General features: G+C 48.7%; 2 protein-coding genes across 5 annotated transcripts; both read right to left on the bottom strand.

Moving 5' to 3' along the window:
* Positions 1-49689: 49689 nt before the first annotated feature.
* Txnrd1 (thioredoxin reductase 1) lies at positions 49690-137050 on the bottom strand. 4 transcript variants are annotated; one of them, XM_028880275.2, is made up of 15 exons: positions 92074-92175; positions 90647-90760; positions 72890-73012; positions 71105-71177; positions 69472-69591; positions 67610-67752; positions 66643-66758; positions 64022-64247; positions 61829-61921; positions 61245-61321; positions 60705-60861; positions 60504-60611; positions 59778-59873; positions 58013-58147; positions 49690-51440 (listed from the first exon to the last, which is right to left on the bottom strand). In XM_028880275.2, exons 3-15 carry the CDS (start codon positions 72974-72976, stop codon positions 51378-51380), a joined length of 1494 nt encoding a protein of 497 aa, XP_028736108.1. In that variant the 5' UTR covers positions 72977-73012; positions 90647-90760; positions 92074-92175; the 3' UTR covers positions 49690-51377. The 4 variants fall into 4 exon arrangements, with proteins under 4 accessions (XP_028736108.1, XP_037052765.1, XP_028736109.1 ...); XM_037196870.1 differs by lacking the exons at positions 90647-90760; positions 92074-92175 and adding an exon at positions 137031-137050; XM_028880276.2 differs by lacking the exon at positions 90647-90760 and having other exon boundaries at positions 92074-92176.
* Positions 80588-81939, bottom strand: Eid3 (EP300 interacting inhibitor of differentiation 3). The gene has a single exon (XM_028880278.2). It carries the CDS (start codon positions 81802-81804, stop codon positions 80692-80694), a length of 1113 nt encoding a protein of 370 aa, XP_028736111.1. The 5' UTR covers positions 81805-81939; the 3' UTR covers positions 80588-80691.
* Positions 137051-144179: the final 7129 nt, after the last annotated feature.

Here is a 144179-nt window from a genome sequence, read left to right as displayed (position 1 = left end):
CTTGGTCAGGGTGTCTCTTCACAGCAACAGAACAGTGACTAAGACATCTTTTTTTTTTTTTAAAGATGCAGGATTCAGAGCCTCATTTCTATAACCCCAGCACTTACATTGCTAGAGGCAGAGACAGGAGAACGGGCCAGAGCCTTGCATACACAGCATGGTATCAGAAATAATAAGAGAAACCATGCTTCAACAAGCAGGAGAGAGAACCCAGTCTCACAAGCTGTCCTCTGAAGGTCCCAAGTGGTGGCGCATGTCTTTAATCCCAGCACTCGGGAGGCAGAGGCAAGAGGATCTCTGTGAGTTTGAGGCCAGCCTGGTCTACAGAGCAAGTGCCAGGACAGCTAGGATTACACAGAGAGACCCTGTCTCAAAAAACAAACAGAAACCAAGTTGCCTTCCGGCCTTCACCTAAGTGCGCACCCAGAGACACCCAGTGTATAAAATATATTTTAAAAGTTCCAGGCCTTGTGAGATAGCTCAGTAAGCAGGGGCACTTGAGACCAAATCTGAGGCCTAAGTTAGGTCCCGGAACCACATAGCAGGAGGCAAGAACCTGCCCACAAGTTAGTTAGCCTTCGACCTCCATTCACACGTGCCACACACACAAATAAAATAAATGTACTCTTTTTAAATTTAAAAATGTTGCAGACAGAGTTAAGGTCGCACTGGCTCTCCTTGAGACAGGAGGATCAGCCTGTGAGTCCAATATAATCACAAGAGTCCCCCCCCCAAGTGCAAATCAGAGTAGACGAGGCAGAAGAAAGCATGTGACCAAGGAAGCAGGGTCAGCATGACCTGATACAGAGAGAGCAACTTGACCCGTTCTGGCTGAAGACGGAGAAAGGGAGACACGAGCCAGTGCGCTGCCTTCTGGAGCTCCTCCTCACAGCCTGGGGGTGTAGCAGTCTTTCACTTTTACAATCTCATCAGGATGTGTCTGGCTGCATGATTGCAAAATACCAAAAGATGGCTGGGACAGTAAAGGCGTTTAGTTACCTGGCACACGGAGATGTCCAGTGGCCGCACAACGCGGTGGACTAGAGAGAATCCCTGTCGTCTCTTCCCTCTGTCGTCCTTAGCACGTTGCTTTTTATCTTAGGCTTGTTGCTTCATGGCTTCAAGATGGCTGCTGCAGCTCCAAGCATCTTGCCATCAGCAACTGCATTCAAAGCAAGAGAGAGATCGGGAAGGGATGGGCATAGAAATTCATGAATTTCATCGGGATGCAAAAAACTTCCCCTGATAGAACTCTGGCATGGCCACCCCTAACTGCAAGGGGTGATGGGAAAGACAGTCCTAGGCTGAGTGTGCCCTGCTTAGTTTAGCCCAATCACAGTTTTAGCCAAGGTTTGGGGAGGGGCCCCCTGTCCTTGGGGTTCTATGTTCTGCTAGTCAAGAGGTGGAGTAGGAGAGGACAAAAAGCGTGTGTGTCACACATAGTGACATACATATCACTTCTGTGACCCTGTGATATTCCGCTTGACCTTCTGAGGCTGTCGAGGTTAAATCAGTCACTTGGCTTCTGCCTGACTGATATTCTTTCTGCTTTCTTCTGAGGGATGAGCCTTGGTCTCCCTTTGGCATATGACCAATTATTCCTCAACTCCTGGGACTCATGTCTTGGATTGAAACTTCTGATGTTTCGGGGACCATGGTCAAGCATCTCCTGAGAGGGACTGCTCCATGGACAGGCACAGAGCCCAGTGGGGTCTGGTAAGCCCCAAGCATCAGGGTGGTGATGAGATGGGCAAACCGTGTCAGCCAACTGTGGCCTTGGCCATCTTGCGGGAAGAGTTGGCCTGGCTAAGAGGAGAGCAGATTGTGAAAAGAGGGGGTCAGACATTGTTCAAAGGCCTGATTCCAGGTGTGGCTCATCTACAGCTCACACTGGTGGACCTGCACTTCCTAGACCTGGTGCTCCTGGGCCACCAAGTCGGTGGGACTCTGGTCTGTCGCTCCCGAGTGAGTCCTGTATTGCTTTCCTAACCTGATGAGGCGAGGCCCCACGCTTTCACTTTGCCTCTTTTCACCCTAGACAAACCCTGTCATCAGGCCGTCTCCCGTTTGCCTGGTGCCTTGCTTTATGTACACACCTGCCTCTCCTGCTAGGCTGTGAAGGTCCTTGTGGCACAGAGCTTGTGGTAGCATGGAGCGAGAGCTCTGAATCACTGCTATCTCCTAGTGTGACTGCTCCCAAGCCCTGGCACTCCCCTCCGTGAAATAGGTTCGTAATGTGCACTGGCCTCCTGCGGCTGTGACAAGTTACCAATAATTAGGTAAAAAACAAAACAAAACAAAAACATTTTTTTTCTTTGGCCTTCACAGTTCAGTTAAAAACCTGACATGGGTCTCTGTACAGAATGGAGATGAAAGTCTGCTCCTAAGCCTCACGAGAGTCTCCCTAGACATCCTCATCACACCGTTATCCCAGACGCTCCTGCTACCAGGGTCCAGCAGCCAGCCATCACTATTCCCTCTGTGCCCACTGGTGATAAGTGCCAGCACCCTCTGACAGCCAGGTACACTGTATCACTGGCTGGGTACTGTTTCCTCTGCAGTACCCAAAGGAATGTGGTTTAATTCAGTGATTTGGAGGGCATTAAAGAAAAAAATCATATGAGAGATTATTTTTCAAGTTCTCTGAAGTTTATATTTTTTCTAAGATCGACTTATTTTATTGTGTGTAAGGTTGTTTTTCCTGCATGTATGTCTGCACTACATGCATGCCTGGTATCCACAGAGGGCAGAAGAGGTATAGACAATTGTAAGTGGTCAGGTGGGTGCTGGGACCAGAACCAAAGAGCAGCCAGTGCTCTTGACCACTGAGACATCTCTCTAGCTCTGGATTGTTTTGATACAAGTAAAACAAAAATGTTTTTGTTTTTGCTTAAGAAAACAAAGAAGAAAGACATAATGATGCATGCCTATAATCCCAGCCCTTGGAAGGCTGAGGTAGAAGGATCCCTGTGAGTTCCAAGCCAGGATGGGCTACACAGTGAGTTTCATGAGACCCTGTCTCAAAAAAAAAAAAAAAAAAGAGTTAAAAGGAACAAAGATAACAGTCAGATGGTGGTGGCGAATGTCTTTAATCCCAGCACTCGGGCGGCAGAGGCAGGCGGATCTCTGTGAATTCCAGGCCAGCCTGGTCTACAGAGTGAGATCCAGGACAGCCAGGACTACACAGGGAAACCCTGTTTTAAACAAAACAAACAAAAGAATAAAGATAACAAAGTCACGGGAGTCTGGTCTCCTACCAGGACAGTCACAGCACTGGCTCCTGCTAGAAACGTTTAGCAACTAAATGGAAGTGAATACAGTTCTATCCAAGATCAGCTACTTGTAGGTGTTCCTGAACTCAATAGAGGGCCAAGGCTGATACTTGGGTGGTTTGATGGAGAGATATAATTAACTGTGTTTATGGGCTGTAACAGTCAGTAATGGCAAGTTTTGACTGGGCACATGCCGTGTGGTACACACCGCCATTCTGGGTATCGCTCCCACTGATTTGATGTCACGCACCCCAAGGAGATCATTCAGGTTCCGAGTGCTACATTTTCAGGAATTTTCTGAGTTCCATTCATCGGTAAGGGTAACTTGGAAGTCAGTACAGTGGGAATCTCAACCCTAGAGAAACCAACAGGTGATGTCGTGACTCGCTTCCCATAAAGCACCACACCACTGGCATGGCTAGTATCCGGTGTGATAAAAATGCTGACATTTAACCACAACAGTTAGGGTTTCAATGACAGGAAACAAGACTAGGCATGTTTGGGTTGGAAAGTGAGTATGTTAACTACTGCACAAGTCATAAACTAATAAGTTAGTTCATTAATGATAACAATAATAGTGTTGGTGTGAAACAGGAGGGCTCTAAGGGCACAACTAAAACTACCTCTAAAATAGGAAAATGTCAGTTCCTCAAAGTGTAACCAACGTCACGGCTTCCAGCTCAGACCTGAGTTATGCAAATACCAGAGACCTGAGACTGACTGGTCCAGAATACATTTGCAAGAAGATGCCTATTTGAAAGGCATTTGCACGTGTGTGCCTGCACTTTGGGGTCACACAACAAAGCGTGAGAGTACATCACCTCCAAGCCCAGACGACAAGGAGAACGGGGATGCTGCCATTAACTTAGCGTCGGAGGGCTGCAGCTGCGTGTGTGACGCAGGGAAACGCACGCTCCAGCAGTAACAGGGACTAGATGCTTCTGTCGGGGTCTCAGAGGCTCCCTTCTCTGTCTGACTCCGAGTCTGTGACGGTCTTTGCTTTCTTCAGTCAACACTTGGTGTAAAACAAAAGATTTGTTGTTGTTGTTGCTGTTTTGAGACAGGGTTTCTCTGTGTAGCTTTGGTGCCTGTCCTGCATCTTGCTCTGTAGACCAGGCTGGCCTCGAACTCACAGAGATCCTCCTGCCTCTGCCTCCCGAGTGCTGGGATTAAAGGCGTATGGCACCACTGCCCAGCAAAACAGAAGCTTTTATTATGGGCTGTGGACGTCTTTGTGATAAGTCATCTCCCTCTTTGTCATTTACTCCATGATCTTGTATGAATAGGGAGAATCTGCCGATTTCCAGGGTGTGCTCAGCCTCCCCACTCCCCAAAAAGGCCTAACAGGCTTGTACCCTGAACTGCAAAAATCTCTAACCTGCCAATGAAACTACTCCCAAGGGAGTTTGCTATTTTACATGTGTTGCTTAAAATAGAGCAGCTCATTAAAACCGCAGGCATTCTAGAGAATTCTACCAGAGGAGATGTGTAGAGGCATGTCTGTACCATAAGACCATACTTGGTCAATGTTATCTATCACCTCACTGGAGACAGTGAAATGTAAGGAAATGTACTGTTGAGTCTAGAAACTGGGAATGGCTTAGACGGATTGCCCAGGAGCAAAGGGGTGTGTTGTTCTGAATGAAAGGAGTATGTTGTTCTGATTGGCCCATTGCTTTAGTTAGGCTTTCTATTGCTTCAATGAAACACCATGACCAAAAAACATGTTTGGCTTACACTTCCACTTGCTGTTCATCATCAAAAGAAGTCAGGACAAGCTAGGTAGTGGTGGCACACACCTTTAATCTGAGCACTCAGGAAGCAGAGGCAGGAGGATTCCTGTGAGTTAGAGGCCAGCCTGGTCTACAAAGTGAGTTCCAGTAGAGCCAGGACTGCTACACAGAGAAACCCTGTCTCAAAACACAAAAAAGGGGGAAAGAAAGAAAGAAAGAAAGAAAGAAAGAAAGAAAGAAAGAAAGAAAGAAAGAAAGAAAGAAAGAAAGCCAGGCGGTGGTGGCACACGCCTTTAATCCCAGCACTCGGGAGGCAGAGGCAGGCAGATCTCTGTGAGTTCGAGGCCAGCCTGGGCTACCAAGTGAGTTCCAGGAAAGGTGCAAAGCTACACAGAGAAACCCTGTCTCGAAAAACCAAAAAAAAAGAAAGAAAGAAAGAAAGAAAGAGAAAAAAAGGAAGGAAGGAAGGAAGGGAGGGAGGGAGGGAGGGAGGGAGGGAGGGAGGGAGGGAGGGAGGGAGGGAGGAAGTCAGGACAGGAACGAACCCAAACAGGGCAGAAACCTGGAGGCAGGAGCTGATGCAGAGGCCATGGAACGGTGCTGCTTACTGGCTTGCTCATCGTGGCTTGCTCATCCTGCTTTCTTATAGAACACAGGACCAGCAACCTAGGAATGACATCACCCACCATAAGCTGGGCCCTCCCTCATCAATCAGTAATTAAGAAAATAATCTCATAGAGGCATTTTCTCAATTAGGTTTCCCTTCTTTCAGATAACTCTCCTTTGTGTGTTAAGCTGACATAAGACCAGCTAGCCTACCCATGAAGGTCCCTTTTAGATGTTCACAGGTACTAGACACTCATAGGTTCAGGGTATCATCTACACAGACCTCCTGCTCCTCTGCCCAAAGCTGGTAGAGTAGATACCAATCCCAGAAACACAGCAGCCTCCTGCAGAAGATGCTGCCCTCCGTGATATCAGAGAGGAGGACAGCATTAGAAAATGCTTCCAGGACCAGGTGGTGGCACACTCGGGAAGCAGAGGCAGGCAGATCTCTAAGTTCGAAGCCAGTCTGGTCTACAGAAAGAGTTCCAGGACAGGCTCCAAAACTACACAGAGAGACCCTGTCTCAAAACAACAACAATAACAAAAACAAAACAAATAAACAACAAAAAGCACACCAAAAAAAGAAAGAAAGAAAAGAAAAGGAAAGGGAAGGGAAGGGAAGGAAAGGAAAGGGAAGGGAAGGGAAAAAGTAGGAAAAAATGGTTCCAGGAGCTGCCTGCACTCTTCTCACCCTGGGATGGAGATTCTTGCCTTTGACTCCGTCCTCCTCAAGGGAAAGGAAGCACCTGGGGAAGGTTCCCTCTCCCACACCCACTTTTCCCTCTTGGTTGCTTGATAACGCCACTTCTCGGCACCCCCTTGCTCCTGCCCCCTCCAGGAAGCCTCCCCAGGCAGCCACCCTTCCAAAGCCGGGTCAGATGCCCTCCCCTGTGCACCAGACTGGAGCTGTGTCTGACTTGAATCCACGTTGCCGCATAGATGGGCCTCCAGAAAGTGCTGAGTAAATGTTGACCCAGGAAACCAATGACTGCCTGTAAAAGGTGGCTAGGAACTAAACAGACCAATAGAGACAGGGCTTTATGGGTAGGAGAGTACCATGGGTGGATAAAAGAGTATCTGGGGACCAAGGAAAGGTTATATTCTCTGGGGTTAGGGGTGACATGGCTATATGCATTTGTGAAAATTCATGAAACTGTAAACTAGAGAGGGTGCAATTAATTGTATGTAAATTATAGACAATAAAGATTATTATTATTGTTAGGGAAGGAAAAGAAAGGGGGAGACATAAAGAAAGCAGCGGGCTCTGTTTCACAAAACCATGATCCAGGGGATGGGGGTTGAGGTTCCGGAACATTCCTTTTTAAATAAAGAATCTGTCGTGAGTCTGTCTTGGTGGCTAGCCTAAGGCCGCACACAGGAAAGCAAGACCGTAGCAGGTCTGAAGCCCCTAGAAAGGGCTGTGTCCGCCCATACCCTTCACTTTCTACACCTGCACACCTTCCCCATCAGTCAACGGGGCTTATTGAACAGTGGAGGTGCTGGATAACTGCTCTGCCCTGGGGTAGAGACGCAAGACACCATGTCAGACAGACCTGGAAGGCACCCGGAAGGATGGATCTGCTGGAGAGGCGTGAGTGGCCAACAATGTCCCAATTATTCAGTTTGAGTTTTCCTCAGGCACAGGGTGCTTGGCTTAGGGAACCCCATCATGGACCCATCAAGGCCACTTTTACTTATTTTAATATCAAGAACTTAAGCATTCAAAAAAAAACCTTGAAATTTTCAGGAAAATTTTTAGGTTAACTGAATCCTAATTTCAGAAAAGGAGATTTTTCTTTAGGAAAGCATCAAGCCTAAATAGAAAGGTTGGTCACTTTTGTTTACATTAAAATTAAGAATGTCTTATCACCTAAAGACAGTGAAAACTTTAAGCTGGGCTGTGGTGGTGCACACTTTTAGTTCCAGCACTCAGGGGACAGAGGCAGGTGGAGTTCAAGGCCAGCCTGGTCTACAGACTAGGTTCCAGGACAGCTAGGGCTACACAGAGAAACCCTGTCTTGAAAGCAAAAGAGGGGGGAAGGAGGGAGGGAGAGGAGAGGAGAGGAGAGAGAGAGAGAGAGAGAGAGAGAGAGAGAGAGAGAGAGAGAGAGAGAGAGAGAGAGATCTTAACTGTTCTGGGAGAAGAAATCTGCAGTGCACATTTCCGACAGAATAATACAAGAATGCACAATGAACCCGTACATCCCTATATACAGATTTCCTACTTGTATTTTCATTGATCTATTTGCCATCTTAAAATTTTAAAACTAGGCTCCGGCTCCAGCTCCTGATTCTAACCTAGCCAGTGGCTCTCACTGTCTCCATCAGTTTATGGCGAGGACAGGAAAAAGGTTTCCATGTCACACTCGAATCTGCTTGTTCTGCCACATGTGAGCCATCAAGCAAGCCTCCCTGTCCTCAAGATACACCAACCAGTTCTCACCATCTCCACAGCGCCTGCTCTGATCAGGTCTGTCTCCGCCTCTCCCTGAGAGCACTGCAGTCAGCCCTTCGGTCTTCTGCAATGTCTGCCTCACCCCTCAGCGATCAAATCCCAACGCAGCAGCCAAAACGATCCCTTCAGGGCACAGCAGATTCTGTTTCTCATTCATAAAAAGAAAAGCAAGCTCCTACACATTCATAACTTTCTCAAATGAAAACCCTGCTCCTGACGCTGGTCTTGGGTTCCAGACAATCGTACTCTCTACTAACTGCTCTTTGCCCTGCGCCAACCACATGGGCCTTGCTGTCCTGAACAGTCTGGTCATGATCCAAGTCAGGGCCTTTGCACTCACTGTCCCTTTTGCCGGAAGGTTCTTCCCTCAGTATCTGCACGCCCCTCTCCCTTCTACCCTTCAGGTCTTTGTCCAAAGGACCCCTGTTCAGGGACTCTTTCCTGGCCATTCAAATATCACAGTATCATCCATCTCCCTACATGACTGTTTCTCGCCCCATTTCCAACTTTATTGCTTTCTGTAGAACTTTTGGAACATTTGGAACGTATTCATCTGCATATAGAATCCTGATGCTCCATTTCAGACACGTGCTTATCTTCGGGAAGCCATCCGTGATCACCTAGTCCAGGCTACATGTCAACACATCCTCAGTTCCCACTCCTGTTTCCTTTCACCCCTGCTTGTGATTGCTACTTACGTTCCAACAAAGGAACAGACTCTGCTCCATCCCTGGTTATTCCCCGAAGCTAGTATTTCTCCTCATCCCCTGGGATGCACATCACTACAAGGAACCAGGAGGCAGCACCTTCCTCATGGAGCCCAGCCCTGAACTCTCTCCAGGACAGCCTCAGGGAAACCCTGCCCTCACTTGCTAAAGCTGGACTCGTTACCACAAAATAAGAACTGTCCTTGTCAGCCAAACAAAAAAGAAGTCAAGTCAGCAGACCCTGTGTCCGGGGTCATTTGGGGGAAGCTCTGATCTCCCATGACCCCGGTCCAGGCCAACTGTCCACATACTCATTGGACACTTGACCTCGACACTCTGCCCAACTTTCCCTGAAGCCTTTGATAGCGAGTCTTTTGCCTTCCCCTAAATCTGTTCCATTGTTTGTTTGGTTGATTTTTTTGTTTTTTGTTTTGTTTTTTTTTTCCCCTGTAGCACAGGTGGCGATAGAGATGATTTTAGATCTCAAGAAGTGTTTTAGACACTGAACTGCCATTGTAACCCACCCATCTAACTTAATACGGCACAACATCTTGGTTTTCTAGAACATTCTATGTGGGCAACAGTTAGCGACTCTTCGGCTACTCTATTGCCTGTCATTCAGAGTAACGGTTCTCCCAGACTGCACAGACTCACTTATTGACAAGCACACCATTAATAAGCAGTTCAAAACATATAATTACAAGTCCCTCAAGGCTTCGGTTCTCTGAACTTTTAGGTGATCTGCTCACACGGTACAAGGAACATTTTCTTAAATGTTACACAACGACATTCAAAGATGCCTTTGTTTTGCATAGGGTGGGTGTTGGAAAACAAGATTCTGCCTGACGCCCTGGCTGGACGCGTGACAGAGATGAACAAAGTCCCAGGTACCAGCTCTGTAGGGAAGGGGCAGGCTTTATTGAGTTCTTGGTCCCTAGTCATTGAAGCATGCAGTGTCTCAAAAGGTTCAGCCAGGGCTGGAGACATGGCTCAGCAGTTAAGAGCACTACTTGCTCTCCAGAGAAGTTTGCTTCCCTGAATCCATGTCAGGCAGCTCCAGGGGACCCAACACCCTCTTCTGGGTGCACAAATACAATACATATAATGTTTTTATTAATTTAAAAATGTCAGTCAACTCACTTTGGGTATCATTAATTTCACGAGCAAGAGCCGATTTCTAATAACTAGGTATTATCCCCATGTGTCACTAATAAACTCATTGCTGTATTCTCTGGCCTAACTGATCAAGGGCACAGCAAACAGAACTTTCAGCCAGCACCTCCTCGGGTGACCCAACCCATCTGGTTGATGGTTCATCATCCACCCCTGGATTCTTCCCCGGCTTAGCCAGCTGCAACAGCTGTAACAGCAACCGTAGTCTGTACAGCTCAAAGAACAAACACTTACCTGTTGAGGCTGGAGGCTGGGCAGTTGAAGATCCAGGAGCTGGCAGATTCGGGTTCTAGTGAATACCTCATTGATGGCTTGCACATGGGAGTCTTCTGTTCCCACATGACAAATAAATACCTCTTCTCCCATCCAAGTACTAACCAGGAGTAGCCCTACTTAGCTTCCAAGACAAGGAACATTCAGGATGATGTGCCCATAGATAAGGACTTTTTCCCAAGGGCACTAGCCTTGCCCACCAGGCCCCTGCCCACCAAAAGACCTCATTCCCAATACCCTTGTGGGGCAGGCTTCAACATTTGAATTTCAGGTAGACACTTCTCCTGGTTTATAGCATTAACACACATTTATTTCACATCACCTATAACCGAATGTCCTAAGAGCAGAATACAGACCTTGTAACACCAAGACCTTTTTTTAGCCCTCAAGTTCACAGCCCTTCTTTACCCCCCAGGAGTCCATGCATAGAATTCAGGGTTTGAAGCTGGCCATGGTGGCACACGCCTTTAATCCCAGCACTAGAGAGGCAGAGGCAAGAAGATTTCTGTGAGTTGGAGGCCAGCCTGTTCTACAGAGTGAGTTCCAGGACAGCTAGGGCTACACAGAGAAATCTTGTCTCAAAAAACAAAACAAAACAAAACAAGATTCAGGGGTCTGTGATTTGAAGTGAAGAAAAATCTTTGTTCATTGACTTTCTTATCTGCAACACCTCTGACGACTTCCTCCTCGACAGAAGCCATGTGCTCTGCGTTGTACTGCAGCTGTTGTGTGTCCTGAAGCAACAGCAGCACTCTTGGCTGCTGGAGTCTGAAACCCCCAGCCCGTCATCGTCCCTCACTAACTGCACCACTGTGCCTCTACCGTATGCCAGTGCCATCACCGTCGTCCCTCACTAACTGCACCACTGTGCCTCTGTGCCGTATGCCAGTGCCATCACTGTCTTTACAGTAGCGTGACAGCTGGGCTTCACCAGCTCGGGCTGTCTCTGCGTGTGTGTGTGTGTGTGTGTGTGTGTGTGTGTGTGTGTGTGTGTGTGTGTGTGATGATGATGATGATGATGATGATGATGATTCTGGGCATCTATAAGCACTTATTGCCAAAGGAGTCCATAGCCTACGAAAGGTTCTCCAACAGACCTGAGAATCCTCATCACCCATGGCTCAGCCTCCAGTGCTTTGCTCTCTTTCCAAGCTTCTGGGTTGAGAATTTTCAGCACAGTGTTTAAAATTCTGGCCCACCAGCAACACCTGATAGTCTCATGGCTTAAAGTCCTTCTACCAAGATTGAATTGGGTGATGCAGATTCAAAGATGGAGATCTCATGCAGGAAGTCTATAGAGAACAGGTTCTCTATAAACTTATAGAGATCCAGGGCAGGAAGTGGGATTGGAGGGGAGAATCTGAACTTGGTCTGCGGCCCTGATCTGTTGCATGGGGCAGCCCCCAGGGAAGAAGGAATCCGGGGTAAAGAGTGGTCTGCAGTATCAGACTCCAATCAACCCACTACTGGTCAAAGGCGGTGATCCTAGAGCACCCTGATGCCGGCCCCTGTCTGTCCTGTGAGTGGCTCTGTCACCCTCCTTAGCCTGGCTAAGCCTGTCACCCTCCATGCCTGGCTGTTCACTCTCCACCTAGGCTCGTCACCCAGCCACATAATGAATCTGAAGCTGGGAGCAACCAGAGACGGTAACAGCCAAACCCAGCTGGAATGTGCAGCTGAGGTCTGGGTCTCTCTCTTCCCTCCCGATCACCTGCGTGTTGACGTCAGTAACCAGGCTGACGCCTCCCTCACACCTCAGGCTGCAGGTCAAAAGCTCCATCTGTGCTCCAGACCAGATTCGCTGAAGCAAGGCCTTTCTCTATTCTCACCCCTCCCCCCCTCAGAATCTACTCCTCAGTTTCACTTCCTGTTTCTGCTTTGAGCATTTCCCTTTGTGAAGCATCACCAATACCCACCCAGTCCCTGTCACCCACCCAGTCCCTGCCACGCAGCCCCATCTCCCAGCATCCTCCTCACAGTCCTTACGTCTGTTCCCTTCAGGTCCTCTTCCCTGGCTACGTGTACTTCACACCCTGGCTACTGTGACCCATCCCCTGCCTTCTCCCTCGCCCTCTCAGTCCCCACTGGCCAGGTAGACACACTGTCACCTGGCGGATTAAATACAGGTCTCTCCCCAGCAGCTCCCTGGGTGGCAAACCAAGCTTCCACGCTGTCTCCCGCCTCCTACACGCACACTAGCCCCATGATTTCACTTAGCCATGAGTTCACTTCCTGTACTTTCAGTTTCCTGAGCTCAGCAGTGGTTTGCAAACGTTACATGGAAAATTCCAGAACTAAATAATTCTTAGACTTTCAGTCGACTGCCGCTCTGAGCCACATGGAGTCTTATGAAGTCTTGATTCACACCATGCGGGATGGAATCATCCCGCATCGGGGTACCCCTACCCTATCTGCCACTTGTCCGTCGCTCAGCTGCTGTCTCGCTCATCAGACCGACTGTCACGGGGTTCATACCCTGTTGTAGTAGCCGAACACAGTGTCACACACGGTACTGACGTCATCTAATAACGGGGGTAAAGTGGGGGGGGACGGAAGGGGAAGATAAAAAGAGACAACACATATGTTTTCATTTTATTACATTTTTATTTAATCTCATTGTGTGTGTGTGTGTGTGTGTGTGTGTGTGTGTGTGTGTGTGTGTGAATGATGGGGAAGCACATGCCACAGCACACATGTGGGGGTCAGAGGACAACTTTGTGGAGTGGGTCCCCTCCTTCCATCTCCCCAGGATCTAGTTCAGGTCATCTGGCTTGTGAAGCAAGTCCTTTACCTGCCATCCCTTTACCTGATGGTCCGTCGGACCAGCCCGTGTTTGTTTTCAAATAGTATTTATTACTGTGTGTGTAGGCAGGACGCACGCGTGGGCACACATGCCGCAGTGGGAAGGCAGAGGTCACAGGACTACTTGCCGAGAGTCGGTTCTCTCCTCCCACCCTCATGTGACACCTGGGGACTGAATGCAGGCTTGAGGGCAGCTGCCTTGGCTTGTTGCCATCTCCCGGGCTCTTGCGTTAGAGACATGTGCCCAGACTGGCCTTGAACTCACTAAGGAGCTGGGGTGGACTTTGAACTTTTGGTCCTCCGGCTTTCACCCCCTGAGAGCTGGGATTGCAGACTCACCTGGTGTGAGCAGCACTGAGGTTTGAACCCTGGGCCTCGCGCATGCCCTCCTGACTGAACTGTATCACCAACCCTAGTCACATAACTTTTTCGACTGTACTTTGCTGCTGCCCTGCTTTCTCAGTAGCGACGATTCACTTCCGCTCTGCCAGCTCTGTGAGGTCTTGGACGTGGTCCTCAGGGACCGCTGCTGCTCTCTGCTCAACTCCCTTTGTCCCCCCATTTTTGCTCCTGGTCATTCTTCACTCCCCTCTGTCTCTGCACAAAGACAGACAGACAGACAGACACACACACACACACACAACGGACTCACTTATATATATACACACTCACACCCACGTCCCAACACACACAGGTCACCCTCTCCAACTGCAGCAGGAATAGTTGCTGAGCACCCATGCCAGGGATGCGGCCGGAGGGCCGAGTCCTGCCCTCCCCCAGACCACACAAGGATACATCAGCCTGAGGCATCGTGAGGACCGTGGGGAACAGGTTGGTGCCGTTCGGCAGAGCCTCCTGCCCTGAGTGGAAACAGGTTGCAGATGTGCACACCTGGAGTCCTGGACAGCTTCTTGCCCCATCCCTCACCTCACTGGGTCAGGAGGCCAAGGGTATCCTCTGCTTCCTCCACGATGGGGTAAGGGCTTGAGGGACACGGACACCGGGGACATGCTCTGTGAAACGGTGGATGTCGGGGCTGGCTGGGCGTTTGACATTGACTGAGATGGCAGGGAGCTCCCTGACAGGAGGGTGAGCCAGACTAGCGAGGACTCTGCAGCTGTGGAGCCCACCAGTTGCGAAGACCTGAGCAGGCCGGAGCTTCAGGTATGGCGGAAACAGCGAAGGAAGCTGGGCAGAAAGGTCAGGGAGGGCTGGGATCTGAGGCAGGACTTCACCCACCCAGCCCGCCTCCTCTCACCCGAGAGCTCCCTCCAAACCTGTGGAATGAGAATGTGCAGACTAATACGGAGGCATTTATTATTTTCTTAAAATATGTGTGAAAGGATAACAACACATAATGTTTAATGTGTCAGCCTGACTGTATTAGAGTGCCCGCCCGTTTGGCCCAACATGACTCTGGATGCTTGTGTGACAGTTTTGTTGTTGTTGATGATGACATTAACATTCCAATGGACGCACTCCAAACCTCGGGTGGACTTAAAGGCCTGAGGAGAACAGAAACCCTGAGCAAGAAGGAACTCTGCCGAAGGCTGCCATTGAACTTCCGCCTGTCATTCTTCCCTGGGTCTCTGTTAGGTTTGTGCCTTTCCAGGCTGCCACAATCCTGTGAGCCAAATGTCTATCCTGCCACTCCCAGCCACACACACACACACACACACACACACACACACACACACACACACCCTACGTACACCTCATTACTTCTGTTTCTCTTACACCCTTGTGCAATATAGTTCCTGCCTCCTTTTATCTACTCCAGGGGGACATTGGCCAGCATGGAGCCTGAGGCCTGCTTAAGCCCTGGATTGCCCCTAACCCGGGAGGCTTACATCAGGCAAACTCATTCCTTCCTGAGGTTGGATCCCTTGTCTCTAACACGGGATGGGAGCATCCAGGCTTGGTCCCTGCTGGAAGCTCCCAGCAAGCTAACAGTCCCACTGAGCTGCCAGCTGCTTCCGGAGGTAAAGCGTCCCTGTGAATTTCTCTGCACGAGAAGTCTGTGTAGATGGAATAAATCACAGACAGACAGACAGACGGCAGAACCCTCCAGAGCACAGAGACGGTGCCGAAGGTGCAGAGATCAAAGGCACCCCCTGCTCCATCGGCAGACTAAAGCACCTGAGATGTGAGCGAGCTCCTAGCTCACTGTTAGTGGACAGCCAGGGGTTCGAGACTTGGCTTTGACAGTCGGGGGCCCTGCCCTCTGGGGTTGCCTCTCTACCTCTGGGGTTTTGTTGTTGTTGTTTGGTTTGGTTTGGTTTTTTGAGACATACTCTTACTATGTAGACTGAGCTAGCCTCAAACTCACCAAGATGCCCCTGCCCCTGCCTCTGCCTCTTGAGTGATTAAAAGCATGCCTCGCCAGACCTGGCTGCCTTTGTTCTTCCTTCGGGTACTGAACACCCACTACGACATGAGGTGAGATGTTCACTGCAAGCCACACGGCTCTACCATTCCAGCCAGTGCTCCCGGGCCATCCTGAGAAGGCAGCCCGACCTTTGTACGGGTCCCGGCTTGGGGAAACCTCCAGTGGTGTCCTCAGGTCTCACTAGGGTGACTCATGTGGAACAGGAAAGTCAGCTGGAGGCGGTGACACACACTCGGGAGATGGAGGCGGGGTGATTCTGAACTTGAGGCTGGCCTGAGGTCCATAGCAAGATGCTGTCTGAGAAAATAAACCAGGGCAGAGATCTGCAGTTAGGAAAGGCGTTTGTTTGCCGCCAAGCCTGACGACCTGAACTCAACACTTGGGAACCCACATGGTGAGAGGTGACGACCAACCACCTCCCTCAAATTGTCCTCTGACCTCCACACTCACCTATGGCACTCATTAGAGCACACACACACACACACACACACACACACACACACACACACACACGATAAATGTTTGAAAATGAAAACCAGCAAATACATACCAGGAAATTCTGTTGTACCCTGTCCTTCTTGAATGGAAGAACCATTCTGATATTCCCCTCCCCACCTCCAGGACTAAATCAGAGAGAGATCCAGGGCTTCTGCAGGGTGCCAAAATGAAATTCATAGATAATTTCACCTCCACGCACATACAATTTCAAACAAATCAATAAAATGTCCTCACTGTAATGTGAAGGAAGAATAAAAGTAATTTGGAATGAAAATAACGGTAATTTAGAATAAAATAATACCCATGCATTCAGTCATCCCACAAATGTTTATTATGAGCATCTCCAGCCTGGCATCGTGGGTAGGTGTCTGGTAACAAACAAAGCCAGCAGAAAGGGGGTACTCACACACTCCGAGGGCAGGGGGACAGTGCAGGCCAGGCCTGTCTGGATGTCCAATCAAATAATCAGTGTTTGTTGAGTTGATGAATCCCATAAATACTTGCCAATGTTGGCGGGCCAGGCTCAGGTCTCAGGACAGGATTCAGGAGTGAACAAAGCCCTTCTCTGTGGAACTGTCCTGGGCAAGACAGCAGGGAGCATCTGAGGAAGGAGGTTTTCAGGGACTGTCTGGGCAGCTGAAGGAGCTGGCGGTATGTGGAGACCTGAGAATAAAAATGAGGATTGTCAGCCGGGAGGTGGTGGGTGGCACACGCCTTTAATCCCAGCACTCGGGAGGCAGAGGCAGGTGGATCTCTGTGAGTTCGAGGCCAGCCTGGTCTACAGAGCGAGATCCAGGAAAGGCACCAAAACTACACAGAGCAAACCTGACTTGAAAAACAAAAAACAAAAAACAAAAAAACAAAACAAAACAAAAAAGATTGTCCTATGCCTTCAAGAAATGGAAGAAGAAAGGGCAAGCGAGGTGTTGGCCAGGGCAGGCCTGCTTCCCGAGCTGTCTCCCAAGATGCCCTAACACTCCCGGATCTCAGGACCCCCTGGAGCAGAGACTAAAAGCCATTCCCAGGCTTCTTGTCACCTCCCACTTCATCCACTTTAGGCGGGCCTCTCTCTCCCCCTCCCCCTCCCCCTCTCTCCCCCTCTCCCCTCCCCTCACGTTCTTTCCCCGGGCATTTTCGTGGACGTTCCCCTCATTTCACATTTGTGCTGATGACACTCCTCAGAAGGCAGCCCTGTCCACTGTCCCAACGCTCCTTCCCATCCTGCTTCGCCCTACCCTCCGTACCCCTTGATGGCACCTCTGCTTCTCTGAGGGCAACTGGGCAGGACTTCTGTCTGCATCTGGGGTGCCACCTGAGACATAGGAGGCCCTCAGTAAATGTGGTTTTATTGTTGTGGTGGTGCTGTAGGTTTGTTTGTTGAGAGAGAGTTTCCCATAGCTCAGGCTAGCCTCAAACCTTCTATGTAGCCCAGGCTAGACTTCGTCTCCACCTCCCAGGTGCCGGATTACACATGTTGAAGATGTCATATTTTTTTTTAATCTACAGCATCCCAGGACCAGCTCATGCAGTCAGTGGCCCACGTCTGAGCCCAGGTGCTTGTTCCACAGTGCTGTGCTGGGATCTTAAAGTCTACCACAGCAGAAGTGGGAGGCACATCATGGAAACTGACCTACTCAGTTAAGAACCCCCCCCCCCCCCCCCGGGAAATGAGCAGTCGAGCATTTCCTAGTGCCTGCTTGGACATAATGAGCAGATGGCCTTTATCGAGCAGGCCGTGTCTGGGAAAGGGAGGCCCTGCTTCTCTACTGTGGTCCTAGCGGGCGGTGGAGCAGCAAACGGTCCGGGCCCGTCAAGCACCTCCTCGTTACTCTCCTTGCGGTACATTTTGATACAAATGTGCAAATGTGTTACTAATGACACCAGAGCCACCTCAGCTAAGGGGTAACATTTTTTTTTTCAGTCCTAGTAATTAAAAAATGGCAACTGCTAGTCATTAAAAGAGGGAAGCAGATAAATAGCCGTGGTAATCATCCCATTTTTCTCTTCAGAGAAAACAGCAATACTGGGCCCAGTCGTTTTCGATAAATATAGAAAATGACTAATTATTGCCACAGCTACTCATTAGGAATCTCTATTCCCACTCTCACTTCCGCAAACACCATCCATTGTTTAAAATAATCGCTAGGAAGGGCGCGGGAAACGTCTCATTACCCACTGACGGGCGGGTGGCCCTTGCAAGGCGAGATGAAGATGCCAGTGAAGACCCCGGGGCTTCTGGGAAGCTGGGCACCTCAGCGGCGCTTGTGACAAGTCACAGAAGACGGTCTCGTCCAGTGAGGAGAAAAATGAAAAGGACAAGGTGAGTGCGTTTCAGTGTGCCAGCCACGGGCAGCTGTGGGTTCAGAGAGCTAATTAAGAACCTGGTAAAAGCAGTGGGTGGACGCACTCCATCCCCTCGGCCACAGTGCTTTTTTTCATGTCTAACCTTGGCTGAACCACGCTTCCCAGGAAGGCTGCCCCTAATGGAAAATAAATTCCTCTGGATTCCAGTAGAGCCATTTATGGCTCCCTCCTCAGCTCCTGCAGCATATCCGTGCTTTAAAGCACACATACTCACTCCTGGAAGCCAAGCCAGGCCTGGCCTGGGAGCGCTTATCTCTGCCCAGACTCCTAGAACCACACTACTGAGCTGCCCTCCTCCCTAGCCAGGACTGAGCTCCTGGGGAGAAGGACTGCATGGGGACCAGAAACAAGAAATGGGCACTTACAAGGGCCAGCAGGGAGCCCTTAACACCATCCAGGTGCTACAAGGATAGTCAGCACACATATCCTTGACCTCTCTGTCGTCCTGGTTTCTGATCTGAAAAAGACACACTGCAGACCAACGATCGATCGCCCATCTAAAATGCTTGGGACCAGAGGAGTTTCCGGCTTTGAACACTGTTCAGATCTTGAAGCATCTGCAGGTACATAATGAGACATCTTGGGGATGAGAGTCGAGAACAAACATGAAATTCATGCATATTCTATACACACTATACACATAGCCAGAAGGTGATTTTATACAATATTTTTTAATAATTTGGACCATGAAATAAAGTGTTGTGGTGCAGAACTTTTTATTTGCTTCGTGATGTTGACATTTAAGAAGCCTTGGATTTGGAGTCAGGGATGCTTAACTTGTATCCACCATTGGGGAAAAACTATCAGGTAAGTGCCTCAAGATCCATGTTCAAATCCGGGCTCTGGCTCTGGAATTCGGGCGAGTCCCCCTCACTTTCTAGAACACAGCTTTTCATTGTGTGAGATGGGTTCATAGTGGGTGAACCTGGTCTGTGGTGGTGTGTGACGGTCACAAGCACACCTTTGATGTTCACAATGGCTAGAGATGCTGGCATTTCCAGACCCTGGCAGGGGCACGATTGTCTTACAATGCCTGTGTGACTCAAACATCTCACTGCCTGTACTTGTGCCCATGTGACCCTCCAAAGTCACTGTCCTTTAAACTCTGCTCATCTTGGGCTGAGAAGTATTTCTCTCCGGTCATGAACTGGTTTGGATATGGAAGGAATCTATGCAAAAGATTAAAATAAAAATGTTGCAGGTATGGTGGCACATACCTTCAATCCCAGCACTCTGTGAGTTCAAAGTCAACCTAGTATACAAAGCAAGTTCCAGGCCAACCAGGGCTGTGCAATGAGGCCCTGTCTCAAATACTCACACACACACACACACACACACACACACACACACAAGTTCTTGACTATGCACCACATACCAGGTTGTAGGCTGGCTTTAGAGGCACAGAACAGAACCAGACAGCATGGGACTCATGGCACTGTGCATTGAAAATTGTGTTTCTAGAACATACAGACATTAATATCACACCACCTTGAAGTTCAAAACCTGCCTTCAGGGGCTGGAGAGATGGCTCAGCGGTTAAGGGTATCGGCTGCTCTTTCAGAGGACCTGGATTCAATTCCCAGCACTCACATGGTAGCTCACCACCATCTGCAACACAAGTCCCAGGGGATCTGATGCCCTCTTCTGACCTCTGTGGACACTGCACACATGAACCCCACCGGGTACTGGGCACTAACCCACCAGTCTGGACTCAGACCAGAGTATCCCATCCTCACAGAGCTCAGGGGTAGCAGGTGTTAAGACAGCACACAGGCCGGGCGGTGGTGGCGCACGCCTTTAATCCCAGCACTCGGGAGGCAGAGGCAGGCGGATCTCTGAGAGTTCGAGGCCAGCCTGGGCTACCAAGTGATTTCCAGGAAAGGCGCAAAGCTACACAGAGAAACCCTGTCTCGAAAAACCAAAAAAAAAAAAAAAAAAAAAAAAAAAAGACAGCACACAGGCGGGGAGTCCTGATCATAGACGGTCATGCAAGTTTGCCTCCAGCTGCCGCCACCACACACCGTGGGCTAGCCTGGGGATGGCGCTGCACAGAGGATGTCATGGGCCACCATTTCTACCTAAGACTACTCTACGGGAACCTTTTCTGTTGCGGCTCCCATTTGTTTTTACAGACAGATTCTCCCATAGGTAAGCCAAGGCTGGCTTCAAACTCACCATCCTCCTGCCTCTGTCGGGGTTACCGGTGTGCAGCAACATGTCTGCTACCTGACGTCTTCTTTTAGCCTATTTGCATTCATCAGGCCAGTCTTTGTCCTAAATAATCTCTAACACCATAAGAGTGGGAGGTGGTTTGTGGGTTTTAACACCACTGCTATTTCAAAACTTCATCTGTTGAAATCCTAGCTCCCACAATTGTTGAAATCCTAACTTCTACTAGGTCCCATTAAACAACAATAGGTCTATGGCTTTGGGAGGAAATTGGACCCTGAGTGTCTCAGGAATGAGACTGGTGCCTGTATTTGCTTCTTTTCTGGTTCTGGAGACTTAGTACCCAACAGACGCAGTGTACGGGAGAGAGACATACTGATTCACGGTTTCTGATTGTGCCATCCACAATGGTGGGGATGGCGGGGGCAGCTGAGTCTGTGGCACCTGGAGGCGTGGCTTGCTTACAGCTCCGTGGCTCCGGAGTTCAGAAGAGATGCTGGTTAAAACCTACCCTAGCAGACCACCAGCCATGCCTCCCACCCAAAGGCTCCATAATCTCCCAAAACAACTCCCCAGCTGGGGGCCAAAGTGTTCAGACAGGTGAGCCTGTAGAAGGGAATTTCACATCCAAACTTTTAACAAAACCCTCCTAAGAGAAGCCCAAGAACTCTCTAGCCAGGTCCCCACTATGTGAGGGCACCAGAAGAGGGCAGGGCACATCTCATGAGTGTCCTGCTGTTCTCTTCCGGGCTAACACCTGACCTCACACTTCCGGCTCCCAGACCAAGGAGAAAGAAAATGTGCTTCTACTCAATGCACTCCATCTTGATTTCAGTTCATAAGAATAGAGCAAATACATGCCAAGTCAAACTGTCTGGACCCCACCTAGGCCATCTTGTGTATCAGATGTTTGGGAAATGTAGGTATGGAGATGGAGAATGCCAGCTACCACCAAACAACAGGGTCAAAGTTTACTTTCCTGTTTGTCTTAAGTTTACATGTTTGGGGGAGCATGTCATAGAAGACGTCAGAGGACAACTTGCAAAAGTCAGCTCTCTTCCTCCACTGTGGGGTCTGGAGATGGAGTGCAGGGCCTCGGACTTGGCAGCAAGCTCCTTTACCTGCCCAGCCCTCTTGGCAGCCCCAGGTTTCTGTCTTGGCTGTGCCACACCTACTGTAGGTTTTGAGGGAGCAAGGTTCTCCATTAAAGCCACTCTAGGACCCAGACCCTTCATTCTGAGGCTTCCTGTCACCCTGGCGCCTTTGAATCTGGTGGCTCAGCTATCAGAACACCATCCAAGAATGGAGTCGTGGGAGAAGACTTTGGAATACTTGTGAGAGGAATTCCAAGAAACCAAGACAAGAGCTTGTGACCTCAGTTTCTTCAAAAACAGGGAATTGTTCTTGGAATGTGCTTCTATGCCCAGGTGTAACAGATAGGAATGAGTTTACTTCGGATTATTCATTACAGCTGGCTATTGTAATTTGTTCATATGCCTCTGCGGAAAAACATGTCTTTACCACACACAGCTTGTGTGTGGCCTGTCCACCATGCACGGCTTGTGTGTGGCTTGTCCACCATGTGCAGCTTACCCTTGTGATTGTGAACTTTACTCATGTGATCCCTCTTAGCCCTCACTGACTGATGATCTGAATAAAGTTGGCTGTAGCATGAGACTATAGTCCATGTCTTAGTCGATGTTCTTTTGCTGTGAAGAGACACCATCACTGCAGCAACTCTTATAAAGGAGAACATTTAATTGTGGCCGGCTTACACTTCCAGAAGTGTGGTCCACTATTGTCATGGAAGGAAGCCTGATGGCAAGCAGGCAGACATGGTGCTAGACAGGTGGCTGTGAGGTCTACATCCAGATCAGCAGGCAATAGGAAGAGAGAGACGCTGGGCCTGGCTTGAGCATCTGAAACCCGAAAGCCCGCCCCCAGTGACACACTTCCTCCAACAAGGCCACACCTCCTAATAGCACCACTCCGTGAGGACTAAGCGTTCAAATACAGGAGCCTATAGGGGTCATTGTTCTTTAAAGCACCAGAGTCCCCCTCATTTATCAGCTCCATTCTCTCAGGTCCCACCCACCAACTAGAGCTGTAAACAGGGGGCACCTGAACCGGGACCTGAAGTTGGCTGTGAGATAAGAGAGTTGGGACCCTCACAGGAGGAGGTGAGCGGGAATAATGGGGCAGAAACCAGGGAGGGCTTTGCCTTATGTTGAGCTGAGCATCATTTTTAAAGGAGGAACACAGGTATCAAAATTACAGTTGATAGATTGCTTGCCAGTTGTTTGTGATTATAATCCCTGGTTTTAGAAGAAGGAACTTTAGGTGAAGAAGTACGGGACAGAGTCTGAAAGACTATTGAAAAGGCATAGAGACAAGGGGAAGAGAGCCCCGTTCAATTTTGGATCGCTTAGGCATTAATTCGGACTGTTATCAAAATACTCAAGGAAGATAAGGGGGATATTAATCATGAGAAAGAGATGGCTAATTCTGTGAATGAGTATAAACTAGATAATCAAACCTTAAAATTGGTAAAAGAGGCAAAGAATTCTATTTTCCCCATTCAGACAAAATTGAAAGCAGAAAACAGTAACATTGATTACTATGCTGGTGATATTCCTGTCAGCTTCCTTACTGGGGCCTCCTTCATATCCTCCATTGCCTGAAAACGGCCCTGAAGCATGGGGTGAGGAATTTGATAAGCAAACTAATCTTAAATTCCTTCCACTTCCTGATGAGGACTTAGGAGAACTGTGAAAATGCTAAGTTTACAACCTAAGCAAGCAAGGCACTGGCAGGGAAAAGGACTCCCATTTCCCAAGTCCTCCCTGGCCTCATGAGCTGTGCTTGGCATTTCCAATGCACTGACCAATCTATCTAAAACTCTGGAAGGAAAGATAGTTCTGAAAAGTCCTCACATATTATCTCAAGAGGCAAGAAAAGAAATATTTGAATCCAGACTAAAAGAAGCATATGTGTGGCCAGGTGGTAGTGGCGCATGCCTTTAATCCCAGAACTCAGGAGGCAGAGCCAGGCAGAGCTCTGTGAGTTTAAGGCCAGCCTGGTCTATAGAGCAAGATCCAGGACAGGCATCAAAGCTACACAGAGAAACCCTGTCTCAAGAAGAAGGAAGAGGAGGAGGAAGAGGAGGAGAAGAAGGAGAAGAAGAAGAAAAGTGTAGCATGTGGATTCTTCACAGCCTTTAAACTTACTTATTTTTCTCACTAAACTGTCCCCTACGAGTATTATAGCATAAGAGAATATACCTTTGGCATGGATTTACTTACACCATAAGGGCCATAAAATACTAACTGCTCACCTTACTCTTTTTGCTTAATTAGTAAATTAAGGGAAGACCCAATGTCAACAATTACATGGATTTGATCCTTACTGTATTATATTACTCTTAATGAACAATCAGCTTTTTAAGAACATTACAGAACTCTATGGGTTTTCAAATTTCGTTTGCAGATTACTATGAAAGGATGGGAAATCGTTATCCAGCTGAGATTTTCTCATAAGAACTGAATTTGTGATAACAAAAATTGTCCAACCTTCTCCCATCCTCAGGCAGATGCTTATTTTATTGATGGTTCATCTAAGGGTAAAGGAGGGATTCACAGTCCAGATATTCATCAATCTATTAATAACTTCTTTTTCCTCAGGCCAACAGGTGGAATTGGCTGTTTTTATTCATCTCTTAGTTCATACACCCTTAAATATTGTTTCAGATTCTCCTTATGTTGTGGGATGATTTCCAACAATAGACTCCTGCCCATTCACACTCCAACCTTCCTGGTGTGACTGCAGAAGGAAACAGGCGAGCTGATGCATTGACCTGCCCTGCTTTCACTTTTCCAGCATTAAAGAGGGAAGGGGTATGCATCTGTCATTGCAGAAGGACCCACTGAAACTTGCATTCCTCCTCGGCTCCTCCAGCCCCAGACCATCAAAGACAATGCAGCCGGTGAGGAGGCAGCAGAACTCACCGAAAGATAGCAAGCCTGCAGCTAAAAGGCAAAGGAGTCAAGTCTACCCGCCTGGGGCCACGTTACCGCCCTGTGCACCAAGGTGGGAGTTCCTCTATAAAACACACAGAGATCTTGTCACCTGAGAATCTCTTTCTGGTGATGCTAGCTGCTTTGACCTGGGCATCAGAGTGCCTCTGAGCATGTGTACTGGTCTTACAGTCCTCATCCCCCTTTGACCTGGGCATCTGCAGTGAGTCCCTCTGAACACATCTATTGGTCTTCTGTTCCTCATCCTTCCCCTCTGACCTGTGGATCTGCAGTGAGTACCTCTGAACACATCTATTGGTCTTCTGTTCCTCATCCCCCTTTGACCCGGGCATCTGCAGTGAGTGCCTCTGAGCATGTGTATCGATCTTAGGTTTTTCACCCTCTTTTGCTTCAATTTGTAGTTTGGATGGATCCAGCTCCTGTTATCTTTATTAATGACTTGTTTATGACTGGACCTTGGGACCATAATAGACTCATTCATCCATCTGGAGAATTTTCATTCATCTGCATTTAATTAATCCTTGGGATTTGAATCACTTCCTTTTTGCATAGGACATCATAACATTTGTTTTCTATTATAAGGATAATATGGATTTACGTTCTACAAGGTACCAGAACTACTAATCATATGGGTCTCTTTTCAAGCTAGTCTCTAGATTTTTCTGATCAATATAATAATATAAGCATTAGTACTGGATATCATCTGGATACGTGCTCTTGGTGGTGGAGTATTACACACAATGCTTTCTCTGTTCTAAAACTATTCATTATATTTATAATTTGCTTGCTTACAGGATACTCATGCATCAAATGACAATTAGATTTTTCAATGACCTCTCAAATCAAAACCACTCTGGATATTCTGCACCCAAAAAATAAAAAGGGGGAGATGTCAGAACATGGTCCATGAATGGAGTCATGTGAGAATTCTGAGTGCTTGTGAGAAAAACTCCAAGAAACCAAGACAAGAGCTTGTGACCTCAGTTTCTTCAAAAACAGGGAATTGTTCTTGGAATGTGTTTGCATGCCCCTCCCAGGTGTAGCAGGTAAGAGTGAGTTTGCTTCAGATTATTCATTACAGCTGGCTATTGTAATTTGTTCATATGCCTCTGCGGAAAAACATGTCTTTACCACACACAGCTTGTGTGTGGCCTGTCCACCAAGTTCAGCTTGTGTGTGGCCTGTCCACCATGTGCGGCTTGTGCATGGCCTGTCCACCAAGTTCGGCTTGTGTGTGGCTTGTCCACAATGTGCGGCTTGTGTGTGTATTGTCCACCATGTACAGCTTGCCCTTGTGATTGTGAACTTTACTCAGGTGACCCCTCTTAACCCTCAGAGTATAAATTGGCTGAATAAAGTTGGCTATTGCTTAAGACTTTAGTCTGCCTCATTTATCGGCTCCCATCTCCCAGGTCCCACTGCCTTTAGAGCAATAAACGGTCTACTTTGCTTTTCTGTCGCTGTGATAACACAACAAAAGAAACTCCGGGAGGAAAGAGTTTGTTTCATCTTACGGCTTACAGCCCATCGCCAAGAGAGGCTACAGCAGAGCTGTACACAGGAAGCACACAGGAATGCTTGAAGCGTGGTTCCCCAGGATCACATTCATCCTTTTTTGATATGGTCCAGGCCAGCTGGTACCATCCACAATGGCTGGGCCACTTTCACTAATTAGCAGTCAAGAAAATGTCCCACAGACCAATCTGGTGGAGGCAATTCCTCATCCGAGGTTCTCTCTTCCACGTTTATTGACAAGCAAGATTAGTCATCACACTGCCCCCCCCCCCACTCTGCATCAGCTGACAGGTGAGAGACAAAACAGCTCACACATCTCATTGTTCAGAATCCAGTCACCTGACGCTATCTGGGGGGAGGGGCAGTTGCTGGGACGTGAGGTTTGTCACTGGTCTGGAGAAGGAAAGCAAGAAGCTGCGTGCTCCGTCACACCACAGGAGGTACTACCAGGTGTCAGTGTCCTGCCCCAGGAGACACAGAAGTTACTAGGCAGAGCTGAGATCCAAACTCTCAGACCAGTATGGCAGCCGCACACTCACCCGGTCTGCAAGGGTTCCCACACACCTTTAGAAGTTCACCAGGGCTTCCCTCAGACATGCTAACTGAACACATGCTAACTGAGCATGCCTCAAGTCCAGTTCATCATTTCCCACATCCCCACGTCACCTCCTCCTGCACGTCCTGTGGTATACAATGAGTCCATTGATCACGCCAGGAAACTGGACCGTCTCATGGGTTCTGGCTGCAAGTAACAGAAAATCCAACTCAACATATGACTGGAACCACTGGAAAGTGACTCTTCGCCTAGAAAAATAAGTCTGTAACATCAGTTCTAAAACCAGAAATGGTGCTTGTTCAACTTCGCGTCAGGAACCTAAGTCTCTCTGCCGCTCTCTGTCTGGATTCCACCTGTATTAGCTGCTTTTCTCCTCGCCGTGACAACGTCCCAGGCAGAAGCATCTTAAGGAAGGAAGGGCATTTGGGGCTCAAAGGTCAGGGGTGTATATAGTCTTTTATGGCAGGGACGATATAACAGCAGGCCTCTGAGGCACCTGGTCGTGTTGTATCTGAAGTCAGGAAGCAGACAGAATGTGGGGGCTCAGCTCGTCTCCTCCCTTGTGTTCAGTCCAGGACTTCAGCCCACGGAACGGGGCTACCCACATTCTGGGCGGGTCTTCCCATCTCAATTCTGACCCATCATCACAGACATTCCCAGGAGTTTGTCTCCTACGTGAGTCTAGATCCTAACAAGTTGACAGTATTAACCATCGCCACACACTCATGGTCCCGAGATGGCTGCCCTAGCTCCGGGTATCAGATGCAGACAGCCATGTCCAAAAGCAGAAAATGAAAGTGTCTGTCCAACGGTCTTTCTGAAGAAGAAAGCTTTCCTGGAGGTGCCCCGGTGACGATCCCTTTCATGTCTCCTGGCTGCAACCTCATCGAATGTTGTTGCTAAACCAGTCATGGGCAAGGACTTCCCGTGGGCTCCTCAGAGCTGCCAGGTGAAGTCTGTTTCCTCTGGGGGTGGGTGGAGACCTCCTGCCTGTGCTCTTGGAATTGGCAACCCGATTCCAGAACCCAACGCAAAATGGTGCCATCTCGGGATGGAAGCTGGGGTGGGCGATGGGCACAGCGTGTCAGCAGCCTCCCGCTGGCCCCGCCTTCTTCCTTCTTGGCCATGGCTTGCAGATCTTCCCTCTATTTCCACACCTGACTTCTGAGCTCCATGTAGGCCATCTGGCTACTTCAAAACCTCAGCAAGTTAGAGGGAACTTCCTAACAAATTGGTCCTTCCCCGATGCTGAAATATAACATTCTTCCTCTCCAATGGTTACACTGTCAAGTTGATCCCCACGTCTTCCCCTCCTAGATACGCAACAACCAGTGTCACCCCAGGTTTGGTGCAAACTACTTTTTTTTTCATGAGATGTTGGAATTTTGTCTTGTTGGTGCTGTATCTGATGCTCTTGGTTTCTAGAAATAATTATACTCAAATTACTACGGAATCTGATTTTTGAAGCTGCCTTAATTAACTTTGGTTTAGAGTGCTTCGTGGGAGATAGAGATCAGGGATGTCAGGAGCTAATTGCCACTTGAAAAATGCAAGAAAGACGTAGCCACAAGACAGAAGTACATGCGTCTTGCACACACAGTAAACCAATTGGCAGTGCCCTCCTCTCCCACCCGCACGCCATCACCTGCCCTCATCCACTGTGGTAAGTGGTAATTTCATTCTTCCGGTTGCCCAGACCAAAAACCCTTGTGTATTAATTATGAACCGCTGCATAACAAATCACCCATAATTGGACATCTTGAAAATGTATGTGCCAACTCCTGAATCCTTGAAGGAAGAATCTGAACCTGGCCTAGCTGATCCCTCTTCTTTAGGACCCTCTCAGGCTGCAATCCCATACTTAGCAGGTGCCAAAAACTCATCTCAAGGCTCACCAGGGGCAGAGCTACGGCCATCTCGCCAGTGTTGACAATGATTCTGTTCTTCCTATCATTGAACTGACAGCCTCGGTCCTCCCTGGCTGTTGGCCAGGGGCTGCCCACCCCAGTTCCCTGCCCACCTCAGTCCCCTGCCACACAGACCACCCGAAGGCAGCTTGCTCCATGGGAAAGTGCAAGTGTGGCTAGAGAGAGAGCTCAGAGGTGAGGAACACTTGCTGCTCTTCCAGGGAATGCAAGTTCAGTTCCCAGCACCCACGCCGGGTGGCTCACAGTTACCTGTAATTCCAGCTCCAGGGGATCTGATACCCTCTTCCGCCTCTTCAGGCACTTGAACACAAGTGGCCACACTCACGCACATATAGATGAGTAAAAATAAATCTGAGGCGGGGGGAGGGGCTAGCCAGGAAAGTAAGTGAACCGCCAGGAAGGTAGGCACCGTGTTTGTCGTGGAAGTGAGAACCCACCCACTTACGTCATCCACAAGTCACTGAGTCCATCACCAGCTCCGCAGGCAGAGAAGCACACAGGAGTGTGGCAGCTGGGCAGCAGGGGCCATCCAGAGCCACAGCACCCACGGGCTGCCATGCTTGGGTGGCCTTACCGTCTCTCCTCTGGCAGACTAGACACACCTGTGGGACCTTCAAACGCAGCCCAGCTGTTTGCTTCCCTGTTCCCGTCATTACCATTGGACCGCCCTACTCAAGGTCACACCCACCCTACTCAGGGTCACATCCGTGCCCTACTGGAGGTCACATTCACCCTACTCAAGGTCACATCCGTGCCCTACTCAAGGTCACATACGCCCCCCCCCACCAAGTCTATGCCTCATCTCCTAGCACTTCCCACCATCCATCCCAGACTACACAGTTTGTCTTTTAAGTGCCCTGACTTCTTATCTTAGTGTGTAAGGGTTTTTTTTTTGTTTTGCTTTTATTTTATTTTATTTTTATTTTTTGGTTTTTTGAGATAGTTTCTCTGTGTAGCCCTGGTTGTCCCGGAACTCACTCTGTAGACCAGACTAGCTAGCATTGAACTCAGAGACCTGCCTGTCTCTGCCTCGGGAGTGCTGGGATTAAAGGTGTGCGTCACTGCTGTCCATCTGGCTTTGTGTAAATTCTTTTTTTTTTTTTGTTTTTTTCGAGACAGGGTTTCTCTGTGTAGCTTTGTGCCTTTCCTGGAGCTCACTTGGTAGCCCAGGCTGGCCTCGAACTCACAAAGATCCGCCTGCCTCTGCCTCCCAAGTGCTGGGATTAAAGGCGTGCGCCACCACGCCCGGCTCTTGTGTAAATTCTTAAGGACACAGATTTTACTGCAGTACCCCACACTTGAGAGAAGGCTGCTCAGTGGGAGGTCAGTACAATACATGGAATGTAGTCTCTCTAATACAATGAAAACCCTATTCGAGATTTGTGAAGACTCCATAAGCATGGACTCTGCTGGCCCCACAGGGCTCCACGATGAGTCCATCTAAGCACTCATCCCAACTCCAAAGCCAGAAATTCACCCTCCGGATTGAGGGTGGTCTCTGACCTAACCGTGGAAACCGCACTACCTGGGCCTCCTTGGCTAACACGGTGGGGAACACAGTCTGCCAAGGTGCGTGCGGCTCTGAAGACACAGTCCAATAGACGGACGCTGGTAAGGACGGACAGCCACGGACAGCAGCCCAGGGCAGAAGGAATTGGGTGTGGTTTTCTGCTTGCTGACCAATGGCCGAGAGAATCAAGGGCCTCTTTGTGAAAGGAGCTAGTCAAATTTTTCCATAGCCGCAGCCCCAGAGCAGACGAGAATGACCGCTCAACTCTGAGGGCTTCACTTGCTGTGGCTGAGGCTGGCCAGGAAGCCAAAAATGTGCCCTCGAGCCTACATTTTATTTTAAAACTCCTTGGTAACATAGTTGCATTTGGTTTAATACAAAAAACAGTGTTTTGTTTGTTTGTTTTGAAATAGCCTACTATGTGGCCCCGGTTATCTTTAATTTTTTTTTTTTACATTTATTTATGTGTGTGTGTGTGTGTGTGTGTGTGTGTGTGTGTGTGTGTGTGTGTGTGTGTAAGAGTGGGTGCATTCATGCCATCAGAAGACCACTGTTGTGAATCAGTTCTTTCCTATCTGGGGCTCCAACTCAGGTCTCCAGGCTGGGTAGCAAGCACCTTTACCAAGGCCCCCAGGTGGGCTTTAAACATTTGATCCTCCTGCCTCTACCTCCTTGGGACTGGGATTACAGGCATGCGCCACCATGCCCAGGCCCCAAACGTTTGAAATTCTTTACACAAACTTCCTGAAGGTTTCTGTCTCCCCCTCCTCCTCACCTTCATCCCCCTTCTCCTCTTTCTCTTCTTCATCCCCGCTCATCATCATCATCTTCATCCCCCTTTCTCTCCCTCCTCCTCTCCCTCTCCTTCCCTTCCTCCTCCCCCTCCTCCTCATTTTCATCCCCCTCTTCATCTTCATCCCCCTCCTCCTCCCCCTCCTCCTCTCCTTCTCCTCCTCATTTTCATCCCCCTCTTCCTCTTCATCTTCATCCACCCTCCTCCTTCTCATCTTCATCTCCCTCCTCCTCCCCCTCCTCCTCCCCCTCTCCCTCCTCTTCTTCAGTCAATAATTATAAGGCTGAGGTACCAAGAACTTCCAGGGAATTCGGGTGAGGTTGGTGAGAGTGTGTTCTGTGTACTGGAGTCAGGACCCAGGTCTCCTTTATCCCTTCAAGCATTCACTTCCTGAAAGTCCTCCTGTAGACTTGCCTAGGTATATCACGTGTTGTTTGGGGGTACAGCTAACAAGAGAAGTAAGGTGGAAATAAACTGTCCATGTGATCTCCAACTCCTCTCAGTGATTTTCAGCTCAGTGCGGTTGGTGTTGTATTTTTCCATGCAGTCACACTCCCTTGCCATCCATGGCATCGAGGAGGAGGCTTTCCACCCACATGTGCTCTCTGGCGTTGCTGGGGCTCACTTTAAAATGTTGTAACTGAGCCCCATGTGGTGGTGCATGCCATTAATCCCAGCACTCGGGAGGCAGAGGCAGGCGGATCTCTGTGAGTTCAAGGCCAGCCAGATCTACATAGACAGACCTTGTCTCAAAAAACTAAGGAAAACTGTACCTGAGGTGAGTTTTCTGGAGCTTACCAGAAAGTATTGAGCAGTGACAACCATGTTTTGACCTTGTATCGTTGACTGTAAGTCCAAGATTGTGAGACACTTTGAAAACACAGCTGCTGAAAACGTGGCATGTGTGTATGTGTGTTGTGTATACCTTAGAATGATAAGATTCTATAAATATAAATAAATATAGCAACCCAAGATTACCAAATTCCCAGGGCCCAGGACTGCATCTAACTGCAAGACCCTTTAGAACTGGGAAAAATTGCCCAGCAGTCACGAGCACCGGCTGATCTTCCAGAGGACCTGGGTTCGAATCCCAGCACCTACGTGGCATTCACAACTGTCTGTAACTCTGGTTTCAGGGGACCTGCTACTGTCTTCCAGCCACTGCACACACATGGTACACAGATGCACACGCAGGGAAAACACTCTACACATAAAATAAAAATGAAGAAATCTTTTAAAAACAACAGCAAACTCAACCAGTTGTCCAAATTCAACTTGCCATTCACTGGGGCACAGCGCAGGCTGGTTGGTTTACTTTTGGCTGAAATTAGGTTCATGGATGCTTCCATCAAGGCTGGGATGTATGGGCCACCATTCAAGAAATTCTGGAGAGAAGTCCAGTTGTTTTTCCCAAGTTTGTTTGATGGAGCATTTGAAGGAGGAGGAAGCAAGTGTTAGTTGGCTCTCTTGGGTCAGCTTCTGTCTGATCCTCAGGCTGTTCCTGCTGGTGATTCCAGGCCCTCACCCCATGGGTTGTTGCACCCCATGGCCCCCTGGCTGGTTGTGATATCCTCACCAGGTGAATTAGTGAAAAGGCTGAACCAAAGATCCTGGGAGACTGGAGTAAACCCTGGTTTGGCTCTGGAAACGAGACCTGGGGATGTGTGGGGCTTATCTGATTGGGAACAGGGTCTCACTGTGAAGTCCTGGAACTCCATAGATAGATCGGGCTGGCCTTGAACTCACGTAGATCCATCTGCCTTTGCCTCCTGAACTCTGAGATTAAAGGCACATGCTACCATGTCCAGCTAGGAATGTGTTTGTAAGAACTGGCCCTTTCCGGTGGTGCCGACAACCAGAGTTTGAAGGGGGTGTCCATGGATGAAACGTGGACTGTGGATGGGGTGTGTGCAGAAAGAGGGCTGTTTCTGAGGAGCATATTCTTAAACAATGGCCCCTTCAAAGGAGCTGTTGGTTTTGTAAAGCTATTAAGATGCCATGAGAAGGGCTGAGATGTAGCTCAGTTAGTGGGGTGCTGGCCTAGCCAGCGCAACGTCCTGGGTGCTGTCCCCAGCACTGTATAAAACAGATGTGGTGGTGTATGCCTGTACTTCCAACACTTGGGAGGTGGAGGCCAGAGGATCAGATCAAGGTTGTCCTTGGCTATAGAGGAAGTTCAAGGCCAGCCTGGGCTACATGAAACCCTGGCTTTACACACACACACACACACACACACACACACACACACACAGGTTCTAAGAGATATGAAAGAGGATGCTGTGTGTAGAGCTTGGGACACAGTGTTTGATCCAAAGTCATTGGAAGATAGAAGAAGCAACTTGGAAGGGTGATGTCTCACCGGAGAGAAACCCAGGGAGCCATCCAGTAGTCTGCTGAAATATGAGGCGCCTTTGGCTCCTTCCACCTGTCCCACATGCAGCATCACCTTCATCTGAAGGCTGTGGCCCTCAAGGGTGACGGCAGCTGTTGGGGACATCAGAACAGCATCTGTGGTGGTCAGAATGAAACGCCCTCCATAGGCCGATAAGGAGTGGCGGCACTCTTAGGAGGTGAGGCCTTGTTGGGTAGGTGTAGGGCTTTGTTGGTGGAAGTGTGTCATTGAGGGGTGGCCTTTGAGGTCTCAGAAGCTCAAACCAGGCCTGTGGATCATCGTTTCTTCTGTTGCCTGTGGATCCGGATGTAGAACTCTCAGCTCCTTCTCCAGCGCCATACCTGGCTGTGTGTTGCCATGATGCTCCCTGCCATGACAATAATGGAGTAAACCTCTGAAACTGAAAGCAGCCCCAGCTAAATGTCTTCCTTTATAAGAGCTGCCATGGTCGTGGTGTCTCTTCCCAGCAACCCTGACTAAGACAGTATCCTTCCAGGCAGACCTTGAGAAATGGCAGCCCCCTGGGTCAGTGTTCAGAAAGTACAGTGTTCTTCAGAAGACATGGAACAGAGGTCACTGTGGAATAACCTCAAGGATGTTTTAACTGCTCAGAATCCAGGTGGCCTTACAAAGTGACCTTTTCACTTACTAGTTATGATCTTCTAAATGTAATTTTTAAAAACCTGCGTAATGTTCACACAGCCATCATCACAGAGTGCAGTCTTATGAGTGCTTCCCCCCCTTAGTGCTGTTCTGTAAACCGTTCTCCACATTTCACAATTGCTGTCATGGTAAACGACGGTGGGACTTTGCGTTTTATGGGCACACCACAGCCTCTGTAACAAAACTCTACAGTTTCCTCCAGTCCTTCACTGTCCTGGCTTGAGGACAGTCTTTCTCTGGCATTTTTAGACACTGACTGCTAAAACTCATCTTCCTTTGCTTTCTGGTGCTGTGGAAGAGAGACTTTTTCTTTGAGTCACCTCTGAGTTGCTTTTAGAGACGGAGTCATCTGTTTATTATTGAACCTACAGGAGATCAGGATAAGAAGTGCCCTGACACCAATCAGCCCCACCCCAGAGCTGCCCAGAACAGTGTCTGTCCATCAGCGGCGACTCCATCCAGGGGCGAAGAAATGAATGACTGGCAGCGCACCCAGCACCCGTGAGCGAGCATGTCAGAGCGTCCTGGAATCCTGGTGTCTGAGTCTGTGGCACACCCATGGTTGCACTGACTACTTAAAGTATGGTGGAGAAGCTGGCCTCTTTGGGAAGCTGCTGAACTATTTCAGCTATGTAGAAATGTATTTTTAACATCACATTATGGGCTCTCTCTCCGACTTCCCAGCTTCTTTTACTCACCCCAGAAAGAATTCCAGTTAGTCATGGTCCATTACGGATGCAGAGGTGAAAGAGGATGGAAGCCCTGATCGTCTCTGGGGAAGGAAAACCACCAATGTGTAAAAGACCTTCTGGATTCCTTACTGGCTTCATTAATTAACAACACATCACCGCGATTGTTAGCGTTTGCCTTTATCAGATGGGATCACATTGGTTTGATCACTGCTTGCACACTGGACCTTATGATCCTCCCACCTCCTCCTCCTGATGATGGCAGTGGTGGCAGGGATGACGATGAGGAGGATGGTGACATGGTAGTCATGACGGAGGTGGTGTTGATGATGATGCTCGGGGTGGCAGTAGTGACAGGGTAGTGTTGTGAGGATGAGGGTGGTGAGGAGGGTGATGATGAGGATGATGAGGAGGGTGGTGAGGAGGGTAGCATATACATATGGAAACACACTGTCATTCTATGCCCCAAGTCCTTCAAATTGACCCACAGTCTGGTCAAGCAGGCACTGCTGCTGTGAATTTCCAGAGAGGAATCTGAGGTTGGAGTGGTTACACAGTTTGGGGCATTGGGAGAGACCTTGAAACAGAATTATTGGCTCACCTTACACACAGGGACTACGGGCTAGGACTCACTGGCTCATCCCTTAAGCCACTTGTCTTGGTTAGGGTAGGATGGGACACCCACAGTAACAAGCTTCGCCCAATGTCCCCACATTCCTTTCCTGTTTCTATGACCAGATGCCTTCAGTTGGCAATCGGGGCAGCTGCCCTCCCTCATGCGATGACTCTCAATCCAGGCTGCTTAAGCCCGTGAGAAGCTTTCCACATTGTCCCTGCCCACTGTCACTGTCCAGAACCAGTCACCACTCGTGTGTCTCACCAAAAGAGGAGGGAAGAAATGGGAACTTCGGAGCCCCAGACACGTCTACCCTACTAAACCCGCGCGCTTATTCCTCCAATCAGCACATTCTAGGCTCAGAGTCAGCGTGCTTTTGACCCCTCAGCTCACTTGGGCTGTTGCCTTGCATAACATGGGCTAAGTGGCTGACACACAGCAGAAATAGGTTCCTCCACATCAGCAAACTGGAAGCCCTAAATCAAAATGCAGGCAGATTGGGGGTCTGGCACTTTTCTGGTTCCTAGGCGGTGTCTCTGGCAGTGTCGTGAGAGTGGAGGAGGGGAGGACCTCTTTGAGCCACTTCTTGAGGGCACGAGTCGCACTGTCTCCTTGCTGTGACAAAATGCCCCAGCAACTTAAGAGAGGAAGGATGTCTCCGGGGCCACAGTTTAAGAAGGTGCCCATCACTCTGGGGAAGGCAGGGCGGAGCTCAGGGCAGCAGGAGCGTGCATCTGGGACTGTTCACATCTCAGTGGATTGGGAGGCGGTGGGGAGTGGAGGGAATGCTGGTCCACCGCTGGCTGTCTCCTTTTCTCTTTTCATCCAGTCTGGGATTCCAGCCCATCGGATGGCACCACCCACACCGAGCAGGGGGAGGGGCTGAGTCTTCCCTCCTCCGTAATATCTGTCCGGAAACACCTTCCGGTGCACAACCAAATGCCTGCCCCACTCAGGAGCTGATAATCGGAATTAAGTGTCACACCATTGGTGGTAGTTCTCTGTGACCTTGGTTAAGCTTGGTTATCTCCCCCAAAGCCACACTGCCTACCATAATCTTGGGGATCAAGATGTCAACATCTGAATTAGAGGAAAAGGAGGGCACAGACATTCAGCTAACAGAGACCTAAAGACAACGGTGCACTGTGCCCTTTTCCAACCCTCCTCCTTTTAGAACACATATCTGGCCAGGCGCAGTGCTGCAGGCCCGGAATCCCAATACTCAGGCATTGGAAACCAGAGGATGATGAGTCTCAGGCCGGCCTGGGCTGCACAGTGAGACTTCATCTCAAAACAAGCAAATCCAAAATAAACCAACCAAACCCAAAGCAGTCTGAGCTGCCTTCTAACTTATCAAAGTGGACTCTGGCCCCCAGTCTCTCCCAGCATCCCAAGTACCTGTTACAGAGTCCTGACTCTCAGCACTTCTCAGCCCCGCCCCTACCCTCCACCTCTCCAGCCCCTGAGCTTCCCTTCCCTTCCCCGGCTCCTCTTCCCCACATGACTCAGTCTTTTTGGCTGCGCGCTCTCTTGGCTCTGCTCCTGGACCTCCCTTTGCCCCTTTGCCCTCTCTCCTCCTCTCTCTTCTCTCCCTTTCTCACCCTCCCCTCCCCCTCTCCTCTCATGGTCCGATCTATTCTGCCGGCCATGGCCGTCTGGACCCTTCCAGATGCTTCTGGCTGTTTTCTCTCTTGCATCTACAGTAAAAACCTTCTCCGCCACCATCCCCTAGGAGTGGCCATGTCCTCATTGACATTCAAAGGCCAGCTAAGGCCCCCAGAGATGGGCACTTTGCAGCCTGAAGCTCGAATGTGTTACCTTACGCGGTAAAAGGTAATGTGCGGTCATTGCCCACCCAAGGATACGGAGATGCACAATCACCCTGGATTTCCCAGATGCGCCCAAGTTAATAATGGGGCTCCTTAAAGGGAGGAAGAGGACCCGGGTGGCGGTGAGATAGGACAACAGAACAAGAGGTTGGAGTGATGCACAAGAGGAGTCGCCTGGTGAGAGAAGCAAGGGCCTCTGGAAGCCTGGTGAGGGAGGGAGGTGGATCCCGAAGGAACGCAGCCCTGCCCACATGAGGTGTAAGAGAGCAAACCCGGATGCTTTAAGCTGATGTGTTGGTAGTGATGTGTCATGGCAGCCATAGAATGCACACTTCTACTGCCCAGGACACATGCCAGCTGCTTAGAGGCTGCCAGAGGGGTGGGGCTGGAGAGATGGCTCAGAGGTTAAGAGCACTGGTTGCTCTTCCCAAGGACCTGGGTTCAATTCCCAGCACCCACATGATGGCTCATACTGTCTATACTGTCCATAGCTCTTGTTACAGGGGATCCAGCACCCTCACACAGACATACATGCAAGCAAAGCACCAATGTACATAAAATACAAATAAATATTTTTTTTTTCAAGACAGGGTTTCTCTGTGTAGCTTTTGAAGCCTCTCCTGGAACTCACTTTGTAGATCAGGCTGGCCTCGAACTCACAGAGATTCACCTGCCTCTGCCTCCCAAGTGCTGGGATTAAAGGCGTGCATCACCACTGTCTGGCACAAATAAATAATTAAAAGAAGAAGAGGAGGAGGAGGCGGAAGAAGAAGAAAAAGAAAAAGAAGAGGAGGAGGAGGAGGAGGAGGAGGAGGAGGAAGCTGCTGAGGAACACTGGTTCCTCACTTGGACCAATGCGAAGTGGGATGACAGCCTGACACTGTGACTGTATTCTGTGTGGGTCTCATGTACTTTAACAGCATAAGACATATGCATACGGCTACTGCAAAAACACTTGGGCGTGACTCTCCTGAGAAGCCCGCACTCATGCCTGAATGTCTTACGCTGTCTCCTTGAGTGCCTCTTTCTAGTAACCCTGTGCGCAAGTCTCTCCCTGATAAAGTCAAAGTCCACGTTGGTTCCCTGGGGATCTGCAGCCCCTGGACTCTGCTCTGTCTACCCCTCTGGCCTCCGGCTGCTGACTAGGTTTCTCTGCCTTCACCACCACGCCTTTCTTTAACTGGTGGATCAGGACAAGTGACTGAGCCCGGCCTGCTGGGGAGGCTGGAGCCTGGGCTTTTGTGTGAAAACGTGGTGGGCTGCACTGTGGACAATGAACAGGAGCGGCGATAACGGCAAACGTCCACCGAGTGCCTCGCTGCGCTCCTGCTTGCCTGGACAGGAACCCCACAACCCCACGGAGGAGCTAGTCTTACCTTCATCTTAGAGGTGGATAGTGCCCCCTGCTGGCAGGGCAGTAGATAGCCCAAGTGGGTGTTTAACCCAAGCCAGAATCGGGCAAAGATTCCGTGTGCACGCAGCAGAAACTGACTGGGGAAATTGAGGCAGTCAGCTGGAGCCCCAATTGAGTTTTCTCTCCACGGCCGAGCTTCTCTCTCTCCCACGTCAGGCACTTTCGTATCGAGGGATTAAATGCTAGTAATGTCTCTTGGAAATGGTTTACCTTTTAGCTGTTTTTTAAAAAAGATTATTTATTATTTTTATTTTATATGTACAAGTGTTTTGCCTGCACGAATGTACATGAATGCATGCTTGATGCCCGCAGAGGCCAGGAAGACGGTAATCCTCGGAAACTGGAGTTGTGAGCTGCCACGCGGGTGCTGGGAACTGAACACGGGTCCTCTGCGAGAGCAGCCAGGGCTCTCTGTCTCCATCTTCCGGCTGTTTTTAAGGGCAAGGACACGATGTTTTTACTCTTGACCTGTTTTGCTATTCTCTTCCCTCCCTGTTACAGAGTTGGGGGTGGGCAGCCAATCTTTAGGTAGACAGGGGCCCTGGAGGACACTTTGAGACAAACATGCTTGAGTCTGAAGAGGCGGCAGAGGCGCAATTCCACTGGCAAACCTGGCTACCCAGGGAGCTCACACAGCACAGGACAGTTTCCCAGCGCAAGACATGTCATAGGCTGCGGACCTGAGAGGCTCAGTGTGGGGACTCTGGGCTGGACAGTGTTCTTTCATGCTGCTGATTTCTTTCAGGGCCTCCAGCCAGCACCGTCTCTCCAGGGTCCCTCCTTCTATCTGCAGAAATCAAGTGCAACCTCAGAGCTCGGGGGGTTCTTACAAATTCCACTTTTAAAGTGCATCTCACCCAAGGAACAAATGCCCCACAGACCCTTTCAGCTGAACAGAACGGCTCTGAACTGCCGGTGGCAAGTGTATGTCCTGAGCGCCACCTAGTGGTCAGGTCAGTACCAGAGTCCCGGGTTTTTGATGGAAACCCAGTCTGGACAAAGTCACTAATCGCACCTGGCCCCAGGACGTGTCCAAGACCTCCAATGCTTGTTACGTCTGTGAAATGGCCCAAGTTTCTGCCTGGATGCCCAGGGAGGTGTCCTGGTTGAAGGATCGGACTTAGCCCATCTGTGGAGCATCCCCTGAGAGGGTGGCCAGGTTCTGGGGAGTCAGCATTCTCTTTGATGGGAGGAATAAAGGAGTAACGTTTAGAACACTCTCTGAGAACATATGCTTGATGGATAACTTAGAATACACTAAAATCCTGAAAAATACAATTCATCCTATATTGAACTGTGAATATAGCCACAACTGTTAAGGAAACTGAATTTATAATTTAAAGACTCACAGAAACGAAGTCTCCAATTCCAGATGGTTCCACTGGAGAATTTACCAAATGTTGAAAGAGGAGTTGGCCAAATCTCTACACACTCTCTTTCTGAAAGCAGAAGAAGAGGGGAAGCCTCCCATTCATTTTATAAACCCAGCACGGCTCTGATAGTAAAGCCAGAGAGAGCACAAGGACCCACAGCTAGAGATCCCTGAGCCTGGCCTCCCCTGACTTGGAAAGCTAATAGGATGGGGCCAGGTTAGTGCTTGGGTGGAGAGAACCATAGGTCAGTATCCCTGTTGAATATGGACACAAGCATCCTTAATAAAATATGACTAAGTAAAATTTAGTAATAGGAAGAAAAGTTACATATCATCGCCAGGAGGGTTTGCTCCATGGAGGCCGGGTGTGGTAGTTTTAATAGGAATGCCCCCATGGGCTCACATAGGTGTGGCCTTGTTGAAGCAGGTTATGGCCTTGTTGGAGGAAGTGTGTCATTGAGGGGGTGGGTTTGGAGGTTTCAGAAGTCCACGCCAGGCCCAGCTTCTCTCTCTGCCTGTTGACCAGGATGAAACTCTCAGCTACTGCTCCAGCGCCATGCCCCGCCACGATGACAAGGGGCTGACCCTCTGGAACTGCAAGCAAGCTCCCAGGCACATGCTTTCTTTTATAAGGGTCTCCTTGGTCATGATGTCTCCTCACAGCAGCAGAACACAGACTGATACACCTGGATGGTAGAAAACTTTAAAATCAGTCAGAGCAACTTACCATGTTCACAGGTTGAAAAGGAGAAATCACACGATCTACCAAATGAGCGTAGTCATGAAGCAATGGCGTTGGGGGAAAATGCAATGCCCATTCAGGATTTTTAAAAGAACTCTCACTGGGAGGCAGAGGCAGGTGGATCTCTGTGAGTTTGAGGTCAGCCTGGTCTACATAGTAAGTTCCAAGCCAGCCAAGACTATGTATTCAAACCCTCTCTCAATAAGTAAAATAAAATAAAATAACTTCCCAAAAAATTAGGAGAGAGGAGCATTTTCCCAATTTAATAAAGAAATATATAGAAGAAAATGCTTCAGTAACATACTTAATGGAGAAAGGCTAGGGGCTTCCCCCATGGATGGTGACCGAGGGAAAGGACGCACTCTCCCCCTCCTACACGGTCCAGTATTTGGGTGGAATAACATATGAGAAGTACAATGGAAGGAACAGTGTGCTTGCAGGCGGCAGATCGTCAGCGCATTCTCCAAGACCACCAAAGCAAAAAACACCTTTAAACCGACGAGTTTAAGGACACAGTAGCCAGGTGTGGTGGCGCACACCTTTAACCCCAGCACTCGGGAGGCAGAGGCAGGCGGATCTCTATGAGTTCGAGGCCAGCTTGGTCTACAGAGAGAGTTCCAGGACAGCCAGGGCTACACAGAGAAACCATCTCAAAAAGAAAGAAAGAAAGAAAGAAAGAAAGAAAGAAAGAAAGAAAGAAAGAAAGAAAGAAAGAAAGAAGGAAGGAAGGAAGGAAGGAAGGAAGGAAGGAAGGAAGGAAGGAAGGAAAGAAAGAAAGAAAGAAAGAAAGAAAGAAAGAAAGAAAGAAAGAAAGAAGGAAAGCAAAAGATACAGTATGTAAGAATGCACAACAAGCAATTTTGTATCCAAGCAATGAGCACACATGAATGCCAAATTATAAATTACAATATTCTTGTAATTATGCACCAAAATTAAATACTAGTTATCAACCTGTCAATATACAGTTTGTGGGTTTTTTATGCTCAGGATGGCCTCAGATCTTTCATGTAACTGAATCCTCCAGCCTCCATCTCATGAGCTCTGAGACCACAGGGTGTAGGGGATCAAACCCAGGGGTCTGTGTAAGCCAGGCAAGCAGCCGAGTTCCAACCCTAGCCCATATACACAGATCTTCTGCTGACAACTATAAAATATTTATGAAAGGAATTCAAGAAGCTATAAATACATAAAAAGACACCCCGTACTCATGATTGGCAGGTTCATCATAGTAAAGAATTTAGTTCTGTGTTAAGCTGCCAGCAAGACTGTTTAGCTATGAATAAGATTATTCTAAACTTTATAGGGACAGGAAAAAGAACCAGAATAACTCAGACAACTTTGAAAAGAAGAAGAAAGCTTGGGAGAAATCTGTCTCGCCATTTCAAGAGTCATTACAAAGTCAAAGTGATCCAAAGTGTGTGGGCAAAGGAAGAGACTTGGAGATCAATGGGATGGGACAGCAAACCCAGCAGTGCCTGAGAACATGCTCAACAGGCATTTGTTCCTGTTTCCTTGTTTGTTTATTTGTTTGTTTGTTTGTTTGTTTGAGACAGGGTCTTACTATGTAGTCCTGGTTAGCCAGGAACCCACCATGTAGACTAAGCTGGCCCCCAACTCACAGAGATCCGCCTGCCCGTCTCCCACACTCTGAGACTAAAGGTGTGTGCTACCTTGCTCTCACCTAATTTTTGAGAGGCAGAAAAGTAATCCAAGAGAGGAAAGACTATCTTTATAATAGATTGCTCTGGCACAGCCGGGCATCCACAGGTACCAAATACACAACAACAAAACCAAGTGCCCCAGCCTCTCAACCCCAAACCACACCTCATCCAAAATTAACACAGCTGTGGACAGGACTCCAAAGTGTAAAACTTCCAGCAACAAAAGGAGAATCCTTGAGATCTAGGGTTGCAGAGTTCTTAGACATCACCCTCAAAGTACAATCTATGAAGAGAAAAGCTGATAAACTGGACAGATCAAAACGAAGCGCTAGTTTTGCGAAAGATCCTGTTAAGAGACTGAAAATATCTGTAAGCCACATGCCCAACCAAAGCCAGCGCCTACATTCCATAAAGAAAAGGTTGTTCATCGTCCCTGGTGACTGGGAAGAAAACAAGAGACGGGAGGATGATGAAATGCCACTGGATGGCTATCACATGAGTGGTAGGTCTCAAACTCAGTCAGGTACCGGCTCTGGCCTCCAGCTTCTCCCAGCATGGCGACTACCCACCTGGAGTCCCACTTCTCAACCACATCCCCTACCCTAGGCCCCGCCAGCCCCTAAACTGGGCTTCCCTTCCCCCCAGCTTCTGAGTCCTCTATAACAGCCATTTTGGCTTCCAGCTCTCTTGGTTCCCTTCTCTTTGCTCTCTTGGTCTTTTTTTTTTTTTCCTTCTCCCTCTCTCTTCTCTTCCTCTTCTCTCTCTCCTCTCAGGGCCTGGTCTATTCCGCTGGCCATGTTCAGTTCGCACCCTTCCAGATGCCTCTGGCTGTGTTCTCTCTCGGATCTGCAGGAAACCTTTTCCTCAGCCTTACCTGGGGGATATACCCACACAGGCGAGGCAAGGCTTCCCACCCATCCTTTTACCCTTGCCTGTCAGACACTGGGTTAACAAGCCGTTGTATTTTGCCAGGGCATGGGGGGGGGGTGCAGGGGGAGCAGGCATCTTGGAATCTGGGACTTGCTCTGCTAAATGCAGGAAAGTCCCTGGCAAATCAGACATAGTTCACTCTCCCAGCTCTGCGTCATCACGGCTTCCTCTCCCGTTTCCCTGTGAGACAGCAGCAGCCTGAAGGGCACAACTGTGTTTTGCTCTACAGTCTTGAGCGTTGGATGCTCAGTAAGTCCGTGGAGATAGAAGGGACGAAGGGAGACAGAAGGAAGAAAGTCTAGTGGCCGTGACCCGCCTTCAGGATTTCCTAACTCCCGTTTCATCCTGTGTTTCAGGAGGACCCGGCAGGGGCGGCTTGCACTGGCTGCCTGAAGATAATGCGCACATCCTGTGATGGCTTCTGAATGGACTGTGCCCTCGCTTTGATTTGTAGGGTCTCTCCCAGCACACCGTGAGCTGGCGCTGGGCATGACTGTCCTATACATCATACATAATCAAAGGCGTCGGAACCCAGATGTGAATAGGATGGGTTCTGAGTGCAGTCGGCCTGGGTTCAAATTCCGACTCTCTGGGTTCCTGGCTGTGTGACCTTGGACAAGCTGTTTTGATTTTTCTACCTCAGTTTTTTCACCTAACATGGATTTAGGAATAATATGGGGTCTAACCCCCGTCAGAGGAACTGAAAGGCGCCCGCAGTGGCCTGAATCTGCAGCAGGACTGCACATTCTGGAGGAAAAGCGGACAGCAGCTTCCGGCATCTCTGAAGCTCAGGAGGGGTATTCTGGGGACACAGAAGGTGCAGGACACCACTGTCTGTCCCTTACAAATGTCCCCTCTCACCAGTCCCCACCCATTGCCACAGAAACCAGACAGGCCAGGCCCCTGAGGTCCTCTGGGCCCCTGCCTACAACTACGATTCTGCATGCCTTGTTATTGGGGGGGCCAGGGGCCCTTGTGGGGATCCTGTTCAATGCTGAGTCCTTGAGGAAGCACACTAATAATGATTTAAACACCTATTGTGATGAGTCCAAGTGTCCCTTGGTCCCTGTTGTCTATCGGTGCCCAGACCTGCCTCATGTCCTCATCTCCAGATCTCACAGCTACCTTCTTCCTGTGGTTGGGGTCATAAACCAGGAAGCAGAATGTCCCTATACAAAATGGCTCCACTTCAAGCTCCTCCCCTGTACACTAACCTGAGAGACGGCAGGGGAAACAGAGCATGCTGGATTCAAATCCAGTGCCGAACTCATCCTCATCACCACCCTTTGCTTTTTTTTTTTTTTTTTTTTTTTTTTTTTTTGGTTTTTTTTTTTTTTTTTTTTTTTTTTTTTTCGAGACAGGGTTTCTCTGTGTAGCTTTGCGCCTTTTCCTGGAACTCACTTGGTAGCCCAGGCTGGCCTTGAACTCACAGAGATCCGCCTGGCTCTGCCTCCCAAGTGCTGGGATTAAAGGCGTGCGCCACCACCGCCCAGCACACCCTTTGCTTTTTTAAATGGTTTATTTTTATTTTATATGCATGAATTATTGTTTTGCCTGCATGTATGTCTTTGTACGGGTGTCAGATCACTTGGAGCCGTTGTGAGCTGTCCTGTGGGTGCTGGGAATTGGACCCAAAACTTCTGGAAGAGCAGTCAGTGCTCGTAACTGCTGAGCCATCTCCCCAGCCCCGTCACCATCCTTTCTAGAGAGCTAACAAAACAGCCGCTTTGTCTGCAGACGCAGTGAGGTACACAGATTCATCTCCTCTGCTTCAGCTACTCAACAGCCTGGAACACACACAAACATGAGGGTATGCACCACACACACCCGGCACTCACACACACACATACAACACACACACACACACACATACAACACACACACACACACACACAGAACTCACACATACATACAACACACACAGAGAACTCACACACACACAGAACTCACACACACAACACACACACACAGAACTCACCCACACAACACACACACACACAGATATGAAATCAGAAAAAATAAAAGACACCAGGCTGGTTCCCAAATGCTTGCAGTTTGGGTTTCTGGAGGAGTGGACCCTAGAGAGTCACTCAGCTCCTGCAAGGGACGTGGACTCAGGGGACCAGGGGAGGTGGGTACAGGGGAAGGGCAAAGTCACCCGCTCCGGAGGAAAACGATCTGTGTCCGAGTCTAGACTTGACCTGTGATAGGCTGGGTGACCCCTGGCAGTGCCTTGTCCTTGGTGGGCCTCAGTGTTTCTCCTGGGTAAGGAGCACACGTGAGCAGAGCTGAGAGATGACAAAGGGTGAGGTCTGCGGAGGCCGAGACTGTCTCTGCCTGGTGCTGGAGACTAGACCGTCACAGCTTTTCCTGCCAGGCCAGGATGGACCAAGGGAACGTGGAGAGCCAATGCCCAGAATCCACCGGGCCACCGAAGCCACCACAGGAGACGCAGGGATTCGGCTGGAAGGTTAGCCAGCCAACAAGAGCTACAATGGTGTTTTTCTCAGTGGCCCGAAATGGCTTGTCCGCCATGGTGGCCTGGGCACTCTGCATCTTCATTACCTAGGTAGGTGGGGCAATCACCCCACTTGGACCTCCCAGGAGATCTATTTTTGAGTGGCAAACAAGGCCTAGACAAATCCAGAGACAACCTACCGAGCCCCAGGCAGGACACCCCCGCTCCCACAGAAAGCCAATGTCTCATCCAGGGCAGAGGCCTCCTGGAAGGGGGGGTATGGGAACAGGCAAAGGCTGTCTGTGTGCTGGGGTGGGGGTGGCGCAGCAGGTCTGGGGGACAGCGTGTTAGAGAGGCTACCACACAGACCTGTGCCCCACAGTCCCCACAGACCGGGGAAGCACACAACACCCTGGCTGTTAGTCAAGGGTTGGCAGGGAGGAAGTGGGAAGGAACAGAGCAGGAAACAGAACTCCCCGGAGCTGCCTGGGGTCCGCAGTTTACAGCTTCACCCACAGACTCCAGCCCCCGGCTGCCAGGGCACTCGGCACTGAGGGCCCTTTCTGAGGGCAGCTCGTGTTTGCCAAAAATAACTGCCAGGTCAGAAATGCTTTCCACTCAGAGGCGGGGAGATGGAAAGTTCCAGAAGCCCCCCTATGTAATGGGGCCTTTCACGGCTTACCCCACAGACCCTAGAAAACAGTAAACAACCGGCCAGCTGTTCGGAAAGTACTACAGGGTCCCCTCCAAGAGAGCTAAAGCTGGACTCCAAAGTGACATGCATCTACGTGTCTGTGTGGCTCAGAGAGAGCCATCTCTGAGTCGTCACACTTTGGGGGTTCCCCACTGAAACTCCGTCAGGGGAAATGACTCAGAAGTAAAGGCGTGTGTGTAAGTGTGAAGACGAGTCCCCAGAACCCACTTAAAGGCTAGGCACACAAGACAGTGCATACCCGTCATCCCGGAACGCCCATGGCAACGTGAGGCTGAGGCAGGGGAGTATCAGGAAGCTCAAGGGACGGCCAGCTAGCCTGGTGGTCACCGTGGCAGGTCACAGGAAACGCCGTAGTCAAACAAGGTGGAAGGAGAGGACCAACAGCCATGCTTGTCCTATGACCTTCACATCATGTGCTATGGCACACGTGCACCATGCTTGTGTGGCCCAAATTCACACACATACAACCACACACACTATATATACATCTACATACATATGTGTGTAGATAGATAGATAGATATAGATATAGATATATACAGATATGTAATGCTAAAAGGGGGAAATAACAAAGTGGAATATGTGGGACCTTTACATTTTTATGAATTAATTTATGTGTGTGCAGGGGGAGGAGGTCAGAGGACACCTTGAGGGAGTTGGTTCCTTCATGCGGCAGGCTTGGTGGCACATGTATTTACCAGCTGAGCCATCCCACTGGTCTTTGGTGGGACCTTTCAGAGGTGGCTGGGGCGGAGCTGGGACTTCAGTCCTCACAAGCAAGTCACAAGCAAGTGAGTGGCTCACCCAAGTGTCTGTCTTACAAAGCACGCAGGTCGTCAGGCAGGCGCTGACCTGTTGCTCCCTGGGCAGACGCCAGGGGGCAGGCCACCTCTTGGCCTCAGGAGTCACCTGTACCACATAAGCTCGCAGTGAGCGTTTCCAGGCTACCATGCATAAGGCTTCTCTCCGCGGCCTCTGGGCAGGCTTACATGAAGGTCTTCCCTCTCCTGTGCACCTGTTTCTGAATCGCCCTCTTCCGGCACCCCAAACGCAGCCCCACAGTAACAGCGCTCACCTACAAGTGGGATCCGAATCCATTTGACTCAGCAGGCCGAGATCCTACTACATAGACATTTAGAGATCAGGCCATTGGAATGCCTTCCAGGTTTGCGCCGTTGCCTTCTGAGCATTTTTACAAGTTAAGGCTTTGGCAAATGCTGGGCTTTTTGTTCATGGCACCCAGCGGTTGAGACGACCCAGCTGTCACTACCTCAGCAACACTAACGATGCTCGTGGGTGACGCTCATTTTGCTGGGTAGTGACTGAGTCCCACCTTCTCACTGACCCTGAGGGCTAAGGGAGTGGGCACCCGGCCGCACATATCGGGTTGTTACGCAATTTGATCAGAATAAGGAATGGGAAGGGATGTCGGAAGGAAAACATCCAGGCAACATAAATCAGCAAGAGATGCCGGGAAATCAGAAGAGGGGCAGTTGCCATGGAAACAGGAGAAAGGAGCAACACAGTCTATGGTATGTCACAGTGTGCTTTTTCAGTCCAAAGAAAGTGTGGAATTCCGCCTACACGAGCTTGGCATCGCTGTGAGCGCTGGGTGGCCGGAGGCACGGGCAAGTTCAGGCGTCTGTGAACGACCCTGATGGGAGAGACGGCGAGACCCAGATGTTGGTACAATGCTTTGGTCTTTCAGCTTCCAGCTCATCACTGAACAAAAGGTGATCCCTCTGCTAGTCTGCCAGGTACGAGCTCACATTTCACAGATGAGGGACCTGAGGCAGAATCAAGTCAGACAGAGGCGGCAGAGCTGGGATTCGAACCTGGATTGCTTGAGTCAGGACTGCAGGGGGAATTCAAGGTACCCAAAGCAGGCTTCGATAAAATGGGGACTAAAACCAACTTGGGGAGGAAAGGGTTTATTTCAGCTTACACTTCCGGGTAACAGCCCCCCACTGAGGGAAGTCAGGGCAGGGACCCCCAAGAAATGCTGCTTACTGACTTGCTGAGTCTGTCTGGTTCAGCTGCTTCAAGGGCCATCTGCCCAGGCGCACCACCCACAGTGGGCGGGGCCGTCCCACATCAATCATTTGCCAAGGCAGTGAGTGCCCCATTGACACACCCCGGGGCCAGTCTAAGCGCAGCTCAATTGTTCTCTGGTTTGTGTCCAGCAGACAATCAAAACCGAGCAGCGGCTACCCAGGGCAGGGACTGGGGTGAGGCAGAAGTGTGGCTCTCCCCACAGGCAGTGAGTACCTCCGTGTTCCAGGGCCTCAGGGGCGGCGGCTCCTGCCCTCCTTTCCTCCACCTTGCGCCTCAACCGTGAGCTGTGTTCCCACGTGTCTGCCTGGGACATTCTCTCCTTGCCGTGAGTTTGCTCACCAGGAACCTCCACCCTTCATCACCAAAAGTGTCCCCAGGCATCATCTTGGGGTGCTGTTCTCTCAGGGCCCCTCCTGGATGAAGCTCTGACCTTTATTCGGCCCGCTTCCTTTCTGGAACTCCTGGCTCTTGTCTGCTGGGCACCTCTGCCTGGCAGCCGTGTATCTGGGGCCAGAGAGCGGATGGCAAGCCCCACTGGTGGAGTTGGGCCCAGTTACACACCCGAGACCGCCAGGGCTCCGGCCAAGGGTGGTTTAGGAGCAGGATCTGCTGTGTGTGGTATGGGAGCGAGAGGACAGGAACAGAGGGAAGGGGATGGCAGCGGTAGAGCCCGTTAGGAAGTCAGGGCACCTCAGAGTGCAGGCAGCACCAGATGAGGCTGTGGCATGGGATGTCCAAAGCTGATGTGCAGTCCAGGAGGCCTGCCTGTCAGAAGCCGCGTAGCAAGGGGACCGAGGCTGGGTTTTGGTGCCACGGGCCTGGCCTTTGTAACTTGGTGTACCACAAACCAACTAAAATCCTAAAAAGGTGACTCACACCTCCCATCAGGGTGCTGAGGATCAAGCCAGCCAGGGTGTGTCGACTGGTGTCTGGCACGTGCCTCAGGGCACTCGGGGCAAGGCACTGATGGCAGCCTGCAGCTGTTCCCGGTGAAAAGCAAATACGTTTTGGGAAGACACTTGCTGAGAACTAACCCAAACAGGGGCATGTGGAAGAGGACAGAGGCACAGAGGACCTGTGCCGTGTCCAGAGAGACTGCATTCACAGGGGCTGGGGAGCAGACAGGAAGACTCCATGGGCACAGTGCCGGGACACCAGAATGTGATTTAACGATGTGGAAGGCTTTGCTTCCCGAAGACCAGGGTGGACAGCCAGCCGGAACTGGAAAAGGTAACTAAGGGGCCACTGCCCTGTAAGGGAACCCTCAGCTGGATCTGCCCAGGCAGCGTGGCACCATGGAGGCTACCACACAAAGCCTACCCAGCCCTCCGCAGCGACAAAGAACCCCGAACCGCCACTCAATAAGAAGGCACACGCAAATTAACACCTTTTACTGTTTCACATTTTTTTCCCCAGAAAATTTGTAACAAAAATACATGGAATTGGAATTTGAGTTACAGTACATTGTGCGATTACAGAATATAAACAATGAAGACTATTCCTTCTCATGGGGGCAGAACATTCTATTCCACTAAGAGAATCATAACATGATTAGGCACAGTTAATCTACACTGTCGTTCTAATCGCAGAGACTGGCAGACTTGGGAGAAAAATTAAAAAATAAATAAATAAAACTAAAAGGTCGATTTCCGGGGTCCCCCTGACCTTTCTCCTCTTCCTACTGTCTTCATGTAAGCTGACGGTGAGGGAGCCCTGTGGGGCAGCGGAGGTGCTGCTGGCTAGACACTAGGCAAACACGTTCCCTGAGGTGGCCCAGAGTGTTCTGTGGCACCACTCAGTACTGCAGGGACAGACGGGTAGAGGAGAGGGTAAAACGAGGAGCCACAGGACCAGGGCAGGCGGCCTGATGGCTGCCACAGTGGGAAGATGGTGTGAACACAGCCCTCAGCCTGCGCGTTCACAGTCTCGTAACCCAGGAGCTAAAATCACGTGTAAAAACACCAGCAGCAAGCTGCCAGAGTGCCTCTGGGTTCATTCAACAGAAAAAGGAAAAACCATTTGGTTTTTCAGTGAAAATCCTTCACATCCACCTGTGTTCAATAATAATAATAACTTATGTTACGAACAGCTTCCTTACAAAAGTAATTACCTCAGAAGATTTATGTGCTATGTCTGGAAAGAGCTACTGGCCTCTGAATGTATTCTCAGGGGACAGCAGCTTAGAACTAAACCCACCTCACAAAAACAAGAAGTTTAGAGCAAATTAAGCATTTTCCATTGTGAAGAATCGCAGCTCACTCAGACCAACGGACAATAAACTGTATCAAGAAAGACATTTGCTGTTGGTCAGCCTCTGGGCTGGCAACAGTCTACAGTCCTGCAGTGGCCACGCAATGGATTCAGGCGGGCAAGCCAAGCCGCACCTCCCTTCCGAAGCAGCTTCAGCGATGTGCACAGCGGGACACTTGCAAACAGTGGACCATGGTTTTTCTGGTTCTGGACATAAGACTCATGAAAAGAGACAGTGAGTGCTACACAGGTCAGTAAACGATCAGTGTATTTAGTCACAGGGTGACCACTCTACCTCGGGACAAACGTGTGTGGCTTTCCTAAGCCAATTCATCCCCCTTCTACACGACTATGTAGTCCAGCCACGACACGCTTTTAGACGAAAACTGATTGCTAACATTCCCTATCTCTAGTATCATTAACCCCATGGAGAAAAAAGAAAATAGAATTGACATCAGACAGCTGGAAAACAAGATTATTCAACCTAAAGGGGAGGTCGAGCTGAACAGATCCACCCGACAGCTGTTCCGTCACCGCCTACCACTCTGGGCTTGCGGCTGGTGACTTCATGGACGCATCTCCCTGATGCACTGCCGAATGTCTGTCTGAGTCCGTTAAGGTGACCCCAGTGTGACGCTGCAGCCTTCCACCTGCCACCTCCTACCCACGAGATCCCAGGGACCTGGTGGCCTCAGGCCAGCATCTTGGATAGGTGCCGAGAGCCCAAGAGCCTTCCTGAGCTTCCCCTGGATGTGGGCCAGGAAGCAAGGCAGATCTGTAGTCTTGGCAACAGCATCCACACCGGGGCTTAACCTCAGCAGCCAGACTGGAGGATGTCTCCACCAGAACGCTTCGTCACCGACAACGTGGTGAATATCTGCAGGGAAGAGAAGAATTGTCAAACCTGTGAGCAAATGAGTCCCCGGACAGCAGCACATGCAGGGAAATGACCAGGCGTCAGGGAGAACGACCAGGACAAAAGGAGTGTGACAAGGACGTGTCTGGTTCTCCAGAGGATGACAGGAGGGACTGCATTAAAATGAGCGCTTTCGTGCGTGTGCAAACATTCAGTGGTTGGGAAGTACTCACTACTCTTGCTTTGCACACCGGAGAGCTAAGTCCAGCTCATACAGATCAAAGCCCTGGAGAGGACGCGGGCTGCCTAAGGATGAGCTGGAGGGGCCTCAACAAGCTCCTTCTGCAGCAACCTCATTCGGCACCACCCACCCTTCCCTCTTCTTGTTTTCCACAACAGTGCTCCACGTCCCTGTCTGTCCTGTAGCTTGTGGTCACAGCCCAGAGTTGCAGCGAGACCCTGCAGACCCCAGTCCCCTTACAGGCGGCCCACCTTGATGCACGAACATACAACAGCCAGGAAGCTCTGCTGAGTTCCACCTGAGCTTCCCGGTGTCGGGTACCCTGTTCTGTGGGCGGCTCCTGGTGGGCACACGGATACGTGCCATCTCCTCAACTAGACCCTCCTCCTCCAATGACACTTTACTAGAAACTCTGCGTACCCACTGCTCAATTCCTCCCAGCTCCTCTCAGGCAAAAGTTGGTCTTTTGTGAAGTTCTCAGGGTTCACCAGGCCGTCCCTAATGACTCCAGTCACAAAGGTTATACACCTAACAACATGGCAGACTGTTGCTAACTTCTCAGTATTCCCAATGTCAGCACAGCCTAGGGACTTTTAAACCCCAGCCAATAGGCTCGACCTGCCCCGCCGAGCAGAGCCTCCTTAACTGAAGGCCACAGGGTATTTGGAAGTGTACCTGAGGACAAACACGCACTGCATGATACCAAATAATACCTTCCCTGGTTCTCAAAAACTTGGTTCTTAGAACACTAACTTAAGTATTTATCCATTATTTGAGACAGGACCTCACAGTCGTCCAGACTGAGTTCCAGCTCATTCCGAGTACCACTATTCGCCTACGAACCACCATTACTAATCCATGAAGAAAAGGGCACGACATCAAGGCCATCTTGACACACGAACCAAAGCACCTGGGATCAACCAAGCAGCCTTCGGAGAAAGGGTTTCTAATCCCGAGGAGGCCTTTGCTCTGGCTTAACCTTTGCGGCTAAGCCTTTTCCTATCAACCAGAAGCAATGTAAAAATTCAGACTTGAGGGGCTGGAGAGATGGCTCAGAGGTTAAGAGCACCAACTGCTCTTCCAGAGGTCCTGAGTTCAATTCCCAGCACCCACATGGTGGCTCACAACCATCTGTAATGAGATCTGGCGCCCTCTTCTGTATACATAATAAATAAATAAATAAATCTTAAAAAAAAAATTCAGACTTGAGTACTTCCAGGCCAATTCCTAAAATATGAAAATTCACATTCAAAAGCAGGCAATTATAATAGGGGATTCATCTTTGTTAGCAGGGATGTACAGTCCCCGAAGTAGTCACATCCCTTTTGTAATTCCAGAAAAAAGTACGTTCACACTGAATTTCGAGAGGCTCATTAGCACCCTTACATTCCATGCTGACACACTGTGAGCCAGCCCAACTGCTTCTGAAAAGGAACGCAATTCCTTTGTTTAAAAAACGTGCGTTACGGATGGGGACAATGTGTGATAATGAAAATAGCTGTTAGGATAACAGTACTGTGCACAATTTAAGACTCCATCAGACGAGCTCTTCCCAGTCTTTACCATGGGAGACAAGGAATGAGCAGAGAATATATTTAAACAAACTCTTGGCTCCTGACACCTGCAAGTTTACATTTCGTTTCTTGGGGTGTAGAAGGATTCCGAAAGAGGTTTGGGAAAGAACTAACCCATCGAGGAGTGGGAGCATTTAACAAAAAGAGCTGTTACTTCTTTTCCTGTACTGGCGGAATGCTACAGAAGAGGAAGCCAGCCGCCACTGACGACAGACCCACGGCAAGACGGGAGGGTCCATTTTCCAGAGATGTCAACTCTTGTACCACTGCTTTAGAACTTTTGCCAAGATTCCTGTCTGTGAAAAACGACCGTGGAGGGCAGCGCAGACACCAGAGGAAGTGCTCGGACACTCCCACAGGGACACGGGGGTCTCGCCCAGACACTCCCACCGGGACACGGGGGTCTCGCCCGGGTTCAGCTGGGCCCCCCAGTTCCACCCTCTCTTTAGAACAGGAGTGTGGTGAACATTAAAAACAAACAAAGATCTTGATGCATTTTAAGATGGCCTTGGTTGTTTTGTTTTCTGGAAACAAGGTCTCACTGTGTGTGGCTTAAGCTGGGCTCGGCATCCCCGTTTCCTTCTCTCACCCTGACGAAGCCTGTGCTGCCGCAGCCAGCCTCATTTAAGACATTAGACACTTTAAAGGGAACTTTCTGGAAGCTTTCTGTGTTAGCTTTCCCCCCACAAGTGAAGTCGCTTAGCTGGAATCACTCGGGCATGGCTGACCCTCCAGGCCCTGGGCTTCTCCAAGACCTCCAGTCAGAACAAGAACGGTTTCCTACAGAAATTCCAGAAGGAAATTGTATCGCCTAAAGATGAAGTGTCAACTGGAGAATCTTTCGTATCTGCAGTAACTACTCCTGAGGTAAACAGTGAACAATGCTGTCTTCTCCTGGGTTCCCTCACGTGGCAGCAGGCAGAGTTCACTTAGTGTTAACTGCAAGGTTACCAACGGCTCGGGTGCCATGGCCATTTCAGAACACTTCACGCTAACTCAGGACTGGTTTCTATTACCATGATTTCTATGTCCATGGGCTGACATTTGTAAAATTCAACTAAACGCATTAGGAAAATGAAATTTTAAAAGGCATGTCAACTAGGGTGTGTAAACGGTCAAACGGCTCAAGTTTCTGACCCTTCTCTTCATTTCTAGCCCTTTCTGTCGCAGGCCAGCAGCAACCATCCCGGGGACCACACCGGGCAGCACTCCAGACAGCAAGTGTCTGGACCCTGCCTCCCAGCTCCCCGAGTCAGCCCAGCCTTCAGCAGAGAAGCACCCCCGGGAGCCACACTCCACTTCTAGATCAAGCCCCTTCCCCGGAAAAGATTTCTGCAGGCAGGAAAGCCTTGGATTTGCCAAAATTCTAATTTCTCATCAAGCAGAGTTCACAGGCAAGGTTGACAAGACAACAAAAACCTCCGGTCAAGCTGCTCTTCTGGGTGGGAAGGACCCGGGGGAAGAGCCGCCTGGTCAGCCGGTGCAGTGTCAAATGTTCCGTCCACGCTTTGCCACGGCCTGGCTGTGGGGACCACACTGGACACGTTCCTACTTTAGCACACTTGGCTGCAAGCCAAGCTGAGGAGCAGAGATGTGCCAGACTTCCCTGAGAAGCTGTTGCTGACTGAGATCACAGCTCAGACAACCGTGGGCCAAGTCCTGTGACCTGTCCTCAGTGTCACTGCCTGTCACCAGGAGATGCTGCCCTCAACTTCCTGAGGAAAGGGAGAGAAAAGCTAACCCAGGAGAGCATGGTACCCAGCACAGAGTAGGCCCTCGTGCAGGCAGTGGGGGGTCACGGTCAGTGTCTCCACGCTTCCACGGTCACCTCCCCTCCCCTCTCCCTTAACACCCATGTTCTCCTCAGTTCACCTCCCACAGTGTAACAGAAGCGGGCTGGCGAAGGTGGAGATGGAGGAGACACGGCCAGAATGGTGGGGGATAGATTTCTGTTGTTTTCTTTTTTAAAAAATATTTTCATGATTTATTTATTTTTATCACCTAAAAATTGTTTATGTGTATGTGTGAGCAAATGCCAAGTGTGTGCAGGTGTCCTAAGGTCCCCAGAGTGGAGTCACTGGTGGTTGTGAAGCCCCTGACGTGGGTGCTGGGGATGAACTCAGGCTCTCTGCAAAAGGGTCTAAACTCTTAACTGCCAGGTCATCTCGGCAGCCTGATTTCTGTGTTCCCACATAAGCCTGTTCATGGTACTGTTAACTTGCTCTTAAAAACCAAAATTCACCAACATCTTCCCCATGCAGGCAGTCTGCCATTGCCCTGAATAAAAGATACGGCCAAAGAGTATTAACCAAAACCGGGTGGTAGTGGTGCACGCCTCCAATCCTACTCAGGAGGCGGATATCTGAGTTTGAGGCCAGCCTGGTCTACAGAGTGAGTTCCAGGACAGCCAGGACTACACAGAGAAACCCTGTCCCGAAAAACCAAATAAACAAATAAACAAATAGTTTTAATCTGGATTCTGAAGTCTTTATGATTTGCAGAATAGGTTTTTGTTTTTTTTAAATAACAAACAGCAGCTTCAATGACTCATGCTCCACCTCTCTGCTGTGCCTGTTCAGAGAAACAGGTTAGCAGTTTAGTTTTCAGTCATCTGGAGGAGGAACCCATTTCTAATGACAGAGAGGCAGAGCAAACAGAAGCTCAGTGTTTTTGTTTGTTTTAAAGATGGGTCTTTAGCCTATTGTTGTAGAATATTATTTTAAGATGTGTTACATTTGTTTATGCTGTGGAACATTTGTTTAATGATGCAGAGATGTGTTGTATTCTTTCATGTTGCATCTGTGAAGCCGTGTTGCTATGCCTGTCTGAAACACCTGATGGTCTAATAAAGAGCTGAACGGCCAATAGCAGGGCAGGAGAAAGGATAGGCGGGGCTGGCAGGCAGAGAGGATATATAGAAGGAGAAACCTGGGAAGAGAGATCTAGAAGCAAGACAGATCAAGGAGCAAGAAAGGAAAAGAGGACACCAGGGGCCAGGGGCCAGCTACCAGCCAGCCACCCAGCCACCTACAGAGTAAGAGTGAATGTAAGATACAGAGAAGTAAGAAAAGGAAAAAGCCCAGAGGCAAAAGACAGATGGGATAATTTAAGAAAAGATGACAAGAAACAAGCTAAGCTAAGGCCAGGCATTTATACGAGAGAATAAGCCTCTGTGTGTATTTATTGGGGAGCTGGGTGGCGGCCCCCTAAAAGAACAAAGCACCAAAAGTAAAAAAACAAAACAAAACCCAAACCAGCCTATTCTGTGCACAAATTCACTTTGTAGCTGAGAATGACTTTGAACTTTTGAGTCTCCTGCTTCCAGTTAAGTACTAGGATCACAGGGGTATGCTGCCACGTCCAGTTAAGTGCTGGGATTGAACCAAGGGCCTTATGTATACTGAGGCAAGCGCTCTACCAAGTCACACCCAAGCCATCTGTGTGTATTGTGTGTGTGTGTGTGTGTGTGTGTGCATGCACACTCAACTTCAGGTGTCTTCTGTTGCTTTCCACCTTATATTTTTAGATGGTCTCTCACTGAACCTGCTTCCAGGATCCACCTGTCTCCATTCCCTGAGCCTTTGACAACCACACCCCACCTCCGTCCTGGTCACGGAGGCATGCCACCACACCAGAGTGCACTTTACCCACTGAGCCATTTCCTCAGCCTCTCCCTTCTGTCTTCTCAAAGCTGACATTTCATATGTTCAACAAAGCGTTCAGTTGTACGAGCACAACTGTTAACAGTGACCAGCCGTCATGAGCTGCAGAATACGATCCAGGAAGAGCGCGCACACACACACACACACACACACACACACACACCTCCTGGGAACACACACCAGCACACACACACACACCCCTCCTGCGAGCACACACCAGCACACACACACACACACACACACACCTCCTGCGAGCACACACCAGCACACACATACATACATACACACACACACACACACACACACACACCCCTCCTGCGAGCACACACCAGCACAACACACGGCTATAAAGCTGCCGTTATCAGCCCCCACCCACACCACTGAGTTCTTCCACTCCACGCTCGGCTTATGATCCCTACACAGCAACAGTACGCTAGCCTGGAGAGCCAGACAGTGAGCCAACACTGACACCCAGAGGCCCACACCAGGCAGTTCCAGTTTCACTGACATCTGCTCAGTGTCGTCAAAGCACCACATCCCAGCATCACCCCCGGATACCCACAAGCTCAGAAGCAGACACCATCTTTAGCTTTGAGACTTTCCCAGACAACTAACACAGAAGGTAAATCATCACCATGGATATACTTCAGGACATACAGGAATAAAAGTTGTGAAAAGTTTTTTTTGTTTTTTCTTCTTTTGAGACAGGGTCTCACTATATAGCCCTGGCTAGCCTGGAGCTTGCTATGTAGACCAAGCTAGCCTTCAACCCACACAGATCTGACTGCCTTGGAGTCCCAAATACTGTAATTAAAGGTGTGTGCCACCATGATCGTGGATAAATTAAAGATTTAAGGCCAGTTTCTCTAAACATTCTCAACAATTTTCTATCCATCTGCGAGGTAGAAGTCTCTAGTCTACACGGCAGTGGGAAATATGAAGAAGGAGAGCCCCAGTCTAGAAGGCAAGCCTCTGTGGAGGCTTTATCAATCCCTGCCACAGGTCTGGTACAGAGCAGCTGAAATGCTGGAAGAACGCCAGCGAGCCCGAGGCCTGCCGCTCTGAGTGGCAGATGCGGGCATTTTTTAACGGAGCCGGGAAGTGCGCGTGCCTCACCTCCGCGCAGACAGGGTGGATGCCAATAGTGCTGTCCAGCTGCTGCTTGGTCATCCCACACTTGAGCGCAGCCGCGAAGCCCTGCGTCACTTCTCCAGCGTTCGGGCCCAGCACATGAAAGCCCACGACCCGCTCCTAAGATGCAAAATAAAGTGAGACAGGTAAGTCGGTTTCTCCCTTCCCTCCTCACCGCCTGGGGTACCTCCCCACAGAGTTGTAAGAGGCCCCTCACAGAAATGGCTGCCCTGCACCGTTAAAGCCCAACTGTGTGCCGTGGAGGGGGATGACTTCGACCGAACAGTAGAAGGACCAGGCTCAGTTTCCTGAGGAGGACTCTTAATTAAATCACAAAGCATTGTGTAATGTGTAGATATGTGTAGATCCACAGCAAACAAACAAAAACTGTGACAGTCTCAAGAGACTCCCACCCACTTCAGAAGACGTGTGAAGGAATAAACCAAAAGCACGCCAGCGGGAAGTGACGGTCACTGGCATGGCTGCTACACAGGCTGGAATCTAAGAGCTCTGCCGTTAGCTAGGGAAATGACTGGACTGTTTCCTCACGCACAGAAAGGGCAGGAGGAGCAGGTAAGGCTTATCAGTGTTCACGGATGTGCTGACCAATCGGCACACATGAACACAGATCCTGGGGTGCACGAGCATCCGGGAAGTGGAGCTGCTGCGGACTGCATGAACCGTGCCGAGCTCCGACAGCCCAACGCTGGGGCTCACTGGCCCGTGCAGTGAGCACTCTGTGTGTGAGTTTTCAACGTTTCATATGTAAAACCAAGGACATTCAGTCACCGTGAAGTCAGGGGACATTAAGACACATTATGTCTTAACAACTTATGACCAAAGAGATAAAGAAAATGACATGTAATTGTTCCTTAAGCCAACGGCATAGTTCATTAGAGGTAAGTTACTCTGCTGTATTCATTTACTAAACACTGCCTCGATGACGTTTGAGTCCAACGCAATGTCCCTAAAACTCTGGACTCAGAAACAAAAAATCTGTAACTCTCTCACTTAAAACAGTAGTTTAAAACAAAATATGCGTCTTCATTACAGGCATATCCTAAGATTATTTTTTTAATAATCTAAACAAGCTCCTTGAGTATTCAGCATAAGGTTTTAGCTTTCTTCATATTTTTCCTGAAGGGATTTTTTAAGGTCATGTGCTGGCTACATTGAAAAAATTCAGTTTCTGATGCACTATTTAAAGAGAGCATGTGTTCTGAGATATAACACACAATTCTTACTGTGTGGTAATGGTCCAAAAGCTTGAAAAACACGAATGTACCTCACATTGTGGGTCTGGAGTTGGCCTGAGGCTAGGTCACCACTGTAGTCGTGTGTCTGAATCTCCATCGGGAGCCCAGCTGAGCGAGGCCCTCCCACGATCATAGCTCTCTACAGTGCCCCCACTGAGGACCAAAGTGGCCGCCCGCCCGCCTGGGGTTTGGAGTTTTCTTGGAGGGGGGGGGGCCTGGCTATTTGTTCTTTTAGGGAGCAGAGACTTCACTGTTCTTCATTTATCACAGAAAAGACCTAAGTGTCCCCCGACTTCCTTCACTGGGGTGTGCTCTGACCGCCTGCAGAGGGGCCTGTACCAGGAAACAGAGTGGACAGCAAGGACAAGAGCCGAGACCCTGCCACAAACGGTGCCCCGGGGACTCCACCCGGGGGAGTGCCAATGGCACACACATCTCAGGGTGAAAACTGGATCAAGAGCTAAACATCGCCGCAGGAGCATCACCGCACTTACGTTGTCTTTAAGATTACAGATTACTTTTGCATAACATTTGTTGTTGTCTCGGGATGGGACCGTCCACTCCAACGGCCAAAAGAAGCTGTGGTAAACCTGGGAAGACACAAGCGCAGTGTGGACCGTTACCTTCAGCAGGCCGTCGCCAAGCCGTGGGGGGGCGGCTGCTTCAATATCAGCGGTTATTTGAGGAACAATACAGTTTGTAAGTAAATGTGACCTGGTCAAAAGGCAACTTGACCCTGGAGCACACCAGTTTGGGAGGCTAGCGGCCAGCAAAGAACCAGCGTTCATGTACGGTCTACCCACCCGCCCCCGATGTTGGGCTTCTGTGAGTAGTGGGGATTTGAACACACGCACTGATTATTTAGTTCCTGAATTCTTTTTGATAGACAGTCTAGCCTCCAATAATAATTACAGAAATGGACAATGCTCAGTAGTATGAGCGGCACTGGTGGTCTTCCAGAGGACCAGGGCTCAATTCCCCGCCATCTACCTGGCAGTTCACAACCATGTCTAACTCTCATTCCAAAGACCTCCAAGGTATACATGTGGTACAGAGATACATGCAGGCAAAACACGCATACACACGGAACAAAAATAAATAGACCCTTAAAAAATAAATTTAAAAAATAATAAAATGCTCACTAATCTATTTTTAATTGTAGTTTTCTATACATTTGAAACCACCTTGAATTTTTAAAAAAAAGGAAAAGGAGAACTCACTTCAATATTTTCTTCCCCAAATTTCTCAATAGCTTTTTCTTCAGACAGGCCACAACAGCCATACTCCAAAGGAGTAAACACAGTCGTGGGAACTTTTTCATAGTCACACTGTTTCAAATGGAGAAAAAAATAAAAGAGAATTAGGAGAGAGAAAATGACGACAGAAAACACGGTCTCAGTGGGCGGCAGCACGAAGCTCACCTTGACAGTGGAGCCTCCGTACAGCCTCTGAGCCAGCAGTCTCCCCGCCTGGATGGCCACAGGCGTCAGCTCCAGCTTCCCCTCCAGGATGTCACCGATGGCGTAGATGTAAGGCACGTTGGTCTGCTCTTCATCCGTGACGGGTATCTTTCCAGTCCTGCAACCATCAACTGCCACCATTAGTGAAGCTGTTAAGACTACGTCCTCTTCCTCCCCAGAAGAACCCGCTCTAATAGCTAAAAACAAAACCGTGCACAGGAATCAGAGCGCTCAGGGGAAACCCTGGCCACTGCTTTAAAAATCAACTAGGAAAAGTATTCTTAAAAACAAACCAAAAAAATCCCTTTAACACAGTGGTTAAGAATGGAGTCCTAACTAAGACCAGCCCCACGCCCGCCCGCCCACCGATTTGGCTGAAAGAAAAGCTTTCAGTGCTGAAGTACTCAGTACTGAGTACACAGTGCTCAGTACTCAGGGCATTAGCGTTAAAAAGCCCAGGCAGAGCGAAGCAGAGGTAACTGCGCCATGTTGCCTCCTTACTTTTCATTTATCTTCACGCCCACGGTCTCTAAGCCTATGGTTCTTGTACAGGAATCTCTTCCTACCGCCAGCAACACCTGAAAAAATAACAAACTGTTAACGAAGATGCTGCATAAGCCACTTAACCCCAGACCCGGAAAACACATTCTTAACAAATTCAAGAGTGTAAGTAAATTAAAATCTTTCACTTTTTAAAGTCTTTTGAACAGACACAGCAAACATCCCTTGGCATTCCTTAAAAGAAAAGGAGCTGCTGTCTTATTGAAGCTGACAAACTCAAAACGAGGAGCTCAGTCCGTGGTCAATTACTTCCTAAGTGACAGTCTGGGGAGACGAATGGGAAGACCACGGACAGAGAAAGTCACTCATGAACAGCTCCAGTCTGTTTGTGGCCACGCGGCACACAGCCTACTGAGTGACAGAGGAGATGGCTGAAGCCATCCTTGTGTCCCAGTGATTCCAATATCAGTGACTGCGATGTCTCAGCATGGGCAAAGATGGGGCATTTTAGAAAGAGGGGGGTCATTTGAAATATACAACAGACACCCAGCAAGGACGCCGCCTGACCTGGGCCCATGCCTTACTGTGTTAAATTCGTCTTCAATGGTCTCTTCACTGGTGGTGGACTGAGCAGTCACCCTGAGTCGGCCTGGTGTCCCTGCTTCAATTTGTTCAACCTATAAAAGTCATCAAGGCTTGCTCTTAGATAGAGACATGGACAAAGGGAACAAGGTTCATCCTCATGACACATAACTCAGCCCTGCTAGGGTTCTTACATCCATCTCCCTCACGTGGCAACATCAGGATGATCAACTTACACTGTCTACTTACAGGCCCTTTCTCAAATATTCTTTTTTTTAAAAGATTTATTTATTTATTATGTATACAGAAGAGGGTGCCAGATCTTATTACAGATGGTTGTGAGCCACCATGTGGGTGCTGGGAATTGAACTTAGGACCTCTGGAAGAGCAGTCGGTGCTCTTCACCTCTGAGCCATCTCTCCAGCCCAAATATTCTTAAACAGAGAAATGCAGAGAAAATTGGGAGAGAAGAAGAAAGTAGAGAAGGCACAGGACAGTCCCTAAGATGGACCATCATCTACTGCCGTCTCCAGGTTAATAATCAATCTGAGAGCCACCACCATAATTCGAGAGCACCCTCTTGGCTGCCAATGTTCAGCTTTCATTGACAAAGAATAGTGACGTATGGGAGGATTAAAACAGTGAGAAAGCGCTAAAAATCACAGTGGAAAAGACGTGTTTAAGAAGTTCAGCAGCAGCTGTGGATACAAGGCAGGAGTGAGAAGCCTCCTGCATCAGCAGGTGAATGAGCATCCCCAGATGTTCACAGATGTGCACAGATGTGTCTGACAACCCAGAGAGGCTAAGGGCACCAGACACCACTGGACAGTCCACCAGCTCTCCAAAGGGTTCTCGACCTCTTGAACATGGACACTTTCAGGAAGGTGCTACATTTCAGAAAAGCAAACACTTCCCACAGTTGTCTCCTAATCACAGCTCTAATGCAAATAAGGGCTACACCTGTTCCCTGAAGCCAGCTAGATCAGGGGTTCTCAACCTTCTTAATGCTGAGACCTTTTAGTACAGTTCCTCATGTTGTGGTGACCCCCAACCATAACATATTTGTTGCTACTGTTAAGAACTGTAGCCGGGCGGTGGTGGCGCACGCCTTTAATTCCAGCACTCGGGAGGCAGAGCCAGGCGGATCTCTGTGAGTTCGAGGCCAGCCTGGGCTACCAAGTGAGTTCCAGGAAAGGCGCAAAGCTACACAGAGAAACCCTGTCTTGAAAAACCAAAAAAAAAAAAAAAAAAAAGAACTGTAACGCAAATATCTGTTTTCTAGTGGTCTTAGGTGACCCCTGTCAAAAGGTCATTTGACACCCTCCCAGGGGTCATGACCCACAGGTTGAAAAATGCAGAGAAGCAGCATGCTGTACTGGTAACTCCCAGGAAACCCAAAGCTCAGCTCTCGCAGCGGGTTGGACAGGAACTCTGGACTTCCTCTATGTCACACTGTGCTCTACCTCCTTAGACACATTAGCTAGTACCACCCTCTCAGGCAATATGGAGACGCTGCCATTCTTCTCAGTGGACAGAAGAAACTAAGCTTGGGGAGGTTAAGTAATTCCCCCTAAGTCGTAGGATAACAACCTGACAGATTTTTGACAAGTGAGTCTGGTTTCAAAATGTGCATCATGTCAACACTGAGATTCAGTCATACAAAGTTAATTCACTGAGAGAAAAACAACCCACCCAGCATTTTAACCTTTACCAAAGCCAAGCCCCTTTGCCCTGCCCTAGAAGAAACTGCCAGTTTGAGATGCTAAGTGATGGATTTGACCTTGTGGCATGTGTGCATGTGTATTAATATAGACTGAACCCAGAGCCTACTGCTTACTAGGCACACGCTCAACCACTGAGCTACGCCCCAACCCAGTTCTATCTCTCTTCTATGGTAATGGTAACAAGTCAGAGACATAACGTGGTGTATTCCAGAACCTTTGAGCAGAGATGAAATGGAATGGGAGGACTCAGCCCAGGGACCACCTTGGTCTAGTGTGTAGGTGTGTGCACACAGAGCTCTAGTGATTACTGGTGTGTAAGGAGCGTGGTATCGAGGCAGCAGTCACGCACACGCTCAGCATCCACACAGTACTCCTAATGGTTTATAATGTTCACAGGACTGCTTCTGCCCCCAGTCCCGCCTTTATCCTTCACGTGACTACAAAACCCACAACCACAGAAAACCCACTCACTTTAATTGGAACAAACTGCCTTATAAACTTGATGCCATGTTCTTCCATGTGTTCACCGATTTTGTTGGCCATGTCCTGGTCAAATCCTCTAAGGAGAATGGACCGCACCATCACAGTGACATCCAAGCCGATACCAGCGAGAAATCCTGCACACTCCAAAGCAACATAGGACGCTCCAACCACTAGGGTCTTACCCGGGCAGTAAGGCAAGGAGAAAAGATCATCACTGGAAAAGAGGAGAAAAAGGAGAGGGAAATGTTCACATATGGGTAATGATGCAGTATTTTCCACTTTCCTAAGAATATGGAACTTAATATTATAAACATCTTGTAAGACGCTACACATATAATGTGAGAAAAGTCTAAAAGGTCTTTATACTACTCTTTGTTGGAAATACCCAGCCAGTTTTCAAATATGCTAGTGGCTAAATATAGCCAATAGTGTAACTTCTGCTATGAGATCCCACAGCCATTTTGTGCCCTCCAGAAAACATTATTCATGTGCAAAATCAAACCACTGATCTACCACTCAGTTTCATTCCTGGGTGGGTTTTACTTCTTACCTGGAACACCCAGTATCAAGAATGGGAAGAAAACTTTGAAAATCTTTTGGTAATATAAAAAGTAATAAAATTTTAACTCAACAAAAATCTTATAGTTGAGTTAGAAATACAACAGATAAGAGATCATAAAATCAGCCAGGCAGTGGTGGCGAACGCCTTTAATTCCAGCACTCAAGAGGCAGAAGCAGGTGGATCTCTGTAAGGCCAGCCTGGTCTACAATAGTGAGTTCCAGAACAGCCAGAGCTACACAAAGAAACCCGTCTGGGGGGGGGGGCAAACAAATAAAAGAGGGAAGGAGGGAGAGAGAGAGAGAGAGATCATAAAATCATGGTAAGAAAATGAGGTTAAAAAAAATCTTATAATAAATCAGGGACGTGATAGTACATGCCTTTAATCCCAGCCCTTAGGAGGCAGAGGCAAGAGGATCTTTGAATTTGAGACCAGCCTGATCTATATAGAAAGACACTGTCTCAAAAAACAAACTAAGAAAAAAAAAAGAAAGAAAGAAAGAAAGAGAGAGAGGAAAAGAAAACCAAAATCCCATGAGGCTAGCTGGGTAAGGGGGTGCATGATTGTAACCCCAGCACTGGGTCGGGAGGATCATGGATTCAGGGTTGTCCTCAGCTACATACTGAGTTGGAGGCTTGTCTGGGCTACACAATGCCCTACCTTAACCAATTTCCAGCCCATCACTACCAAAATGCTGAGTTGTCGGCCACAGTGGCACATGCCTGTAGTCTCAGCTTCTCAGGATGCTGAGGCAGGAAGACCATTGGAGCCCAGGAATTCAAGATCAGCCCAGAAAACAGTGAAACCCTAATTCTAGTAAAATAAAAATAGGAAGGGAGCCTGAACGTCTGTTCGCACATCAAAACTCCTGCTAAATTCTTCCCAAATGTGCCTGTATCAACGGCTTTTCAATAGATGGTTAGGTCATACAGGTCCGGCTCTCATGAACGGATAGGAGCCTATAAAGAACCCCACAGAGAGGCTATCATTCTTTCCACCACACAAGGACACCGTAGGAGGGTGCCATCTATGAACTGGGAAATCGGTCGGGAGTCTCCACAACTGTGAGGTTTGTCCTTAGAGGCCCCCGTTAGTCACTGTGTCACAAGGGCCCAGACAGACTCAGCACAGCAGACCACACCTTCCAGGGAGTAGGTACAGAAACATCAGAGCTGCCCCGGCTCGGGGCACAAGGGACTCCTACTTCTAGAAGAAGGAAACCGCACGTAAGGCAGTTAAATACAACCAGGAAAAAGCATCCAAGAAGGGCGAGATTGGCAATGTGTCCTAACGACTTTGTAACTTAAAACTCGAGTTAACAGTGATGGAAGTGTTATCCCTGGACGGGCAAAATCCTTTTTCTTGACATGTTTTCGAAGGTCCTTCTACAGTATACTGAAGCCACCAGAGGAGCCGGGTAGCGGGAGCCAAGGCCTCATAAACCTCTGTGGATGGCCATTAGAGCTAACCCTTTCAGCTTGTACTTCTCTACTGTTAACAAGGACATGATCCTTGCTTAGCAAAAAATAAACCTACACACAACCACACTTACTGTACAAAACGTTCCTGAATACCCACCTGGTTTTTAAATACATAGAAATAATTTCAAGTGCAAACAGCAAAGTCCATCTATCTACGTTATGTTGCCAGTGTGTGACGTGTCAACTGCAAGGCAGGAGACCAAGGCTTGCAGCTTTCAATTTTAAAACAAATGTCAGCCCCTTCTTCCTTCCAGTCCCCAAGGACAAAACATGGCAAATAATTCCCTCCTAAGTCCTGGCAATGAACTAGGTGGGTTTAAAGGACAAGCAGAAGGGGGCTGGAGAGATGGCTCAGCAGATAAGAGCACCAGCTGCTCTTCCAGAGGTCCTGAGTTCAATTCCCAGGACCCACATGATGGCTCACAACCATCTGTAATGAGATCTGGCGCCCTCTTCCGGTCTGCAATCATGCATGTAGGCAGAACACTGTATACATAATAAATAAATAAAATCTTAAAAAAAGAAAAAGAGAAGAAAAGCAGCAGGAGGCCCTGTGCCTGCTCCCCACCTGCTGATGCAATACTCTTTGTCTCCAGGGATGCCCAGGTAGCGTGGCCTTTCACCCGTGGCGATGAGAAACCGCTCTGCTGAATAGATTTTCTCTTTTCCTTTGTTGTTTGTTGCCTGCAAAGGAAATAATGTCAGTTCCAGTACAGGACTATCCCCCAGAACCTCAGAGTTGGTAAAGGACTATCCCCCAGAACCTCAGAGTTGGTAAAGGACTATCCCCCAGAACCTCAAAGCTGGTAAAGGACTATCCCCCAGAACCTCAAAGCTGGTAAAGGACTATCCCCCAGAACCTCAGAGTTGGTACAGGACTATCCCCCAGAACCTCAGAGTTGGTAAAGGACTATCCCCCAGAACCTCAGAGTTGGTAAAGGACTATCCCCCAGAACCTCAGAGTTGGTACAGGACTATCCCCCAGAACCTCAGAGTTGGTAAAGGACTATCCCCCAGAACCTCAGAGTTGGTAAAGGACTATCCCCCAGAACCTCAGAGTTGGTAAAGGACTATCCCCCAGAACCTCAAAGCTGGTAAAGGGCTATCCCCCAGAACCTCAGAGTTGGTAAAGGACTATCCCCCAGAACCTCAGAGTTGGTAAAGGACTATCCCCCAGAACCTCAAAGCTGGTAAAGGGCACTCAGATGATGTCTCCCTCAGTCCTCATAACTACAGAAGAGGCATTAAAGGCTGAGCAGATAAAGGCCCGCCTTAAGGAATAATGCCAGCAAGTGACAGAGGCATGCCTCAAATTCAGGAAATCTGGCCTAGGGAGGACCTTGACATGCCACCACCCCACAGAAGGCCCCATGAGCTGTGACAGTAACCAAACAGGACAACCCAGGTCACAGCAGCCTTAACTTTGACACTTTGACTTCTTTAAACACATATTAGACATGATTTTCTCTGCCCACACCAATGAAAACTGTTTTGAAAAAGCAGGGGAGGAGAATAGAATGTAGCTTTACACTTACCTTAATCTTGTGGGGACCAATGAATGTCCCGTAAGCGTTCTCATAGACGACCTTTTTCTCCCGAAGAGCTACTCGGTAGCCCCAGTTCAGCGAGCCGATGTAATTCTGCACGGATTCCGTCATTTTCTCCCAGTCATGCTTAACTGCACAAGAGAGGAAACACTCAGTCCTCCAAACTGTCCCGAGGCCTCCTCTGCAGATTCTCACCTGGAGCTGGGCAGTTTCAACCCAGAACAAGCTTTCTCATGTTCAGGACCCAAAACCACAAACTCTCTTCTCCTTCACTGAGATGTGAACTGATAGATGACTTTGGATTGTAAACACTGATGTGTGGGGAAGAGGGTGTCATTAAGGCTCAGGACCACATCCGCAACAAACTGAAAGATTCTGTTACAGGCAGGTGCGGAGCTACTACATTGGTAACAGCACACATCTCAAGCTATTTTCACGATATGAAAACAGCAGAGCGGTTGCCACAGAAACTATGTAAGGCCCCCCAACATCTCAAACAGTTGCTTTATCTGCAAGTTTACTGGTTCCTTTCAAGTTTCCAGACAACCTGAAATCCCACTGTCCTCCAATCCTCACCTGGAAAAAGGAAAATTTTCTATTCTGTAAATAAATTAATCCTTTGACTCAAGACACTAAATACTCGATTTCAAATTGCCAACTGATAAAAACAATCTCTTCTGACAGGCACATGCCTGTACCAGCGCTTAAGAGGGCAGTTGAGCCACCCAGTGTGTCCCAGGCCAGCCTGGGCTACAGAGTAAAGCTTCTGTCTTAAAAAAAAAAAAAAAAAAAAAAAAAAGGCTCTAATCCCAGCACTCAGGAAACAGACAGAAGCAGGCAGATCTGTGTGTTTGAGGCTAGCCTGGTCTACAAAGTAAGTCCCAGGACAGCCAGGGCTATACAGAGAAACCCTGTCTCAAAAAAATCAACCTCCAGCTGTTGGTTAATGATTGTTACTAATGACTTGAACAAGATAACGGTACAGATAAAATACACTCGGGGCACAGGGAGGAGACAAGCCCCAGGGAGGCTGTGGTTTAAGTAGAAACAACCTGAAAAGTGGCTTCTCTCAAGAAAGAGTCTACCACACACCAGCCAGGCAGCCCGGCCACCGAGCACACGGTGAAGCCAGGTCTTAACGCCTGCTTCTTGGAGACCACACAAATCTTGATAAACCACAGACACGCCGCCATTCACACCGCATACAATGTTAGAACAAGAGCCAGCGTTACAAGATCAGGTCATGTCAGGGGCTTGGGCACCAAGATACTAGATACTTGGGGGCGGGGATGCTGTAGGAAGCCTGGAAAGCCTGCCTGGCTGGCCTCTGTCCACCAGAAATGGAACAGGACAGTACCTATCTTGCCCCATGTGCCAATCATCCAACTATAATAACTACCTATGTTTTACCAACCTCTGTTGCTAGGTGGGTTGAGTTTGGTTTGATTTATTTTTTAAGCACTGCATTTTAAGGAAATCTAGTAGATAACAGACTTGTCACAATGCGAGCAGGTGACAGAGGCAAGCCTCAAACCCAGGGAAGTCATCACTAGTCACATGATGTAGGGATGCAGCTGTCACTCAATGCCCCAAAGCCAGTGGTTCGAACTCTCACTCAATGCATTCATTACAACTAAGTTCTGTCCACGGCCCTGAGCGTCAGTCACAGCACCCCAGAAGTTCCGAGTTCAAGAAATGCTTCTGAAATTTTTCAAAGGATAGCTCTGGGCTAACCCAGGCTAATAGCAGAACTCATCTCAGAACACAGAACTCATCTCAGAACAAAGTTCCAGGTATTTAGATGGTGGGTCGCAAGGCCACAGCTCACAGCCGCTTCTTTTCTCCCATACCTGTGTCCTCGACTTTCCATCCATAGTTGCGGGAGTCTTTTAGGGCTTGTCCTAGCAAAGCCGCCTGGTGCATCAGCTTTTTAGGTATGCACCCCACGTTCACACATGTTCCTCCAAGACCTGCAACACCAGAGAAGTCAGTTCATACCCACTTCAGGGCCTTCAAAGAAGCCAAAGATTAAGATGTAATGAGACACTATTACTATTACTATTATTATTATTATTATTGCTTAGTGTGGCCAACACTGTTAAAGTCTGTTCCCAAGTCTCCTGGCATTTCTAAGGTCATAGAGCCTATGTACAGAGGACAGTTGTCATCTCAAAACAAAACAGACAGATTTCCAGTTTCTCTAACTTCCAGGTTCAATTCCAGATTGACAGCGGCACAAAAACTGAAATTTTATTATGTGTGTAACGCCATACTTGCTACTAAATCCGCACACAGAAATAAAGAAGAGGTTGTTATACTAAGCATGGTTATGTGCAGATCTGAAAATATGCATAAAATTTGGTGTCTATGTGAGTTTTTGAGGAAGCAGCCTATAGTTTTCACTGATTCTCCAAAGAACTCTATGTTAAAACTCCTCTCTCGAAAAACAGTCACCTCTAAGCTGAGAGAACAGTGTGATCACTTTATTCTATCAGAACAAAATGCAGGCGGGGGGGAGGTGGCTATGGAGCTCACAGTTCAAAGGCACGTCCTCTGAGGAGAATACCACCACAGAATCACCATGGGTCCTAACTCCACGGGTCAGGGAATGAATCCAGCACCAAGATCCGCACCCCTGGAGTGTGGAACACCAATCACGTGCTGGCTGGATGAGTTAATAGGCTGCGATGCCACTGTGTCTGGCTACACTACCACCTGCTACTGCTAATGCAAGGAGCCGCGTCATCTTTATAAAGCGTACTCGTCATTTCTCTCAATGAGCCCATTATCTGCCTTTGTTGGTCCAAGTCCTCAACCTGGCCAAGGAAGTGCTGTGGTTTGACCTGCCTTCCTTTCCACTTTTACTTCTTATTATGTCCAGCTCCCACTACCCAACTATACCCCCAAAGGACTCTTACCTGCCTCAGCACCTATGAATCCACTCTGTGAGAATGCTAGCAAACACTGCCTGATTTCTGCTTCCGCTTTGAGCACATCCACCCCATTTCTCCCACAGTGCACTTCTTCAGAAACCCTGCCTTACAAATCCACAGCTAAGCGCTCCTCTACCCGGAAGTCCCCTCCTTGAGTGCCTCTCTCCCCCAACAGCAAAGGGCTCGCTTGTCTTTTGGTTCCACTAAAGCAGAAGTCCCACAGGGACAGGAACTTCTTCCACAGCGAGGGCACCACTACAGCCCATGCTCCTGCTTCTCAAGGACCTGACACACAGTCAGTGAATGAGCAGCCAGTGTCATTCACCAAGACGCAGAATGGCCACAGCCGACCTATTCAGGCATAATTTAGGGAGAATGCTCCACTGCAGACCAGATCATGAAATGTCCGTCACCTTGGCCAGCTTGTGGTCAGGGTTTCTGCTGAACCTAAATCTATAGCATTTAGCTCGGTTCTCGTGAAGAGCTGGGCTTTAGGAGTCATCAACGTCACTGCCAGGGGAAAGGACAAACCACGTGCTCAGAAGCTCACCCCATCTGGTGCCAAGAGGAGTTGGTGTGACGAAATCCAAAACCAGCACCTTCTTGTCAAATCTGGCTGCCTCCTGGGGAAGGAAGTTATTAAGATGAATTACCAACAGAATGGAACTAGGGACTGGCCCTCACACTCTAAAGCACAACCAACCACAGATGGGTGTGTGGGAATCCTGCGCTGTAGATTAGCTCAGCGGTAGGACAGGCTAAGACAAAGATTACACAGATTACAACTGAAAAATCGTTAGAGCTGGCAGCCCCTGGATCACCTCTGCACAGTTCCTCTCAAACATTGACAGACACAGCACAAATCTAAAGCGGGAAACACTCGGTAAGGCCCAAGGCGTCTGCCTCACCCTGTTCCCCGGAAGGCGACATCTGAAAACTAAGTATTATCCACTTCTTTTTTTTTTTTTTGCCCCCGAGACAGGGTTTCTGTGTAGCTTTGCGCCTTTCCTGGAGCTCACTCTGTAGACCAGGCTGGCCTCGAACTCACAGAGATCTGCCTGCCTCTGCTTCCCGAGTGCTGGGATTAAAGGCAGGCGCCACCACCGCCTGGCTGTATTACCCACTTCTAAGGCAGAGTACTGGAGGGGGCTTCGGTTTTGTTTTTCTGGAACTGCCTTGTAGAAACTATTGTTCTCACAGAGTAAGCACGGTCTACTGGAGAGCAAGGACTGAGGCCGTGTGTCCTTCAAACATGCCCCATCAGAGAAGGAAACGCAGGTGCTACTGCTGAGTCACCTTTAGCAAAGCCCCGCTTCATGCCAGATACCCGCCTGCTCCTCATGTGGGAGGTGCATGAGATCACCTTCACGGCTGACCACAGGCGGCACCTGTTCAGAGATCCTGCTGGAAGGACGGCAGGCCTGAGGGCCGTCACACAGGCATCTCCTGTACCTCAAGCCAGGGCCAGAGCCTCACACTTCAGCAGCTTTCCTATTTGCAGAGCCCTTTTCCAGTCAGGCCCTGGACTAGCTATTCTCAAATCGCCCCCCACACACCAGAGGCAAATCAGTTTTGATTAAGTTTAAGAACTAACTGTTCATTGAAGATTAATTACAGAGAAGTCAAAGTGAAAAAAAAAAAAAATCAAATGGTTTTTAAAAAACAAAAAACAGCCAGGCAGCGGTGGCACCTTTAATCCCAGCACTCGGGAGGCAGAGCCAGGCGGATCTCTGTGAGTTCAAGACCAGCCTGGTCTATAGAGCGAGATCCAGGACAGGCATCAAAACTACACAGAGACACCCTGTCTCAAGAAACCAAAAAACAATACAAAACTAAACTAAACAAACAACAAAAAAGTATGTAACTTCAAACCATTTCCATTCACCTTTACTGTCCTTGAAAACAAAACAAAAAAATCAAGCAAATTTAGAATGAAACAAAGTGTGCCTTAAATCCCTGGGCTCTGTCTGAACTTTACCTGAAGTCTGGAAAGTGACTTACAAAGTGGTCCCTTTATATGTCTAAGGTATGCCTAAGTCACTGGGAAAACACAAGCCTGACTGTCTGGGGCAAACCCGAGAGTGTGAACAGCCAGGGGTGGGAGCACCGCATCACTACATCATCACTGCATCACTGCATCGTCACTGCATCACTGCATCATCACTGCATCATCACTGCAGCGTCACTGCATCGTCACTGCATCACTGCATCGTCACTGCATCATCACTGCATCATCACTGCAGCGTCACTGCAGCGTCACTGCATCACTGCAGCATCACTGCAGCGTCACTTCGTCCTAACCATCGCCCCGACGCCACAGCACAGAGGGCCTTGCCTTAGCTGCTGCCAGTCCTCCGGAGCCTCCTCCAATGATGATGAGGTCGAAGTCGTAGGACCCGGGGGAGTCTTTGGAGCCATTCATTGTCGGCAGCGTCTGAAGTTGGCCTTTTTGATGTGGCTGCAGGAAAACAACATAAATGATAAGAATGTAACTGAAAAGCAGCAATGTCCAAAAAGCTTTCTTTCAGGAAAAGCAAAGGTCATTCTCAGGAAAATGTCGTCTCTCACTGCAGCTCCATGTAGGAACATCCAGCCTTCCTGAAGGGGACCAGTGCTGCTTTATGTCGAGGCCGGGACTGCCGATCCTGCACCCCAGTGCCCTTCCCCACGCCTGCTACCTACTCCTGAAGTGTCCACACAACTCCACATACTGACAGCCTATCCAAACCGACTAACATCCAAACCAAGTTGGATTAACACTTCTCTCTCCAGAATTGAGTGTTTTACAAGCACGTATTAATTATACATAATGGGTCTCACCGATATTTTCATACTGACTGCCCCAGGATGTTTTGGGTTTTTTCTTACCTGGTTATATTTATTTATTTATTTGTAGGGGAGGGAACCTGCCACAGCATGGTTGTGGAAATCAGAGGAAAGTCTGCTGGAGTAAGTTTATCACCTTGGTGACTTACCCGCTCAGCCATCTCACCAGCCCTTCCTAGAGTTTTTAAACTGGGTTTTAAACTAGGTTTCTCTCAACTATGGGGAAAACAAAACACAGAAACAGAAAACTTCTACTGAAATTCTCCCAGGTGCACAGTGTGAAACTATTAGATATAACTGCCCAGCATGTTTTTAATAGTGCCAGCAATGGAATTTAGCAATCACCTTTACTTTCCAGTAAAAACAGAATCAGTGGGTAAGGTCTTAGGCTAAGAAGGGAGTCTGGGAAACAGTGAACACAATGATGTTAACACAGCAATTGCCAAGTTGGTCAAGATTTAGGACTTTATTACATTGTGTGGTTGAGATGCAAAAACCTAAGATCTCAGGAAAATCACTAACCAGTATTGATCTACATGTAAGTTAAACGTCTCTGCCTCTACAAGGTATTATACAGGTTGGGGGATTTTGTTTTATGAGACGGTGTCTCGATATGTAGCTCTGGGTCTCCTGGAACTCACTATACAGACCTGCCACTGCCTCCCAAGTGCTGGGATTAAAGGTGTGCGCAACCACGCTCAGCCTCAAAGTCACGGTCTTATGCATGCACTCTACCAGCCAGCCCTCGTGGGACATTTAACCAGGCAGGGGAAGGTAGGAAGGACTCCAAGAAATGCATCGCTTTAGCATAAACATCTAAAGTTCTGTTTCCTTTCGGTTTCAGTATTTCCATGTATCAGACTTTAGAAACAGGTACTAAGGGAAAATTTTAAATATCTTGCCATTCTAGTGTATACACATTAGCTTTATATGTAACTAGCTACATTCACACTGTTTTAACAATACATTCACTATTACCTTATAGTAAAACCCTGGGCTAATGACGGCAATGACTGAAGAGTCAGTAAGTACAGTAAAAACACGTTTAAATCCAGTTAACTAGACATTCCCAAACTTACCAGCCCAGACTGCGTGTCTTTCTCCTGCCTACAATCAGGTGTGGAGGGTGGAGGGCAGAGACGGGGGTCAGTACAACAGGGCGTCTGGGATTTGGAGGGGGGTGCCGTGGAGTAGTGAGAAGGAGGAAGCACAGCCCCAGGGGTGCCTCTCAGCTGCAGCCGGGGCGCACACAGTGGCCAGGGGGCTGGAGGGAGGAAACCTGGACACCAGCAACAGCTGGGGTGGGTCTGCGCCAGCCAGACCGTCTGCACAAAAGGTCTACCTCGAGAAGCGGGGAAGCACAGCCAGCATTCGTGAGCCGGCATGACGACCAAAGCCTCTCCTTCAATGCAGAGCACTGTGGGGAAAAACAAGCCGGTAATAACAGCCCCTCAGATCAAAGAACGCCAGACAGCCAGCATGACTCCCTCCGAGGGGTCACCAAAAGCGTGAGGCTCATCTGTTGGTTTTAAAGGGTGAACAAAAAAACATAAACAGATGTTCTTAAAAAATAACCATTGTTGCCAGGCGGTGTCGCACCCCTTTCATCCCAGCACTGCCTCCAGAGGCAGGAGGATCTCTGTGAGTTCGAGGCCAGCCTGGTCTACAGAGCAAGTTCCAGGACAGCCAGGACTGTTACACAGAGAAACCCTGCCTACAAAAACAAACAAACAAACAAACAAACAAAAAACCATTGTGCAGCTGAGGCAATGAATGGACCAGCAGTTCAGTGTCCCGTTCTTGTAGAGTCTGGTTCTCAGACACCAGCTTACACACACACACACACTTTAAAATCTTTTTTAAAAAAATGGAGAGGGGAGTTATAGTTCTGTGGTTAAAAACACCAGCTGCAAAAAAAAAAAAAAAAAAAAAAAAAAAAGTGCTGGGCAGTGGTGGCGCATGCCTTTAATCCCAGCACTCAGGAGGCAGAGGCAGGTGGATCTTTGTGAGTTTGAGGCCAGCCTGGTCTCCAAAGCGAGTTCCAGGGAAGGCGCAAAGCTACACAGAGAAACCCTGTCTCGAAAAACAAAAAAAACCAAACAAACAAAAACCACCAGTTGCTCTTCCAAAGGACCTACATTCAATTCCCAGGACCCACCGGGCAGCTCACAATTGTCTGTACTCCACAGGCACCAGGCACACAGACTATGCACAAACATACATGCAGACAAACATCATACACATAAAAATAAAGTAATAAAAACCGACAGCACTTGGGTGTGGCTTTTGTTCAACTGGTGAACAAAAGGCAGGCACAAAAGTCAATCCTCTTCTGGAACCACTGTTCAGTATGACACTAAGAACAGTATGACACTGTTCAGTATGGACATAGAGGACAGCACAAGGGGGTGATGGTGCCGATACTGGGCTCATCATTTTAAAGCACAGTGAGAAATCAAAGATGTACAGATCAGCATTCCAATTTTCACTCGATGGATGAAGATCCCCCTTACATGGAACATGAGGTCCAATCTGAAGATACCTGTCTTTGTGAATGGACGCATGTTTCCACGTAACAGTGGCATATCCCACATACATACCCACAGTATTCTGAATGGGATAGGAATGAATGTGATCTGAACTCATTCTTAAGAGACCAGATGTCATCAAGTGGAGGAAGATCTATCCTAAAGTAAACTGAAGAAACTGGAAGCCAAAGATCCCCAACGGAGCATTCTGAAGCTGTCATGAACATGTCTGTCTCTGATTCACTCGGATAAAAGAATCATAGCGAGGGGCTGATGACAGCTAGGTTGAGCATTTGGTCTTTGAGAAACGGCTATCTTAGAAATCTTGACCTTCCATGACCTCAATGGACAGCAAAGGAATCACACTTGAAACCCCATAAATAAAAATTTTACTTAAAACATAACTATTAGAATCTCAAATTCATTTTAACTGCATGGTCTTAGGACAAACAGGTACACAACAGAAAAATAAAAACCTCTTGCCCTTGAAACCAACCTTTTGCAATACACCTAAGCAGAACAAGCGAGAACAAATATATTCTCAAAGGCCACACCTTCCCTCTTCCAAAGGTTTATGTGGTGGTTTGAAAAAAAATGGCCCCCATGGACTCAGGGAGTGGCGATATGAGGAGGTGTGGCCTTGCTGGAGGAAGTGTGTCAGGCTCAGGGTGGCACTCTCTTCCTGCTACTTGCCAACTGGGGTGTAGAACTCTCAGCTCTTTCTCCCGCACCATGTCCGTCTGCTGAGCCACACTTCCTGCCATGGCGATAATGGACTACACCTCTGAACTGTAAGCCAGCCCCAATTAAATGTTCTCCTTTATAAGAGTTGCCATGGTCATGGTGTCTCTTCACAGCAATAGAAACTCTAACTAAAATAGTTTATGAAGTATTCTTTACCAAAATTCTGTATCTAATGGATTTTTACAGTTCAAGCTTTAAATCAAATTATATCAACCAGCTTTTAACAAAAACAAAAAAGTATGCCACCGGAGCTTGAATTTTTAAGATTTAACTGGCCAATGTGAACAGCTGAAGCACTCAGCTGACCCTAGAACTGAACACTACGCTTTCATTTTAACCCTACTTAAAACTGAACTAGCGATCATTCAGCGCCAACTAAATAGTGTCCCACTCAAAATGTAATCCAATGAGAACAGCTCCCCAAGACAGGAACCGGAGCTGTCCGAGTCCCGATTCTGGTCTAGCCAAACCCATTTTGGTTGGACATCCAGCCTCCAAGACTGCTACAGTAGATAGTGTTGTCCAAAGCTACTGGGTGTTTGGCGATTTGTTACGCGGCAGGAAATCAGCACAGCCAGGACACGGTAAATCACATTCCGGATGGAGCGTGCTCTACTATTCTCCTCCGGCAACCCCAGCAGCGGCACCTGGTACAGCTGAGTCAGTTAGCCGTGTGCACGTTACAATCGGGTGTCAACCGATTCCCCCAGAACAAAGGGAAGGGAGTTACTTACAAAGCGTGAGACTCCATTACTGAGTCTCCAACATAGAAGTAGGTGGCACCATGCAATAGGCTGAGTGTCCACAATGAGACAGACACTGTGCTAGACATGTTTGTGCACATTAAATCCCATCAAATCCAGGCCAGATGTCATCTGTTTCAGCTATGACAGGCTACGGCACTAAACTTGTCCAAGCTGGTGAGCTCAATCAACAGATAAAGTCACCTGCCACCAAACTCAAGTTTAATCCCTGGGACCACAGAGTGGAAAAAGAACCAACTCCCAAAAGCTGTCCTCTGACCTCCAAATGACCAGGCAAATCAAATTAACTAACTAATTAATTTAAATGGCTTTAAAAAAAAATGGGAGAAACTTCCACGGTGGCGCAATCAGTAAAAGCGCTATTTGCACAAACCTTGACGCCCTGAGTTCAATCCCCAGATCAATGGCACAGTAAAAGACACAACTTTCAAAAGCTCCCCTTTGTGGTGGCACATGCCTTTAATGCCAGTGCTTGGGAGCCAGGCAGGTGGAGCTCCGTGAATCTGGGGTCAGCTTGGTCTACAGAGTAAGACCTTGTCTAAAGGAAAAAAAAGGTTACTCTTTCACTTCCACACATACGAGCGTTACAAACATGTGCGTGTGCGCATGTGCACAAGCACGCCCCCCCCCACACACACACAACACTCAAACACATCTTTAATCTTTTGCTTTTCCCAATACATCACACCTAGGAATTATATTTAATCGCATACGCTTTTTCTAGTTTAATCCTGTAGTCTTGCTTTAGATTGGAGTGTCTTGCTTGTGCATATGTGTGCCACATGCGCCTGGTACCATCAGAATTTTAACTTCAAAACAAAACCCGTAAACCTGCTCCTTAGAGTGAGCTGCTGTTACTGAACCTTGACAATTCCGTTCATTTCTATAACTGAATTCATCTCCTATTGCTCAATTCTTTTTCCAAGGTCCCTACTTTGAATCCAAAATAATGCAACAAACCGTGCAACATTACAACCAGTAAAAGCAAAAGCAAGAGCCCAGAGTGATCATATAAATAAATAAATATAAAAGCCGGGCGGTTGTGATGCACACCTTTAATCCCAGCACTCGGGAGGCAGAGGCAGGCGGATCTCTGTGAGTTGGAGGCCAGCCTGGTCTACAGAGTGAGTTCCAGGACAGGCACAAAGCTACACAGAGAAACCCTGTCTCAAATAAAAATAAAAAAAAAAATAAAAATAAAAAAAAAATAAAAAAATCACCCCTCCCACCTGATCAGAAAATAAGCCTCTTTATTTTCTATTGTGTTTTCAAGCCGTCTACATGTCAGAACACAACCAGGCAGAGGCATCAACAATTCGGCCTGCTGAGGAAGGAACTGAGTTGGATCTTATAACCCAGCAGCATGTTCTCTTCCCAACGCTGACCTCCCAAGGGGCCCAGGGCTCTCATGCCAGGATGAGGCTCAGCAGACCAAACGATGCTGCCCTTCATCTTGATAGCCGGCGCTGGAAGGCTGAGCATGTCTTCATGTTCGGAGGGGAAAACAGCGACTATACAAAGTGTCTGTCTCATCAGGGTTTTTCTCCGGAATTCTCTATACATTACCGGTGTAATGAAAACTTTCTCCACCAAAGACCCCTCCTCTCAATCTGGGAGTCATCTAGACGTTGGATTTCCTCTCCCTGCCCCCTCCCTTCCTTAGATTTAGTAGGAAATTTTACTGTTACTATTAAGCACAGCAAAAACACCACTAACCACACCAGTGGCAGACTTTTCCACCACCAAAGGCTTACAGCCATAAAAATAGCTCAGGGCATGTCTGCTGCCTCTTCTGGAATTATTAATAACCCAAATTTTCTACATCAACCACCAAATAATTTGCACGCTTGCATGCACGCAGCACGCACGCACACACCCCACTGATGTTGAGGGCAGAAGCTAAGGCAGCCCTCAAGCTAGGAAAGCACTCAACCACTGAACTACATCCCCTGTTGTCCTGTAGTTTACATCATTAAAACTGCAAAGCACCAAAGAAAGGAAAAAAAAAACCTTATAAATTACACAAACACCTTAAGGAGGTCCCCAATTTGCAACACCAGAGCAGTGAGCAGTGCCTGTCTCCATCCAACCCAGGCCCACAAGAAATGGGGGGAGGGGGGGAATTCACAAATCCTGCTGTACAGACCCAGATACAGAGCAAACCCCTTGAGTTTGTGCTTTTAATGTTTACATATGTGAGCACACTACTTGTATTGTAGTGCCTGCATGAAAGAAGAGACCATCCGAGAGAAAGGGCATTAGATCCCATAGAGATGATTGTGAGCCACCGTGTGGGTGCTGGGAATATGGGAATAGAACTCATGACCTCTGGCAGAGCAGCCAGTGCTCTTAGCCATTGAGCCATCTCTCCAGTTCCCCCCCCCCACACTTTTTATTCAGGGTTAATTGGGACAAATATCCCCAGTTGTTACATGATGAACCAGCACTGATTCTGAAGGACACTGTGTAGAAATATCAGTGGTGAGATCAGTCAAGATAAAACATCATCTACCTCTGAGAAGACTGGGAAGGCTGCCACGGTTCCTGCCCAGCTTAACATTCGAGTAGAAAAGTTTCTACAAATCTGCACGTTCTCATGTCTCACTTGTCACAACTCCACACACTTGACCTTGTTTTCTTACCTAGAATGCCTTCTCAAAGGGCGTGGAGGTGCACACCTTTAGTCCCAGCAAGTGGGAGGCAGAGGCAGGTCCAGGTGGATCTCTGAGTTCTAGGACAGTCAGAGCTCCAAAGGGAGACCCTGTCTCAAAACAACAGAACAAACAAACAAACAAAAACCCAAGATGCCTTGGTTGATTGAGTCTAACACACACACTTGTTAAGTTCATTTATCAAGGAAATTAGAATATGGAGACCCACTTTTTGAAAGGAAGCATGCCACCTATGTTTTTTAGTCTTAATGCTGCCCAACTACTGACTAACGGATCTTTTTTCTCACTCTTTCCCCACCTGGTGAGAAGCAGTTCACTATCAGAGAGTGAGTCCTGGTTTTTGTTTTTACCAAGTCTGCTAATACCTCCTAAGAAACCCAAGAACTTACTAAAAGTACCGTGTAGATTTCAAAAAAACTTCCCCTAAGCATGATAGTCAATTTTTAAGTAAGATTATAACCTTCTAAGTTATCAAGAAAAATACACTGCAAGGAGACAATTTCATTTGTTCTGGAAAATAGTTTACTAGAACATGTGCTTCTGTTTAGAATCTATTTTGAGATGATAGTACAAGATGGAGTCATACACTACAAACAAAAACCTTTAGTATGAGTTTTTGATCATAGCCTCTGAAATTTCAAAAGTGGAGACAATATTTTTCCAGTCCTGCAAACTCAAAGATATAACTCCTTGCTTCCTGCCGTAGGAACAGGAATCACTTTCTTCATCCGCCTGGTTAACATTGGTCGGCTCTAATATCGGCAGTCTGTCTTGGTCAAGCCGTATTCTCGCAAAGCCATCCCTTATAATGAAAGAAACATAGAAGATATTCTCCACAGTGCGAGAGAATGAGTTTGGATCAATCACAAACTCAAAATACGACACTGGAGTATCGGGGTACTTTTGAAAGTAGGTCTGCAGCAATCCCAAGATTCGCTCTACTTCCTTTTCCGTCGTCTCCTGATTAGCATGCGCGTCCAGCTTCCTCAACTTCGTAGGCATATCTCCATTTCCTTCCATTTTGCAAGCTCTTTTGTGATGTTCAAGCCGGGGCTTTCGCGCACGCCGCTCTGCCTTGAACGAACCAAAAATGAAGTGGAACGTCTCCGCTCGCAGCATCCAGGTCGTGGCTTCCTTCTGCACCATCCCCCAGAAGGAGAGCGCCATGCTGTCATCGCAGTCGCTGAGCTCTTCGCACTGGTCTTCCACCCAACTCAGGCCCACAAACACCAGCAGCAAGTCACAGAACGCGACGTGGTTAAAAAAGCTCATATCAGAATTCAACTGCTTTGCTTTTTCTTTACCCAGATCCGAGGCCAAAACCAGGAACTGGGCGTCGAGGGCTGCCTCTCGGGTTCGGCTCACGCCATCGAAGAGCACGTTGGCTTCCTCCAGGGCCTCGGTCAGCGAGTCGCTGGCCGTGTTCACGATGTCCTCCCGGTTCTGCTGCACGTTGTAGATGAGCTGCCGGTACTGCCTGCGGATGCTGCGGCACTTCTCTCGGTCCACCGCCAGCTCCAGGAGGTCCGGGTGCATGCCCGGGGCCTCGGGGCTCAGGTCGTCCGAGCAGCAGTCCTCCTCCTCCTCCTCCTCCTCCTTCTTCAGCGCCTCTGCCTCCTCCTCCCCCTGCTTCACCAGGTACCGCCAGCCCAGGCTTCCGACCAGCTCCTCGCCTTTCTCTTTGCCTCCGGCCAGGGACGCGTCTCCTCTGGACATGGTGGTGGCACGCAGGCAACAGCTCCCCAAAAACGAGCGCTAACGGCGGCGGCGGCGGCGGCGGTTGTGGCGACCGGGGGCAGTTGGAGCCCAGGCCTCCTGCCCATGCGCAAGCGGCCCCGCCCCCAGCCCGGCCCGTGGCCACGCCCCCAGGGGGGCCCAGCTGCGGGTCGGCCAGGGGTCAGCCCCAGCCCGCCATCCCCCAGCCTCCCTTTATGCCACGCTGATTTACGTTCCAGTGGGCGCGGGAGGCTCACGTTACACAAAAGCCATCTCTCAGAGGCGTCTCCACTCAAGGGTGGAAGAACAGTGGGCAGGACTCCGCAAAGGCGCTGTGCATCTGGAAGCCCGCCAAAGGCTAAAGAAAGGCTTTTCTCCTCTACTGGGGTGGTTAACCCGAATCCTAGAAGATGAGCGATCTCCCAAGATTTCAAACATCATCTGTGATCGCGTGTACCCGGTGAATGATCTGTTCACTGGAGACTCACCGGGCAGTCAGAGGTTCAGGTGTCGGCACACAGCGAGCGATGTAACAACATAAGGAGTATTTTGTCCTAAGCACAGCAGCAGGCGCTTGCCTGACACCACCACAGAAAGCTGGACTAGCCAGGGCAGTTCAGGGGAGAAGCCGCTGCTAGGCCCTGCTCCTCTGGTTCGCCTGAACCCTGGGGAGGGGGCGGGGAGGCGGCCAGGACAAGGTCCTTCGCAATGAATGACAGCAAAGTGGTACAGCTACACTAAATTACCCCAAAGGCCTTACTCGAGTGCAATAGTTTCCTTTTTCCAGGAGCAACTCAGAAACACTCGGGTTGGGCATGGTGGCACAAACCTTTAATCCTAGCACTTGGGAGGCAAAGGCAGGCAGATCTCTGAGTTCAAGACCACCCTGGTCTACAGAGTAAGTTCCAGAATAGCTAGGGTTACACAGGGAAACCCTGTCTTGAAAAACCAAAAAGACTGAAACACTTTTTCTTAAATTATAATAAAGTGCTATTTTGTATGTATGAGCATTTTGCCTACATGTATGTATGTTCACCATGGGCATGCCTGGTGCCTGAGGGGGTCGGACGCGGGCATCAGATCCTGTGCGTCCCAAGGAGTGAGTGCGCTTTAACTTCTAGCCCCAGGAGTTCAAGCCATCCTGTCTAGAGTGAGACCTTGTCTCCAAAACAGACAGGGAGAGGAGGGAGGGAGGGAAAAACCACTGAAGTATCAGAAATACATAAAATACACTTCCTTGGCGCTTGAGAGACATCTCTCGGTGTTTGGGGGCCTGCCCTGCTCTTTCGGAGGACATTGGTTTGGTTTCCAGCACCCACATGGGGTCGTTCCCAACCACTGCCTGAACTCCAGCTCCTCCACTCTCTTCCGGCCTCCACCGGTATCCATGTGTGGTGCGGACGGACAGACGGACGGATGGATGGACTGACAGCACAGCAAAACTGCTGCTGGACAAAGTCCCAGCATTTCGACACTGCGGATGGATCACGACTCTCCAGCACTGCTTGCTCTCATCTTTAATGATTCTCCCTGTGTTATGGGAGCTTCCTTTGGGAATTTTGTGTGAGCGTTGGTGAAGGATGAGAACAGTCTCTCTAAACAAAACAATTCTTCGGGAGAAAATCCCCACCACTGTGGAACCATGTAGCAGGATAACTCCGCCTATTCCCCCACAGAGTCCCCCTGTGCCCCTGCCGTTACCCCAGGATAGAGAAGTTAAAGATTTACTAACTGGGCACACCTGGTCCCAGGGATGAAAAACACAGAGCAGAAACAATGGGCCCAGGCCCAGAGCCTGAGGCCACTTAGGCAAAGAGTTCAGACAGGATTGGTGGCTTGCGGCATGAATGGCAAGAGCTGGTCTGCCCTCCCCCACCCTCACCCCCCACCACCGCCCGCCGAGCAGATCTGCTAACAAGTTAGACTGGCTTTCCCCCCCTCTGCGGTATACAGAAGCAGGCGCTGAAGGAATCAGAATGGTGTGGTACTTTGGCGAGCTAATGAAGGAACAGGCCTGCAATCAGGAAATGGCTCGAGCTGCTGCACTACCCGGTACAAACACGATGCCGTGCCTTTTGAAGAGAGAAATTGCTCTTAGAGTTTTGTTTCTCAGGTTTCAGTCTCCTTCCCTCAGACTCCATACCTTCTCTTTGGGACCTGAGCCCACTGGAGCTGGACTCCAGCACGTACACACACAGACCATAGTACTCACACCCACACATACATGTCCTCTGAACTCCACACATGACCATGGTACTCACGCCCACACATACATGTCCTCTGAACTCCACACATGACCATGGTACTCACGCCCACACATACATGTCCTCTGAACTCCACACATGACCATGGTACTCATGCCCACACATACATGTCCTCTGAACTTCATGATCACGGTACTCATGCCCACACATACATGTCCTCTGAACTCCACACACGACCATGATACTCATGCCCACACATACATGTCCTCTGAACTCCACACATGACCATGGTACTCATGCCCACACATACATCAGACACATTCTTAATGGACTGGAAGGGCTGGAGACAGTTCAGAGGTTAGGAGCACTGGCTGCTCTTCCAGAGGACTGAGGCTCATGACGCCCCGTAACTCCACCTCAGGGGATCCAGCCTCCTCTGGCCTTTGCGGGCTCCTGCACACACGGGATGCATTCACAGAAACACAGATACAGACATACACATAATTTAAAATTTAAAAATGGACAGGAAGAAAAGCCTGTTTCCCAATCTGTATCTACCCTCCTTGGTATTAGCCTAAACAGGTGGCTAAACCTTCAGCCTACCACTGTCCCTCATTTGTAAGACAGAAATTACAAAATCACTCTTAAGTATAGAATTAAGATTACAGAATTAGGCTGGAGAGATGGCTCAGTGGTTAAGAGCACTGACTGGTCTTCCAGAGGTCCTGAGTTCAATTCCCAGCAACCACATGGTAGCTCACAACCATCTATAATGAGATCTGGTGCCCTCTTCTGGCCTGCAGGGACACATGCAGGCAGAACACTGTAATAAATAAAAAAAAAAAGATTACAGAATTGATTGGTGTGTTTAACGATTAAGCAGGTACTTACTACAATTCCAAAGTATCTCAAAGATACTTTTACATACAAAGTAGTGATTTACTTCCCACTGTTTTAGGGAAAGAACTGTGTTTTTAGGTTGAGGATGCAGCACAGTGGTATTTGTCCAATATGCACAAGGCCCTGGGTTTGAGCCTCAGCACTGGGCATTGGCAGTGCACACCTGCAGACCTAACATCTGGGAGGTGGAGGCAGGAGGGTCAGATTCAAAGTCACCTTCAGCTCCATAGCCAGTTTGAGGCGAGCTAGGGATACTTGAGACCCTGACTTAAAAAAAGAAAGGAAGGAAAAATACTTTTCAAAGGTTCAACTGTCAGGGAGGAATGAGCAGTAAGCATATTCTACTGTAAAAATATCAGCAGGAAGAAAACAACTGCTATAAGAAATTGAAAAAAAAAGTTTCAACTAATGAAAACTGTTAGAACTCTGAAGAGGGGGGCTGGAGACATGGCTCAGAGGTTAAGAGCTCTGGCTCCTCTTCCAGAGGAAACCACATGGTGGCTCACAACCATCTGTAATGAGATCTGGCGCCCTCTTCTGGCCTGCAGGTGTACATGGAGGCAGAACACTGTATACATAATAAAATCTTAAGGAAAAAAAGAGCCCTGGAGAGTAAAGCGCTCTAACAGCTCTTCCAAGGCAGGTTCACGAAGAGGCTGGGTTTGCACATGAAGGTACTGTTCTCATGAATGACTCCTTGGATTGCACTAGAAGTCTTTAAAAATACAGTAGTACCCCAAAGGGACTTTGAGTAAGTGTTCTTTCAAATAAAATGGATTATATTATTTTACAGTACTGGAGAGCGGACCCCGGACCTCACACCTACTAATCACACATGCTACCAATGAGCTGTATACACCCAGGCACAGGGCAGCAGCATATTCATGAAGCAAAAGATAAAATGCAAGTCAAGTCGCACTAAATACCTTGCACCTAGACAGTGAAGTATTGTAGAACACACAGAACCTCCAGCTTCCTCTGTGGTAACAACACATGCTTCACTGCACCTAAAAACTGATGACAACCCACATACTTCAGAACTCAGACACGCCTAGAAAAGCATCCTTCTGAGCAACCCAAGAGGTGAAACACTGGGTCCATGACTATCTGAGGTAAAAGTGAAGCAAGCCTGGGTTCAATTCAAACATGCCTGCTTTGGAGGACTGGAGGGATGGCTCAGTGGTTAGGAGGACCCCTGCTCTTCCAGAGGACCCGGGTTCCTGGAGCCCAAGTCAGATCCTCACAACCTCTGTAACTGCAGCTCCCCAGGGCCTGTACTCACAGCACACACCCACATACAAACACACACATCTTAGAAACAAAAGCTTAATTTCCATTTACTGCTCTCTAGGAGTTTGAGTTTCCACATTTGCGCAATCAGTCTCCTGGGTATCCTAATCTATCCTAAAATGCTGTTGCCGACCTTTTTTCTTGTTTAATTATAGAGAAACATTTGTTGGCATACATTTTTGGTAGTGTAGATTGGACCCAGGGCCTTGTGTGTGCCAGGCAATCCCTCTACCACTGAGCTGCACCCTAAGCCCTAACCAGCTTTTTTTGGTGGGTTGGTTGGTTTTTCAAGACAGGGTTTCTCTGTGTAGCCCTGGTTGTCCTGGAACTCACTCTGTAGCCCAGGCTGGCCTCAAACTCAGAGATCCCCCTGCCTCTGCCTCCCGAGTGCTGGGATTAAAGGCCTGCACCACCACCGCCCGGCTATCAGAAGTATCTGCAAGTGTCTATACTAGCCTAGAGAACTGAGTTAAAGACAACACGGTAACTCCTAGCCTGATGCTGGCAGCACGGGCGCCTAGCAAACCAGCCACTGTGGCCATACTTTCTTCCTGACTGACAAAGGCTCACCCGAACGTCATGCTAAAGGCACTGACTGTCAGATATAAAAAAAACTCCCCATTGTTTCCCAGTGCTCTACTCAGCACCAGTTCTGAACAGCTCAGAGTTTCACGTCTGACAACCCGTCTTCAATGAAATACGAACCTTCAATGTTAACTCCCTTAAGTGAGCCTCTGTGTCCCTGCCACTTAATGAATATTTACGGAATGAGTATATGAATGGAGTGTTAATTATGGAACGCATGTGAAGAGCTGAAGGACACAGGGAAGACATCATCGTGGAAAGGCATATCATCCTTCTGATGTCGTGGGCACGGTGGAATGAAGGCTCATCCAGCAAGCCTCTCATGAATGGAAGTCTGGTGTATGCCGGAACTATGCTAGGAATACTGGGATTTGCATGGGCTCCATCTCACAAAGCAAGACTCAGATCAGGAGCAGGCATGTGTCTCAGGAGTGGAAACACAAAACCAGAGGCATGAGCAGAGCAGAGTGAACTCTGCAGACGGGGGATCTCCGGCATGCGGCCCTGCCTCTGCCTGGTAGCCAGCTGTGGGACCTGGGCATGCTCCTGTAACTCTGGAGGCCTTTATTTTACCTGCAATACTGGGTAACACCAGATCCTGCATCAGGCAGCTGTGAGAACTAGAGTCCGGCACACAAACGGCCGTGACTGTTCCTAAGGCATCTTCTTCAGTTAGAGAGGAGGACTAACAACACACCCTTGCAAACACAGGCACACAAAGTGAGCCTTCCTCTCCCCCCTCATAAGAAAGCCGGAAAAATGTCTCTGGCAGGGTTCCTCCTTTTCCAGAGAGGAGGATTTGCCGAGTGCTGTGGAAACAGCGGTAACGTGGCCAAGTGGGTCTGCACAGAAAGTGAGGGATTTAAACAACAGCAAAGTGGGGACCTAGGGAACGACAGGTACGGCTGTTCCCAGGAGCTTACCGTAGCACGGGAGAGGCGGTGAAAGCAACCAGGAGGGCCCCGGCCAAGAAGGTACCCACCACCACCCTGAAAAGTGAGCCCTGTACCCTGGAAGCACATCTGGCAACAAGAAGCAACCATCAGGAAGACGCCCTGGGCCCTGGGCCCTGGGCCCTGGGCCCTGGGCCCCCGGCCAGGTTAGGGAGGGAGCGTTTGAAGTGTGGGGCCCGACTGAATGAGGTGCTTGAGGTGATGCAGGCAAGAAGAAACCTGTACCCTTTTCTGATGGCTATCAGGAAGAGTCCAGGCTGCCGCTAACTTGGGTAGGCTTGAGACTACAGCATGAACACAACTGGGCTCCATCTTCTAGGAGGTGAATGTCACAAGGCTTTATTGTCTGCCTGTCACCTCCTCTGTTCTTGCCATTAAGAAATTGAGTCTCATGTGGCCTTTTTTTTTTTTTTTTGAGACAGGGTTTCTCTGTGTCATTTTGGTGTCTGTCCTAGATCTCTGTAGCCCAGGCTGGCCTCAAACTCACAGAGATCTGCCTGGCTCTGCCTGCTGAGTGCTGGGATTAAAGGTGTGCACCACCGCTGCCCAGCTTCATGTGGCCAATTTTAATCTTGCCACCCATGACTCTTCTCCCATACTACGGAAGGCTTAACTATGCCTGGCAGTGTGCCAACGGGCATCTCTCCATTCACCTTGCTCTTTCTGCTCAGTGCCACCAAGAGAGGCATTTATTTACACAGGTATTTTCAACTCTGGAATCGGGGCCGTGGGTGTGGAAAGGCACTAGCTGCTAAGCCCGACAATGTGAGTTCAGTCTCTGAGGCCCACGTGGTGGAGGGAGAGAAGGGAATCACACGAGTTGTCCTTTGACCTCCACATGCACACCACGGTAGGTGTGCGCGCGCACATACACACACACACAAATGTAATAAAAATTTAAAAACCTCTGGAATCCTGTAATTTCGGATTCTTGTAATCTTACCCTAAAGAGAAACTAAAATGCTGCCAGGCTCGGTGGCACACATCTGTAATCCTAGCACTCAAGAAGGCAGAGGCAGGAGAAAAACCCACAGCCAGCCTGATCTACATAGGAAGACCACCTCAAAAAAAGAAAGACAACAAGAGGGGTTAGGAGTGTGGTGTTGCTAAGTGGTAGAACATTCGCCCACCAGCAGGGCCCTGGGTTCTAGCCCAGCATCACAGACACACAACACTGAAATGTTGCCCTGGGGTTATAGCTCTGTGGTAGAGCACTTACCCAGAATGTTTACAGCCCTGTTCAATCCTGGCACATGCACAAAAGAGAGGGGGGGGAGGGAGGGAGGGAAAACATTTGCACAAACTCCTTTTAAGCAGTCACTAGTGCTAACCGAGTCCTTCCAAAGTGTGTATAACTGGTCTAGGCCCTCTGCATAAGCGAGACAGTTGTGTAGCTTGGTCTGCTTAAGGGGCCCCTGGCAGTGGGATCAGGATCCATCCCTGGTGCATGAGCTGGCTTTTTGGAGCCCACTACCTGGAGCCCAATGGTGGGACACCTTGCACAGCCCTGATGCAGGAGGCGCTTGGGTCTGTCTCAACTGACTGTACCAGGCTCTGCTGACTCCCCATGGGAGGCCTTATCTTTTCGGAGGAGAAAGGCTGGGGGCTGGGGGCAGGAGGAGGGAAGAGAGGGGGATTTCTGGTTGGTTTGTTAAACAAAACAAAATAACAACAAAAAGTGTATAATTACTCACTGTGGCAAGCAAGTTGTTCAAATTCTCAACTCTGAGTCTTACTTGCTCTGTCTCCTCCCACTTTTAGCAATACTCATTAAAACCAAAAGAAAATACACAATAGAACAGTTCTATGTGTGTAGTAAATGTTACATATGTACATATTTCATTCATGGCTCTGCACCTCACCAGAAGCCTAAAACTAACTGGCATATGAAATTGAAAAAGTCAGAGGATCATGTCAACAGTCAGTTCCAAAGCTTACACAAGCAGTTTTTACTCCCATTGATTCAAGAGTGCGAATAAGATTATGTAGAAATCAAATGATTATAACTTCTCAATATACATTTACAACAGAGGGGGTTTCCCCAGGAAGATGCATTACTAGGTCTTTGTGTTGCTTTACTTGCAAACTAAAGGTCTGAGTAACACAACTACTTTAACTAAAGGTAAAAAGCCTTTTATCTCCCTTAATTAGTTTCCATCCATTTGCTATTTGTCTTTGAAGTCTAATTCCATTCTCTATATTCATTCTTTAAAATGTATGTTTCTTTTAGAAGCAAGCAAAGACGAAAAATGTGAATCAATTGTTAATGTCCTTCTTAACAGCACATCCATCTAAACGTTCTCACACTTAGCAAGTCTGGGTTTACTAAGAGGACCTCAGCATTGTTACTCTGAAAATCACCTAAGGGCTGGTGAGATGGCTCCGTGGAAAAGACACTTACTGACCCCTAAGACCCACGTGGGGAAAAAAAAGAACAGACTCCACAGTGTCCTCTGACTTCAACACATCGTGCATTTTTGTAATTCTGCAGGCTGTCACCCCTCCACCCAAGCGGATGAACCAAAAAAGGGCACCCGGCGTACTTGCTATTGGAGGGTAGCTCTCCATTCCTTTATGTTTACTCAACTGTTAACTCTGGCCTAGAAAAAGAAATGCCTGACGGGAAACAAACTCAACCCAGGGGCTTCCCGGCTGCCCCATGCCCCAGCGAATTAAAGAGGAAGGTGACGGCGGCCTGAGGAGGGAGGGCAAGCATTTCCTGATGCCCTTTTCTCCAGGCACTCACCCGCCGGCCGCCGCAGGCTGTAAGAGGGGGAACCCGAGCAAAGGGCACCGTGAACGCGCGGCTCGGCTTTGCCTTCCCGGTTCGGGATCTGAGCACGTGGGTCGGCAGCCGGTCGCGGCCCGGGGCTGGGGACCCGGGGTCGGGGCTGGGGAGCGCGGCCCTACCTTCAGGGCTGGACCATAGCGGCCCTCCGCCGGTCTCGCCTTCCGCCGGCTCCCGCGGCCTCTCTCCGCTCGGCTCGCAGCCGCCGCCGCCGCCGCCGCAGGCCCCGCCGCCCTCTGTAGCACAAAGCAGAGCGGCAGTGAGCCTCCTCCGGGCGGGGCTTCCGGGACGCCACGCGCCCGCCGGCCACTCCCGCCGCCGGTGGACTCCGACCCGCCGGCCGCCGGAACTCAGCCCCGAAGGGCGGGCGGCTGAAAACACCGACCTCGGGGCCCCGCGACACTAACACGTCCCCGTGTGGTCTGGGGCCCCGCGACACTAACTCGTCCCCGTGTGGTCTGGGGCCCCGCGACACTAACACGTCCCCGTGTGGTCTGGGGCCCCGCGACACTAACTCGTCCCCGTGTGGTCTGGGGCCCCGCGACACTAACTCGTCCCCGTGTGGTCTGCCTGTTGGCGCTGCACCCGGAGGATGCAGCAGCCAGGGCTTCCTAGAATCTGAAACCCAGGTCCGTCCACGCTCTGGATGAGATCAGAGGAGGATGGTCCCATTTCACTAAGGGGTGAACTCGGCAAGTCTGGGACAGTTCAAAACGGAGCCCACTGATACCAGCACTTAAAAGAATAGCTATTCAGTACCAATACCAACAGTTGACGTGGCCATAATGCGATATATTATATATAATGTACATATCATATATAATGCCATCTATACATAATTATATACATACTATATATTAATTTAGTCTTCACAACTGTACTTTAGATGTAGGTATTACCACGTCCATTTCACAGGTAAAGAAACTGAGCTATTTATACCCAAGCAACTTGCACAAGTTCGAGCAACCAGTCAACACTGCAGACAGGACTCAAATCCAGACAGGACAGTCTGCTCTCCAACACTAGCCTGCACCGCCTCCTTCAGTTAGGGAAGGGCTGTGTAGCAATCTCAGCTGCCCTGTTTAACAGCCTGGGTCAAGAAGAGCAAGCCACTTGGAAAACATCACATGCGGTGACAATTTCAAGAGTTTCTTAGGACTTAGCATGTGAAAACATTTGTAAGGACACGCAATTTCTTAATATTATCACGGATCCGCACTCATATTCGTCACACTGTCATATATGTCTGAATCAAAGACCCTTGCTCTACAAATGATACCCATTTTCTCCGGTAGCTTGCAAACCACCAGGAGCCAAGGACCAGACTCAAGTCCCCATAGACTGAAGCTCTGTGACCCGGGCCGTCCTCTGCACCCTGCCAAGAGCTTAGCTCGTTGCACGGGAGACCCAGCCCTCTGGGACACACATTAAATGTCCCCCTCCCAGGCATTTCCAAATCACCACCCCGGAGCGATGCTCCCAGGCCCGCCAGCGACCGTCCCGGGCCTCCCCGGCTCCCGGCGGTCGGCTCCCCGGTGACAGAGCTTACGTGAACAAGTCAGATGAAAACACCAGCTCTCCCGGCCCCGCGGCGTCCCGCACCTCCCGCGCGGCTGCCAGGCCTGACGGAAGCCAACTGAGGGTAAAGAGCGGCGGGTTCCCAGTGGCTCCGGGAAGCCACGCCCCGCTCTCAGTAGGCGGGTGAACTGCCGGTGTCAGAATGACAAAGCAAAAATCCAGTCCGCGTGCAGCCCTGGCAACCTGACCCGTCGGCTCGGCCCAGGGAGAGCTCCCAATTGGACGGAACCGCAGCCCGCCGCTCGGACCTGCCCCCACCCAAGGCTGAGGGTGGTGCAATTCAAAGAACGGTGGGGGCCGGACCCCAGGAAGAGGGAGTGTGAAGGAGTGAGCTGGCCTCTGCCCTGGGCGCTGCTCTCGACGTAATCCTGCCGAGTCACACGAGGAACTTTAGGAATACTGACGCCTGGCACCCACACTGATGTCCTTGGTGCTGGCTGTGACCCTGGCAACTGCAAAAGTGATTGTCATTGACAACGAGGTTAGGGACCCACTGCCCTAGGGCAATGGATTCGTCAGGTTTGGTGGTTCCCTGAAGGAAGTTACCTGGCTATGTAAAGCACTGTCTACTTGGTCCTGACTAACCCTGGAAAGAAGTGACTAACGCTCCTTACAGCGCTTCTTCCTCGTCCCGGTCAGGCTTGGGGTTGTAAGTTCGCTTTAAGGAAAACAGGGTGTATTGAGCACTTGGCACGGCACCAGCAGCATCTGTCAGAGAAGGCCATGTCCTCTCATGCCTTCCTGCTCCTAGGTTAGTGAGAATGCTTGGATGGATGGATGGATGGACGGATGGACGGAGTGTCTGACCCACTACTTTAGTTAATGCCAGGGTGAAAGAAAACTAAGTGAAAGGGTTGTTGGCTCCTAACAGCTTGAAGCCACGCCTCCTGCACTCCTGCATTCCTTCTAGGCTCTTCCAAGGTGAAAGGAAGAAACTTGCATAATGCACACATACCTAATGCACACACCCCTAATGCACAGCGCACAGGCTGACCCGACACTTCTCCCACACTCTCCACCACACACTTGTCCCAGTGCCGCCCCTGATGCTGCAGATGGTGGGGCTGTAACAAAGTGCTCAGCTCAGGCCAATGTGGGCAAGGACCACAGAATGGAAAATCAGCAGAAAAGGAAGTCGGGACTCGGGGATGATGGGTCTTACCTTTACCCAGGCCCTCCCGAACCAAGCTCCGCATGAAGCATTTTGTCTGCCTTATCTCAGGCAGTCCATATAGTGACTGACAGTCCACATAGCGGCAGTCCATATAAAGTGAGGCCGTGAGCATCTCATTCTTAAATAGACAGCGCAACTTATTTCAAGAGCATGGCTTGGGGTAGAGAGCGGCTTTGAAATCACGGAAGTTGGAGCAATACACTGAATGCTGGGATGATAGCATTCCAGTCGTTTGACACTGAAGAGCCTTACTGGTCACAGGGATCACAGCTGAGTTCTCTAACAGCTTGTTAGAAAAGACTGCGTAAGCCATTTCAACTTCCCATTGCTCTTCAGAGAAGCAAATTTTGGCACAGGTGCCCAGAAGCTTCCCCTGCGTGGGGAGACACAGGGAACCTATTCTGCTTAGTTACAGGTTAGTTAGTTACAGGTTAGTTAGTTACAGGTTAGTTAGTTACAGGTGAAGGAAGAGGCCATCCTTGACTTCCACCACTTCTCACGTTCTGAGCAAACACCTCGAACCGCTTTGACTGAGCTCTTGTCCTCTTTCTCCCCTAAAAGCCTCTGCAGTTTACAGTCCGCCGCCTCCTCTGGGGGAGGGTCCCTGATTCTCAACTATTACTAATTCTTCCTTCCCTCTTTGTGGCCCCAAGTACCTACATAATTACACTAAATCTAAATCTATCAGAACTCTGGACAAGCAAGCCCTTGTTGGATTTCTTGCCTCTCCAGAATGTGATATAGAGCAGGTACTCAGAAAATGATAAAAAAAATGCTTGTCTTTCTCTAAACTGTCATCTCAGCTAAGACATCATACAGGTTGTAGTGTGTTAAGAAGTGTTCCACTGTAGAACGTCCACCTACAGAGCGCACACTGAGCTGGAACACCCACTGTTCAGACTGTCCTTTCTCTAGGGCCCTCGAGGTCATGTTCAGGCTTCTCAATGGCGCAGACAAGGCAAGACCCACCTTTGGTTTTTGGGGGGGTTTTCGAGACAGGGTTTCTCTGTGTAGCCCTGGCTATCCTGAAACTCACTCTGTAGACCAGGCTGGCCTTGAACTCACAGAGATCTGCCTGCCTCTGTCTCCCGAGTGCTGGGATTAAAGACGGGATACTGCTAAGATGCACTCTTGTTAATGCCAGCTGTCCACACAGTCTGTACTCTACTTAGGCAGCAAACATGTTGGAGAAACACTTGGAGAGTAAAAGTGATCTCCACTTAGGAAGGGCCACACCCCTCAGATCTGTCCTCAGGCCTGCCCAGCAATCCTTTCGCCCGGTCCTGTTTCCCAGCTGCCATGGTGACTCTTCATTTCCCCTCTTCTAACGGCACTGATGCGTTTTGCCTTCCCTCTGCTCATAACCTAGTTTCTCTTTAGGAAATCAGCAGGGACCAGACAGAATTCCCCAGTGTTTCCCCATGGCCACCAAACTACTAAATTCTTTGCCATGGCTCCAGGTAGAATAAAAGCAGGGTCCTTCTGCTCCTGTGTGGGCTCTCGCCAATCTTGCCTTGTCTGGGAAGATGGCCCTCGGTCATCATCAATTTCCTGTTCTGTACCGGATCGTTTCTATCATCACACAAACATACTGTGCTTTTCTCTCTTCATAGAAGCCACTGCTCCCTTTCACCAGGCACCGGGGGTGAGGTGGGTGCTGAGAGAGCTCTCTGCACTCTGAAGAACAGAGGAAGTGGGAAGGTGAGAGACCAAGACTGTGCCAGGGGCGAGACTGAAGGGAATGGCGGCATGCTCTGGGAATAACCGCAAACCTTCCCGAGCAGAGGAGAACAAAGGAGCATGCGGAAGCGGGCTGCACCTACCCAGCCAGGCAGGGAACCAGGAAGAAATGGTCCAAGGGAGGCCCAGAAGCCAGGAGGAAGCTGCTGTGGAGGTTGACGCTAGAAGCCGTAAAGGCTTGGTGAGGCAGAAGCTGAAAGTCAACACAGGCTTGCAGACAGTGAATGAGAAATGTCAAAGGAAGATAAGAATCGATGATCCAGATGTTGGGGCTTGGCAACTGGGGGGGGGGTGTCACTGGGGGGGGGGAGTTAGTTTGTTACAAATCCATAGTCTGACTTGAGAGGTCTATGTTGGTTTTATGTTTTTTGTTTTTCTTTTCTCTTTTTCTTTTTTTTTCTTCTTCTTTTTTTGTTTGGTTGCTTGGTTGGTTTGGTTTGGTTTGGTTTGGTTTGGTTTTTTTGAAACAGGGCTTCTCTGTGTAGCTTTGCGCCTTTCCTGGAACTCACTCTGTAGTCCAGGCTGGCCTCGAACTCACAGAGCTCCACTTGCCTCTGCCTCCCAAGTGCTGGGATTAAAGGTGTGTGCCACCACCGCCTGGCATGTTTTTTTCTTCCCCCTAAATGGAGATTTCCAATAGGCAACTAGATATATAGATCAGGAGGTCGGAGCTAAAAGTGAAAATTAGAAATTAGGAGACTCCAATATAAATGACATACTCTATGTACTAGCTGGGCGTGGTGGCACATGCCTTCAATCCCAGCACTCGGGAGGTGGAAACAGATAGCTATGAATTTGAGGCCAGCCTGATCTACAAAGTGAATTCCAAGCCAGCCAAGACTACCCAGTCTCAATAAATAAGTAAATAAATAAAATAAAAATACTACATATATTATGGTTTTCTAGGGAAAAGAAAGCCATGGGATATGTGAGTATAAAGAGAAGTGAGGTTAAAAAAAGAACCCGCCGACAGAGCACTTGCCTGTGATCCTAATGCTTGGGAAGTGAAGGCCAAAGGATCTGAAGTTCAAGGTTACCCTTTGTTGGGAGCTTGAGGCCAGCCAAGACGACAGGAGACCCTGTCTCCAAGAACTGGCTCTGATTTAGAAGGCCAACAAATGTACAGTCCACAGGCTGCAGGTGTAAGTAGACCTCTGCAGGCAAGCTGCTTCCCCTTCAGTGGGTCTCTGGCTTCTCTCCCAGGGCCTTCAAGTAGCTGGATAAAGCCTATGTGCGTTATGGAAGGGAATCCACCTTACTTTGAATCTACTGATTTCGATGTTAATTACACTTTTCAAATACCTTCACCGCAACATCTACTGCCAAACTAAAGAGTGGGTGGCCATAGCTGGGCCCAACTGACACACAAAATTAATTCTCACACTATGGTACTAGATGAGATCACCTAGAGAGTTAGTGTATTTAGGGAAATGAAGGTGGCCCAGAGACAGAGCCCTGAGCACCAAGTTACAGCGAGAAAAAGGACCCAGCCAAGGAAGAGAACCCAGGAGGATGTAGGCAGAAAAAAAAACAAAATCAACCAAGTCTCTCAGAAGCCGCTGGAAAGTGCTCCTGTTTAAGGAGGGAGATCTACAGACCCAGTGCTGCCAGATCCTGTGAGATGAAGTCCAGTGAAAATGCGAGGGGAACAGATCCTCGCCACAGGTCAACAGGAGCAGAAAAGTATCTGGAGGTGGGGCGTAGAGACAGCGCAGGGAACGGGGCCTGAAGAGGATGCAGGACGGGCCAACAGTGCCAGGGTCCTTGTATTTCTGTTCCTCTAAGAAAGAGATGATTACAGCACGTTGTCATATTGACATATGGAGGGGAGTGTGGCTGGTCCCACGGGGGAAGGGACAAGGTGCCCGCAGAACCTATGTGAACACACATTTACGGTGCAGTAGGACTTTGAAGTAACCCGGGTTCTCCCTAACTAGAGGCTTCCCGGCTCCCTTATCTCCTTCCCACCAGGCCCTTGAGGTCCTCCCCGACTCTTCATCTCACCCAGACCTCCTCTACCCCCAGGTCATTAGCCTGCCCTCCTTCCCTTTAATTACTGTGCTTCTTCTCACCACCGGGCTTCGCTGATTCCCAAGTACTCCACAAATCCAGTTCAAACCTGTCTTCCCCACGGATGCCATCAAAGAAGCCAAGTCCTCTGAAACGTGCCCCAATACCAGGCAGTCTTTCCGCCTGGTACTCACAGTTGCAATTATACTTTGTTTAGGATTAGCTGGTCCATGTCAGCCTCCTCCAGAATAGCACAGTCCAGTAGAACTTTCGCTGTGACAGAGATGTTCATCCGTGTCCTCCCGCCTCAGTGCCACGTGACTACTGAACTCTTAAAGACAGCTGGCGTGAGTTTAGATCTGTTTTATTTTATTTAAGTTTAATTGATCTCAATGTAAATAGCACAAGTGATGAGAGGCCACAATTACTATTTTCACCACTGTATGCCCAGCATTTAATACAGTGTGCACATATAGTAACCCCTCAGTAAATATTTGTTCAAAGATTAAATCTGTGAATTGAGGATGCTACTAGTTGATTCATATAGAGTGGATCTTTTCCATAGAGGGAAAATGTTTTTAACATGACAAATGTTGGGGTCTCTCCTACAGTTTTAGAAAGGTGAGTTTCACTTGTAAGAACGTGATCTTTCCTGAGAGAAGCTGGGACAACAATGAAAACATACTGATCATCGGCATAAAATCCCAGCTGTAATCTGCGTGGGAAGTGCCTGGACTGTGGTGAAGGCTCCCATGAGCTGGTCCATAGCTCCACTGAATACACAGAAGAGAAGCAGCTACTGGTGTGGGATCACTGGGGAAGGCTCATAAATCTAGTGGCCTTCACCCACAGCCTGAAAAATAATGGAGGTGGGGACAGTGAGGTGGACCGTCAGTACTCAGCATGAGCCACGTGCAAACCCAGGACGCATGACTAAGTGAGTCCTTTCAACAATCTGATAAGGGGGAATAGTCTTATTTTCCCCGTTTTACAGACGGGAAGACCTGGGGTATAAGGAGGCTACGTTTGTGGGCCCGCAGCTAGTGAGAACAGGGCTGAGACTACCCCAGTTCCCAGTGCTGAGCTACTTCATGAGCACAGTGTTTCAGGCAGACCAAGCAATAGACAAAACGGTCATAGGAAGGAAACGGAACTTCTTTGTATATGGGGAGGTGAAACAAGGACACACTGGACTCCATTTGTAATTCAAAGGCTTATTTCCAAATATATTTAATGAATTCCCAAAGGCATCAAGGTATCACACCATAAGACATTAGAAACTAGGATTGTAGAAAGCTAAAAGACTCTTTTTTATCAAAGCAGGTCAATGTTAGAGTTGGGGTAAAAGTCCAGGTGGCCCGTGCCTTTAACCCCAGCACCTGGCAAGCAGAGAACAAGTTCTCTACGAGTTCAAGGGCAGCCTGAGCTACATAGTAAGTTCCAGGCCAGATGGGGCTACACAGTGAGATCTTGTGTCGGAAACAACATGGCTGGAGAGGTGACTCAGCAGTTTGTTTTTTTTTTTTTTTTTTTTAAGATTTATTTATTTATTATGTATACAGAAGAGGGCGCCAGACCTCATTATAGATGGTTGTGAGCCACCATGTGGGTGCTGGGAATTGAACTCAGGACCTCTGGAAGAGCACTTAACCTCTAAGCCATCTCTCCAGCCCCAAAGATGTGGTGCATTTTTTTTTTCCGAGACAGGGTTTCTCTGTGTAGTTTTGCGCCTTTCCTGGGACTCACTTGGTAGCCCAGGCTGGCCTCGAACTCACAGAGATCCGCCTGCCTCTGCCTCCCGAGTGCTGGGATTAAAGGCGTGCGCCACCACCGCCCGGTGACTCAGCAGTTAAGAGCACTGGCTGCTCATCCAGAGGACCAGGTTTGATTCCCAGCACCCACAAGAAAGCTCACAACTGTCTACATCTCCAGTTCCAGGGACTTTGACTCCCTCTTCTGGCCTCCATGGGCACCAGGCACAGATACGGTGCACAGATATACATGTAAGCACTCAGCCATACACACAAGTTTGCAAAAAATTTTCTCTAAAACAAAACAAACAAAAAGCCTTAGGTATAGATCCATTGTTTCACAGTTTAGTAACATACAGGAAGGAACAGTCCAAAAAGTACAAAAAGCAACATGCTAAAGATAAAAAAAAGTGGAAACTTTCCAACAAGGGCCAAAGAAGACTTCATCCATACAGCATCCATCCTGAGAACTGTGAAATCCTACTTGGTGACCATGACCACATGAAGACATCTCCCCTCAAACACAGACCCTGTCACTCTGCCTCTGTTTCTTCCATCAGGTGGCACTAAGGACATCTCTTCATTTCTCACTTCCTGAGGGCCTCTCATCGGTCCTCTCCCACAGCCCTTTAGAGTCTTAGCATCGGCTCCACTGAGTAACTCAAGAGTAACTCAAGCCTGAGAGTTCACAGCTAGCCCACGATCCACCAGCCTGCTCCTCTCTCTCCGCCACACGTTATTCGCTTGAGGAACTAACGTGTTTCCCGGTGTCTGGCACAGGGCATGCCCCATAGCAGATCCTCTCTCCAGGTTTGACTTCATCTGGTGCTAGGATTCTGCGTGGTTTGGGTGTCCGGGAAGTAGAGAGAAGCTTGCAGAGGTCTGTCTGCAGGTGAAGGAGCCCTGACCTGAACTGTTTGTCAGTGTCCGGCAGGAACACTTCAGCCTCGGCTTGTTTCACGCTACCGGTCTAGGCACAAAATCCCTGACTGTCTAATGGTGGCTCCCCTCGCTGGAGGCGTTCCCCTGTGTCTCCTCTAACAGCAGCATCCTCAGAGACAAGGACACAGACTGCTCGGCTGAGCCCCGCCCCCTTACCAGCGCTCCACGCAATCCAACTCCAGATGTGCTCCGGAACCCCATACCCTGCCTTTAAAGGTCCGTCTCCCACGGATCTGGGCTAACCCCACACTGTCACGTCTCCTTCGATTTTCTACCGACCAGCAGTGTATTTTAGTAGTCGGGGAGCCTGCCCTGAAGCTACAGTCTGCCCTTCCTGCTAGCAAGCTGTGCCCCCATGGGGAAATTGTTATGTCTCCATGCCTCAGTTTACTCCCCTGTAAAGTGCTGATATAATCATACAGTCTCTATACCTCATGTGGCAGTTGTTGAATGAGATTAGTAAACAGAGAAGGACCAAGAACATGATAGGTAATCAATGTTAGCGTCATCGGGTTCTGACATGGTCTAAAGCTGGACGGCTTTCATTTTCCGCTTGTATGAGGTTAGTCATTACAGTAAACTATCAACAATGTATTACACTAGACCCTGTCCACAATCTAATTAAAGGGCAACATTCACCGTCTCATTCCCAGTCTGTAGGAAGCATGTCATTATATTTAATTTTTTTCAGATACAATCTCACCTAGGCCACACTGGCCTTGAACTTGCTATGGAGCTGAGGATGGCCGTGATTCTCCTGACTTCACCTCTGAAGTGTTACCAGGCCATCTCTGTGGTACCGGAGAGCAAACCCAGGGTTTCCTGCATGCTAGGCAAGAACTCTGCCAACGGACCTGCACCCCAGCCCCCGAGCACGCCCTTTTCTACAGTGCATGTCTTTCCCGGGGAGGAGAAAAGCATGCTTTGCGTAGCCCACGGGTTCGGAGTGGAAACAGTACACACGTGGTTTGTGTTACACAAACATACAAAGCTACCATGTTCACACTGCTAGGACAGGCAGAAAGACACTCCTGTGTGCTATCACTTCAGATTTTTCACTATCCTATTCTAGTTTTAGAAGAAGGGGAATGTTTTTTTGTCATTTGCTTGTTTTTGAGACGGGGCTTCTCCTCTAGCCCCTGCTGCCGTGAATTCACAATCCTCCTGCTCCAGTCTATCAAGTGCTGAGATCCCAGGTGTGTGCCAGCACACCCAGTGGGGAGATGAAAGGCTTTAATGTAGAAAACCACCAGCCTGAAGAGCCCTGGGAAGCGTGGGCTCCATTCCAGTAAACTCTCAGATGTCCTGTCTTATAAATCTGGAGCTCAGCCACCCTCACCCCCAGTCAGGCAGCCATGGACTAATTACTAATGGTAGTCAGCTTTTAGAAGTATCATATTGCTTCTTACTACCCACTACATGCTATGAGGCACTTGATATCGAGAGAAGCATCTTCCTCCAATTTCTTGAAAAGCCCAGACTACCAACACCTGACTACAGGGAGTTGATGGAAGGCCACAGTCACCTCCTGAGCCGAGCCAGAAGGAGCCCTGGATCTTCCTGATGGGTATCGAACACTCGGCTAGTCCAACCTTTTAACACTGACTGCAACGTGATGTGATCATCTACAAGTTCATGCTCAAGAACTAGGCAATGAAGTTACTTAAATAATCGGAGTAGGGCAGTGCCCATATAGTTTCAAGGAAGTCTATGATTTATTACTGGGCCACATGCAACAAGAAGGCTGGGCCTCCGCCAGGCCCTGGTTTCAGCTGACACTGACCTATGTAGCATAGGATGCCACAGTTTTCCTTTCCAGGTTTTATGCAGCTTAGTGGGAAAGCTCCTGTGGGCATGCATATGATTCCACAGCACCAGGACAAAACAAAAGACCCGCCTTCCCACTCGCACAGAGGAGAACCTGTAGGTCCCACCTAGCACCTCATAATTCTCTTATCTACAGATTGAAACTGTTTATTAAATCATTAAAATTCTCAGGAACTCTAAATCAGTGTGGTGGACGAGGACACTGGACTACCTGCTACTGTTCTGGACAGAGTTCAAAGTTAGTCATTAGTGGATTTTGTCTTTCTCAGAGGAAAAACCTGTGCTAGGCCTCCAGTTCAATGTGCAATCACTGGCCTTTCCAAAAAAGACGAGGTGCTGTCGCATGCAGGCCACACTGTAAAGCATCCACATCTATGGTGGTGTTTTCATTTGTTTGCTCCCTGCTTTCCGTTTCTGAGATAAGAGGCTGACTGCGTTGCCTGAGTTCGTCTCAAACTGAAGCTCAAGGTCTTTGTCCCCGATCCTCTGCACCTGGCTTATACTTGCATTTAAATGGGAGACAAGAATGACCTGTATGGAGACTGTTGTCTATCTTTTCAGATGAGCCAGTGTGAGCCACTCCAAAAATAAACATAAGATGCTATCAACCTCACCGGGGCACACAACATCCTAAGATAAAGATTTCATTTCTCAGTCTCCCTTTGGCATGTATAAGTGACTACATTTTGGCCAATAAGTCTAGGCAAATTGTTATGTGTAACTTCCAGGAAATATCCTTTTGTGGAAGGGGCATGTTCTCTTTCAACACTTCCTGGTGGTGTTGGTGGTGGAGGTGGTGGAGGTGGTGGATGTGGTGGTGGTGGTGGTGGTGGTGGTGGTGGTGGTGGTGGTGGTGGTGGAGGTGGTGGTGGTGGTGGTGGTGGTAGAGGTGGTGGAGGTGGTGGTGGTGGTGGTGGTGGTGGTGGTGGTGGTGGTGGTGGTAGTAGAGGTGGTGGTGGTGGTGGTGGAGGAGGTGGAGGAGGAGGTGGTAGTGGTGGTGGTGGAGGTGGAGGTGGTGGTGGTGGAGGTGGTGGTGGAGGTGGTGGTGGAGGTGGTGGTGGTGGTGGTGGAGGTGGTGGTGGAGGTGGTGGAGGTGGTGGAGGTGGTGGTGGAGGTGGTGGAGTCGGTCTCTGAGAGGGTGAGTGGCGCACAGCCCACACTTCATGGCGAAAATCTGAGCAACACCCTGGATTTCTTCTATTTCTTCCACCCCAGATTGTGAGTCTGTATTCTACTAAAATTTCCTCCTGGGGATGAGGAGATGGCGAGGTGCTCTGGAAGAAGGACTGAATCTGCCCGCCAGTACCACTTTACGGGGTTCACAACTGTCTAAGGTCCAGGGAGAGCCGATGCCTCCGGCCTCCACAAGCCATAGGCACCCACATGCACACTCCCACACAGATACATGTGATCCACACAGCTGTAAAAAATTAAAATAAATAGTTTAAGACCTTTCTCCTAAAGAGAAATCAGATCTTATTCACCTATATTTCCACAGTGCCTAACACTGACAGACAAGTGTACAAACACAGTATTTTCAAGCCTTTTCCTGTGCTTTTAAATTTTTTTTAGATTTCTTTATTTTATGTATATGCATGTTTTGCCTGCATATATTTATATGCACCACATGTGTCCCTGGTGCCCATGGGAGTCAGAAGAGGGTACCTGATCCTCTGGAACTGGAATTATAGCCACTGTGTGTAGCTTGGCAACAGGACATCAGTCCTCTGCAGAAACAAGGGCTTTTAACTGCTGAGCCATCTCTCTGGCCCTCCTTTGTTTTTTTTTGTTTTTTTTTTTTTTTTTTTTTTTTGGACAGGGTTTCTCTGTGTAGTTTTGGTGCCTGTCCTGGATCTCACTCTGTAGACCAGGCTGGCCTTGAACTCAGAGATGTGCCTGGCTCTGCCTCCCAAGTGCTGGGATTAAAGGCATGCGCCGCTGCCGCCCAGCTCGCCTCCTTTGCTTTCTAAAGCAAGATGTGATATGTCACAAAAATCTACTTTAAATTTTTTGCTTTTCTCGTGAAACATTATGATGTAGAATTTTTCCCATGCTGTTAAACTTCTATGAATCATTTTTATGGACGGCTAATTCACGAGTTAGCAGCTACTGCTGTAACTACGTGTCAGGAACTGTGGGAGGCGTTTTATATGCACCCTCATCCCATCTCCATGTTACAGATGAGGAAACAGAAGCTCAAGAGCCCTGGACTTGTGGTGACTCTGACTAATGACCACAAACAGAGCAGGACTCATTACCACTTAAGCACAAGAGAAGCCCTTCATTATTTGCTAGCAAGACCGACTGACTAGATATCAACTAAATAAAATACCTATGATGAAAATCTTCATCTAAATCTGCCCAATTCACAACTAGACAGCTGGGTGAGGGGCATTAATTAGTTTCCACAATAGATACACTACTACCTTACTTTGAGTCTAACAACTGAGCCCCAGTGGCCGGCTGGCTGAGGAGGTCACTCAGGGGTGAAGTGCTTGCCTGCCCTGTACAGACAAGTTCCGGGGTTGACCCCCAGCACCCCAACAAAACAAAACAAGCACAGGAACCTAGATGGGTCACACTATCCCCTTTGGGCATGAACTGGGCCCCAGATCTATATGATAAAAAGATGGATTTTCTATTTTTTACTTTAGAGCAATTCCTGTGAGAAACATGGGGTTATTTTTAGCTCCACTCCTAGACTTTTTGGAAAACAGAAATGTGCCCAAAAGAGGAAGATGTGTATAAACTCTCACATGAGTACTTGCAATCACTAATATCCACCCCTCGTCATCCATTTATGTCAGAGCAGAACACACCCTGGAGAAGCCTCTTCCAGAGGACGAGGGTTTGATTCCCAGCATTCCGTGTTAGCTCACAACTGTCTGTTACTCCAGTTGTGGGGAACCCAACACCTTCTTCTGACCTCTGTGAGCACGCGCATGGTGCACAGACATACATACAGGCAAAATACCCATGTACATACAAGTAATAGTAAAAAAAAATACAAGGGGACTGGAAGATGGCTCAGTGGGTAAAGGCACTGCTGTACAGGCCTGATGACCTGAGTTCTACCCTAAGAACCCTTGCGAAGGCTAAAGGAGAATCTGACTCCACAGAACTGTTCTGACTCTAGTGTGTGTGTGCCTGCGCATGCGCAGAGACCAGAGGATGGCCTCTACCCTGTACCCTCCCACTGAACCTGCCTCACACGTCACAAATTCCCTTTCCTTCCAAGCTGTTGCTCAAGTCCATCTCTATTTTAATATTTTTACAAATAAACCCTCAATATTTAATGACTATCTTAAATTTCACTAGGAAAAAAACCACACAGAGGGCTGAAGAGAGCTCGGCGGGTAAAAGCACCTGCTTCATAAGCCTGACCTGAACTTGTTTCCCAAAGCCCACAAAAAAGCCAGATGTGGGGCCACACACCTGCTATTCCTGCCCTCCTGAAGAGGGCTGGGGACAGAGACAGAAGAAGCTGCCGAAAGCCCTCAGGCCAGCTAGCCTGGAGCAGCGTCACAAAAGCAGAAACAACAAGAGAGAGCACCTCAGCGAGGGAGGCAAGGAGTGCCGAAAAGTTGTCTTCGGACCACACACGCTCTGTGGTGTGCACCGGTCTGTACTCACACACACAGATAAAAAATATAAACAGACACAACTTGCAGGAACCCCTACTTCCTATAGGACAAAGCCCCCCTTCTTCCTCCTCCGCCCCCCTCTTTGATTAACCCACGGGAGAAGCCATGCGATTTTGTAACTTGTTTCTGCTCACTGTCATCCACTGCTAGCCCGACCTTTTCCTGAGAAAACGCCTCTCCGGCATCTCCTCACGCTCCTCTGTGAGCCCACGACCCGTACACTGAAGCACAGGGGAGGCAGATACCGAGGAGGAGGATGGCAAGAATGAGGTGTGCCCGTCACCCAGTCTCTCCTGCCAGCAGGGCCAGGCACCTGAGCAGATGCCCCAAACACAGCTGCTGGAGGAACAAATGAATGACTGCCTGGAAACCAGTGCTGGCTGGGGGTCTGTGCTGGTGAGGAGCTTTGTTTGCGTAAGAAAAGCAATCCGTGCAGAGGCAACAGGGGCAGCAGACAGGTCTGGGCTTGACAGCCACAGTGAACAGATTCCTCAGCCAACTGCATCTGCTTCCCCTCTGTAACACAGAACTCAGCCCAACAGCCACATAAGGCTATTGGGGGGCGGTTAAGTAAGAACGCGAGACCCTGAGATGAAAAGGAACTCAAACATGGGGTCCTCTCCCCTTGCTGGAAACATCAAAGCAGGAGCTAAGGATGTGCACTGGAGCCCCCGCGGGGCACATGCAGTGTCTGGACGGATACTCCGGGCAAACTGCCACACAAGTACTCTCAAAATTTCAATCTGTTTTCCATGCAGATAGCTGTAAGATGGCAGCCAGTGCACAATGTGAAGTCCACATTCGTCGATGTTAACTGATGCTCTGCTTACCCTTCAGGCCAAAGACACTAGCACGCTCTCCCGGGCAGACCAAGGCCTCCCGCATCAGCAAGCCACTTGAGAGGCAGCTCACCCACAGGTATGGCTAAGATGTGGCTGGCGTGGTGACCTATTGCACAACCTCCAGTTGCAAAAGCCACCCTGACTTCCAGGAACATCTGTCCTGGCACCAATACCCGAAGTGTCATGCCTAAGGCAGGTGGGGTGCGCATCAGAGCATCAGAGGAAGCTACGGAAGCGACCGGAAACTACCAGCGTGCTCACCGGAGAGCTAGCCACGCAATGCTTTTCTGTTTCGTGTGCTCATCGCGAGAAGGTGAACTCACCCCTACGTCACTGATGACATTGCAGAGACTTAGAGGAAAGCATGCGTAAGTCTCTGGCGCAGGAAGGATCACGTTAATGACATGAGCCATCAAGTGGGTGCCTGGAATGGAACCCGAGTCCTCTGAGGAGCGGCCAGTGCTCTTGACCACTGAGCCATCGTGAGGACATCTTCCTCCCCGACTGGTGGAGAGCACGTGACCGCCGCACCGGCGCAGGGGATCCCTTCCCTTGCTGAGCACTGGGAGGTTTCCCACTGCTGCTTTTACACCAACAGGGCCAAAGCAGTAGACATGGCCGGGTTTGCGTCTGGGGTCACGAAAGGTCATGGACACCTCCAGGGGATGAGGGGAAGTTGTTACCTGACTCTCTGTCCCGTCTGTGGGAACTGCGACACATCTACTTCCTCCTGCCCTGGAAATGAGCGTCACCCCCAGCCGCTCCTCTGTCCTGCCTGTCACTATCTCTTCTCAAGCTGCGTCCCTTCTCTGTTGTTTTAGTCCCCCGAAGACTCGGGAGACTGTGCATGCCCACGTCCACTCCCCCAGCTACTGGGCGCGAAGGCTGGCATTTTCTGGGTGTTGGTGCCCTGAGTCACTGGAATACCCTGACCCACCAAGGCCATGAGCACCACAGCTCTAGAAGCAACTTTCCATTTTCCTCCACCAACCGCGCTCGCCCCGAGTCTAGACTCATGCAACGGTTTCTCACGGCTCCTTCCGTGGGACTTCGGCTCCGCTGCTTTTCATATGACCTCTAAATCCATCTCAGTTCCTGTCCGAGTCACATATTTTTCAGAATTACTTGCTAGAAGGGAGACAGATTTGTAAACAACATCACCAGGAAGCCAGCAAACACTGTACCAGTAACTAGGTTCAGGATTATCGGGCGGTGACTCCAACAAGAGGAAACCCCAAGGTACACCACAGCCATAAACTAGGTAGAGGCTAAGGGTGAAGGCGGTCTCCTATGGAGGCCTTCTTAACAGTCACAGAGAGGACTCCACAGCCAGTCAGACCTCACTCAACAGGAAAACCAAATGAAACAGACAGACCACAAGCCAGCAGAACACATAACATAAAACACACAGTCACCATCAACTCATAAAACAAACAGGCTCTTACCTGCTTGGTCAAGTTGAAGCAAAAGACAAGGGACACACAGAGACATAAACAACTTCTTTACCTGGGGGAGTTGAAGAACAAGGGAGAATGTTAGGTGAGGTGACGACCAACGGAAAACCTCGGGGGCAGCCGTCTAAGAACTAGCCAGTGCAGTAGAGAAGGCTCAGTACATGTATTATTCGTGTGTGTGCGTGTGTGTGTGTGCTCGTGTGTGTGTGTGTGTGTGTGTGTGTGTGTGTGTGCTCGTGTGTGTGTGTGTGTGTGTGTGTGTGCTCGTGTGTGTGTGTGTGTGTGTGTGTGTGTGTGTGTGTGTGTGTGCTCGTGCACGTGTGTCACGATGCATGTGTGGAGCGGCTCCTCTCCTTCCAGCAGCCGGGTCCCGGGGGCTGAACTCAGAGGGTCAGGCTGGGTGGCAAAGGCTTTCAGTTGTGGGGTCAGCCTCCCTCCCCGTCTCCAGCTCATTTTTTTTTTTTTTTGTTTTTGTTTTTGTTTTTCGAGACAGGGTTTCTCTGTGTAGCTTTGCGCCTTTCCTGGAGCTCACTTGGTAGCCTAGGCTGGCCTCAAACTCACAAAAATCCGCCTGCCTCTGCCTCCCAAGTGCTGGGATTAAAGGCGTGCGCCACCAACGCCCAGCCCTCCAGCTCATTTTTATGTAACTTAGGAGACTCCCCCCATTGGGACCAATGATCTTTAATACAGCATTTGAAGTGTGTTGATTTTATTCTACTGTATTGATTTACCTACATGGCTACATAGAGGACATTTTACGTTTGGTGACTCAGTGTACTGAACCATGAAATGGGTTTAATAATAACCATGTTTTTAAAAGCACCAGGATACTTAATGTTTCCAAAATACAACATGCTATTGCGGGGGGTGGGGGGGCACATCCTCATAATTAGTCAAAATATTTTTTCATCTAAAAAAACTTCAATCAACACATCTATTAAAAATCATGCTCATTGCCGGGCAGTGGTGGCGCACGCCTTTAATCCCAGCACTCGGGAGGCAGAGCCAGGCGGATCTCTGTGAGTTCGAGGCCAGCCTGGGCTACCAAGTGAGCTCCAGGAAAGGCGCAAAGCTACACAGAGAAACCCTGTCTCGAAAAAAAAAAAAAAATCATGCTCATTGCCGGGCAGTGGTGGCGCACGCCTTTAATCCCAGCACTCGGGAGGCAGAGACAGGCGGATCTCTGTGAGTTCGAGGCCAACCTGGGCTACCAAGTAAGTTCCAGGAAAGGCGCAAAGCTACACAAGAGAAACCCTGTCTCGAAAAAAAAAAAAAAAAAAAAAAAAATCATGCTCATCTAAGTCTGGTGCTGCATGCCTGTCAACCTAGACTAGGGAGGGTGAAGAAAGAAGTTTATAGTAAATTCAGGGCCAGTTTGAACTTCAGAGTGAGTTCCAGGCCAATGTGGGCGCTACAGAAAGAACCTGTCTCAAAACACAAAACACGGTCTTGTGAGATGGCTCAATCAGTAAAGTGATTGCTGTGGAAGCATTCGAACCCGAGTTCTGAGGCCCTGACCCACACAGTGGTGCATGTCAGGGAACAGACAGACTTCCTGGCGCTCACCGCCAGCCTGTACAGCTGAATTGGTACATTCCAGGCTCAGTGAGACCTTGTCTCAAGAAATAAGGAGGAAAGCAACTGAGAAAAACATCAGCCTGTGTCCTCCACACAAAAGCTCGTGTGCATAGACACATATGCCCATATGCACACGTGCATACACACAAACGTGTACACACATATACCACATGCCAACACATATACACACCACTAAACAAAACAAGCCAAACAAATACATATGCTCAAGATTCTGAAAATTATACTAGTAAAAACCAAAATTGTAGCTGGGCGGTGGTGGCGCACATCTTTAATCCCAGCACTCGGGAGGCAGAGGCAGGCAGATCTCTGTGAGTTCGAGGCCAGCCTGGTCTACAGAGCGAGATCCAGGATAGGAAGCAAAACTACACAGAGAAACTCTGTCTCAAAAACCCAAACCAAACCAAAACAAAACAAAAATTGTACTAAATAAATGAAAGTTACTTTTGCCAAATTTACACAACTATATAGCATTTGAATTTGTAATAAAGGAGGCTGTTACATAGATGCATTTAATAAACCCACAAATATTCTATCAGTAATACTTTAGGAAACTTTAGAATCATATCTCTTTATCACACAATAAAAAAATGTTTAAAGACCAGAGTGGCTAGAGTTTATGGAAATCATCAACTAAGAGACTGGATTCTTGGAGCTGGAGAGATGGCTCAGCAGCTAAGAACCCTGGCTGTTCTTCCAGAGGACAGGAGTTCAGTGCTCAACACCCATTTCAGGCAGCTCACAATCGCCTGTAATTCCAGCTCCAGGGGACCTAAAACTTGCTCTGACCTCAACGGGCATGCACATACATGGGACACACACACACACACACACACACACACACAATAACAATAATAAGGATATTATACATGGTGGTGTAGGTCTTTAATCCTAACACTTGAGAGTTAGAGGCAGACAGATCTCTATGAGTTCCAAGCTAGCCTGGTCTAATAGCCAGGTCCAGACTAGCCTCCTAGCCAGACCAAATGCTGTCACAAAAAAATTAAGGGAGGGAGGAGGCTGGAAATCTGCTCTTCCAGAGGATCTGAGGCTGGATCCTAGGATCCTAGTCTGGTGGTTCACAATCGCCTATAATTCCAACTCTAGGGAATACTTTCTTCTGGCCTCCATGGGCATGTACACATATGGCAGACACTTGCATGCACACACGCGCGCACGCGCGCACACACACACACACAATATTTTTAAATTGCAAAAATAAAGTTGAGAGAGAGAGAAACAGACAGACAGATAGAATGCATCCTTGCCTTGTTCTAAATCCAACCACTCATAGGACAGACTTCTGTACAGAAGCACACCAGAAGAGCGCTGCCCAACCAGGTAGACATTTTTATGGAGGCAAGGGCTCGGCCACACAAGCGTGGAGGTGGCCCCCCTGTTGGGCTCCTGGATGCCACCTTAGTCCCCTCCTAGGTCAGCTCCTCAGCAGCACGTTCAAAGAGAAACTCCTTCTGAAGAACACAGCAGGGAACTGGGCAGGCGGAGGGAACACAGAAAGCTGAAACAGGAAGTCCCTGGGACAAAAGTGCCCACCTTCTAAGACTAAAAGAGCTCAAGCCACATGCGGTACATGTCTGGAATCCCGGAGCTTCGGATACGGAGGCAGGAGGACCAAGAGTTCAAAGCCAAATCCAGCTACATAAAAAGTTCAAGGCCAGGCTAGGCTACAGGAGAGACCCCATCTCAAACAAACAAGGAAATACATGTGTTCCTACCACGTAAAAGCACAGGCCCGGGGCTGGAGAGATGGCTCAGGGGATAAGAGCATGTGAACTTGGTTCCCAGCACACATATCCAGCAGCTGACAGTCTGCAACTCCAGATCTAGGGGAACCCAACGGCCTCTGTGGGTACCTGCACTCCTGTATATACCTATATACAGATTCACACACATGATTAAACATAAATCTTAAGAAAACCACAGACTCTTGTGATGTCCTTAGTCTTTCAGAAACGAAAAGTACACAGGCTGTTACTGAAAACCAGGTTTTTAGGTTCAGAGATAAAACCCTAAAAAGAACTTCAGAAAGTCAAGATTAAAACTTGGCTAGGCAGAGAAAATATACTCTTTACACTCCAGACTATATACTGTCCCATCTCAAGAAACTGTTACCTGTGGGTTAATGAACTTTAGCAAGTTCCACAGTACAAGATTAAAAATCTGTATCGAATCACGCAAGTGACATGTTCTAGAATGTGCTAGCCAACACCACTGGCTGTGGGTCTAGGCATCGGCGGCATCGACCGGCTGTGGTGAGTCACCATCAGCTCCCGCTGATGCACATGCTCACTGAGTTTTCTCTTTAAGAGGCAAATCACATTTTCTGAGGAGATAGAGCTGACCTTTGCACTTTAAACCCACCCTTCTGAGAAGGACACATTCAAAACTTGTAACATGTTACGCAACACGTAGGCCTCCACCTTCCCGTGGAAGTTGATTTCCTTGTGGGCACTTCCCGCAATGATATTCCTCACCTCAGAGATAAGGATACGGTAATCAGACCAAGCATAAACATGAAAAGGAACTTCCTCCTCTCTTAGGTACACAGATCACAATTACTAAATGAAACAGCAAAATCAAAGAAGGAAACAACCTGGGGAAATTCTACCTCAAGGTAATTTTTTTTAATATTAAAGCTGGGTGTGGTAGCACACACCTGTGGTCCTAGAGATAACTCAGAAGACAGAAGCAAGATGACTTTGAGTTCAAAGTCAGGCTGGACTACACAGTGATACCATGTCTCAAAAAACAACAAAAGCAGTAAAAAAAAAAATTATAAGAATAACTAAGTATACAAATTATGCCCTGCAAGAAAAATTCACTATTTTTGCCAAGAGAAGTATTTAGACATCTTCATGGTCAAAGACCTTGAAAATAGATTTTCATATTAATTGACATAAATCTGAAAACTGCTTATAAAGAGCTAAGCTTAAGGGTGTCCAACTGGGAAGCTGAGGCAGGAGAATTGCCCTCGACTGAAAGTCACCTAAGGCTATGTAGTGAGACTCTGTCTTATGTAGAGGAGGAGGAGCAGGAGGAAGAAGAAAATAGCTTGTACATTTAGAACAACAAGATGGGCAGGCAGCTTCGAGCTCTTGCCATTCAATCCTGACGACCGGAGTTTGATCCTTACAGCCTGCATCAAAGCAGAAGAGAACTGACCCCAAAGTTATCCTCCACTTCTGCATGCACATGCCCACACACATCACACACAGCAATAATAAATACATTCTGGTATTGGCAAAGACAAAACCAGTCTATTTGTCCGACCCTGGCATGGCTACGATTGATTATTCAGATAGTGGGATATTAAATAAGGCTTCTAGAAAACCTTCTCAGTATGTGACAGAAATCCCTCATCATGATAGATTTGCTGAAGTAAGACGGGGTGGACAGAAGGGCAGGCACTGAGTAAGTGGGAGCAGGAAATGGTGGCATCCATAGAATCAAGAGATACGAGATGCTAAGGGTGAGAGTTATTACAGGTCAAAGATCTGGGACCTGGAACAACTCCCTAAGACTCCACCTCCCCGACACTAGGGAGACTACTCATCGTACAGATCATCACTATACAGTCATCCCGAGCAGTAGCACAGCCTACACACAGAACCGGATCAGGGCCAGAAGTGGCCCTCGCCAGCTCCTCCACAGTGCTTAACTGGAAGCCGCGCCAAACAAGAAACAGTTTGTGGCAAGCGCTCTGGGTGGCTTGGGATTATTAGCTGCATTTGGAATTAATGCTGGTTGATTTTACTTAGAATTAAGCTCAATATTGGAGGGACTGGGGAGGTGGCTCAGTCAGTACACTGCTTGCTACAAGTGTGAGAACCTAAGGTCTGGTCCCCAGCACCCACTGAAATTCAGGCCTGGCTGAGAACTCCAGCACCATAGACAGGGAGATCCCCAGAGCCCATCGGCCAGCCGGTCTAGCCCAGCTGATTAGCAGCAGGTTCAGTGAGAGACCCCGTCTCAAAAACAAGGTGAAAGTGATGGAGGAAAATACTGATTTCTGCCTCAGGCCTCCACACACACTCACATGCACATACACCCACACACATGCACAGGCACAAACACATACATACGCCTCACACAATAGTCAGATATTGGAATTAAGTCTAAGATTTTCAGTCCTGATAGGAAAACAGGAAAAGTAAGTAGTTGGGCTTTTGTTGTTATTGTTGCTTTTAACAAACATTTCTGTGGCATTTTCTGTGTGCTAGGTATATTTATGGCTTCTATAAATATTAACTAATTTAAATTTCACATTAAAGTCATGACATAACTATTATTATTATACACATTTACTGATGAGAAACTGAGGCATAACCAAGTTAACCATGGTCACATGGCTATTAGCAAGCCAGAGGCCAGAGCCAAACTATAACTTTGAAGTCCAGGCACTTACCTATTATTTAGTAACAAGAAAGATCAGAAATCTTAATAATTACAGAGCTAAAAGAAACCAGTAACACATTAGTCTAGGGCAATCATCTTTAAGGTGTTTTTAAGGTGAGGGGTTGGGGGTCTTCAGGCAAAGTAGGCAGAGTCACCAGAGCTAGATAATTGGGCCAAAAATTCACAGCAGATTTCTACTTCCTATCCCTTGCCTAACTTTGATAACTCGTACTGCCTGGATCCCTAATTCAGTATTCAGTTCAGCATAGGTTATCCTATCTACCCAGTGTGTGTGTGTGTGTGTGTGTGTGTGTGTGTGTGTGTGTGTGTGTGTATTTAGGTGTATGCTAAGTGGGTATAGAGGACAGAGGTCAAAGTTAAGTGTCTTCCTCAGTCACTCTTTGCTTTCTGCATCATTGACACCACCACCATCATCATCACCATCATCATCACCACCATCATCATCATCCCCATCACCACCATCACCATCATCACCATCATCATCACCACTACCACCATCATCACCATCATCATCACCATCACCACCACCACCACCACCACCACCACCACCATCATCATCATCAACATCAACATCATCATCATCATCATCATCATCATCACCACCATCACCATCATCATCTTCAGTTGTTGTTGTTTTGAGACAGGTCTCACTATGTAGCTCTGACTGGTATGGAACTCACTAGGTAGACCATGCTGGCCTTGAACTCAGAAATCCTGCCTCTGCTCCCAGTGTTGGAGTTAAAGGTGTGCACCACAACCACTGGTTACACCTTATTTTTTGAGACTGAATCTCAAAAAATCTGAACCTAGACCTCACCAGTTAGGCCAGGATGACAGGCCAGCCAGCCCAGGATCAGTCCAGTCTTCCTCTGCTTTCTCAGCACTTAGATTACACTTGTCATCAGACTTTTCACATGGGTGCTAGCGTTTGAACACAGGTCCTCAAGTTTCTACGACAAGCACTACCACCGAGCCATCTCCCCAGTCCCATTTCCTTATAAACCTACACTCACCTCCTCGGATTGACTATAGCCCTCAGGACAGGGCTTATGTGCTCTACCTCTATAACCCGATTCTCATCACACCGCCCCCTCCCACCAAAGCATGGCTGTCATATGGAGGGATGAAGCCTGAGGTGGCAATGGTGCTGGCTGTGCACACAAGTGACAGGTCAAAGCTCCTCTGGGCACAGGTATTCTCATGGCCTATGTACCTTCCCTTTTCCTTACACACACACACACACACACACACACACACACACACACTCACACACGGGGGGGGGGGGGGGGGGCGCGGGTGAGAACATGCAAGCCCACACCAGTTCCTAAGGCTGAGCCTACAAAGATGGTTAGGCTCGAGAAACCACTGCCTTGCCAAGGCGTAGTGGCACACGTCTTTAATTCCCGCACTTAGGAGAGCCCAAGGCAGCGGCTGAGTTTGAGGTCAGCCTCGTCTATATAGAGCTCCAGGACAGCCAGAGCTACATAAAGAGACCCTGTCTCAAACAAAACAAAACAGAAACCATTGGCTTGGAAGGGGTAGGCCAGGATCAGGAATTCAAGGTCATCCTTGGCTACAGAAAAAGTTCAAGGTCTGTCTCAAAATGACATTGACAAACAATCCCTCTGGGTCTCAGAAGGGAGAGGACACCGACTGTATGAAAGTGAAGACTCCAGAACTTCAGTGCCCTAGGCCTCTGACACGGCAGGCCAGTTTGTCTGAAGCCTCATCCTCACCCTTCCTTCTGTGGCTATTCCCAGCCGGATTAAACCAGCTGGCCAAGATGTCATCACTGATAAAAATCTAAAAGTATGAACCAAGTAAAGACACATTTTTTGTTTTTTGTCGGTGTTTTTTTTTTTTTTTTTTTGAAAGTCCCTCCCCTTCCGCCCCACAATAAGCCAGAACAAGAGTTAGCTAGAAAAAGCTGAAAACACTCCAAAGCCTTAGGAAATATTCCCCAGGGTCCAGCTCAGAGGATACAAAGCAACCCACTCTGCCTCCCTGGCCTCTGCGACCTTTACCACACGGGACTTTGAAAAGGCTCAGAAAATAAGTAAGTGGTCAAGCTGAAGTTTGTTCTCAGATCAACACTCACAGTTCCTCTGGAGTCACACATGCGCACGCTCTCTCACGCTCTCTCGAAGGTGCAGCCCAGATGTTTATACGCGTCTGTCAAATCCCCAGCTGAGCCAATCCTCATCCCCCGGGCGACAGCCTTACCTTACAGTACAGCGGTTGCTGGTGGCCAGCCACTGGGCTCTGGGGTCTGCGGGAGCACAGAGGGAGCCTACTGGGTTTCTGGCGTGGTCTGGATGGGGTGATGGCCCTTAGCTACAAGCAACGTGAGCAAAGACGGCAATTATCAGAGAGGAAAGCGGGACAACACACTGGCTAATATCAGGGTCACCCTGGGAGCCTCACAATTTTAGCCCAAGGCCAAAATACAGGCTCTGAGAAAGGACTCCCGTGTGTAAGGTCCATGGAGCGACTTCATCCCTGGAGACCTCCAGCAGCTTACTATCCCTGGATCAGCTTGCCACACTGTGTGTCTGCTCTCAGGAGAGCCTCTTCCCTGGGAGCGCAAGGGAAAGTCCGAACATCGGGCCTACACTGTGCCCATCTATCCTGTAGGTAGAGTGCAGAGAGGGCTCCATTTCTATTTCCTCCCCAGGATTCCGATCGGGCATCAAAGTGAGCAAGAGGGGCTGGGGGGGGACAGCCTAAGTTGGTGAGGTACCTGCCCCCCAAGCATCAGGCCCTGAGTTCAGGCCCCTAGCGCCCACACAGAAGGTGCCACACCCAGCACATGTCTGTACGCTCTGCACCAGGGTGGGTGCAGAGACAGGAGGACCCCTGAAGCTCACTGGCCAGCCAGCCTAGCCACCCTGGTGAGCTCCAGGTTCAGTGAGAGACTGTCTCAAAAACTGTGGTGGAGAACCGTGGAGGAAGGCAACTCTGGCTTCTACACACGTGTGCAAGTGCATTCACGTGCACACACGGACACACCCACCCTCACACGCACATACATGAAAGGCGAGCATGGAAAAAGATGGTTCGATCCGTGGAATCCAGTGGTAGGAGAAGTGATCCTACAAATTGTCCTCTGACTCCACATGCACATTGTAAAGCATGCATGCCCACACCACACACACACTAAACAAACACACACTCTCTTTTTACAATGAGCACAAATCCAGCTTGGTGCACGTCCCTGCTACACACCAGCACTGGCCCAGCACCATCAACACCAAGGCACCGTCACTTCTGGCTGGTAAAACCCTCTCTGCTTCAGAGCCTGCACCAAACAGGCTCTGCCTACCTTTAGTTCTTGTCGGGGTGATTTTAAATAGCTAAATCTGGAGAGCATTCTCCTCCTCCTCCTCTTTTTTTTTTTTTTTTGGTTTTCCGAGCCAGGGTTCTCTGTGTAGCCCTGACCATCCTGAACTCGTTCAGTAGACCAGGCCGGCCTAAACTCTGAGATCCGCCTGCCTCTGCCTCCTGAGTGCTGAGATTAAAAGCATGCGCCATCACCATCCTGCTGGAAGCATTCTTTGTCCGTCTTCTCAATATTTTCATAGTTGATCCTTGTATGTGCTCAGAACCACAGCAGTAATACACATCATTTCTTTGCAGGCCCAATAAGATTCCCTTGTGTGGACACACCACATCCCATCAGTTTATTCATTAGTTAGTGGACAATGAACAAAGCTGCTATAAACATCACGTTCATGAGCTTGTTGGACACTGTTTTCAATTCTTTTGTGAAAACACCTACAAGTGGAATTATTGGGTCACATGATAACTGTAGTAAACTTCTCTAAGAACTGCCAAACTGTTTTCCGAAGCCACTCCCCACTTACTTCCACGAGAAGTCCGTGAAACAGTTTACCTACATCCCGGCCAGCACTTATGTGTATTCTTTTTTTTTTTTTTTTTTTGGTTTTTCGAGACAGGGTTTCTCTGTGTAGCTTTGCGCCTTTTCTAGAACTCACTTGGTAGCCCAGGCTGGCCTTGAACTCACAGAGATCCACCTGGCTCTGCCTCCCGAGTGCTGGGATTAAAGGCGTGCGCCACCACCGCCCGGCTGTGTATTCTTTACTATATCCATCCTATTGGCTCAAAGCGGTGGGATTCTGTTGTTTGAGACAGGGTCTAATGTACAGGTCTAGCCTCAAGCTTGCTATGTAGCTGAGGATGGCCTTGAGCTCCTGATCCTCCTGCCTTTTCCTAGGTGCTGGGATTATAGACATGAGCCAGGAAGTGGGCCATCACCAGCCATGGGATCTGCTGGGACACTGACATTGGAATCCCTAGACTTCAGAATGTGGCGAATAAATGTCGCTGTTTATAAACCACCCACTTTACAGTAATTTGCTATAGACTGGGTCTGAAAAGATAAAACACTAAGGAATGGGTTCTCAAAGGAAAAGCAAAATCCAAACCATTTAATTACAGGACCCCGAGATCAGCGGGGTTTGTATTGGCTGTGGAACACACCAGATCAGACTCTAGCTTGTCTTCCACAGCTGGTGTGCAGGCAGGCCTTTACCAAAGCACAAGCGTGGCTCCCTGGGTCTCATCCATGACCACTGAACCCAACTGTAAGGTATGGAGCCCAAGCACATGTGCGCTTGTCCACATCTGCACATCATGTACCTATGCCCCTCATCTTCAGTGTTCACTGATGTTCTAACCTGCACTCTGAATCAATAACTGTTGGGACACGCGCCTGTTCCACCAATGTCACCTCAAGAATTGTAATTTATCTCTGGGGTTTGTCTTCTCTTGTCCACTTTGATTATTCTAAGGGCATCACAGAAGCAAGGATTCCCAGTAGGAACAGCTATGGGGAGACCTGGGGTGGCATCCCAGGAGGGCCTTTGGAGTCAGTAGGTCAACCACTCCTCCTGAGGAAGAATCTAAGGTCAGGCAGGTAATTAACTGGTGTCAGAATTGGCTCCTAATCCCATTGTGCTTGGCTGACTCCTCTGCCTGATGACTGACTCGAAAACGAGGCTGTAATTCCTCACATAGCATCCATGCCAAGGGCACCACCCAACTAACTAGTAAGCTCGGAGCCTCGCCAATATTCAGAACCCAGCACAAAGGGACATCACAAGATCTTCTATGACTAAGGAAAGCTGCAGTCTCACCAAGGAGAGACTGTCTACCAAAGCAAACAAACAATGGGTACATTTATTTATATGTCTATCATCTCTCTATAAATCATAAATTACTCAACTAATTAAAATCACTAGAATTTTCCTTAAAATTTGCCTATAAAACACATTTTTGAGTGTGTTATTTGCTTATCTTTCTTTCTGTCTAGATTCTTCTTCATCAATCATAAAAATTTCTATTTATTCTTTGACAATTTCACACATGTGTATAATACATATTGATCATTTTCTTTCTTAATTTGAAATATAATTCAAAGCAGCATTCAAAAAATATATTAAGTGTTGCAAGAACATCACAGAAACGGGTGGTCAGAAAAAGTTGTAATTACGATTTCTTCTTTTTTTTTCCTCTAACTTTTCACCCATGATCAATTTCTAATACTTCACCCATTTCTTTATCCTATTTTTCCACGGACAAGATCTAAACCCAAAGGTAATAATAAAATATGTTCCATGCTTTTATTTATAAAAATCAGCATAGAGGTCAACAGATGAAATTAGCTAGCTCAGAAATAGACAGCTATAGAATAATTTATATAAAAAGCCATTGTGAAGAGAAAAATGTGTAAAGTTGTTTTTTGGTTTTGGGGTGCTTTTGTTTTTGTTTTTTGTTTTTGTATTTGTTTTTGTTTTTTTGAGACAGGTCTTGCTATGTACCCCAGGCCAGCTTCACACTTGTGACTAGTAGTCAGAGGCTTCAGCCTCCTAAATTCAGGGGTTCCAGGTGTGTACAACCACATCTAATGAGAAACTGCATTCTTAAATAGTATGGTAATGACTTGATAATTTGGTGAAGGGCTTTTTCTGTTTTTTGTTTTTGTTTTTAGTTTTTTTTGACACAGGATTTCTCTGTGTAGTCCTGGCTGTCCTGGAACTCACTGTTCCCAACCAAGACCTGGGATTAAAAGCATGTGCCACCACCACCCAGATCTACCTACTTATCTTTCTATTTTTAACTTAGCACTTACTGTATAACTAGGAAACTTTCTCTAGGTTTCCAGCAACAAGGCATATGACTGGAAGCTTTTTCTAGTAAAATTCTAGAAGCAATAAGTTCCTAAGTTTAGAAGTAAATATAAAAGGAAAGAGCAGCTGTGTTAGTGTGGAAACCCCGGCTTCAGCTGAGGTCTCTGGAGACCTTGTAGGACCTCCAGAGCCTGCAGAGCTGAGCTGCAGTTTCCCTGGGGACCACTATGTGGAGAACCTGAACTACTGCCCAAGAACAGCTTCAGGACAGGGTCCTCCCACCTCAAACTGGCCTGAGACCCAAGCTTCTCTCCAAGACAGGAGACGCGCTGAGCAAAAAGGACTTAAAGGAACAGGACAAGGTGGCACACACCTTTAATCCCAGCACTTGGGAGGCAGAGACAGGCAGATCTCTGAGTTCGAGGCCAGCCTGGTCTACAGAGTGAAACCCTGTCTGAAAAAACAAACAACAACAAGGACCTAAAGGCAAAATGACCTCAGGGCTGACACTTGACGCTGTGGTGTGCTCAGAGCTGCTGGTTGGCCATCTTCTCTCAAGCACTGTTAAAATAACAGCGCGCAGCTTGCACAAGCCTGGATTCCATTTTAGGAATCGTTCTTCAGTGTTTCAGTATTCAACCATTAGTATAGCAAGAGATGTCACCTTTTGTTTTTTAATTACATTGACTGGTTGTAGGGAAGGGTGGCATGCCACCGTGTGTGTGTGTGTGTGTGTGTGTGTGTGTGTGTGTGTGTGTGTGTGTGTGTAGGTCAGAGGACAAGGTGCAGAAATGAACCCTCCCCTTCTACCATGTGAACTTCTGAGACAGAACTCAGGTCTCAAGCCTTTAACCAAAGCATCTGGGAGACAGAGGCAGACACAGCTCTGTGAGTTCAAAGCTAGCCTGGTCTACATCATAGTGCGTCCCAGAACAGGCAAGGCTACAGTGAGACCTTGTGTCAAAGAAAACCAAACCCAAACAACAACAAAACCCTCCTCAGGTCTTCCACCCCCTGAGCTATCTCCCCAGTCAGCTACTTAATCTTTTAAACTTTTTGAACAATGTAACTTCAGAAGACACTAGACCATTCATACACACACACACACACACACACACACACACACACACCACATACACAAAAACCCTGCTTCTAATATGCTCCAACTTTGCTTCATAAAAAATGTGCAACAGATTGTACTGCAAAATCCTAATAACATTTGTAAAGTCAAAGAAAAGAACAGGGAGAATATTTAGGACAAAAATAACTCAAGAAAAAATAAACTAGCCACAAACTGTAAAAGGACTAACAAATAAGGACAGCTATTTGATCAGAAAGGAAACAGCAAGTCTAGAATAAGAGAATCTACTTATGCTATTTACAGTCAAATTAACACTGGACAGTGAAATGCATATGGCAGTGCTGGCACATGTGTGCCGAAATGACTCCAAGGATGTGACAGTGTGCAGCGTAAGCTGTCCTTTATCTCCCCCTCGCATGTCCACTGTCTTTCTGGGCAGAGGAACAGTTCTGCTCCCTCGTTGCCTCGCTGCCTCGATCCCTCCCAAAGCTGTCCAGCTTCCCAGCTCACATCACCCCACCCCCTGTCCAGCCCTCAAGCTCCTCCTTTTACTTCATTATGTTGACAATTTGGTTACAACATCATCACTCGTCATTAAAAAAATCCAGAAGCAGCGCATGCCTGGCTTTAGGGAGAGTGCTAACTATAGGAATCTCTCAAGCCGCAGTAATTCTCAGTGCTGCGTACAGTTCAAGATTCGGAAAGCGTGGGGATGGTGTAACACACGGTTAAACAAGACAGGAGATCCCGCGTGACACAGACTTGCAATTGTGCAAGCCAGACTCGACAAGAAGGTCCCGAAACAGAGGACCAATTAGTCCTGTGGACACCCAGACATACGGGCTTCTGCGGGCTTCTGTATACTCAGCAAGCTGTACAACACCCTCTCGGGTGTGCTCCTAAATGTCAAACAATTCTCTCTGATTTAAGTATGCAGAGAACTCATTCACATCTTTGTGCTGTAAGAGAGAAAGCGAGGCATCTCAGCCACAGACCTAGGAGGGAAACCAACCCCAGGTCACTCCTCCTCAAGGAGGCGGCTTCCGTCTCTATTTTTGTTGTTGTTAACACCATCCCCCATGTCTCCCCCAGGCAGGCAATCTGAGGACCAACCTCAGGCACTGCACTTGTGAGGCAAATACTCTACCGCTGATCTAAATGTTCAGCCTGAGGTTCACATCTTAACACTGCTTTCCCATACTGAGTGTTCGGCCTCATGGCTGCCACTCGTGAAAGCTTACACAGAGCCAAGCTGTGGACTAGTACTGTGTGAGTGACTCTTGACTGAGCACACTACACACAGGGTGGTGTAACATCTCTCTTGAGAGACCTGGGTCACCCCACCCTAGCTACACAGAGCAGCTCTAGATAGGCAACCCAGGGCACTACAGTCCAAACTCATGGCGGAAGCAGAAACCAGAAAGGCGCAGAAGGGCCAACCTGACTGCAAACCATCCTAAAGTGATGCTCCACGGATGGGAGAGAACCATGCCAACAGATGCATTCTGAACTTACGGGAAATTTGAGCGTGTCAGCAAAGCTGAGTTCCCAAGGGTGAAGGGGACTGATACCAGAGAGGGATCTAAATGTAGGAAGGGGTGTCCTTTCAACTGGTCACCTTCTTCAAGGGACTCTTACTACATAATCTGCAAAATATAATAACCTGGCTACAAACTGCAACTTGTAAAGCTTAGTTAGATCAGGCATCAAAAAACATGGAGGGAAGAGGAGGACAACTGAGTGACTTTTAATACAGGTTATATTAGATGATGTGATTAAAGCAACAGTAAATTCTTTGCATAGAACAGACTGTGTGGAACATCACTATTCTTGGGAGACCTGCAAGGATATTAAGGGAAGAAAGCTCTGATGTCTGAAATGTATCTCAAATGGTTCATGAAGAAGTGTGTGTGGGTGTGTGTGGGTGATGTTTGTGTATATGTGGTATGATATATATGTGTGTTGTGATATGTGGAAGGGGGTGTGTATGTGGTGTGATGTGTGTGCTGTGATGTATGTGTGGTGTGATGTGTGTGCGTATGTGGTGTGTATGTATATGTGGTGTGATACGTGTGTGGTATGATGTGTGTGTGTATATAGTGATATGTGTGTGTGGTGCGTATGTGGTATGATGTGTCTGATGTATGTGTGGTATGATGTGTGTGGTGTGATCTGTATGTGGTGTGATGTGTATGTGGTATGATATGTGTGTGTATATGGTGTGTGTGTGGTATGATGTGCGTGATGTGTGTGTAAGTAGAGGAGAGAGAAGGAGAAAGATAGGGTACAAGTAATGAAAATAAAGCAAACACAGTAAGATGCAAAAGGATGTGAGTCTGGGTGAGGAGAAGACGGTGTCGATTATATTTGCAGCTGAATAAACTGTTCGAATTGCTGGTTGGGCAGCAGATGTCAAAGCTTTCCGATCAAGCCCATAACGGCACTTTCCTGTTCACATCTGGGGGGACCTTCATTCCACGGCCTCCAGTCACAGCCCTCTGCTCTGGCTTGAGTCTAGAGCTCTGAGGCTGAGAGCCTGCAGGCATGTGTCACTGCAGCTGAGGAACCTCTAGGTGGTTCTGGATTTCCACGAGCAGGTGGAGCCCAGGGACTTCTCTGACCACACAAACACCTTTGCAGGTCCTGCAGGTATCCTAAGATGTTAGCTGCCTTTTCACGGTTGGGCCTCATTTAGAACTGCCAACCTGACACCCAGGAGGCAGGCCTCCAAGCACTCCTGTGAAGGGTTGGCCTCTGAGTGTGTCTGAGATGGATGATCTGGTTATTTAATGATGTGGGTGGGACCATCACCTAAGCAGGGAATCACACCAGCAAGCATTTGCTCCTGTTCCCTGCGTCTTGGCCACAGATGCAGTGTGACTTCCTCACAACAGCAAGCTGTAAACTAGAGCCTGAGCTAAGGGAACCTTCTCCCCCAGGCTGCTCTGTCAGGGTGTTTATCTCAGCAACAGGAAGAGAGACCAGGACAGTGTTGAGGTCAAAGGCCTGAAAACCACCCCACCCCACCCGCCCCCAATTCTGTTTCTCTCGGATTTAAAAAATGAAAAAACCAGCTGAGTTCAGGGTCACACACCTTCAGTCTCAGCACTGGAAGGCAGAGGCAGGTGGATCTCTCTGAGTTCCAGACCAGCTTGATCTACAGAGCGAGTTCCAGGTCAGCCAGGGCTATACAGCAGGGCCTTGACTCTAAATGAATAAATTGCATAGCTTTAGAAACTCTTCTCCTGATTTAAATGAATGCCAGTTCACTTTCCTGCCAAAGTTCCAAAAACCAATTAGAACAATGCAGTTCTCTAGTGTAGACGCCCAGTGAAAACACCCCCTACCGCTGAGAGTTCCAACAAGATTGATCATTCAGGACAACGTAGGAAGGAAAAACGATACAGCTTGACTAAGGAAGAGATTCTGCAGCACCCCTCCCCTCTTGAGCCTCATCCATCTCTGAGGGACTCAAAGCACAGGGACTTGGAGCTGCACTGAAGGACCGAAGGATCTGCTTTGTGATTCTAGAGACTCACAACAAAACGAAACCAGCAGACATCACTAGATCTAGTTACCAAGCCTTTTCAGAGGACGAAGTAAAGGCCTGTGCCTTTGGAAGGGTGAGAAAGGAGAGCACCAGGCTTCAAAGCTGGGAGATGGAGGAAGACATAGAGCCCAGGAGACATAGAGCCCAGGAGACATAGAGCCCAGGAGACATAGAGCCCAAGGCATAGAGCCCAAGGCATAGAACCCAGAAGACATAGAGCCCAGAAGGCATAGAGCCCAGAAGGAACAGAGCCCAAGGCATAGAACAAAGAAGGAACAGAGCCCAGAAGACAGAGCCCAGAAGGCATATAGTCCAAGGCATAGAACCCAGAAGGAACAGAGCCCAGAAGGCATAGAGCCCAGAAGACATAGAGCCCAGAAGGCATATAGCCCAAGGCATAGGACCCAGAAGGAACAGAGCCCAGAAGGCATAGAGCCCAGAAGGAACAGAGCCCAGAAGGCATAGAGCCCAGAAGGAACAGAGCCCAGAAGGCATAGAGTCCAAGGCATAGAGCCCAGAAGACAGAGAGAACAGAAGGCATAGAGCCCAGAAGACACAGAGCCCAGAAAGCATAGAGCCCAGCAAACACCTGGCAGCAAGGCTGCCCCTTGTCAGAACCTGAGTAGTGTGAGTACTTCAAGTCTGATACAGTTTTTTACAGTGCTCTGCTGTCATGGCTTTCTGGCTTGTAGGTTTGTTACCCACGTGTTTTGACTCTGTTGCCCACAGTGAAAAACATCCAGACAGCAAGAAATCAGAAGAAATGAGGCATTTCTGGAGACCCATTACCCCTTAACAAAACTTCCTCCCACACCTCACTGTTCTCAGAGAACTTCTTTTAATAAAGTGATAATGATGGATAGTGCTTCATTCAGCCCACAAGACACACTGCCTATCATTACCCTGGAGTCTAATGAGGCCCCATTAACTGAGAAGTTATTCCATAAAAGGCCGAAGAGTGGGGAAGCCTCCGTGGAGGAGCGTGACCCAATGTATAAAGTGAAGACATGGATAATTACATGTGCCTTTTAGAGTCTGCAAGGGGTGAGGCATGCTAGAAAAAGAAAACAGAAATGTATATGGCAGCACAAGGAAAAGACCAAAGACTCTGTCATAGGCACGAGGACGAACTTCTAACGCTGAAAACAATAAACACACACACTAATCTTTAGTATCAGTTGTCTGTTAAATTGGAAAAATGCTTTGGGACAAGGCTTCAGACCTCAAACAGTTTCATCCTTGCAGAGAACCCCTCAGGTGACGCACTGGCTGCGTCAGAAGCAAGCTCTGGAACGAGGCCTGCAGTGGCCTGGTTGGAGCGCCTGTGTCTGAGGGGTCTCACTGAAGGTAAACCTGGGCTGTGCTGGGGGACAGGCCGGGCAGGAACTTGTCACTTGCCTCACTTGATAAGCCTATTCTGACATGACTACAGACCACGTCCAGGACTCCACGGTTGTAGGAGACCAAGAACGCCAGAGATTATCCTATTACGGTTAGAGCCTAGCACAGGCAATTTGGAAGCATCATTGAAGGACCACAGAGAAGGGAAAGACCAACTTCCATTTACCTGCCTAATTTGAGGTATGAAGCAGGACCTCTTTATGTAGCCCTGACTGTCCTGGAACTGACTACATAGACGAGGCTGGCCTCAAATTCCCAGAGATCCACTTGCCTCTGCCTCCTGAGTGCTGGGATTAAAGGTGTGCGCTGCCATGCCCGATTTACCTGGCTATAAAATTCGATATTAATGCTGTTAAGAAGACACAACCACCTGCCTGAACTGAGTCTACCAGGTTGATCGCAGTCCTCGGGGAGGATTTGCCCTGGAGGAGGTGGGAATGGGGGTGGGCTGGGGGGAAGGGGAGGGGGTGGGAGGGGAGAGAATAGGGGAACCCGTGGCTGATATGTAGAACTGAATGGAATTGTAAAATAAAATAAAATAAAAAAAGAAGACACAACCATTTTAAAGACAACACTAAAGAACTCTGTAAAAATAAAAAATATGAAATATAAATAATTTTTAAATTTCATAAGTATATCTATCACCATTTAAAAATGGTTTAAGAAGCCGGGCGGTGGTGGCGCACGCCTTTAATCCCAGCACTCGGGAGGCAGAGCCAGGTGGATCTCTGTGAGTTCGAGGCCAGCCTGGACTACCAAGTGAGTCCCAGGAAAGGCGCAAAGCTACACAGAGAAACCCTGTCTCGAAAAACCAAAAATAAATAAATAAATAAATAAATAAATAAATAAATAAAAATGGTTTAAGAGGCTGGAGAGATGGCTCAGCAGTTAAGAGCATTGGCTGCTCTTGCAGGGGACCCAGGTTCAGTTCCTAGCACCCGCATAGCAGCTGACAGCAGTCTGTAAGTCCAGCTTAGGGCATCTGACCCTTCCTTCTGGCTCTGCACACACACTGCGCACAGACAAGCAAACAAGACACTCAAACACATGCAAAACAAATACAATCTTTAGAACTGTTGTTAATGACCTCAGAGCGTCAGAGAGACGGCTCAGTGATTACGGATGCTTGCTGCTCTTCCAGATGAGCCGAGTTTGGGTCCCAGCACCCACGGTAGGTGGTCAAATCAACCCTTTTCTCCTAAGATGCTTCTTGTCACCACAGCGACAGAAGGAGACGAGCTGAAAATAAAGAACTAATTCACAAATAAGGGACTGAAGTTTGGGGTCATTCCCTTCAGAAAATGCCCAGATAGAGAATCTGAATTTATGCAAATCACTCCACCCAGATCCTTTTCGAATATAACTGAGAGCATCTGGACCTCCGTGTGTTTATTGCTGTAAAACATGTCCGTCCTTGTTATCTTGAGCTAATGATTTGCCCGTATAAAATGAAGTAGGTGAGTTGAGACCTTAGTCATGGTTCAGACATGCATTTTGGCAGCCAAGACTAGGAAAAAGCATGTCTTAAATAATCCAAGTGCAATTACCTTGAATATCGTGTAATTTATAAAATGCTTGGTATTTTTATTCGGAGCTAGCTATCATATTCATTATATGTAAATGTAGGGGCATGGTGTCTGATTTTCTTCTTGTCAGATCGAGAGAGGCTAAAAGGACTTAATGTTTCCCCCACTCACTTTACCTGGCTGATGAGGAGGCCATGCCCCTGAGGCGCTCCGGGACTTGTTTAAGGCCGCATAGCTCCATGGATGCTGCATTACAGCTGGAACACCGTTCCAGTAACCCTAATTTTCTTCCCACACCATCAGGTGACTTGTAGAGCCCTAATAAGGAGCCCCCGCGTAAAACCCAAGCTTTCTGGAAAGGCAGGCTGATGTCAGACCAATCTTAAGAGCAATGTGGTCTTCTGCCAGGCTCTCCTGGCTCAAGGTTATGTTCCAAGGCTACAGTGGAGGTGGTGGACATGAAGGGAGAGAGTGAACTCTCTCTGCTTCCCAGGCAAGGCCCAGCAAGCCTACACCATTCAGCAGTGGTACCCAAAACCAGCAGTTCTCAACCTGTGGGTTTCGCCCCCCTTGGGGGTCACAGGTCAGACATCAGTGTCGTGATTAAGAACACGTGCTCCTGACAGGAACCTGGTCCTGCTGCCTGCTAGCTAGCAGCCCTTCTCCTCCATGGTCTCGTTTTCCTTTTCTGCTGCTGCAGTGAGGAGATTAACTGGCGTGGGCTGCGGAGACGGTGGTCCAGAGCACCCTGTTCTTGCAGAGGATCCAGGTTTGATTCCCAGCACCCACATGGCCGTTCACAACCATCTACAAAACTCCAGTTCCAGGGCTCCAATGCCATCTTCTGACCTCCATGGGTACCAAGCACACTCATGGTACACAGACATAAATGCAGGCAAAATACTCACACATAAAATGTAAAAAAGAATAGATTAAATTTGAAAATGAGTAAGTAAGGATTTAGATGAGTTCATATATGCAAAGTGCTCAGCATAGGAACTGCATCATGGTATACACTCAGCAAGTCTGACTGCTTTTTCCTGAGTCCCTGAAGTTACAGATTACTCTAGAAAATGACTCTATGAGGAATACTTAATGCATAGACACCCAGCATCTTCAACCATACCTACCATGTAGAAGATTCCTAAGTGCTGAATACAATAAAGTCCACAGGGCTACCTTAGGACTTACTCACTCTCAAACAAACAAACAAACCAACAAACAAACAAAACAACCAAACTTATTTCTGGGAAGTATGCTGTCACATATGGGATGTTAGAAATACTCAAACGCCTCCATTCTTGGCTGTTTGGGATGGCACTTGGGAGGTAGAGATGGGCAGATCTCTCTGAGTTCAAAGCTAGCCTAGTCTACGTGTAAGTTCCAGGTCAGTCAGAGCTACACCCAAGAACGCACTGAAAGCCAAGTGTTGGGGGCATGTGTCTACAGTCCCAGTGCACACACAAGAAATAGGAGGCAGAGGCAGGGGAATACCTGGGAGCTCTTAGGCCACCTAGTGTCTCACACACAGAAGCAAACTAAGAAATTCTGTCTCAAAGAAGGTAGAAGATAAGGTCCCACAACCTCTGACCCCCATATGGGTAGCGCGTATACACATGCATGCGCGCGCGCGCACAGACACACACAAACACACACACACACACATACACACACACACGCGTGCGCACACACACTAAAATAAAACCAAAAGTCCCACTCTTTTACCTTCATAACAGGTCTATCTGACCTGTGCAAGCTGCCCCTCTGTAGGAATTCAGAAGATTAGAAGCAAGAAGAGGTCAAAGTTCCTAAGAGGGGAAACAGAGGTTCCTGGGATGATCACAGGGCAAGAAAACCAGACAGAAGTCAGAACCTGACTGTTCAAACATTTCCTCAACATCTGCTGTGCAGCATGCAAGGCCCAAAGAGGAAATACAACTCTTACAAAACAGCCTCACTGTGTGACGTGCTTCCAGAACACCGTGTCCTACAGTGCCACCCACAAAGGGCACGACTCCTACTCTCAGAGGAACCACAAAATTGAACCAGCCTTTATGATGGGGAGAGGTTGCCCAGCAAAGGGGGCAAAAAGGAGCAGAAGAACCTAACATTCAAACAGACGGGAGACATCCAGCAATGTCAGGACGGGGAAAATGCAAGGGAGACTTAGTTCTATGTGCAGGCCTGTCCAGCCTTCAGACACCCCGACAGGATGTCATCCACAAAGGTTGACCCCAAGGATCGTGCAGCTGAGTTACAAAATAAATACATTACACACACACACACACACACACACACACACACACACACACACACATACACACACACACAAATCTCAGGTGTTTTGTTGCTGTTAATTTTTATTTTATGTGTATGGATGCTGTGCCTTCATGTATGTCTCTATGCCATGTGGCTGTACAGCACCCGAAGAGGCCAGAAGAGGCCCCTGGATCACTTGGAGCTGGAGTTCCAGATGGTTGTGAGCTGACGTGTGGGGGCTGGGAGCTGAGCCTGGGTCCTGTGGAAGAGCAGCAATGTTCTTCAGTGCTGAGCTGTCTTCTTCAACCCCACACCCCCAAGCCTTGTAATGTCTTAAGTCCCAAAGTTCACTGGAGGGAGTCACAGCTTGTATCTAGTCGACTAAGAAGGGCTGTTAACCAGCGCTGCTGCAGAAAGAAGTGATCCCATGCAATTCCCTCCAAATTGACCTCGGCCTCCTCCCTCACTACTCTACCCACACCTGGGGCCGGAGAAGCCATGTGCCTTCCCTCTGGATGCTTCCATAGACGCTGTCAGGCTGGGGTGGTGTTGCACACTTGAAACCCCAGCACCTGGGGCAGGGGGTCTGTAAGAGTGAGGCTTGCCGGGTCTCCATAGAGTCCCAGGCCTGTGAGACTACAGCGTGAGACCATAGTGTGGTGATATATTGTGCCCCCCAATATGTTGTGCACCCTAGTAAAGCTTATCTGAGGATCAGAGGAAGCCAGCCAGCCACTATAGTAAACATGGAAGTCAGGCAATAATAGCATTCGCCTTTAATCCTAGCATTCGGGAGGCAAAGATCTATGCAGATCTCTGAGAGTTCAAGGCCACATTGGGAACAGAGCCAGGCGTGGTGGTACACGACTTTAATCCCAGCACTAACCATAGAGGTCTGGAGTCTGTATAGACAAACAGGAAGTGATGTCACTGGGCAGAGAGAGGAAGTGAGGTGCAGAACAGAAAGGCATATAGGCATGAGTAGACAGGAAGTAGGTTTCTTTGGAAGCTGAGGAGTTGGTGAGGTGAGGTTGGCTGTGGCTTATCAGCCACAGCATCTGGCTCCAGGTTTTTATTAATAAGACCGTTTAGCAATTCATCTTACACCATAGTTAAAAAACATAAAACAGGAAAGTCCCAGCAACAAACCCACAAATCAGCTTGATCATGTCCTGAGGGCTGTCTGGGAGCCAAGCTTTCCCGACCAAGACGTCCAGTATTACATTTCTGATAAATGATACTTGTGGGTGGAAGCTGATTGCTTCTTTCTTTTCTTCTTTCATTTTCTCTTGATCTCTCCATACAAAACAGAATGAAATGCAGTCCTGGCCCCGGAAAGCAAGATTGCTTCTGCAGGACTAAAAGCAAGTTCTCATTAGCAGCACCAGGCTGCTTCTACACAGACCCCTGTGACGCTGTACTCGGTGCACTGACTCCTGACTCCAGAGAAGACAGAGCTTCAACAATGCTGCTGGACAGACAGTGCCTGCATGTAGAAGAAGAATGTAAACAGATCCAAGTCCATCATCCTGCAGAAAACTCAACTCCAGATGAATCGAGGACCGCAACGTAAGACAGACAGACAGACACCCTGAATCTGACAGCAGAGGAGGAGAGGAACAGCCTTGTACTCATTGGCACAGGAGACAACCTCCTGACCAGCACACCATAGCACAGTCACTAAGACCAACAAGTAATAAATGGGACCTCATGAAAAGCTTCTGTGTGACAAGACACCGTCATTCAGACAGGGCGGCAGCCTACAGGGTGGGAAAGCTCTTTACCAAGTATACATCTGATAGAGGGCAAGTCTCTAGAATATATTAAAAAACAAAAACAAAAACCCACTGACTGTCAAGAAAAACAACCCAATTTAAAATTGAGGCAGAGAATTCTCAAAAGATGAAACGCAAGTGCCTGAGAAACAGAGAAATGTTCAACACCCTTAGTCATCAGGGAAATGCAAATAAAAAATACTTTGAGATTTTATCTCGCACCAGTCAGAATGACCAAGATCATTAAAACAAATGACAGCTCATGCTGGTGAGGATTGGGGTTTGGGGGAGCATTCATCCATTGCTGGCGGGAGTGCAAACTGGTACAGCCACTATGGAAATCAGTGTGGCGGTTCCTCAGGAAGCCGTGAATCAATCTACCTCAAGAGCCAGCTACACCACTCCTGGGCATGTACCCAGACAACTCTACATCCTGAGCATGTACCCAAACAACTCTACATCCTACCATAGAGACACCTGCTCATGCATGTTCACCGCGGCTCTATTCTTAATAGGCAGAAATTGGAAACAGCCTAGATGTCCATCAACTGATGAACAGACAATGAAATTGTGCGACATTTATTAATGGATTATTACCCAGCTGTTAAGAAAAATGAAATGTACAGGTGAATGGGTGGAGCTAGAAAACATTATCCGGAGTGAGGTAGCCTGTCATTCTTCCCATAAGTCGCTTCTCAGCCAGTGAACCACTTCCTGTCTGGCTCAGTTTTTCCTCTAGTGTACATGGTCATCTGAAGTGAATGTCTGTGTATACATACCTTACCATCGCACTCAGCCATGGCAAAAATACCTTTTACACACTGGTCAATGTTGGTGGCATATTCAGTTTGGCACGTTGAACAGGCCTGAAGGTTGAAAACCATTTCACCATCGGTTAAACAGACAGGTAGAGAAGTGATGTAGGGGTGGAGGGGCAGGGGATGACGAGTCAGAAAAAATCACAATAGTGACACAGAGATGAATATGCCATAATGAAACCTGCTGCTTAGTACGATAAGTTAAAAAATAAAAAGGGTGTGGTGGCACACGCCATGGATCCCAGGACTCGGTAGGCAGAGGCAGGCAGATCTCTTTGAATCTGAGACCAGCCTGGTCTACTTAGAAAAGTTTCTGGTTGCCGGGCGGTGGTGGTGCATGCCTTTAATCCCAGCACTCGGGAGGCAGAGCCAGGCGGATCTCTGTGAGTTCGAGGCAAGCCTGGGCTACCAAGTGAGTTCCAGGAAAGGCGCAAAGCTACACAAAGAAACCCTGTCTCAAAAAAAAAAAAAAATTCCTGGTCAACCAGAGCTACACAGTGAGCCCCCAGGTTCTGTTCACAGCACCCATATGGCAGCTCATAACCATCTGTAACTAGTTCCAGGGGATCTAATGAGCACTAGTGTGCAGACAAAACACCATACACATAAAATAACAAAAACCATTTAGAGGAGATATGAGAAGTTATTTTTGAGTAAACATCCGTTATCACTTTTCATTAATGTTACATTAAGGGTAGACTAGTTCACCAGCAAAGTGAAGCCCGGGGCTAGAAACCAGACGAGAAGGAATGCTCACTCAATTATTCCCTGGAAGAAAGGTACACAGATTCCAACTCCTCCTTTCAAGGATTTGATCAACTCTAAGTCTGAAGTTTACTTTCAATATTAAATAATTTAGAAGCTCTAGGTAGTCTGTGCACATACAGAGAACCAACAATGGACAAAGATGTAAGTTATGACATTAAAATAGGCAAAAAGCTAATCTTTTCCTCAACTGCCCGGCAGATCATGCAATATTGACTTCTGACTGGGGTTCCCAGCGTGACAGTCAGGAGGATGTCCACGCCCAGCTTCCTACTTCCCCTCTCCCTCTGCTTCAGGGGTCCCCGGTGGCTTTCTCAGCCTCATCCCCCACCCAATGCACCCAGTGTCTGAGACCCAGTCACTAGGTTCAGGAAAGTGAGTTTGTAACCTCCACATTCCCAGCTCCCATGTAATCAACTTTTGCAAGTGGGCTTGGGACCATCTTTGAGAAACACCGGCCCCCGCCTTGCTGAGAAGCTGATCAGTGTTAACTGCGCCAGTTTCTGGAAGGTTCCTCACTTGTAAGTGCCCTTCTGCATACGGTGCAGATGGATGCCTGTGTCTGCCTGTCGGGCAGTGAGCCAAGGACTGGGGGAGTTACAGGAATGACTGCCATACATTCCTCATCTTCAAAACTCCAGCAGGAAAAATTTTTACAGGCTAATTAAGAAAGAATGGGACGTGTTACAGCAGAAACACATGCTAAATCATAAGCACCCAAATGTATTCCCTCTGCCCTTCTCCCCAAGCCGCCGGCGCCCTCCACCTTCCGGGCAGCACAGCAGGCATGACACTGCATTTTCTCCAGTGGACTGTGCTCAAGGGCTGAGGTCACCCCTGTTTATCTGAGTCCGCGATGCCCGATAAACAATAGATGCTTGGGTGCAGAGTCATTCAGTCAGTTGAGACAGGGCGTCATTAGCAGCTTGAACCAGACTGTGGGAAACTCCCCATCAGACCCCGATGCTCACGTGGGAACCGGCTTCTAGGGACTGAGCACAAATGAGGGAAGATCGTGTTCTTCACATTTCAGTAAAGTTGCTGTGCAGTGTCGTTCTAGAGAAAGGGCATCTAGAACTGTTTATAAGTGTCACACAAGGAGCATGTCTAATGCCCGTGTGTGTGTGTGTGTGTGTGTGTGTGTGTGTGTGTATGTGTGTGTGTGTGTGTGTAAAAAATCGGTAGGACAAAGTGGTGCTTTTTAAGAACAGTACTTAAAACAAGCCCACACTTCAGTTTCACACAGTAAACAAGGGTAAATTGGGTAAGTAAGAAGTAAGCTCCTGCTCGAAAGTGTGAGGAGAAGGAAAAGAGGGGCTAGAGAGAAGGCTCAGAGGCACCGCCGAGCGCTTGGCGTTCTGGCAGAGGCAGTGGGTTCGTTTCCCGACACCCATGTCACGTGCTCACAACCACCTGTAACCCCAGTTCCAGGGGACATGGTGCACATACAGACAAACAGGCACACACACACACACACACACACACACACACATTCACACACATTCATACACATACATACACACACACACACATACACACATACATACCATACACACACACACACCTGCATGTACTATACTGTTAGAAATCAGAGAAGGTGTAGGTCAGGATATAGCTCTGTGTCCAGCAGGGGAGAGGAGGAGAGGAGACGGAGCTACGGCTGATGAAGAGGCCCTTGGATGGAAGTACAGACTTTAAGGGGTCTGGGGACGGGCAGTGTTGTTCCCTGAACACGGGTGCTGACTGCATACTACATTCAGTGTGTGCTGTTAGTAAGCTGTGCTGTGTCTGTATTAAAGTGGACTCGGGTCTCTGTATGTGTAGTAGGCCTCAATCAGCAAGCGCTTTACGAACGTCAACACGCTGGTTGCGTATATCAGCGCTGCCCTCAGCCTTGGCCAGAGCTTCTCTCTGTAGTGGTCAGCAGTTAACGCAGGCTCCTACCTGACCAAAGTGTCCAGTCCTCAGCCCTCAGTCAGTCATTCGTGTCACACACACACACACACACACACACACACACACACACACACACACGCACACACGCACGCACGCTCACACCACTGAAGAGGGGTAAGACAATGTTAAGAGGCAGGATGGGGAGAAGAGCTGATGAGACTTGGCTACTGCCCTTGAGAAGAAACTCTCTGCAGCTACGGTGACCTGTACAAGCTCAAGTCAACAGGCGAGTCGACATTCCTGCAGACACCACTATGGATTCAATGGATTTCAAAGAAAAAAAGGAAAAAAAAGCCTTAACCAGAGAGAAAGGCCACACCGAGTGGGGTGGGAGATGTAGGTGCCCCAGGTGCCTGGGGAGGGGGAGGGTGGCAATGGAGATGACCCAGATGCATTATTTACATGTGTAAAATTATCAAAGAATTAATAAAAGACAGTCTACTAAAAATGTGAATTTACTGGGGTTGAGACTGTAGCTCAGTGGTAGAACACTTATGCAAGGCCCTGGATAAAATCCCCAACACTTTCCTTCAATAAACGGCATTCGGCACTAAAAAAAAAAAAAATCCCCAACACTGGCCCTCAAAATCTCACTATATTGAAAGGATAAACATGATGTACTTTGAACCTAGAATGGACTATTATTTAGACGGAAAAGGAAAGGAAATCTTGTCACAGAGTGTAGATTAACCCTGAAGACATTCTCTTGTTAAGTGAAATAAGCCAGCCACAAAACGACTATATCTGTGTGATTCTGCTTGGATAAGGAACCTCAAGTGGTCAGGGTCACAGAAACATAGAATGCGCTGCGTGCGGAGCTGGAGGGATCAGGAAACAGGAAGCGGTAGACATGCCGTGAGAGAGTTCCAGAGACATACAGCACAGTGAAAATTCACTTCTCACTGTTGAACTAAACACCTCAACGGGGTTAAGACAGTGCCTTAGTCGGGATTTCTACGGCGGTGATAAAATACCATGACCAACAGCAACTTGGAGAGGGAAGGGTTCACTTCACCCTACAGCTCTCGGGTCACATTCCATCACTACAGGAAATCAAGACAGAAACCCGGAAGCAGGAACTACACCAGAGGCCACTGCGAGTTTCCGATTCCTGGCTTGCTCCCCGTGGCAAGCTCAGCCTGCTTTCTTATGCACCTCAGGACCACCTGTCCAGGGGTGTATGGCACCAATCAATCCCACATCAATGACTAATTAAGGAAATGCCCCCACAGGCCAATCTTATGGAGGCATTTCCTCAGTAGTGGTTCCCTCTTCCCAAACGACTCTCGCCTGTGTCAAGTTAACACAAAGCTATGTAGACAGTAACTTTGGTTACGTCTGGGGCTGGGGATTTAGCTCAGTGCCTAGCAAGCTCAAGGCCCCGGGTTCAGTCCTCCGCTTGGGGGGGGTGGGGGGTGTACAAAATTGGTTATGTTTCCAACTGTGTATATAAAGTGACTGTGCTCAGAGTAACCCGGTTAAATGTGCGATGGCATGTGGGAGTCAGGGGGTGTCCTGGGGAGCCTCACAGAGGGCGATTTGGGACATCCCCAACTCCCTCACGGTAGCCACGTTGGCTACTTGCCCTTGGCCCCCCAAAGACCTCCCCTTCCCCATCCCAAGTGCTCAGCTCTTCTGGGTCCTCTGCACGCTCCTCCCTGGGGCAGCCCTGGCCCCGAATGCCCTTCCCTCCTCACACACCCTGCCAACCTTCCCTCACCAGCTCTGCACCCTACGCGGTGCGCCCTATCTCTCTATCTCCGCGGAAGGGCAGGGCACAGTGTTGGATTTCCCTTTCGGAACCTATAAAGGACGTGGGGGGCGGGGAGGGGGGGAGGCAGTGTAAGCAATGATCCCAGGCAGAGCCCCGAAGGCCAGTGGCCTCCACTTGGGTCCCCACGCTGCCACTCCAGCTGGGTAACTCTGAGCAAAGTTTCCTAACCTCTGCGAGCCTCGGTTTCTTCACCTGTCATATGGGGGTTACTCGAAACCATTGCGGGAAGCGCTTCCACCGGGCCGGGAGGGGGGTGCTGCGGGAGGAAGCGGCGGCCAGCGGGGCCAGGGCCGCCAACGAACCCGCGGCTCACCCGGGCAGGGTGGCCCGTTGGTGGCCAGAGCCCGTTTCCGCCCCCGCCCGGCCGCCGACCCCTCGGAAGCTCCCCGGAGAGCCGCTCCCGTGGGGGCGTCTCTCCCCGCAGCGTGGAGGGCTGCAAGGCCGGGCTCGGCCGTACCTGACACAGCCTCGCCTGCTCCTGCCCCCCGCGCCTCCGGCGACCGTCGCCGCCACCGCCGCCGCCTCCTCCTCCTCCTCCTCCGGGCTCGGGCGAGCGCAGCCCCGGCACGCGGGGAGGGGTCGGAGCGCGCGGGGCACGCGCGCCCCCTGCCGGCCAGGGGCGGGATGAGCGCCGGGCGGGGCCGCGGGAGAGCTAGCGGGGTGGGAGCCAGAGGGGTGCGGCTTGCTTTTCGGTGGTACCCCATACACCTGTTTTTGTTTGTTTTCTTGGACGTCTTAGCATTTGGCCGGGGGAGGGGGGAGGAAGGGGCGCACGCGTGTCATGATGCACGCGTGGAGATCAGGAGTCAGTTTTCTGCCCTCTGGGTTTCCGGGATCAAGCCCAGGTCATCAGGCACTTGATGGCAAATGGCCTTGGTTACATACTGAGCCGTGTTCCCGGTTCTCAGTAGCCTTGTAAGCCACTCAGCCAGCCACCCGACTTCCACCGTCACCAAAACCTCATCTGGCAATGAGTAGCGGGTACATTGGCCATCCTACTACCCTATTTTTTTAAAAAATAAGCTGTGTGTGTGTTTATTGAGACAGAGTCTGTGTAGCCCAGCCTGACCTCCAATTAAGGATCTCCTGGTTTCTGCTGCCTGAGGCATGCACTACTATGCTTAGTCTTTATTTTTCTTCTTTACCCTGGGTGTGTATGTGAGGTATTGTTGCTGGTATTTTACCTGGGGGGGGGGGCGCCACCCTGCTCCCAAATAAATCACACACGAAGGCTTATTCTTAGTTATGAATGCCTGGCCTTAGCTTGGCTTAGTTTCTAGCCAGCTTTTCTTAACTTATCCCATATACTTTTCGCCTCTGAGCTTTTCCAGTTCTCTAACTTTGGTAAATCTTACTCTTACTCCATGGCTTGCCATGTAGCTGGGTGGCTGGCCCCTGGAGTCCTCCTCCTTTTCTGGCTCCTAGCTCTCTAATCCCTCTTCCCAGATTTCTCCTTCTGTTTATCCTCTCTGCCTGCCAGCCCCGCCTATCCTTTCTCCTGCCTTGCTATTGGCCAGTGCTTTATTAGACCATCAGGTGTTTCAGACAGGCACAGTAACACAGCTTCACAGAGTTAATAAACAAATGCCACACAAACAAAAGAAACACACCTTAAAATATTCTATTACAGTGGGGGGAACACACGTGTGCAGGTGCATGTGCACACAGCTTCCATCAGCCCAAAGAATGTCGACAGAGAGCACCTGAAACCTGGAACGGAACTGCCCTTGCTTTGCTGGAACTAGATGCCTTCGCCAATGTATTCAGTAAAGGTCCTGTTTACGTCTGTCTGATCATGGGCACTGCGTTTGTGTGCGCGTGTTCCGCTGTGGATGCAGGCACCTTCCTCACCAACCACCTCGTTCGGGGGTAGGGTCTCTTGTTTCCCACAGCATATGCCAGGCTAACTGCCTGCCACTCCAGAGACTCTCCAGCTTCTGCTTCCCATCTGGTAACAGCCGCTGGGTTTTCAGGCTCTCTCTACCATGTCCATCTCTACTCAGGTCGTCAGTCCTGTGCAGCTCAGCCCCACAGCTGTCTCCACAGCCTCTGGGCTTGTAGTGTTTTGAGACAGGGTTTCACCATGTGGCCAGCTGGGCCCAACCTTGCAGTCTTCCTGATTCAGCCCCCTGGTGCCCAGATGATAGCCATGAGCCATCCTGCCTGCCAAACTGTTTCTGTTCTAAAAAGACTGTAGAGTCGATTGCAGTGAACGTGACTGTGTTTGGAGCTTTAAGGCTGTGCTTACTGGGTGCCAAGTTGCTTTTCCAGACTGCGGACTCCATCTGTGTTGCCACTAGTCAAGAATGGGAGTGCGTTTCTAACCTGAGGCCCTCACAGAACCCCACAGAATGGCCGTTCTGGGCTGTGCGATGTTTTGCTTTACTGTCTTTCATTGAACTGCAGTACATTAAGTCTCAACCTCCTCTCCCCACCCCACCCCCACCCTCTGCCTTGCTCTGTTCAGGACCTGCAGAATGTCTAGCTTGAGTGTTTAAGGAGCTGCCAACCTGACGAGACTTAGTGAGCTCAGCTGGCCACCAGATGTGTGACAGGTGTGGGGCCGTGCTGGGGCAGCGTCTTGCTTTTTCCTGCACCATCCCAGCATTGCAGAGCTCTTGGAAACACTAGGTGGTGGTTTGCTTAAATACGGAAAGCAAATAAAAAGCTGGACCAAAGCTTTTTTAAAAATCATACTGTACAAAGGAAAGGGGGAGCTTAATAATAACCTCATGCAGGTGCTGGGCATCTGTTAAAATAGCAACAGACGTAAGGAGCCAGGACCTTTCAAAGGCAGTTCCCTCCCTCAGGAGCCGGGCTACATCTCCTTTGTTCAACCTCTCTCTGTGTCTCTCTCTGTGTCTCTCTCTCTATCTCTCTCTGTCTCTGTCTCTCTGTCTCTCTCTCCAGGACCTCAGAACTAGAATTTTCTTTGTAACCAAGAGTGACCTTGAACTTCAGAACCTCCTGAATGTGAGGAATCAAACCCAGGGCTCTGTGCACAGGAGGTAAGTACTCTACAAATTGAGCTACATTCTCAGACTCTATTTTTCAGGGTTTTGTTTTGTTTTGTTTTGTTTTGTTTTGTTTTGTTTTGTTTTGTTTTGAGACAAGATCTCATGAAGCCCAGGCTGGTCTTAAATTCCAGATCTCTTGCCTCCTCCACCTCATGCTGGGATTCCAGGCATGTATCACCATGGGCAGCCAGAGATTTTTTTTTTTTTTTAGTGTAATTCATGCTAAGATTACAATGATCACAATTCCAGTTGTATCGTGACCTTTTTTCTTATGTTTAAAGCATACATTTAACTAAAATGATGGCTTTTCTGCTTTTTAAAATGAGGACATACAAAAGTAGCGGATGGCCATGTGACCTGTGCCACCCTATTGTTCCTTGGTATGTGTAAGCCTTACCATTCCTTGGGTACTTAAAATGAGGAAGGCACCTTACAAAGCCTTTTACTTAGGTCTTCTCTGTCCCCTGTGGAGCTGAGACCTCTGTTACTGTTCCTGTTTTGCTGAAGAGAATCCAATGGTCTGTGGTTACTCAGCCAGGATCCCACAACTCTCTACTTAAATCCAGATCCCTGACTTCTGAGCTTCCATTCTGAACCAGTGACGTCAGCAGCGGCATACCCAGCCTCAAACCCAGAAGTTCTCAACCTGTGGGTTTCGACCCCTCTGGGAGTCTAACGACCTTTCCACCGGGGTGGCGTATCAGATATCATACATGTTGAATATTTATGATTCATAACAGTAGCAAAATCACCGTGATGGAGTAGCATCAAAACGACTTCCTGGTTTGGGGGTCACCACATGAGGAACTGTGGGAAAGGACTGAGGCGTTAGGAAGGCTGAGGACCACTGCTCTAAACCTTAGGCATGGGAAACCCTCCGCCCTGGAACATTTGTTTTGACTTGTAATTGAATTCAATTAATTTAAATTGAATTTAATTAATAAATGACTTGTTTAAAGAGCATCAGAATAGAGGACATTGCTGTTCCACCCCAACATGATTCTCAGTTACAGACTTGGCATCTTCTCCTCCCAGGGGATCAGCTCTCTCGGCTTTCTCCCGCCGTGCCCAGGCGGCTCATCAGCCTCCTTTGCTGTTACACCCCAGTCTCCTTGACACTTGAGGATGGGACTCCCTGAGGCATGGTCCTCAAGTCACCTGGCCTTCAGCTTTAAAATGCCATCTCTCCAGGGATGACTGCCAACTCTTCATCTCCTGCCCTGCCCTTGTCTGTGAATCAGCCTCATGTGTCCAGCTGTCACCTTGCATCCCCACTTGAGTGTCAAACTCAAGCCTGAAGTGTCCAAGTGTCCAAGTCTCCTCCTCAGACCCACACATTCCACTGTCTTCCCCATCTAGGAAAAGGGCAGCTCTCATCTTCCAGGTGCTCAGGCCCAAGTCCCTACAGTCCCTTACCCTTCTCATACCCCACATCCAACTTGCCAATGATTCCTCTCTACTTAGAAGTCACATTTTATTTTATTTTATTTTTGGTTTTTCGAGACAGGGTTTCTCTGTGTAGTTTTGGTGCCTGTCCTGGAACTCACTCTGTAGCCCAGGCTGGCCTCGAACTCACAGAGATCTGCTTGGCTCTGCCTCCCAAGTGCTGGGATTAAAGGTGTGTGCCACCGCCACCCTGCCTTATTTTATTTTTTAATGTTTAGGTTTATTTTATTTTATGTGTATGGGTGTTTTGCCTGGTGTCCACAAAGGTCAGAAGAGGGCTTTGGATCACCTGTGTGGTGGTTTGAATGAGAGACGGCCCCCATAGTCTTCAGTATTTGAACTCTTGTTTTCCAGTTGGTGGCACTATTTGGGGAGGTGTAGGAGGTGTGGCCGTGCTGGAGGAGGTGTGTACCTGGGGATGGGTTTTGAAAGCTTAAAGACTTCTGGCATTTTGAGTCCACTCTCAAGGCTGGAGAGATAGCTCAGAGGCTGAGAGTCCACTCTCTGTTCTCTCTTGCAGTGTAAGAGGTGAGCTCTCGGCTTGCTTCTCCAATCTTCGTGCCTGCCTGCTGCCACGACTCCCTCCATGGTGGTGATGGACTCTTACCCACAACCACAGACCTTGCCCTCCTGCGGCCAATATCTCTCTCATCGGTCTCTGCCCCTGAGCCCCGCTGGCATGATCTTGGGGCCCCAGCTCCCTCCTGCCACCTGGTTTGGCCCCAGGGTTCAGGTTCTCCTCCCCTAGGGTCTTGTTTCCCTCCAGTCCTTCTTCATACAGCATCCAACCTTGCATGCATCCAGCACATGCATTCAATAGCCGCCACTGACCGACATGTCCCCTGGATGGGATCCGGTGCTCCAACCGAGGCTAAAAACTAAACAAGCTTCCTGCCGGCCGGTGCTTCTGGAGGAGGAGAGACCTCTCAGACCCAACTTGCAAATCACCAGCAGCAGAATATAGCTCAGTGACGAGCATTAGCAAGGCTTGTGCAATTCCCAGTACCTCAAAAAAAAAAAAAAAAAAAAAAGCAGGAAACAGTTGTTATCTGTTTTTTATTATCAACAGTGGAGATATCTGCCCCTGAAGCAACCGCTTAGGCCACAAGGCCAAAGCCTGAGGGGATTTTGTGCCTCCAGGCACCAACTCTTTTCAAAGCTACTAAGGGAATTTAACTAAATCTAAAGAACTCGCCATTCAACGGGTTAGGTGGAATTCTGCTCACTCAGAGAGGTTGAATAGCTAGTAGCTAACCTTCTTCTCCCTTGGCTTCCAAAAACCCAGTCTCCTTCTCTCCACCCCCACTTGAAAAAACTTGCTACACACGGTTCCTCCCTACCACTTCCTGTCAGCTACCTGCTGACTCAGCCTCCTGTTCGCAAGTTAATTTTATTTAATCAAACACATCTTTGAAGTGTTAACAAAAGCAACAGGAAAAAAACCACAACACACTTTAAAACAATATTCCCCAACAGAAAACCATGCAAATTACTTAAGGTGGTGACAAGACTTTACTCTTTTAAATGATTTTCATTTATTTAGTGTGTGTGTGTGTGTGTGTGTGTGTGTGTGTGTGTGTGTGTGTGTGTGCGTGCCACGGTAAACGTGTGAAGATCAAAGGAAAATTTGCAGGACTCAGTTACCTACTTTCACCCTGTGGGATTCTGAGGACTGAACTCGGGTCATCTGACTTGGTGACAAGCACCCTTACCCACTGAGCACCTCAAGACCATCTTGGCCCTTCTTACTCTGTACGCATGTGCGTGGGCGACACACACACACACACACACACACACACACACACACACACACACAGTGCTTTTCACCAGGTGAAGTCACAGGGAAGCCACGCTCCTGCAAGCGTGTCCAGAATATTCTGTTTTCCTTGTGTGGTGGCATTTGGGAGCACTTGTGGAACTTCCCACAGAAAGGCTCCAAGGATCCCTCACAAGAGGCAGAAGCTGGCTAGGGAAGTCTGGAAGCTGGCCTGCACATAAGATAAGATTGCCAGACCTTGCTCAGGGCAGGCCTGTATCTCACATCTCACTCACATGCCCTCCCACAACACACACACACACACACACACACACACACACACACACACACGCATGCACGCATGCACGCACGCACGCACGCACGCACGCACGCACCTGGCTCTGTGGCTCTGTGCCTAAGAGAACCAACTCCATCCGTCTCTAACAGAACATCAGTCATCAGTTATTCATTAACAAAGCATTCTGATCCATTGAGCTCTTGTTGTTTGAGCTTTGCACTGGAATTGCAAATTATTTCAGAGTTATTTCCCTGAGTCTAATTTGACTAATATTAGAGAATTACTGTCACTGAATTGCATACGGCTTCCCTATTGCCTTTTGAAGGCACTCGGGCAGGGTCACCTATTAGCAGGACGCTCTTCAGTGAACTAGGTGTGCCTGACAAAAGTGTGACAGAGTAAGCCCTGGTTGCCTTTATGGACACTGCTGTTGGTGAAGGGAAAGACTCCCTGATCCTGAGAGAGGCACCCAAGGCTCCCCCACTGCCAGTGATCCCAGTTAGAATTGGTCCATCCGTGCCTTCCTGGGACTAGAATTCCAGGCAGGCTGGCTAGCAAGGTTGGAGCCAGATGCTGTTACCCGACAGACCTCATTCAAATCCTGCTCCTGCTCCTCACTGGCTGTGTGAACGCTCCCAGGCTTCTGAATGTCTCTGAGCCTCTACTCTCTTATAAAACGAGAACTGCAAAATCTGCCCTGCCACGGAAGGTGTGGAGGTAAAGTCAGATCATATTGTGCACTCAGCGTGTAAACGGCACACACGCATGCACACCTGGCTCTCCCTTCCGGGAAAGATGCCACGCACTCTCAGAGACAGGCATTGTTACTGCATTTCACAAGTGAAGAAGCCGAGACACTGGGTCTAAAATGTGACAAAGCTTTTGCTCCTAAATAAAGGGGGGGGGGGGGGTGCCGCACAGCTGCTTCTTCACTTCCCTGGGGGCAAAAAGCAAATTTCCATCCAATTTTACAAATCCCACAATGCTTTATTTTGTTAAGAGTAATTTGATACTGTTTGAAACATGTACATTTACACACACACACACACACACACACACACACACACACCCATATTTGTACACGTGTGG

The sequence above is a fragment of the Peromyscus leucopus genome, chromosome 18, assembly GCF_004664715.2.
Source record: "Peromyscus leucopus breed LL Stock chromosome 18, UCI_PerLeu_2.1, whole genome shotgun sequence".
NCBI classification, from domain to species: Eukaryota; Metazoa; Chordata; class Mammalia; order Rodentia; family Cricetidae; genus Peromyscus; species Peromyscus leucopus.
Note: the sequence above shows the minus strand (reverse complement) of the source record. Positions and strands in the feature narration are given on the sequence as shown.

Excerpts from the sequence above, each read along its gene's own strand:
- Eid3 (XM_028880278.2), bottom strand. The coding sequence starts at position 81,804 with ATGTCCAGAGGAGACGCGTCCCTGGCCGGAGGCAAAGAGAAAGGCGAG.
- Txnrd1 (XM_028880274.2), bottom strand. The coding sequence starts at position 74,765 with ATGCCGGCTCACGAATGCTGGCTGTGCTTCCCCGCTTCTCGAGGTAGA. Across the intron at positions 73,013-74,459 it reads AAGACACGCAGTCTGGGCTG|CCACATCAAAAAGGCCAACT; the intron begins GTAAGTTTGGGA and ends GTTTTCCTGCAG. Across the intron at positions 61,922-64,021 it reads GGCAGTTTGTTCCAATTAAA|GTTGAACAAATTGAAGCAGG; the intron begins GTGAGTGGGTTT and ends TGACTTTTATAG.